The sequence below is a fragment of the Coregonus lavaretus genome (assembly GCF_964263955.1).
Source record: "Coregonus lavaretus genome assembly, chromosome: 21".
Lineage (NCBI taxonomy): Eukaryota > Metazoa > Chordata > Actinopteri > Salmoniformes > Salmonidae > Coregonus > Coregonus lavaretus.
This window is the reverse complement of record NC_140008.1, coordinates 25,064,143-25,208,321: the sequence shown is the minus strand read 5'-3', so window position 1 is coordinate 25,208,321 and position 144,179 is coordinate 25,064,143. Positions and strand designations below refer to the sequence as shown.

The 144,179-nt window shown below is 41.9% G+C and overlaps 1 protein-coding gene across 4 annotated transcripts; it reads left to right on the top strand.

Annotated features, from left to right (window-relative positions):
• Positions 1–35,993: 35,993 nt before the first annotated feature.
• On the top strand, positions 35,994–110,441 carry LOC311149249 (F-box-like/WD repeat-containing protein TBL1XR1). 4 transcript variants are annotated; one of them, XM_084186340.1, is made up of 17 exons: positions 35,994–36,260; positions 43,747–43,794; positions 47,024–47,089; positions 105,002–105,104; positions 105,369–105,514; positions 105,906–106,125; positions 106,248–106,422; positions 106,977–107,118; positions 107,428–107,491; positions 107,585–107,682; positions 107,846–107,906; positions 108,116–108,237; positions 108,378–108,452; positions 108,837–108,964; positions 109,258–109,423; positions 109,683–109,784; positions 109,927–110,441. In XM_084186340.1, exons 4-17 carry the CDS (start codon positions 105,047–105,049, stop codon positions 109,951–109,953), a joined length of 1,584 nt encoding a protein of 527 aa, XP_084042466.1. In that variant the 5' UTR covers positions 35,994–36,260; positions 43,747–43,794; positions 47,024–47,089; positions 105,002–105,046; the 3' UTR covers positions 109,954–110,441. The 4 variants fall into 4 exon arrangements, with proteins under 4 accessions (XP_084042466.1, XP_084042469.1, XP_084042468.1 ...); XM_084186342.1 differs by having other exon boundaries at positions 36,009–36,260; positions 106,290–106,422; XM_084186343.1 differs by lacking the exon at positions 43,747–43,794 and having other exon boundaries at positions 35,999–36,260; positions 106,290–106,422.
• The last annotated feature ends 33,738 nt before the right edge of the window (positions 110,442–144,179 follow it).

Here is a 144,179-nt window from a genome sequence, read left to right as displayed (position 1 = left end):
TCCTAGCCCGAACCATGAAAAACAGCCCCAGACCATTATTCCTCCCCCACCAAACTTTACAGTTGGCACTATGCATTGGGGCAGGTAGCGATCTCCTAGCATCCGCCAAACCCAGATTCGTCCATCGGACTGCCAAATGGTGAAGCATGATTCATCACTCCAGAGAACGCGTTTCTACTGCTCCAGAGCCCAATGGCGGCGAGCTTTACACCACTCCAGCTGACGCTTGGTGTTGCGCATGGTGATCTTAGGCTTGTGTGTGGCTGCTCGGCCATGGAGACCCATTTCATTAAGCTCCCGACGAGCAGTTCTTGTGCTGTCATTGCTTCCAGAGTAAGTTTGGAACTCGGTAGTGAGTGTTGCAACCGAGGACTAGACGATTTTCACACGCTACGCGCTTCAGCACTCGGTGGTCCTGTTCTGTGAGCTTGTGTGGCCTACCACTTCACGGCTGAGCCGTTGTTGCTACTAGAATTTTCCACTTCACAATAGCAACACTTACAGTTGACCGGGGCAGCTCTAGCAGGGCAGAAATTTGATGAACTGACTTGTCGGAAAGGTGGTATCCTATGACGGTGCCACGTTGAAAGTCACTGAGCTCTTCAGTAACGCCATTCTACTGCCAATGTTTGTCTATGGAGATTGCATGGCTGTGTGCTCGATTTAATACACCTGTCAGCAATGGGTGTGGCTGAAATAGCCAAATCCACTAATTTGAAAGGGTGTCCACAGACTTCTGTATATACTGTATAGTGTATATCTACTGTAGACTCCCTAGACATTGTTCCATGAAATAATATTGTGTGATTAATGCTTTACGATTCAATTCTATCTCCAAACACTCTTCTTTCTCCTTAAACTTCTTTGGCCCACAGGAAGAGTAGCTGCTGCCTTGGCAGCAGCTAAAGGGGGTCCGTAATAAAAATACAAAATACAAAATGTCAATATGAACCAGTCTGGTTTTCTTTGGTACTGTATGTCTGAAAGCATAAGAATGACTTATTTTCCCATCTGGTTTGCTATTGGAATGCAGTGGCTGTACAGTAACATGCTTTCATGACGTCAGAGCCCACAAAACGATGCCACAGAGGAGTCTTACTTCAACAAGGAAGAAGATGAGCTCTTTATTTAACAGACCTTCATTGATGAGCTACAAGCAGCCATCACACCTGAAGATCCAGTACTAAGTGAAGTGCTACGCTACATGAAAGCAGGATGGAAAGGTCCACCAAGAGACGTACTACTCAGTCCATACTACATGGTAAGAGACACACTTTTCAGTTGGAAAACATAATGTGTTGTGATTGGTACATGTGTTGTACCAATCAGTCTCAGACACTGAGTCCTCACCCAAGCACATGAAGGACACCCAGGAACAAGAAAGATGAAGCAGTTCCTTCTCAGCAAAGTATGGTGGTCAAAGATGGACAATGATGTCAGCAACTTTGTGAGAAACCACTGCTACAGCTTACACCATGGCCTAAAGGACCTTGGGAGAAGATGGAAGTCTTCTGAGAACTACAAGCGACTCCAGCTCACCAGAAGTACCTGATCATTGTGACTGACCTGTACAACAAATGGCCTGAAGTCATAGCCACAAGCAACGTGACCACAACAACAGTGATCAATGGACTTTCAGATCTGTTTACAATATGGGGCCAGCCTCAAGTTCTAGCGACTGATAATGGCCAGCAATTCCAACTGACTTCACGTCCTACCTGGAGAAGAAAGAAATCGTGCACCAGAAGAGCCCGTTGTACCATCCACTAGCCAACGCAGGTGTGGAAAGGTTTAACCCTCCCGTTGTCCTAGGGTCAAAATGACCCGCCACTGTGTTGAACCAACTTTATTTAATTTTTATATTTTTTGGATCATTTGTGAGAAGGAGGCAGTGATAATTTCTTTAAAGTCTCACTGCCTCCTTCTCACAAATGATCCCCAAAATATAAAAATTAAATAAAGTTGGTTCAACACAGTGGCGGGTCATTTTGACCCTAGGACAACGGGAGGGTTAACGAAGTCCTGAAGTATGGTCTTTGTGCCCTGTTCCAACAAGGAAAACAGTTATCTGATGCATTGAAAACACTACTGTTGAGCAACAGATCAATGCCTCACAAGGTGACAGGAAAAACATCCGCCAAGCTCATGTTTGGAAGAACCTTGAGAGTCCCACTGGATATAGTCAGTCCACCCTTCGCAGCTGACAAACCACCTGATGACTCCAAGCTATGGGAAGAAGTACAGAAACATCAGGATTCTCAAAAGGAGTACTACGACAAAGTAACAATGTCAAGGAGGATCCCTCGCTGCAGGTTTGGATCTCAAGGATCCCAAGCTGAAAACCAGTTTGTCTGGCCCTTACAGGATCATCGTTTGACCTGGCAGATACACCTTCCAGCTTCAAGATGGAACCTTCTGGAACTCGTCAAGACTGTTTCGTACAAACCAGCCCACAGAAGAAGAAATGGATACTGAGGTGTTCATTCCACAACGTGAACATATTCAAAAAGAGCAGAACAATAAAGGACAAAGACAAGAAGCAAGAGCACAAGAAGAACCTCAAGCAGTTCCACAACCAGCTCGTGAAAGAAGACGACTACTAAACTCCATTACTTTATCTTGACTTAGGGACTTAGCCAAAGAAGGGGGGAATGTAGGACCTGACTGACTACATAGTGTAGTAATAGGACTACAATTACCAATGTTCATTAGCGAAATTAACGTTAACATCAGGACTGAGATGGATAGGCTAGCTAAGGGATAGCTTAGCCTTAGCTGACAGCTATGAGAGCTAACCATGTAACTTTCTAATATTTACTTAAGTTTGTGATCATTAGCCTGAGACACACTCCTACACCAGGGTGTGAAATAGGGTTGATAGCAGCTTGAAAAAATTACAACATTTAGGAGAACAGGCTCATTGTGAGATTGTGGGCGAAAAGCAAAGCAAATGTTTATCCTCTTTTGACAAGATAGAAGTGTCAATTTGTAGGTTTATGATTTGTTTGTTTGTGTGAGTGGTTGCACAGGGACTGTTTTGACTCGTCCTCTACGTAAAATATTCAGATTTCCAATCCTGCACTGCCATTTCATATATTTGACTATGTGTGGATGGAAGATTTATTAAACTGATATTTCTGTATCTATATAATAAAAGAGCAAACAAATGCAAAGATTGTCACATCTGAAGCTCTGCATGATTGCTGACAAAGAGAGAAAGATAGAAAGAGGGAGAGAGAGAGAGAGAGAGAGAGAGAGAGAGAGAGAGAGAGAGAGAGAGAGAGAGAGAGAGAGAGAGAGAGAGAGAGAGAGAGAGAGAGAGAGAAGCTCACAATCCTTTGTTAGACTTTCTCTTCTCCCTTTCCCTTCATGCCTGTTAAGCAGTGTGTTTACTTTGGCAGTGCAGTCATTTCACCAGAGGCTCCGTGGGGACCGGGCTCTGCCGAAGGAAGACTCCTATCAAACACACAGTCTTTGATGATATGGAGATAGCTAGAGCTGTATTTTAATCAGCTATGCCGTATGAAATTAAACACTGCAAATGGCTTTTATTAAAGCAGATCTGCACTCATTATCACCAAAACAAAAAAACACACAAATGCTAATGTATTGGCATGATTGGAAAGATTACAAAAACTTTTCAGTTGAGTAAGATGCTGTTTGTATGGAACATGCCTACAGGAGTTTGGGGCTCCATGATGTATAAGTCATTACCAAAGGCAAAATATATATATATTTTTTTAATTGTCTTGGGGAGCGAAAACTGTGCTTTTTCTCGGAATACGATTTTTCCTCTGTAACCTCCCTTAATAAGGTAAATATTATTTTGGAAAACAACACCGTCATGTTCAAAGGGATTGAGCCGCTTTGTGAGGTGCATACGATGGAGGCTGTCCATTAGCGTCTACCCCTATAGTACCACGTTCACCCGCAGCGAGTTAAAGGGAAAAAGGGCGTCCTGCTCATCTGAAATCTAAATGGCAAGTCAAATGTATTTGTTCATTAGGCTTGAGCGAGAACCCCAGATGAAGGCACAGATAATTGAGAGGGAAGATCAAAGGGTTCATGGCAGCTTGAGAAGCTCAAAGCCTCTCACTGGATTTATCTCAGAGATGGCATGGTGTGAAAGCACACTCAAGCGTGTGGATCTGGGCTATAAATGGCAGTGCCAAGGATAGTTACCAGGGGGTAAATCTCTCGTTTCAAGCTTTGTGGAGTAAAAATACTTTATATAATTTGAACAAGTTCCTGGGTTATTTCAATGTTGATTTCATTTTAGACCTGGCTATATTTGATATTCTAATAGCAAGATAAAACATAACTATTTTGTACATTTGTACATCCAAGTCCAAGTGTTTATATGAAGTGTACAGGTTGTTTGCATTGGAATTTGTTCTGGACCTGGGTACTGTGAAAATGCCCCTTGTCTGGCATGTCTGGTGGGGAAAGTGTGTGTGTCAGTGCTGTGTGTGCTGTGCGTTTTCACGGAATAATACTGCACCTAGTTAGCTAGCTGAATAAACTAGGTTAGGTATTGTAGGTAGGTATCGTGGGTTGTTGTAGGTAGTTATTGTATGTAATTATTGTAGGTTAAGTATTATATTCGGCGGTGCCGGGTGTAGCACGAAGCTAGCTAGCTAGCTAACTCACCACCTGGACTAGCTGGCGAGTAGCTATTAGCAACGGTATAGTTGTTTCACGCCTGAGAGTGCCTATAATTACGCCAGCTGGCTGCCTACAATAATTACATACAATAATTGCCTACCATTCAGCTGTTTTCTAACCTCATTGTCTGAACCGTTAACGTTAGGTAGCAAGTGGCTACTGCGCTTGAAAATTAGCAAGCTTGTTGCAACCTGGATAGCTACTTGTAAACAATAGCTGGAACGACCGAGCGAACAGACGCGAACTGGCTGAGTCAATTCAGTGGCTAGCTTTGCACTTGGCTAGCTAACACTAGCTGCTAGGGGTAAGTCATAACCTACACTTGTGTTTTTTTTTTTTTTTACATATTGATAGCCCGAGTCGCTCAAGGAATTCGGGACATGGGTGACTAGTTAACGTTAGTTTGGCTCTCTCTGTGTATTCATGCCGTGAAAGGAGAGGTTCTTCTTTGTCTGAAAGCAATGGCTAGCTAGTTTGCTAACTATTCTAGCTAGCTAAACAACTAGCTATCAGCAACGGTATAGTTGTTTCACGCCTGAGAGTGCCTGTAATTACGCCAGCTGGCTGCCTACAATAATCACATACAATAATTGCCTACCATTCAGCTGTTTTCTAACCTCATTGTCTGAACCGTTAACGTTAGGTAGCAAGTGGCTACTGTGCTTGAAAATTAGCAAGCTTGTTGCAACCTGGATAGCTACTTGTAAACAATAGCTGGAACGACCGAGTGAACAGACGCGAACTGGCTGAGTCAATTCAGTGGCTAGCTTTGCACTTGGCTAGCTAATAGTAGCTGCTAGGGGTAAGTCATAACCTACACTTGTGTTTTGTTTTTTTCATATTGATAGCCCGAGTCGCTCAAGGAATTCGGGACATGGGTGACTAGCTAACGTTAGTTTGGCTCTCTCTGTGTGTTCGTGCCGTGTGTTATGACGAGGTGCCCGGACGTTTTCACGGAATAATACTGCACCTAGTTAGCTAGCTGAATAAACTAGGTTAGTCTATTCCTAGAAAACATTGAACCGCTGTAGTTTACAACAATTATAGTTTCTGAGGTGGAAGTTGGGAGAGTTATATTTGGGAGTTGTGGCTCTCTCCTTTCCCAGATGTTTAGTTCATTTTATTCCGATCTCCTCTGCATTATTGTAGCCATCTGCTGCAGCCTGTCAACTATGCCTCTGCCTATCCCTGTTCTCTCCTCTCCGCACAGGCTACACAAACGCCTCACACCGCGTGGCTGCTGCCTCTCTAACCTGGTGGTCCCTGCACGCACCACACACCTGGAGTTCCAGGTCTCAGGCAGCCTCTGGAACTGCCGTTCTGCTGCCAACAAGGCTGACTTCATCCCAGCCTATGCTACCCTCCAGTCCCTCGACTTCCTGGCGCTGACGGAAACATGGATTACCACTGAAAACACTGCTACTCCTACTGCTCTCTCCTCGTCTGACCATGTGTTGTCGCATACCCTGAGAGCATCTGGTCAGAGGGGTGGTGGCACAGGAATCCTCATCTCTCCCAAGTGGACATTCTACATTTTTCCCCTAACCCATCTGTCTATCTCCTCATTTGAATTCCATGCTGTCACAGTCACTAGCCCATTTAAGCTTAATATCCTTGTCATCTATCGCCCTCCAGGTTCCCTTGGAGAGTTCATCAATGAGCTTGACGCCTTGATAAGTTCCTTTCCTGAGGATGGCTCACCCCTCACAGTTTTGGGGGATTTCAACCTCCCTACGTCTACATTTGACTCATTTCTCTCTGCCTCCTTCTTTCCACTCCTCTCCTCTTTTGACCTCACCCTCTCACCGTCACAAGGCAGGCAATACGCTTGACCTCATCTTTACTAGATGCTGCTCTTCTACTAATCTCACTGCAACTCCCCTCCATGTCTCCGACCACTACTTTGTATCCTTTTCTCTCTCGCTCTCCTCCAACACTACTCACTCTGCCCCTACACAGATGGTAATGCGCCGCCGCAACCTTCGCTCTCTCTCTCCCACTACTCTCTCCTCTTCCATCCTATCATCTCTTCCCTCTGCTCAACCCTTCTCCCTCCAATCTCCTGATTCTGCCTCCTCAACCCTCCTCTCCTCCCTTTCTGCATCCTTTGACTCTCTGTGTCCCCTATCCTCCCGGCCGGCTCGGCCCTCCCCTCCAGCTCCGTGGCTTGATGACTCATTGCGAGCTCACAGAACAGAGCTCCGGGCAGCGGAGCGGAAATGGAAGAAAACTAAACTCCCTGCCGACCTGGCATCTTTTCACTCCCTCCTCTCTACATTTTCTTCATCTGTTTCTGCTGCTAAGGCCACTTTCTACCACTCTAAATTCCAAGCATCTGCCTCTAACCCTAGGAAGCTCTTTGCCACATTCTCCTCCCTGCTGAATCCTCCTCCCCCCCCCCCCTCCTCTCTCTCTGTGGATGACTTCGTCAACCACTTTGAAAAGAAGGTTGACGACATCCGATCTTCGTTTGTTAAGTCTAATGACACTGCTGGTCCTGCTCACACTGCCCTACCATATGCTTTGACTTCTTTCTCCCCTCTCTCTCCAGATAAAATCTTGCGACTTGTGACTGCAGGCCGCCCAACAACCTGCCCGCTTGACCCCATCCCCTCCTCTCTTCTCCAGACCATCTCCGGTGACCTTCTCCTCTACCTCACCTCGCTGATCAACTCATCCTTGACCGCTGGCTATGTCCCTTCCGTCTTCAAGAGAGCGAGAGTTGCACCCCTTCTCAAAAAACCAACACTCGATCCCACTGATGTCAACAACTACAGACCAGTATCCCTTCTTTTTTTCTTTCCAAAACTATTGAGCGTGCCGTCTTTAGCCAACTCTCTTGCTATCTCTCTCAGAATGACCTTCTTGATCCAAACCAGTCAGGTTTCAGGACTGGTCATTCAACTGAGACTGCTCTTCTCTGTGTCACGGAGGCTCTCCGCACTGCTAAAGCTAACTCTCTCTCCTCTGCTCTTGTCCTTCTAGACCTGTCTGCTGCCTTTGATACTGTGAACCATCAGATCCTCCTCTCCACCCTCTCCGAGCTGGGCATCTCCGGCGCGGCTCACTCCTGGATTGCATCCTACCTGACCGGTCGCTCCTACCAAGTGGCGTGGCGAGAAGCTGTCTCCGCACCACGTGCTCTCACCACTGGTGTCCCCCAGGGCTCAGTTCTAGGCCCTCTCCTATTCTCCCTATACACCAAGTCACTTGACTCTGTCATATCCTCACATGGCCTCTCCTATCATTGCTACGCTGACGATACACAACTAATTTTCTCCTTTTCCCCTTCTGATAACCAGGTGGCGAATCGCATCTCTGCATGTCTGGCAGACATATCAGTATGGATGACGGATCACCACCTCAAGCTGAACCTTGGCAAGACGGAGCTGCTCTTCCTCCCGGGGAAGGACTGCCCATTCCATGATCTCGCCATCACGGTTGACAACTCCGTTGTGTCCTCCTCCCAGAGTGCGAAGAGCCTTGGCGTGACCCTGGACAACACCCTGTCGTTCTCCGCTAACATCAAGGCGGTGACCCGATCCTGCAGGTTCATGCTCTACAACATTCGGAGAGTACGACCCTGCCTTACACAGGAAGCGGCACAGGTCCTAATCCAGGCATGTTGTCATCTCCCGTCTGGATTACTGCAACTCGCTGTTGGCTGGGCTCCCTGCCTGTGCCATTAAACCCCTACAACTCATCCAGAATGCCGCAGCCCGTCTGGTGTTCAACCTTCCCAAGTTCTCTCACGTCACCCCGCTCCTCCGCACACTCCACTGGCTTCCAGTTGAAGCTCGCATCTGTTACAAGACCATGGTGCTTGCCTATGGAGCTGTGAGGGGAACGGCACCTCTGTACCTTCAGGCTCTGATCAGTCCCTACACCCAAACGAGGGCATTGCGTTCATCCACCTCTGGCCTGCTGGCTCCCCTTCCTCTGCGGAAGCATAGTTCCCGCTCAGCCCAGTCCAAACTGTTCGCTGCTCTGGCACCCCAATGGTGGAACAAGCTCCCTCACGACGCCAGGACAGCGGAGTCACTCACCACCTTCCGGAGACATTTGAAACCCCACCTCTTTAAGGAATACCTGGGATAGGATAAAATAATCCTTCTACCCCCCCCCCCCTAAAAAATAAAAAAATAAAAATAAATGTGTAAAGTGGTTATCCCACTGGCTATATGGTGAATGAACCAATTTGTAAGTCGCTCTGGATAAGAGCGTCTGCTAAATGACGTAAATGTAAATGTAATGTAATGTAAATGTACAGTGTCCAAGTAGAGTGCTGTAGATGTGAGCACACATACATATATTTTTTTCAAAACCCTGACTACAGTCAAACAAAACCACTACACTAACTATGACTATGGTATGTACAGTGCATTCGGAAAGTATTCAGACCCCTTGACTTGTATTACAGCCTTATTCTAAAATTGATTAAGTTGTTTTTTTCCCTCTCATCAATCTACACACAATACCCCATAATGACAAAACAAAAACAGGTTTTTAGAAATTTTTGCAAATGTATAAAAAAACAAAAACATAAATACCTTATTTACATAAGTATTCAGACCATTTGCTATTAGACTTGAAATTGAGCTCAGGTGCATCCTGTTTCCATTGATAATCCTTGCGATGTTTCTAAAACTTCATTGGAGTCCATCTGTGGTAAATTCAATTGATTGGACATGATTTGGAAAGGCACACACCTGTCTATATAAGGTCCCAAAGTTGACGGTGCACGTCAGAGCAAAAACCAAGCCATGAGGTCAAAGGAATTGTCCATCGAGCTCCGAGAAAGGATTGTGTTGAGGCACAGATCTGGGGAAGGGTACCAAAAAATGTCTGCAGCATTGAAGGTCCCCAAGAACACAGTGGCATCCATCATTCTTAAATGGAAGAAGTTAGGAACCACCAAGACTCCTAGAGCTTGCCGCCCAGCCAAACGGAGCAATCGGGGGAGAAGAAACTTGGTCAGGGAGATAACCAAGAACCCGATGGTCACTCTGATAGAGCTCTAGAGTTCCTCTGTGGAGATGGGAGAACCTTCCAGAAGGACAACCATCTCTGCAGCACACCACCAATCAGGCCTTTATGGTAGAGTGGCCAGACGGAAGCCACTCCTCAGTAAAAGGCACATGACAGCCCGCTTGGAGTTTGCCAAAAGGCACCTAAAGACTCTCAGACCATGAGAAACAAGATTCTCTGGTCTGATGAAACCAAGATTGAACTCTTTGGCCTGAATGCCAAGCGTCACGTCTGGAGAAAACCTGGCACCATCCCTACGGTGAAGCATGGTGGTGGTAGCATCATGCTGTGGGGATGTTTTTCAGCGGCAGGGACTGGGAGACTAGCAGGATCGAGGCAAAGATGAATGGAGCAAACACCTGAATGGTCAAAACACACCAAGACAGTCGTGAAGAGGGCACAACAAAGCCTCAGGAGATTGAAAAGATTTGGCATGGGTCCTCAGATCCTCAAAAAGTTCTACAGCTGCACCATCGAGAGCATCCTGACTGGTTGCATCACCGCCTGGTATGGCAACTGCTCGGCCTCCGACCGCAAGGCACTACAGAGGGTAGTGCGTATGGCCCAGTACATCACTGGGGCCAAGCTTCCTGCCATCCAGGACTTCTATACCAGGCGGTGTCAGAGGAAGGCCCTAAAAATTATCAAAGACTCCAGCCACCCTAGTCATAGACTGTTCTCTCTGCTACCGCATGGCAAGCGGTACTGGAGCGCCATGTCTAGATCCAAAAGGCTTTTTAACAGCTTCTACCCCCAAACCATAAGACTCCTGAACAGCTAATCATGGCTACCCGGACTATTTGCATTGCCCCCCCACCCCCCACCCCAACCCCCTCTTTTATGCCACTGCTACTCTGTTTATTATTTTTGCACAGTCACTTTAACTCTACCCCCATGTACATATTACCTCAATTACCTCGACTAACCGGTACCCCCTGTATATAGCCTCCCTACTGTTATTTTATTTTACTGCTGCTCTTTAAATATATATTTTTTTTATTTATCTATTTTTTACTTAACACTTTTTCTTTTCTTAAAAACTGCATTGTTGGTTAAGGGCTTGTAAGTAAGCATTTCACTGTAATATCTAAACCTGTTGTATTCGGCGCATGTGGCAAATAACATTTAATTTGATTTGATTTGAAATACAGAGAGATCCTTGATGAAATCCTGCTCAAGAGCGCTCAGGACCTCAGACTGGGGCGAAGGTTCACCTTCCAACAGGACAACGACCCTAATCACAAAGCCAAGACAACGCAGGAGTGGCTTCGGGACAAGTCTCTGAATGTCCTTGAGTGGCCCAGCCAGAGCCCAGACTTGAACCTGATCGAATATCTCTGGAGAGACCTGAAAATAGCTGTACAGCAACGCTCCCCATCCAACCTGACAGAGCTTGAGAGGATCTGCAGAGAGGAATGGGTGAAACTCCCCAAATACAGGTGTGCCAAGCTTGTAGCGTCATTCCCAAGAAGACTCGAGGCTGTAATTGCTGCCAAAGGTGCTTCAACAAAGTACTGAGTAAAGGGTCTGAATACTTATCTAAATGTAATATTTCTGTTCTTTTTTAGTTTTTGGGGGCAAAATTTCTAACAACCTGTTTTTGCTTTGTCATTATGGGGTATTGTGTGTAGATTGATGAGGGAAAAAATGATTGCATCAAATTTAGAATAAGGCTGTAATGTAACAAAATGTGGAAAAAGTCAAGGGGTCTGAATACTTTCAGAATGCACTGTATATTAAAACAGGGTTGGTTGGATGACGTGAGACCTTTGACCCTTTACATTTAAATGTCATTTGTTTATCGACGGGTTCAGGAACGAGGCTTAAATATGCCATTTAGCAGACGCTTTTATAACAAAAAAATGTGTGTATGGGTGGTCCCGGGGATCGAACCCACTACCTTGGCGTTACAAGCGCGCTCTCTCTCTCTCTCTCTCTCTCTCTCTCTCTCTCTCTCTCTCTCTCTCTCTCTCTCTCTCTCTCTCTCTCTCTCTCTCTCTCTCTCTCTCTCTCTCTCTCTCTCTCTCTCTCTCTCTCTCTCTCTCTCTCTCTCTCTCTCTCTCTCTCTCTCTAATTGAATACAGTGTTGTAACCCAATTTCTGCCACTCTCACTGTTCTCTACTGTGTAACTGTGAGAAAGCATTGAAACTGGATGAGGGAGGGAGGCAATAGGGACCCATTGTGTGAGGTACACCACGGGAGACAAACTGCAATATGCAGTGGGATTAGGAAACCTTTGTCAAGACAGACTTGCTGACTTAGAGGACTGAACGATGACGATAAACTCACAGATGATCTATTCTCTTTGATTCTGTGTCTTTACCTAGATCTATGGGGGGAAAATTCTGAATTGTTCAACTACATGGACAGTACTATGCCGGTTTACATCCTGTGGTAAACTCAATTGAAGTTTGTTGTGATTGTCTCCTGAGACTATGTCCTTGTTTCCACACAGTCAGAATCCCATCCAAGAGTCATCTTGTCAGGAGTCATGTACAGTATATCAATATTCAAGACAGAATTGGAAGACAATTTAAGGATAAGGGTAAAAGTATACTTTACAAACATATTATTATTGAGAATAATAATAGGTAAGGGTGTTAGTAGCAGGGTGCCTTGTGTATACAGTGGGGGAAAAAAGAATTTAGTCAGCCACCAATTGTGCAAGTTCTCCCACTTAAAAAGATGAGAGAGGCCTGTAATTTTCATCATAGGTACACGTCAACTATGACAGACAAATTGAGAAGAAAAAAATTCCAGAAAATCACATTGTAGGATTTTGAATGAATTTATTTGCAAATTATGGTGGAAAATAAGTATTTGGTCACCTACAAACAAGCAAGATTTCTGGCTCTCAGAGACCTGTAACTTCTTCTTTAAGAGGCTCCTCTGTCCTCCACTCGTTACCTGTATTAATGGCACCTGTTTGAACTTGTTATCAGTATAAAAGACACCTGTCCACAACCTCAAACAGTCACACTCCAAACTCCACTATGGCCAAGACCAAAGAGCTGTCAAAGGACACCAGAAACAAAATTGTAGACCTGCACCAGGCTGGGAAGACTGAATCTGCAATAGGTAAGCAGCTTGGTTTGAAGAAATCAACTGTGGGAGCAATTATTAGGAAATGGAAGACATACAAGAACACTGATAATCTCCCTCGATCTGGGGCTCCACGCAAGATCCCACCCCGTGGGGTCAAAATGATCACAAGAACGGTGAGCAAAAATCCCAGAACCACACGGGGGGACCTAGTGAATGACCTGCAGAGAGCTGGGACCAAAGTAACAAAGCCTACCATCAGTAACACACTACGCCGCCAGGGACTCAAATCCTGCAGTGCCAGACGTGTCCCCCTGCTTAAGCCAGTACATGTCCAGGCCCGTCTGAAGTTTGCTAGAGTGCATTTGGATGATCCAGAAGAGGATTGGGAGAATGTCATTTGGTCAGATGAAACCAAAATAAAACTTTTTGGTAAAAACTCAACTCGTCGTGTTTTGAGGACAAAGAATGCAAGGTTGCATCCAAAGAACACCATACCTACTGTGAAGCATGGGGGTGGAAACATCATGCTTTGGGGCTGTTTTTCTGCAAAGGGGCCAGGACGACTGATCCGTGTAAAGGAAAGAATGAATGGGGCCATGTATCGTGAGATTTTGAGTGAAAACCTCCTTCCATCAGCAAGGGCATTGAAGATGAAACGTATGGAGGACTAAAAGTGCCACAATTAAATAAATAAATACACCATTAAATAATTACTTAAATGTGTCATTAATTAATTAAAATTAGAATTAAATACATAAATGTGTTATTAAATGTGTCATTAATTAATTCAAATACCGATTCATTTTATGTAAAATACATATATAATAATTTCACTATTTACATTTACATTTCATGGTCCTGCGTTGGAGTGCTTCCTGAATTACTTAAAACTGTCAAACTGACCCATCAAAAGTTGGTAGGCGGAACCTAACGCCTGATTGGTTACCCTCTGCATCAAGCCAAGACAAATCAATTCCGGATAATGTCAGCAGGTCCTGCTTCTACATCATCTGCTAAGTTTAAAATGTCTCTAACCAACTCCCTGGAAAGTTCACGGAGATCCTCCATTGTCTCTATCCAGGTTGGCCTACTCTACTTCAGACCAAAGCAATGGATCAGACTAGATTCGCGTTAGCCCCGCCCACTGACTTTGATGGGTCAGTTTGACAGTTTTAAGTAATTCATGAATCACTGCAATGCAGGATCATGAAATGTAAATGTAAATAGTGAAATAATTATATATGTATTTTACATAAAATGAATCGGTATTTGAATTAATTAATGATACATTTAATTACACATTTATGTATTTAATTATAATTTGAATTAATTAATGACACATTTAAGTAATTATTTAATGGTGTATTTATTTATTTAATTGTGGCACTTTTAGTCCTCCATAGAAACGTGGCTGGGTCTTTCAGCATGACAATGATCCCAAACACACCGCCCGGGCAACGAAAGACGCATTTCAAGGTCCTGGAGTGGCCTAGCCAGTCTCCAGATCTCAACCCCATAGAAAATCTTTGGAGGGAGTTGAAAGTCCGTGTTGCCCAGCGACAGCCCCAAAACATCACTGCTCTAGAGGAGATCTGCATGGAGGAATGGGCCAAAATACCAGCAACAGTGTGTGAAAACCTTGTGAAGACTTACAGAAAACGTTTGACCTGTGTCAATGCCAACAAAGGGTATATAACAAAGTATTGAGAAACTTTTGTTATTGACCAAATACTTATTTTCCATCATAATTTGCAAATAAATTCATTAATAATCCTACAATGTGATTTTCTGGATTTTTTTTTCTCATTTTGTCTGTCATAGTTGACGTGTACCTATGATGAAAATTATAGGCCTCTCTCATCTTTTTAAGTGGGAGAACTTGCACAATTGGTGGCTGACTAAATACTTTTTTTCCCCACTGTAACTGGCCATAGAATCAACCCAAACCTAAACAAATGTCAATACTATAAAAATGGTGCTGTAGTGTTCTGTCAAATGTGTATGGATTATCATTCCCTCATTAAACAAACTACAATTTATGAAGGCTTCATCTCTTAGGTTAGCTCTAGTGCTCTCTGGGAAAATGTGGCCTGAAGAAATATGTTTTTCTTGTTACATCTTGCGTCAGGCCACAGGAAGCTTGGCACATCTCAATCAGTTACACCCATTCCGCATACTGAATACAAATATTGAGCAGTTACATTTTTTTTTTTTTAAATAAAGAACATTCCAGGACTTTCTCACAGAAGAGACCTCCTGTTGTGCTGTTTCATATCAAAAATACCTGTCCACTTTATGAGGAAAACTGCAGCTTTTTCCCACTGCGCACTCCTTGGTGTTGGGAAAAGGTGGACATTGTAATGTGTACAGCTTCATGTGGCACTGCGGTATAATGATAATTTTAGTCATTTAGCAGACTCTCTTATCCAGAGTGACATACAGGAGCAATTAGGGTTAAGTGCTTTGCTCAAGGGCTCATTGACAGATTTTTCACCTAGTCGGCTCTGGGATTCGAACTAGCAACCTTTCGGTTACTGGTTACCTTTCGGTACTGTATATCAATATTCAATACTCTCTCTCTCCCTCTAGCTCCGTGAAAATGCATAGATCCAAAGAAATGGAGGGATAATGCAATTCACAGGCCCCATATTGAAACCCCTGCTAAATCCTCTCTTGTACTTACAGTTGAAGTCAGAAGTTTACATACACTTAAGTTGGAGTCATTAAAACTCGTTTTTCAACCACTCCACAAATTTCTTGTTAACAAACTATAGTTTTGGCAAGTCGGTTAGGACATTTACTTTGTGAATGACACAAGTAATTTTTCCAACAATTGTTTACAGACAGATTATTTCACTTATAATTCACTGTATCACAATTCCAGTGGGTCAGAAGTTCACATACACTAAGTTGACTGTGCCTTCAAACAGCTTGGAATATTCCAGAAAATGATGTCATGGCTTTAGAAGCTTCTGATAGGCCAATTGTCATCATTTGAGTCAATTGGAGGTGTACCTGTGGATGTATTTAAAGGCCTAACTTCAAACTCAGTGCCTCTTTGCTTGACATCATGGGAAAATCAAAAGAAATCAGCCAAGACCTCAGAAAAAAAATTGTAGACCTCCACAAGTCTGGTTCATCCTTGGGAGCAATTTTCAAACGCCTGAAGGTACCACGTTCATCTGTACAAACAATAGTACGCAAGTACAAACACCATGGGACCACGCAGCCGTCATACCGCTCAGGAAGGAGACGCGTTCTGTCTCCTAGAGATGAATGTACTTTGGTGCGAAAAGTGCAAATCAATCCCAGAACAACAGCAAAGGACCCTGTGAAGATGCTGGAGGAAACAGGTACAAAAGTATTTATATCCACAGTAAACAAGTCCTATATCGACATAACCTGAAAGGCCGCTCAGCAAGGAAGAAGCCACTGCTCCAAAACCAACATAAAAAAGCCAGACTACGGTTTGCAACTGCACATGGGGACAAAGATCGTCGTTTTTGGAGAAATGTCCTCTGATCTGATTAAACAAAAATAGAACTGTTTGGCCATAATGACCATCGTTATGTTTGGAGGAAAAGGGGGGTGGCTTCCAAGCCGAAGAACACCATCCCAACCGTGAAGCACGGAGGTGGCAGCATCATGTTGTGGGGGTGCTTTGCTGCAGGAGGGACTGGTGCACTTCACAAAATAGATGGCATCATGAGGAAGGAAAATTATGTGGATATATTGAAGCAACATCTCAAGACATCAGTCAGGAAGTTAAAGCTTGGTCGCAAATGGGTCTTCCAAATGGACAATGACCCCAAGCATACTTCCAAAGTTGTGGCAAAATGGCTTAAGGACAATAAAGTCAAGGTTATTTCATAGTTTGGATGTCTTCACTATTATTCTACAATGTAGAAAATAGTAAAAAATAAAGAAAAACCTTTGAATGAGTAGGTGTGTCCAAACTTTTGACTGGTACTGTATATATAACACAGGAAAATCATGTTGACTGAACTGGGCCTTTCATAAATAATTTGAGTAATAAGTATTTCTGTCTCTCTTCCACCCCCTCTCTCTAGCCCTTTTCCTCTCGTTGCCATGTTTCTTCATCACAGGCACATAACAGTCATCTCTTTATGCTAGGAATAAAAACCTCCATATCACAATATTACATTGTGAAGCCAAATGGGAGCTTAAAAGCTTTCAGCAATGTTCAACTAGGTCAATGCAAATATACCATCTGGATAGACTTAGTTTGATTAACTGAGCCACCGCTGATTGCACTCAAGGACTGATGTCTAGAACCATCTTCATGTAACTGAGTCTCGCAGGGTATTTGCTGTAACATGTTGATGCTAAAGTGTGTTGTCAGGATCCTTTATGTTGGTGTTGCCGAACTGTTGGCTCTACAGTGTGAATATCATTTCTACTCTCTCTGCTTCATTTTTCTCTCAAACACACAGCAGCTTCTATTTATCAAAGGGTGCTTCTCCCACCACCACACTAAAGAATGCAAACAGCAATTTGTCTGGATTGGCCAACCATGAAATGACCTTGATTTTCCTCACTCAACACGCTCAACACCATATGAATGGCTGTAAAATAAAGAACTCGGGGCTGAATTTGTACATTTCAGAATTCTGTATTTGTGTTACGTGTGTGTTTCTATGAGTTTGGCACAGTGTTTTTTTCTGTAGGGTTTATTACTCTAACGCTGTGTATTAGATAATCGTGTTTATCCCACTTGTGTATTGTTTGAGTGTTTACTTGTGTATGTTGTGATGTTTGTGTGATTGCTTATAAGCTATTTTAGTTTTGCTCCAGTCTAGTGGCTGGTTCACCTCATTACTGGCCTGTCTGGCAGCCAGTGGAACCAACCACTCTCTTCCTCTGAAATGTCATTATCTATCCCCAGCGAAGGACACACTCTTTCAGCCCTCATTATCCAATCCCAATCCAGACAGCCATGGCAGGGAAATGACCCCCTGACCTTCATGGGACTGATAAATCAAATCAATCAAATGTTATTTATAAAGCCCTTTTTACATCAGCAGATGTCACAAAGTGCTATACAGAAACTCAGCCTAAAACCCCAAACAGCAAGCAATGCAGATGTAAATAATAATAATAATAATAATAATATGTAGAAGCACGGTGGCTAGGAAAAACTCCCTAGAAAGGCAGAAACCTAGGAAGAAACCTAGAGAGGAACTAGGCTCTGAGGGGTGGCCAGTCCCCTTCTGGCTGTGCCGGGTGGAGATTAAAACAGGTTTTTCTCCAATATATTCAAACGTTCATAGATGACCAGCAAGGTCAAATAATAATCACAGTGGTTGTAGAGATTGCAACAGGTCAGTACATCAGGAGTAAATGTCACTTGGCTTTTCATAGCCAGGCATTTAGAAGTTGAAATAGCAGGTGCGGTAGAGAGAGAGAGTTGAAAAAAAGCAGGTCTGGGACAAGGTAGCACGTCCGGTGAACAGGTCAGGGTTCCATAGCCGCAAGCAGAAGAGTGAAAACTGGAGCAGCAGCACGACCAGGTGGACTGGGGACAGCAAGGAGTCATCAGGCCAGGTAGTCCTGAGTCATGGTCCTAGGGCTCAGGTCCTCTGGGATTGGAGAGAGAGAGAATGAGAGAGAGAGAATGAGAGGGACCATACTTAAATTCACACAGGACACCGGATAAGACAGGAGAATAACACCAGATATAACAGACTGACCCTGGCCCCCCGGCACATAGACTATTGCAACGTAGATACTGGAGGCTGAGACGGGGTGGGGGGGGGGTGGGGTGTCGGGAGACACTGTGGCCCCGTCCGACGATACCCTCAGACAGGGCCAACCAGGCATGATATAACCCCACCCACTTTGCCAAAGCACAGCCCCCACACCACCAGAGGGATGTCAACAGACCACCAACCTACTACCCTGAGACAAGGCTGAGTATAGCCCACGAAGATCTCCCCCACTGCACGAGCCCGAGGGAGCGACCAACCGGACAGGAAGATCACGCCAGTGACTCAACTCACTCAAGTGATGCACCCCTCCTAGGGACGCATGGAAAGCACCAGTAAGACAGTGACTCAACCCCCGTAATAGGGTCAGAGGCAGAGAATCCCAATGGAGAGACAGGAACCGGCCAGGCATAGACAACAAGGGTGGTTTGTCGCTCCAGTGCCTTTCCATTCACCTTTGCACCTCTGGGCCAGCCTACACTCAATCATAGGACCTACTGAAGAGATGAGTCTTCAGTAAAGACTTAAAGGTCAAGACAGAGTCTGCGTCTCTCACGTGGATAGGCAGACCATTCCATGAAAATTGAACTCTATAAGAGAAAGCCCTGCCTCCAGCTGTTTGCTTAGAAATTCTAGGGACAATAAGGAGGCCTGCGTCTTGTGACCGTAGCGTACATGTAGGTATATATACGGCAGGACCAAATCGGAGAGATAGGTAGGGGCAAGCCCATGTAATACTTTGTAGGTTAGCAGTAAAACCTTGAAATCAGCCCTAGCCTTAACAGGAAGCCAGTGTAGAGAGGCTAGCACTGGAGTAATATGATCAAATGTATTGGTTCTAGTCAAGATTCTAGCAGCTGTGTTTAGCACTAACTGTAGCCGGAGAGTAGAGCATTGCAGTAGTCTAATCTAGAAGTGACAAAAGCATGGACTAGCTTTTCTGCATCATTTTTGGACAAAAAGTTTCTGATTTTTGCAATGTTACGAAGATGGAAAAAAGCTGTCCTTGAAATATTCTTGATATGTTCGTCAAAAGAGAGATCAGGGTCCAGAGTAACGCCGAGGTCCTTCACAGTTTTTTTTACAACTGTACAACCATCAAGATTAATTGTCAGATCCAACAGAATATCTCTTTGTTTCTTGGGACCTAGAACTAGCATCTCTGTTTTGTCCGAGTTTAAAAGTAAGACATTTGCCGCCATCCACTTCCTTATGTCTGAAACACATGCTTCCAGGGTAGGCAATTTTGGGGCTTCACCATGTTTCATCAAAATGAGCTGTGTGTCGTCCGCATAGCTCTGAAAGTTAACATTGTGTTTCCGAATGACATCACCAAGAGGTAAAATATATAGTGAAAACAATAGTGGTCCTAAAACAGAACCTTGAGGAACACCGAAACTTACAATTGATTTGTCAGAGGACAAACCATCCACAGAGACGAACTGATGTCTTTCCGACAGATAAGATCTAAACCATGCAAGAGACCAATTAAGGTTTCCAATCTCTCCAAAAGAATGTGGTGATCGATGGTGTCAAAAGCAGCACTAAGGTCTAGGAGCACGAGGACAGATGCAGAGCCTTGGTCTGACGCCATTAAAAGGTAATGTACCACCTTCATGAGTCCGGTCTCAGCACTATGATGGGGTCTAAAACCAGACTGAAGCATTTCGCATACATTTTTTGTCTTCAGGAAGGCAGTGAGTTGCTTCACAACAGTTTTTTCTAAAAATGTTGAGGAATGGGAGATTCGATATAGGCCGATAGTTTTCCGGGTCAAGGTTTGGCTTTTTCAAGAAAGGCTTTATTACTGCCACTTTTAGTGAGTTTGGTACACATCCAGTGGATAGGGAGCCATTTATTATGTTCAACATAGGAAGGCCAAGCACAAGAAGTAGCTCTTTCAGTAGTTTAGTTGGAATAGGGTCCAGTATGCAGGTTGAAGGGTTAGAGGCCATTACTATTTTCATGAATATGTCAAGAGATATAGGATTAAAAAACGTGAGTGTCTCCATTGATCCTAGGTCCTGGCAGTTTTGTGTAGACTCAGGATAGCTGAGCTTTGGAGAAATGTGTAGATTCAAAGAGGAGTCCGTCATTTGCTTTCTAATGATCATGATCTTTTCGTCGAAGAAGTTCATGAATTCATCACTGCTGAAGTGAAAGGCATCCTCTCTTGGGGAATGCTGCTTTTTAGTTAGCTTTGCGACAGTTTCAAATATACATTTTGGATTGTTCTTATTCTCCTCAATTAGGTTGGAAAAATAGGATGATCGAGCAGTATTGAGGGCTCTTCGATATTGCTCTGTACTTTCTTTTCAAGCTAGTAGGAAGACTTCCAGTTTGGTGTAGCACCATTTCCATTCCAATTTTCTGGAGGCTTGCTTCAGGGCTCGGGTATTTTCTGTATACCAGGGAGCTAGTTTCTCATGACAAATGTTTTTTTGTTTTTAGGGGTGCGACTGCATCTAGGGTATTACGCAAGGTTAAATTTAGATCCTCAGTTAGGTCGTTAACTGCTTTTGTACTCCGACGTCCTTGAGTAAGTGGAGGGAGTCTGGAAGGGCATCTAGGAATCTTTGGGTTGTCCGAGAATTTATAGCACACCTTTTGATGGTCCTTGGTTGGGGTCTGAGCAGATTATTTGTTGCGATTGCAAACGTAATAAGATGGTGGTCCAATAGTCCAGGCTTATGAGGAAAAACAAAGGAGAGGTGAGACATCCCTGACCTGTACCATCCCAGTCAATACTCTCACACTCAGATACATTCATACATACATACGTACATACATAAATACCAGGGTTTCCGTTATTCCGACATTTGACCGGCAGCATTTTTATTTACCGGACATTTCAGAAATGTACCGGACCCATATGCATTGGGTGCATAACCTGATTAGGGCATCCACCCATTGTGCTGAGAATGACAGAAATCACATTTAGTTTATGGTAATTCATCTTAACAAAACGCGGGGGGGGGGGGGGGGGGGGTGTAGAAGGATTACTTTATCCTATCCCAGGTATTCCTTAAAGAGGTGGGGTTTCAAGTGTCTCCGGAAGGTGGTGAGTGACTCCGCTGTCCTGGCGTCATGAGGGAGCTTGTTCCACCATTGGGGTGCCAGAGCAGCAAACAGTTTTGACTGGGCTGAGCAGGAACTGTGCTTCCGCAGAGGTAGGGGGGCCAGCAGGCCAGAGGTGGATGAACGCAATGCCCTCGTTTGGGTGTAGGGACTGATCAGAGCCTGAAGGTACGGAGGTGCCGTTCCCCTCGCAGCTCCGTAGGCAAGCACCATGGTCTTGTAGCAGATGCGAGCTTCAACTGAAAGCCAGTGGAGTGTGCGGAGGAGCGGGGTGACGTGAGAGAACTTGGGAAGGTTGAACACCAGACGGGATGCGGCATTCTGGATGAGTTGTAGGGGTTTAATGGCACAGGCAGGGAGCCCAGCCAACAGCGAGTTGCAGTAATCCAGACGGGAGATGACAAGTGCCTGGATTAGGACCTGTGCCGCTTCCTGTGTAAGGCAGGGTCGTACTCTCCGAATGTTGTAGAGCATGAAACTACAGGATCGGGTCACCGCCTTGATGTTAGCGGAGAACGACAGGGTGTTGTCCAGGGTCACGCCAAGGCTTTTTGCACTCTGGGAGGAGGACACAACGGAGTTGTCAACCGTGATGGCGAGATCATGGAACGGGCAGTCCTTCCCCGGGAGGAAGAGGTTCAGCTTGAGGTGGTGATCCGTCATCCACACTGATATGTCTGCCAGACATGCAGAGATGCGATGCGCCACCTGGTTATCAGAAGGGGGAAAGGAGAAGATTAGTTGTGTGTCGTCTGCGTAGCAATGATAGGAGAGGCCATGTGAGGATATGACAGAGCCAAGTGACTTGGTGTATAGCGAAAATAGGAGAGGGCCGAGAACTGAGCCCTGGGGGACACCAGTGGTGAGAGCACGTGGTGCGGAGACAGATTCTCGCCATGCCACTTGGTAGGAGCGACCTGTCAGGTAGGACGCAATCCAGGAGTGAGCCGCGCCGGAGATGCCCAACTCGGAGAGGGTGGAGAGGAGGATCTGATGGTTCACAGTATCAAAGGCAGCAGACAGGTCTAGAAGGACAAGAGCAGAGGAGAGAGAGTTAGCTTTAGCAGTGCGGAGAGCCTCCGTGACACAGAGAAGAGCAGCCTCAGTTGAAAGACCAGTCTTGAAACCTGACTGGTTTGGATCAAGAAGGTCATTCAGAGAGAGATAGCAAGAGAGTTGGCTAAAGACAGCATGCTCAAGAGTTTTGGAGAGAAAATAAAAAAGGGATACTGGTCTGTAGTTGTTGACATCAGAGGGATCGAGTGTAGGTTTTTTGAGAAAGGGTGCAACTCTCGCTCTCTTGAAGACGGAAGGGACATAGGCAGTGGTCAAGGATGAGTTGATGAGCGAGGTGAGGTAAGGGAGAAGGTCTCCGGAAATGGTCTGGAGAAGAGAGGAGGGGATAGGGTCAAGCGGGCAGGTTGTTGGGCGGCCGGCCGTCAGAAGTCAATTCTATTGGTCAGCTTGTCAAGAAAGAAATAGCTTAATTCAAACAGACTCTGGGACAGTTGTGGGATCATAGATACAACCACTAAGCCTAGGCTACATATGTTTTGTTTTTTCGAGCAATGAGGCTGATGCAACAGATCAAAACGTATAGCTTAAAATTTTGATAAACTATTATTTCTTCACATTATAAGCACAGCAATGAGCCAAGTCAGTAGGCTACATGCAATTAGCGGGAAAACACTATTGTCAAAAGCGCACCACACATGCAATCGGTTTCATGTGACAGAGATGAAAATATCTGTTAGAAACTTTAAGAGAGGAAACATATAAAGATGCAACAACTAGCATGGGTTGCTAATATGAAAAGGATTGTGCCTTTGGCTACTTTACAATGAAAGAAAGTTGATTTGAAAACCAATAGAACATGAGAGAAATAGGCTGGTTTCAATGGCGTTGCCTATGCATTTGAATTGCGAACGGGAATGGTGCTTCAATTTCCAGTTGAGAAATTAAAATAGTAGCTCTTTTTAATTGTGGCCGTCAAAACAGTTTTTAACACGTGATTGCGTTTAACATTTTTGCGCAATGATTGGGCTTATAAAAGCACGTTTCACTCAAGCAGCAACGAAAGAGCTGTTAGAGGAGCTGATTTTCCGCTCAAAGGCTCTGTATCTGTATGCTGTGGCTTGTGATAAATAAGATACATAACGAATATACACATGCGGCAATTCAATTCCAATAAATTATGGCAAATTAACCTATAGACCGATAAGCATGACCGGTCAAATGTATTTATATCGACTCGTATTTCCATCAATGAATAGGCTAAAAAGCATTATTTCGCAATGTGATGGGTTTTTTTCTCCCGAACCATTGGCCGGTGCCAAATTTTTTAGCGCTTTTCAATTTTTTTATCGCCCAAAAGACGGCTATTACCGGCTAACGGAAACCCTGATACTTGATGCTTGTTTTGTTGTTTATCTTCCCCTTGTCTTATTACAAGACACCCCATTCAATGACTTACTTGGCACTACACTGACAGTTCCTGTTTATGCATTATAATAATGAAGCTTTTCCCAAACTCGGTCCTTGGGACCCCCAGGGGCGCACGTTTTGGTTTTTGCCCTAACACTACACAGCTGATTCAAATTATCAAAGCTTGATGAGTAGTTGATTATTTGAATCAGTTGTGTAGTGCAAGGGCAAAAAACTGAACGTACCCCCCTTGGAGTCCCAAGGACCGAGTTTGGGAAACCCCTTAGTAATGTCCGTTTTAGAGATGGTCATGATACATTTTAGTCATTTAGCAGACACTCTTATCCAGAGCGACTTACAGTTAGTGAGTGCATACATATTTTTCATACTGGCCCCCCGTGGGAATCGAACCCATAATCCTGGCGTTGCAAGCGCCATGCTCTACCAACTGAGCTACAGGAGACCTACAGGCTGTGATGCATAATCTTGGGTAACATATTTATATAAGGTTCTGTCTAATAGTGGCACTGATTAGGCTACTGTCACAAAACTAAATTCTTTGCCTTCACACCAACAAACTATACACGGAATGCATTTTATTTGATTAACCTCTATGGGATCGGTGTCCCTTATACGGGACGGTTGAGCTAACGTGCGCTAATGTGATTAGCATGACTGTTGTAAGTAACAGCAAACTTTCCAGGACATAGACATGTCTTCTATAGGCAGAAAGCTTAAATTCTTGTTAATCTAACTGCACTGTTCAATTTACAGTGGCTATTACTGAGAAAAAATACCATGCTATTGTTTGAGGAGAGTGCACAACAACAAAAAACGTATCACGGCAACTGGTTTGATACATTCACCTCTGAAGGTAAATAATGTACTTACATTCAGTAATCTTGCTCTGATTTGTCATCCTGATGGTCCCAGACATAAAATGTAGCATAGTTTTGTTTGATAAAATCCATTTTTATATTAAAATGTAGGAACTGGGTTCTACAATTGAACCCTTGCTGTCTCTGGCTCCACACCCACCCTGTCCAGCCATCTAGATGTGTGAAAGTTAGTTTATAAGCTAATGATCCATCATGTATGCCACTCCTGGGAGTGTGTAAACTTACATTTTGTATTACCATATCATTTTTGTTTGTTCTCTATAGTTATGTACTTGAAAATGTATCAATTGACCAATTCGGCACATTTGGGCAGATTTGATACAAAATAATCCAGTATTGCAATGCTTCACTGGATCAATCTGAAACTTTGCGCCTAAACTGCAATATTATATTGTAGCCTTTCTCTTGCATTTCAAAAACACATGTTTTTTTGTTTGTATTGTCTTTTACCAGATCTAATGTGTTATATTCTCCTACATTAATTTCACATTTCCACAAACTTAAAAGTGTTATCTTTCAAATGATATCAAGAATATACAGTGGGGAAAAAAGTATTTAGTCAGCCACCAATTGTGCAAGTTCTCCCACTTAAAAAGATGAGAGAGGCCTGTAATTTTCATCATAGGTACACGTCAACTATGACAGACAAAATGAGAAAAAAAATCCAGAAAATCACATTGTAGGATTTTTAATGAATTTATTTGCAAATTATGGTGGAAAAAAAGTATTTGGTCAATAACAAAAGTTTCTCAATACTTTGTTATATACCCTTTGTTGGCAATGACACAGGTCAAACGTTTTCTGTAAGTCTTCACAAGGTTTTCACACACTGTTGCTGGTATTTTGGCCCATTCCTCCATGCAGATCTCCTCTAGAGCAGTGATGTTTTGGGGCTGTCGCTGGGCAACACGGACTTTCAACTCCCTCCAAAGATTTTCTATGGGGTTGAGATCTGGAGACTGGCTAGGCCACTCCAGGACCTTGAAATGCTTCTTACGAAGCCACTCCTTCGTTGCCTGGGCGGTGTGTTTGGGATCATCGTCATGCTGAAAGACCCAGCCACGTTTCATCTTCAATGCCCTTGCTGATGGAAGGAGGTTTTCACTCAAAATCTCACGATACATGGCCCCATTCATTCTTTCCTTTACACGGATCAGTCGTCCTGGTCCCTTTGCAGAAAAACAGCCCCAAAGCATGATGTTTTCACCCCAATGCTTCACAGTAGGTATGGTGTTCTTTGGATGCAACTCAGCATTCTTTGTCCTCCAAACACGACGAGTTGAGTTTTTACCAAAAAGTTCTATTTTGGTTTCATCTGACCATATGACATTCTCCCAATCCTCTTCTGGATCATCCAAATGCACTCTAGCAAACTTCAGACAGGCCTGGACATGTACTGGCTTAAGCAGGGGGACACGTCTGGCACTGCAGGATTTGAGTCCCTGGCGGCGTAGTGTGTTACTGATGGTAGGCTTTGTTACTTTGGTCCCAGCTCTCTGCAGGTCATTCACTATGTCCCCCCTTGTGGTTCTGGGATTTTTGCTCACCGTTCTTGTGATCATTTTGACCCCACGGGATGAGATCTTGCGTGGAGCCCCAGATCGAGGGAGATTATCAGTGGTCTTGTATGTCTTCCATTTCCTAATAATTGCTCCCACAGTTGATTTCTTCAAACCAAGCTGCTTACCTATTGCAGATTCAGTCTTCCCAGCCTGGTGCAGGTCTACAATTTTGTTTCTGGTGTCCTTTGACAGCTCTTTGGTCTTGGCCATAGTGGAGTTTGGAGTGTGACTGTTTGAGGTTGTGGACAGGTGTCTTTTATACTGATAACAAGTTCAAACAGGTGCCATTAATACAGGTAACGAGTGGAGGACAGAGGAGCCTCTTAAAGAAGAAGTTACAGGTCTGTGAGAGCCAGAAATCTTGCTTGTTTGTAGGTGACCAAATACTTATTTTCCACCATAATTTGCAAATAAATTCATTAAAAATCCTACAATGTGATTTTCTGGATTTGTCTGTCATAGTTGACGTGTACCTATGATGAAAATTACAGGCCTCTCTCATCTTTTTAAGTGGGACAACTTGCACAATTGGTGGCTGACTAAATACTTTTTTTCCCCACTGTTCATGTCCTTGCTTCAGGTCCTGAGATACAGGCAGTTAGATTTGGGTATATCATTTTAGGCGAAAATTGAAAAAAAGGATCGATATTTAAGAGGTTAATGGCATATATGGCATGATTTACTGTACCTACCCGAAGACCACATCTTACATCTTTGTCAAGGCGGCTTACAATTATGATGTTACTGAAGCCAGTGGTACTAAAGTGTAAAACATAGGTACTACATTGATCCCAGGAGAAGTAGCATTTCTATACACACTCTGTTCTCTATTAGCAAAACATTTCTGTCTTCACATGTGTATTGTTTTCCTGGAATCAGCCTTCCATGAGCACAATCTTAGTGTTTTGCTCATTACTGTATGAATCAAGATGTATTCAGTAGGAGAATTTACCACCATACAGTTCCCCTCATTAAGTGGGACAATGCCCTCATGTTTGGCCAAGAAAATTGGAATTGATTGTTAAGAGCAAAAAAAGAGCTAGCTGAAATTAATCTGCTCACTGTTGCAGATTAAAACGATAATGCTCGATGTAGGGAGCCTGGGCAGTGCTGTGAAAAAGCCATGGCACACAGTTTCAGATTATATCAAGACAAGGTTACACGATAATGTTCAGGTGGAGGCAGTTTAATAATGCTGTCAGGAGCACTGTTATTTTCTAAGCAGACTACCTGATTACATTTCTCCTGGACAAAAGCCTGGAATAGACCTCCCTCTTCCCAGTCATGGCCATTATCAACCTCTTACCCTTATCACACATCTCTTTATGCACAATTCTTGCCAAACAAATGTATAAAGAGAGATCAAAGAGATGTGGAAGAACACATTATCTCTAATTTAATGGTGCCATTTCGAGAGAATAATAATCCCTCTACTGCCTCCAATAGACAGGGATCAGGCATACCCCTAAACAGGTGTTCTAGCGAATCTTTGCTGAGGCCCCTCGATATAGCTTTTCCAGCTCCACTAGAGCCGAAGGGATGAGATTCCTCCATGTGCAGTTGGATAAAAAAAAACAATGGGGAGGGATGGAATGCAGAGCCCAACTGTGGCTAATTGATTGGAATTCTGTTGACCATGTGTCTCCTCTACCTTGCACTGCATTGGGGGTTTAACATGTACCACATTCTAGAAGAGTGGACGGTTCTCAGCCCAGTTAAGTGACAGTGGATTGAAATACTTAAAATAAAGCATCTCCAAACTAAAATGTAGCGGTGGTTTCTGTGTGGCATAGTCACCTTTTTGCAGCGTTTGACTTGGACTGAAATAGGTACCGGTACTCATTTTGGGTGCCGGTACTGTTTATATTGGTGCAGGAGCTCCACAATTGTTTTGAGCTAATTATTCTAAAAGAGGAACAGGAGCTCAAGCAGTAGAACATTTTAAGTGCCGGTACTCAGCTCCGGTGAGCTCCTGCCCAAGTCAAGCACTGCTTTTTTGTATGACAAACTGTTCTGCCTCGAGGACTGGAGCTAATCACTATGTCCAATTATGTTCCAAGCATATTCTTATTTTTCTAGAATTCAGTATTGATTGCCAATGCTTGCTTTCATGTGTGAAACACTGTTGCCCCGGAAATAGCATCCATCCTAGAGACACACTCTGTAGGCTACAATGTAATATTTCCACATATAGCTCAATCTCGCAGAAGGCTGAGGCCCAATGGAACATGACCCTACCCCTAACAGTGCCTTTCTGATCTAGTTCCACCATTTTCCATAACATACACTACGTAAGGGTTTTCTAATGATCAATTAGCCTTTTAGAATGATAAACTTGGATTAACAAACACAACGTGCCATTGGAAAACAGGACTGATGGTTGCTGATAATGGGCCTCTGTACGCCTATGTAGATATTCCATAAAAAATCAGCAGTTTCCAGCTACAATAGCCATTTACAACATTAACAATGTCTACACTGTATTTCGGATCAATTTGATGTTATTTTAATGGACAAAACATTGCTTTTCTTTCGAAAACAAGGACATTTCTAAGTGACCCCAAACTTTTGAACGGTAGTGTATTTTCATTTGGCGTATATCTCCAACCTTAATGCTCCTATCTTAGGATATTGTGGGTAGAATGAAAGTAGCAGTGTAATGTACAAACCAATGATGATGTCAGCTTGTTATTGACTCTCCAAGTCTGAATGACTGAGCAAAGGATAGGGGGTGGAGTGGAATCTATCTATTGCAGTCAGTGACCAGCCAGGCAAAAGTGGGTTTACAAGCGAATGTGGGGGATGGGTGGGATCCTGCAGTCTCCTTTCCGCAGACATAATCTCCCAGTAACTGCACAGCTTTTAAATAGTTTACAATAATCTCTCCCCTGTATTCTGATGAGAACTAAATTAGAATAGCTAGGAGCAGAGGCTGCCATTATTGACAAAGTGGAATGTCACGACGAAGATAATTGAGAGTAATGCTGAAATGGATACCACATTACAACCTCTCATAGAATAGAGGGTAGAATTCACAAAAATGTTGCTGAATGCAGAAGGCGCAGATGTATTAAAACACATTACGTAACATGTTCTAAAGTAAATGCCTCTCCATTGCTGCCAAAACCACAGTCCTGACTCCTGAAACAGACTGCATGGGGGAGTAAGAGCAAGGGAGGAGTTGGACGATCACACACACACTTCTCTCTCCCACCACCCCTCAGCACACAGGAAAAAATATTCTGTGTACATTTTTGTGGTGCCTTTATATATTCCTTATCTGAAATCGGGATTGTATTCATAGTCAAAATGAAATGAACATATAAACAACATTTAAATATTGAGCTATTTCTAACTCCATTACACTGATGGTGAGTTGTATGTTAAAACTCTATTAAAATTGGAAAAATTACACATTCAAAATGCACGAACAGATTACTAAAACAACATACATATAAAACATTTAACAACATGCAAACAAAAAAAAACTGGCTTATCTATAAAAACACAACCCATTTGTTAATGTATAATGAAAAGAAATGACTATATATGAATACACTGCTCAAAAAAATTAAGGGAACACTTAAACAACACAATGTAACTCCAAGTCAATCACACTTCTGTGAAATCAAACTGTCCACTTAGGAAGCAACACTGATTGACAATACATTTCACATGCTGTTGTGCAAATGGAATAGACAACAGGTGGAAATTATAGGCATTATTAGCAAGACACCCCCAATAAAGGACTGGTTTTGCAGGTGGTGACCACAGACCACTTCTCAGTTCCTATGCTTCCTGGCTGATGTTTTGGTCACTTTTGAATGCTGGCGGTGCTTTCACTCTAGTGGTAGCATGAGACGGAGTCTATAACCCACACAAGTGGCTCAGGTAGTGCAGCTCATCCAGGATGGCACATCAATGCGAGCTGTGGCAAGAAGGTTTGCTGTGTCTGTCAGCGTAGTGTCCAGAGCATGGAGGCGCTACCAGGAGACAGGCCAGTACATCAGGAGATGTGGAGGAGGCCGTAGGAGGGCAACAACCCAGCAGCAGGACTGCTACCTCCACCTTTGTGCAAGGAGGAGCAGGAGGAGCACTGCCAGAGCCCTGCAAAATGACCTCCAGCAGGCCACAAATGTGCATGTGTCTGCTCAAACGGTCAGAAACAGACTCCATGATGGTGGTATGAGGGTCAGAGGTAGCCTGACTGCCATTAGGTACCGAGATGAGATCCTCAGACCCCTTGTGAGACCATATGCTGGTGTGGTTGGCCCTGGGTTCCTCCTAATGAATGCAAGACAATGCTAGACCTCATGTGGCTGGAGTGTGTCAGCAGTTCCTGCAAGAGGAAGGCATTGATGCTATGGACTGGCCCGCCCGTTCCCCAGACCTGAATCCAATTGAGCACATCTGGGACATCATGTCTCGCTCCATCCACCAACGCCACGTTGCACCACAGACTGTCCAGGAGTTGGCGGATGCTTTAGTCCAGGTCTGGGAGGAGATCCCTCAGGAGACCATCCGCCACCTCATCAGGAGCATGCCCAGGCATTGTAGGGAGGTTATACAGGCACATGGAGGCCACACACAGTACTGAGCCTCATTTTGACTTGTTTTAAGGACATTACATCAAAGTTGGATCAGCCTGTAGTGTGGTTTTCCACTTTAATTTTGAGGGTGACTCCAAATCCAGACCTCCATGGGTTGATAAATTTGATTTCCATTGATAATTTTTGTGTGATTTTGTTGTCAGCACATTCAACTATGTAAAGAAAAAAGTATTTAATAAGATTATTTCATTCATTCAGATCTAGGATGTGTTATTTTAGTGTTCCCTTTATTTTTTTGAGCAGTGTATATTAATATGGATCTCACAGGATGGTTTACATGCAAATTGTATAAATTATTACCAACTTGTATTATTTTGGTTTCAAATAAAGGGCAGCTTCTCCCTTCTACGCTAACATGTTGTTTATTGTGTCTTCTCTCTGGAGGACAGTTAATTGTCTGAGTTAGATTTCCCATTTGTAAATGTTAATGTGCAGAGGTTTGGATCGATTCAGAACTAGAACAGCCCAGGCTCCACACATATTGACTGGAAGCAAAGTATACCATCTCAAACAGCACTTGGTTGTGCTCCTGAATAATTTATTCACTTACCTACAGCAGCAGTTTCAATCTTAATGACTTAGCTTACACTCAAACAGAGGGTAGTGCGTATGGCCCAGTACATCACTGGGGCCAAGCTTCCTGCCATCCAGGACCTCTATACCAGGCGGTGTCAGAGGAAGGCCCTAAAAATTGTCAAAGACTCCAGCCACCCTAGTCATAGACTGTTCTCTCTGCTACCGCACGGCAAGCGGTACCGGAGCGCCAAGTCTAGGTCCAATAGGCTTCTAAACATCTTCTACTCCCAAGCCGTAAGAATCCTGAACATCAAATCCAGACTCCTGAACATCTAATCCAGTACCCAGACTATTTGCATTGCCCCCCCCCCCCCCCCCCCTTGACTAACCGGTGCCCCCACACATTGAGTCGGTACTGGTACCCCCTGTATATAGCCTCGCTATTGTTATTTTACTGCTGCTCTTTAATTATTTCTACATTTTATTTATTCTTCTTCTTCTTTTTTTATTTATTATTATAACAGTTTTTCTGTTTTTCGTTCAAAAAAATTTATAGTACGTTTTTTCTTATTTATGTTCTTATTTATTTTATTTTTTTTAGGGGGGGGTATTCTTTCTTAAAACTGCATTGTTGGTTTGTAAGTAAGCATTTCATGGTAAGGTCTACACCTGTTGTATTCGGCGCATGTGACAAATAAAATTTGATTTGATTTGAAATTATGTCATATTGCAGTATTTGCATTACTGAGCCTTTATAAATAAATATTACACAAAATAATTATTTGCTAGAACCCGGTAATGCTCAAATCCCTATTTCTGATGCAGAAAATGAAATGTTCTTGCCCTATAAAGATAATTTCCTTCTGCTATGTACAGACAGATCTAGACACCACAGACATTTCAAATTCTAATTCTGTACCATCACACAGAATTGATAGGCAGAAATAACCTTCTTTGAAAAGGAATCAATGGCTGGCTTTGTCAGGGTTTAACGGTAAAGGGCATCTCTACTAGCTATGCTGTTCAGATGGCCAGGGTCACGCAAGGGTGTGGAGACCTCCTAGGGGCTAGATCTATTGAGCGGGGCACTGAAACCTCATTAGTATAAAGAGAAAAGTGGAAGTCGTTCTCTCTCTCCCTCTCACTGACACTATACGTCGCTCTCTCTCTCTCTCTCTCTCTCTCTCTCTCTCTCTCTCTCTCTCTCTCTCTCTCTCTCTCTCTCTCTCTCTCTCTCTCTCTCTCTCTCTCTCTCTCTCTCTCTCTCTCTCTCTCTCTCTCTCTCTCTCTCTCTCTCTCTCTCTCTCTCTCTCTCTCTCTCACTGACACTATACGTCGCTCTCTCTCTCTCTCTCTCTCTCTCTCTCTCTCTCTCTCTCTCTCTCTCTCTCTCTCTCTCTCTCTCTCTCTCTCTCTCTCTCTCTCTCTCTCTCTCTCTCTCTCTCTCTCTCTCTCTCTCTCTCTCTCTCTCTCTCTCTCTCTCTCTCTCTCACTGACACTATACGTCGCTCTCTCTTTCTCTCTCTCTCTCGCGCTCTCTCACACACACGCGCACGGCGCGCGCACACACAAACACACACACACACACACAAACATAAATACGTTCATGCTACACACACATCACAACAACGGCTGCTACCAGACTATTAGTATGATTGCTAAATACTGCACAATTTAAACACTTGCCCCTCAATTCCCCCTTCCCCAAAACAGGTGTAAGAATTGGACTATAAATTGTGCCTTCTTGTACTATGCATTATGCAATATAACAGGTGCCATCATACAGTATTTCACACATCATGATATGGCCATGGATTCCTGAAGACTATTGCTACAGTCTTCTCCTGAGATCGCAGCGAGGGGTGAGATGCCTGAAAATAACAGCCTTCCTCCTGCCCCTCTTCCCCCCACCACTGTTCACTTGTCTCTCCCTGGTGTGTTCAGTAATGGCCATTACACTGGCAGTCCTCTGCCCAGAGGAGCTTCAGACTCTACTCTGCCTCTCATCACTCCCCCGCTTTGTTTTCAGAGACACTCTTATCCTGTCTCTACTCTCTACCCTCAGTTATCCTCTTCTCACTGGCCTATTCACCCAAGACTAAAATGTGGCTTTGTGATTCCAACCTACAAAGCAAAAAATACATTTGAATATCCCCCTTATTTAAACCTGTAGGGTTTGAGACTGTGTGTGTGACATGAAAGCTTAATTGGGCTAATCATTTAAAGATGTTGATTTTCCTCATGCTTAGTATTATACCTACTCTCTTACCTTGCAGTATTAAAATACAAACAAAAACATTGGTGGCAGGGACATTTTTTCAACCAATGAGAATTATGAGAGCCAATTGTGAAACAGGAAGACACTGCTGTTTGTACACATATAACAGAGTATCCTTTTATTTTTTTATAAAGTATCCTTTTTTTTTTTTTACAAGTATCTTTTCCCTATCCCGACCTGGGCTCAAACTAGGGATGGGATCCTGGGCTCAAACTAGCGATGTGATCTATTCAGTTACATAGGTGCCATGACTTGGATCACACAGTTAGGCTCTGCCTGACTGCTGGGGTTGAGTGTACCCTATGTGGAATCGCTAGCTAGTTAGCTGTGTGTGCACTAGTAGTGGGGATCGTGCAGGTGACGTCACCTGCCCTGAAACCTAAAGTTCTGGACAAATTCGTTTAGCATTGCCCGGTCACCCATTTGTTGCAGAGTTCGAATTCGATTTCAAGCCCAGTGGCCTGTCGGAGAACGCTGAATACCCTGCTCAGAACCAATGGTGAGGCCGGCTATGAGGGGCAACGAAACACCTGGGTAGAGACGAACTAACTTCTGACCAGTGATAAACAAACATAGTTAACATTTCAACAGCCATTTGCATCAGAGGCAAATTGAACAGTGTCATGGTGTTGCCTGTCAATTGTTAGAGAAACAATTTATGTTTTTATTGGTCTGACATTTTTCCTTAGCTGTCATGTTTTAGTTGATGACAAAATTCGCTGCTCTCGGCTTTACTATACAAACAACAGAAAACTCTGCCTTTGCCGCTTATGTAGTCCTGTGTCCCCCGGTGTGCAAAATGAGCGTGCTCGCTGGATGATTATAATAATGCAAATAAAACATTGTACATGTACTGTAAGTGTAGACTATATAATAAATGAAGTGGTGTTTTTGGTCTAACAGTAAGTAACCTTATAATATGCTATTATATTCGGTATGTTAGGCCTATAGAATACTAATTAATCATTAAGTGACCTTACTTTATTAAACAAGCACCATTCAGAGAAGTGGCGGAGCATCAATTTAAGTTGAAACTTTTCTAATGTTCGCAAGTATGTCACAATCTAACAGAAATCCTGCTCTCACAGCATTACTATAACCAATGGTTAGGCCTATTGATTGTTATTTATACGTTATCACAACCAGATAAATTAGATATGGACCGGCTTCATTATTCTCAACATTGGATATTTCGTTGCTATTGTGTATTTGTATCATCATAGTTTTTCTCTGTGGGGCTGGGACTGGAACATCTTGTTTGTAACTGGTCAAACTCATAAAAAAACATTTTAAATGGCTGTCTATCATATTCCCATCTATCTAGCAGCCTAGAATAGATGGTTAATGTGATAGTTAGCTAACTAAACCACTTACCAGTGTGCTACATCATCCTGGCAGTCACCCACCTCGTTTTACTGTAGTTTAGGCCTATCCATGCAGGCAATGCCTCCCGCTGGGCTGCTTCTTTGGGACCATGCCACCAGTGAACAACATGATCCAAATGTTTATTTTGACATGTGAAAACAACTAGACTTAGTAGCTAGCTTAACTAGCTAGCTGTTTTGCCTGACCAAACAGTTGGGTTGCGTTCACTACAACAGAACGGTACTGTACTGAATGACCAGTTGAAAAACATTGTGATTATGGTGGCCCAGGTGGGAGATTGCCATATGGTGTGCTGCAAGTGTTTTGCGATTTCAAATGGTCACACCCATATTGGTCAGGCCACACCCACCAAACGGGAGAAAAAGTACCTCAAAGGCTGTTGAAGAACTGTGCACACCATTTTCAGGAAACGTGTCATTCAATACAAACCGTCACGCAACGTACCAAACGTTTCAGGCCATTATTATTATGTGATAAATTATGATGTAGGAATTTGCATCTTTTTTATCTAGATTTCTGCATCTTGAGACTTCTCTAAAATAAAAATGTGTGTACTGCTCTACATGTGTATTTTCTACAAATACTATTCCAACAACGCTAGCTAAGTATATAGGTACATGAAACACTATTTTATACTGCGACACCCATTTCGATGTTTTTGTGTCCTTCATACAGTTCCTACATAACTGCAGAGAATTGCCTAGGCCTGCCTCATTTTTGCCTGGAGAGTCACCCCCTCAGTGTTTCAGTATCTGAAGCCGTTGGCTGGTTCTGAACCGTTTGGCTCTTTCTCCACAAGCAAGCAACCTTACAATGTACCCAAATTGCTTTTCAATCAAAAAAATTTAAGGATTTATCAAATGCTACACTTATGTAATTAAAACACATCGCTCATTTGGGATTTTAACTACCAAGCCGCCATCTCGGAGTAGACTTATAACGCGTTATTGTGACTATATTTTAGAAAATAGCGGTTGAGGAAGAGATTCCATATAAGGAGCACAGCAGAGAAGGCACCCCTTGTGTGATCTGGACAGTTTAAGTAAGTGTTTTCTTGGCATTTCTCGTGATTATAGATAATATAAAATATACTACGAAACGCGTTCATTGTACACTATTGTTTTTGGTTGTTATCGTCAATTATTTCACTGTCACCGATGTTTATTTTGGTGATTTCAACTAGGTGGGGGATGGGCAGCATCAGCGTCTGTGCGCGCGAATGAATGTGTGTGTATGTGCACGCGCGTGTGGTGACTAGCAGCTTGCTTCCTACTCCTACCTACAACTTCACAGGTCTTGTAAGATTGCTTGTTAGTTAGGCAGTTTTTTACATCTATGATGATCACTGCCAAACATTTTAGCTAAACCATTAGAAAACTTTGACCATCCAAGAGAGGTTGAAAACACAGATTTGTGGCCACAAATCTAGCTGTAATGTGCCAGGTTTGTTGTGACACATAGCTAGACACACATAAACATGCTAACATTAGCTACCATTAACTATTGCTAGCTACATAAAAGGGATGTGGGAGGATTTATTTATCCATATGTTAACTTCTATGTAATAAAGGAACACAATCAGAGCTTATTGACAATTCAGAAATGTAACCCATGAGTGTGGGGGAGAGGAACCCAGAGTCAAAGCCAGGCTACTCTAGCTCAACTTACTTACACAGTATGGCATATTTGAAATCCAGGAAATCATTAGTGAGCTTATGTAGTTAGCTAGCCAACTACATAGGCTACACATATGATTTTCCTGCTGTATTGCTTGACCTAAGAATTAGTATTTAATTGAAATTTTGCAGGTAAAGCCTAGCTGCTGTTTAAAAAGATATTGACCTGAAAAGTGCAGTCTGACCACTGCTGTATTATATTATGGGAATATTCAATCAGTGAAATGATCTATGATAATAACAATAGAACAAAGGTCATAACCCAATACTAGCCTAGTTAATTATCTACTTTACACATAAGATGCCTATATTCATATTTCATATAGACAAGAAGTTGATTGTATTTGCTATGGAAATGTTTAGCTTAATCAATGTCTCACCCGCCTCTTATGTAGCTAGTGGTGGAGTAGCACAGTTATGTAACTGATGCTTGACAGTAGACTGAAGGAACATGTGGGGGATGGGAGGGATGAGTGGATTTCAGTTCTCCAGCGGCAGTTCTTTGTTTCATAGCTAGATTGCCAGGACAATGACAGAACAAGACATACATATAAAATCATCTGTCATTAGTTCCCATACCAACCCATATTTAATTTAAATGGCACACATTGGCAGAGATAGTCACTTACAATCTGAAATACAGTCAGAATTATGATCTTAGTTTAGGCTAGGTCTTATTGTGTGTTAACATGCTATTGGAAACTTGGGACTACTGATGAAACTCCCTGATACGCCAAGCTCCTGGAATCATCATAACTACGCATTTACAACGTCCAAAACCATTAATGTGAGCTTCCAAGTTGGAAATACTTGTGGGAAACCTGGATAGTTGTGCCCTACGTTTTCCAGTTAAGCTAGACAGTTTTCGAATGTTCTTGTTGCAAGGAGCACTTGAACACAAGATTACACCAATAGGCTATCTGACAGTTGGTTGGCCTTATTTAGCCTAAATAATGTATTGAGCCATTGAGGGAAATCAAGTGACATGACTGAGGGAGCGAGGCTTAGCCTAGGCCTAACAGTAATAATGCTGACCTCTCTACACTAATCTGAAGGGGATTCAGCTTGGAAGGAATGATGAAGCCTTGTTGGGGGTTAGGATAAATCAAAAAGGTCTAATGTGTACACACAGAGCGATGTGAAGTTAACTCTTCTTCACTGGCTAATATAAATCAGTGCCAGGCAGTGTGTTACGGACCTTTCCATTGCTCTACAGTTTGTTTTTCCTCTGGGGAGCCCAGGGATACAAACAGCAGCCCCTCTCCTCTCCCTGTTGACACTAATCACATGGTGTGTGTTGTGACCCCAGAGTCAAGTTCAACATTCTGAATGCCCCTGAGCACCCAGCCACATTTAGAGTAGTGCCTCTAAAGGCGTCAGCATGCTTCAGTTCGGCTGGCGGCCAGCCGAAGTCGGCAAGACGAACCGAACGAGTGTGCTCGCATACTCCCTAAAAGACATTTGCTTGAAAAACGAGAAAAAAGCGGCAATAGTACTGTTTGTCCATTTTGAGATGCCGTAGCCAGTATACACTTCCTCAAAATAGTCAGAATTTATCTAACATAAGTCAAGAAATCTGTTATTAATTTGAAGTTTTTGCAGAGGAGATCTTAGTCTCGCAATTTTATATCTAACTAAGATGTTTGGTGCAGTATTTATCAATGAAAAAATGTGCATGAAAACGAGTCGTCTCTCGTTGAATGACAACAGACTTTATTGAAGAATCCCTACTGTTGACCAATCACCGACGAAGGGGCGTAGACTTTGGCTCCGGACTTCGGTTTGCCTCTAGAAATTTTTTTGTGTGCCCGAACAGCCGAAAAAACCCTCACTGAAAAAATTGTCGTCATAATATATGCACAAACTCTTCCGAACTGTTTCGGCTGAGAAGCATGCGGATGCCTTAAGTCCCAAGGCATACCTTTCCTGTGCTGTAAGTAACAGACGTTTTGTGACACAGTTTACAGCCTACACATGCAGAATACATTTGCTGAAACTAGTCTAGGCTAATTATTTACAGGTTTAATTTTTTTTTCTTTTTTTCCCCCAGATGTTAAGTATGATTTTCACACCAAGAAACAGCCAAACTTGATTTGTTATGAATTGGCCTGGTGCCATATAAGTAGTCTGTCGATATTTGTGAAAGTGAAAGTTCATTTATTGATTGGTTGTATCAGAAGATATTGGACACATAACATATGGACACAATTTATATTTCACTCCATTTGCCCAAACTGTAGCCATACATTTGAGATTCATGACTAGGCCTACATTACAGTGCGCTAAGTTTGAACAGTCACACAAAGCAGTGATTTAGCCAATATGTGAATCACTGAGACAGGTTTGAACAGTGCAAATGGATAAGCCTATTACTAGGGTGTTGGTTAAGGGAAGAGTAACATTCCAGATACATCTGTCATGCGAATACTCCACTCACATTTCCCCTTAATGGATTCTAAAGATTTTCACTGGGTGAAACATGCTGGGAAGAATGATTGTGTTGGTCAAGCAGAGCGATCAATGGAGGAGGAGGCAGCTTTTTTGGTGCACATAATGTAGGCCAATGTTCAAAACATTTGTTTGCAGCGAAATAGGATAAAGGCAGATTTACTCTTTGTAAGTAGCAGTAAGCTAAGAGTGACCTGCTTGGGGACAAAGGCTGTGTTTACGTTGGCTGGTCTTTTAGATTGTGTACACAACTTCCTGAGAAGTTTGATCTAATATGAAAAATCATGTGAAACTGATTTGTGTGTTACTGAGTTTAGAACTGGTGTAAATTAGGAGTAGGCCTATATAAACTGGGTTTTCTTTTTCACAATATTAAAATAAGGTTGTTTGGCTAATGAAGTGCTAGTTAAATGGAATAACGAAGTTCCTTATAACCTTTATTTGTTTAATTTAGGCCTAAACCTGAGCACATTGACTCTTTCCATGCTTGGCTATCTATTAAATCTGACTAAAGTTATCAGGGATTTGGCATGGACCATTTCACTGGTCTTGGATGGCCTAATTAAACTGTTCACTGCAGCTTTCGCTGGGGCTGGGGCTGTGGAAACAGCTCTGTCTCACCCTTGGTCACGAGGAAGACTATGAAAAGGAGTTGGGACTTGGGAGGGAAGTGGAGGGTGGTTTTTGAACAATCCGTTGAAGGTGACTAGATTGTTGGCCCATGTGTATCAAAGATGTGCTGCTCAAGTTCAACAGTGACCTAACTAATCGTTCATGTCCATTATTAGGATTACTAAATGTCATTTTTGACTTGCATTAAATAGCCTAATGATTGTCAAATGTACAATGTGATAGAAACAGTGTGAATGACGAGCAAAGGTCTAGATTCTAGAATGAGAGAAGTAGGCTATAGGCCTAGGTCAATACAATAATGTTCCCACATATCGTACATTGACTTCATTGCAGAATGTAGGCTACAATAAAACATTTGAAAATACAGCAAGCTAGCAAACATGTTAAACTGCCATTTAATGACATGCTGGGTCTGTGAGATCTCGTTCTTCCAGCGCTGAGTGAAGTAGTCTGGTTAAGCATTTCCAGGATCTGTATGCCCAGTGTAATGCTAGCCTATCTTTCCCCATCTTAGAAACCATACTATGGAATGTGATATGTGCTGCGATAACAGTGGGGGGAAGGAAAGGGAGAGGAGGAGTTCCTTTGCTCTTAGGTCTTTCTCATATAGGCCATCGCTTACAACAGTGGTTCTCAAAGTGGGGGTCGCGGTTTAGGGGCATCGCGAGTGAAACTGAATAGGAAAAGTATATATTTTTCATCCATATTTCAACAGGCGACATATAGCCTACCGTTTGCATTTTATATACCTTTGCCTATTTGATCTGGTTTCTAATATAGGCGTACGGCCCGTGAGTGATTATAATTTTTTTGTCCCCCCGAAGTTAATTGGTTTTGTAATGGGTCACACAATACTGTAAAATCACCAGGAATTCAGCAAAAACTTTTTTTAGGCTAATTTAGGAAATCTGGTCCCAAGTACAGCGGCTAAATCTAGTTGCCTACCCCTGGCCTAGAGTATTGCACAAAATTGTCTAAAAAACATTGAATCTGTGCTTCAGAACCAAAAAGTTGCGCATCTTGATTGTTGACCAATGACAAGTCATCAGCATAGGCGTGCAAAGGTGGGCGCGTACAGTGGAGAAAAAAAGTATTTAGTCAGCCACCAATTGTGCAAGTTCTCCCACTTAAAAAGATGAGAGAGGCCTGTCATTTTCATCATAGGTACACATCAACTATGACAGACAAATTGAGAAAAAAAATCAAGAAAATCACATTTTTAATGAATTTATTTGCAAATTATGGTGGAAAATAAGTATTTGGTCACCTACAAACAAGCAAGATATCTGGCTCTCACAGACCTGTAACTTCTTCTTTAAGAGGCTCCTCTGTCCTCCACTCGTTACCTGTATTAATGCCACCTGTTTGAACTTGTTATCAGTATAAAAGACACCTGTCCACAACCACAAACAGTCACACTCCAAACTCCACTATGGCCAAGACCAAAGAGCTGTCAAAGGACACCAGAAACAAAATTGTAGACCTGCACCAGGCTGGGAAGACTGAATCTGCAATAGGTAAGCAGCTTGGTTTGAAGAAATCAACTGTGGGAGCAATTATTAGGAAATGGAAGACATACAAGACCACTGATAATCACCCTCGATCTGGGGCTCCACGCAAGATCTCATCCCGTGGGGTCAAAATGATCACAAGAACGGTGAGCAAAAATCCCAGAACCACAAGGGGGGACATAGTGAATGACCTGCAGAGAGCTGGGACCAAAGTAACAAAGCCTACCATCAGTAACACACTACGCCGCCAGGGACTCAAATCCTGCAGTGCCAGACGTGTCCCCCTGCTTAAGCCAGTACATGTCCAGGCCCGTCTGAAGTTTGCTAGAGTGCATTTGGATGATCCAGAAGAGGATTGGGAGAATGTCAGATGAAACCAAAATAGAACTTTTTGGTAAAAACTCAACTCGTCGTGTTTGGAGGACAAAGAATGCTGAGTTGCATCCAAAGAACACCATACCTACTGTGAAGCATGGGGGTGGAAACATCATGCTTTGGGGCTGTTTTTCTGCAAAGGGACCACCAGGACGACTGATCCGTGTAAAGGAAAGAATGAATGGGGCCATGTATCGTGAGATTTTGAGTGAAAACCTCCTTCCATCAGCAAGGGCATTGAAGATGAAACGTGGCTGGGTCTTTCAGCATGACAATTATCCCAAACACACCGCCCGGGCACCGAAGGAGTGGCTTCGTAAGAAGCATTTCAAGGTCCTGGAGTGGCCTAGCCAGTCTCCAGATCTCAACCCCATAGAAAATCTTTGGAGGGAGTTGAAAGTCCGTGTTGCCCAGCGACAGCCCCAAAACATCACTGCTCTAGAGGAGATCTGCATGGAGGAATGGGCCAAAATACCAGCAACAGTGTGTGAAAACCTTGTGAAGACTTACAGAAAACGTTTGACCTGTGTCATTGCCAACAAAGGGTATATAACAAAGTATTGAGAAACTTTTGTTATTGACCAAATACTTATTTTCCACCATAATTTGCAAATAAATTCATTAAAAATCCTACAATGTGATTTTCTGGATTTTTTTTCTCATTTTGTCTGTCATAGTTGACGTGTACCTATGATGAAAATTACAGGCCTCTCTCATCTTTTTAAGTGGGAGAACTTGCACAATTGGCGGCTGACTAAATACTTTTTTTCCCCACTGTATATCAGATTAGTGACCAGAAAGCACTCGCTTAAGTTTCTACGGTTTTGCCTCACAAAAACAGAGTAGGCCTATGATTATATTATATTATCCATATAAAAACCTGCTATGGAGTCATCTTTTCCAGAACAATAATAGGCTACCTGGCGATTTAATTGATCATTTTCATATTTCAGATAGGCCTAGTTTGGGTGGCTGCTGGCTATATGTCTAAAGGTAGCTGTAACATCGCGCTGCCTTCAATATTATGGGATGAAGATGTAACATTCTGGCTAATTAATTATGGTATTTGTGAGGAAGAAAAGGACTACCCAGTTGTCAACAAGCATTATGTGGGCAGGCAGCCCTTCAAAGTGATAGCGTGCAGTGCAGTCTTTTCCCTCCGACCCTGCAACCACTGCGGCATACAGGTAGGCCATATGATCCTGCTTGCTCTGGACTCCAGAGAAGTGACATAATATCCCTAGTTGATGTTGGCTACTAACATGAATGACTTTCAGCTAAAAATGCAGGTGTAAAACGCAGTTTAGTTCTGTAACTTGCGTTTTGAAAAATGCATTGCGTTTATGGCTGTAATGACAGGCTACATTTGCGCAGCGACTGTGCGTACGTGTGTGCGTGGGGGTCGCAAGCTTCGAACCACTGTTTTTAGGGGATCGCGGGCCAAAAAGTTTGAGAACCACTGGCTTACAACGTCTCTTAAATCTTTAATGAAAAAGTGATCCCTGGTGTATAGGCTACTGTTCTGGCTCTCATCAAATGGGCAAGTGGCTCTCCTCTCTTAGCACCTTTCAATCTGAAACTAGGTTACTTCGGCTAGGCTATTTGCTGATTTGGGTATCAAGGACCATCCTGCTACGGCTAAATAGGTAAAGACAAATCTAAAGGCTGTAATTTAGCAAAACAAATGTTTTGCTATGATGTTGCCTGCTGTAGTAGTATAGAGAAGCAGACTTGAAGATTATAATTGGTTGTCCCGCCTGACTGTTTGTGGGTTAAGCTAGCCTTACACTAAAGGTTGCGTGTGATGCCAATGATCCATCGCATTTGTTTTTTTACGCGTATTCATTGATTTTAATCAGAATCTCTTTTCTTCTTTTGTCCTCAGACTGAAGAGGGGTTACTGTCAGATATCTGAATGACACTTGGGCACATGGTAAGCACACTAACCTCCCTCTATAAACTAGCTGATGTCTGGGCTAAATCTCTAAGGTTAACAAACATATTCATAAATGCCTGCTTGTACTATCAAAGTTGTTGCAGGCTGTTTTATTGTGAGTGAGGAATGAAGGTGGCTGTAGGCTATTGGTGATTAACTGCGAGCCTCATAGCAAAATGCAGACTTGTTGCACCCACACAATGATCACTGTAACTTTAGCTCATTAGTGGGCTAAATGTGCTGCTTGGTAAACCTGCCTCTAAATGCTGTAGATTAAAAGGAAACTCCACTCAAACACGATATTTTGATATTTTCTTCATTAGTCCACTGTTGATACAGTCCTAAAATGTTTTGCATGCCAGCAGTCAAGTTTTCAAGATATTGGACTTTTAAGAAGCAAAGTGTCACCGGTCACATCATCATGATGATGCAACTAATGAAAAAAATACCACAATATAGTTTTTTAGTGGATTTTCCCTTTAAAGCAGTGCTGCTTGTAAAATGTCTAATCTGCTAGATTGGAACCACGCTATCAGGAGCATAGTTTAGTAAGTGATAGGCTACTATCCTAGTATTGGCTTTTTGTCAAATCAAATCAAATCAAATCAAATTGTATTGGTCACATGCGCCGAATACAACAGGTGCAGACATTACAGTGAAATGCTTACTTACAGCCCTTAACCAACAGTGCATTTATTTTAAACAAAAAAGTAAGAATAAAACAACAACAAAAAAGTGTTGAGAAAAAAAGAGCAGAAGTAAAATAAAGTGACAGTAGGGAGGCTATATATACAGTAAAATAAAGTGACAGTAGGGAGGCTATATATACAGGGGGGTACCGTTGCATAGTCAATGTGCGGGGGCACCGGCTAGTTGAGGTAGTTGAGGTAATATGTACATGTGGGTAGAGTTAAAGTGACTATGCATAAATACTTAACAGAGTAGCAGCAGCGTAAAAAGGATGGGGTGGGGGGGCAGTGCAAATAGTCCGGGTAGCCATGATTAGCTGTTCAGGAGTCTTATGGCTTGGGGGTAGAAGCTGTTGAGAAGTCTTTTGGACCTAGACTTGGCACTCCGGTACCGCTTGCCGTGCGGTAGCAGAGAGAACAGTCTATGACTAGGGTGGCTGGAGTCTTTGACAATTTTGAGGGCCTTCCTCTGACACCGCCTGGTATAGAGGTCATGGATGGCAGGGAGCTTTGCCCCAGTGATGTACTGGGCCGTACGCACTACCCTCTGTAGTGCCTTGCGGTCAGAGGCCAAGCAGTTGCCATACCAGGCGGTGATGCAACCAGTCAGGATGCTCTCGATGGTGCAGCTGTAGAATTTTTTGAGGATCTGAGGACCCATGCCAAATCTTTTTAGTCTCCTGAGGGGGAATAGGCTTTGTCGTGCCCTCTTCACGACTGTCTTGGTGTGTTTGGACCATGATAGTGGTCCAAAAGTGTCATAGCCATCAAGTAGTAATGGGGGGAAAAATCAATAGTTACATATCGCAATATTATTTTGGAACGATATTATATCGATATTTGACTCCAAGTATAGAAAAAAAAATTGTATTTAAGGTAGCACTAGTCTGCTGTACCTGCGCCAAAACTCAGATATTTTTTTATCCTATAGTTTGTTCTCCATCTTCTTTTTAAATAGTGAGCCAGCACTTTTATTTATTTCTCATGCTCTCTAGTCTCTCTGCAGAAAGACATATAGTGAGCAATATGTTTGGAACATCAAATTGCAATAAAATCTAATTATCGAATCGTGAGAATTGCAATACATATCATATTGGCACCTAAGTGTCTTGATAATATCGTATTGTGAGGTGCCTGACAATACCCAGCCCTACCATCAAGGTATCTGTAATGCCATGGCACAATGTGCAAAAAACCTTTTGTTTAGGACTAGTTACTGTTGTTTTGCTACCGTTGAAACAAAGTGATTAGTGTAACATGGGTTTGTTAAGGTCTTCAGGAATTTTTCTGACATTGAAATCCTCAGGACGCCTAAGTCCGAACACTGTACTTTTATTATTTAAAAACAATTATTTTTCTGGATGGAAAAATGTATAAACTTAAACAACTAAAGCCAGATATAAGGTATGTAGAAAAGATAATGGACCTATATATTTTTTGCTAATATAATCTTTGAAAACTATCAATCACCAAAATAAAAGCTAGGCAGGGAGAATAATAATAATCATTTAAAAAATGAATCTAGCAGTATTGATTCTCTTATGTTTGAGAAAAATAACACTGCATCAGCCATGGCAAAATGCATAGAATTGCATGAAATTAGCTTTAAAACTGCAACATGGAGAAATTTGTAGAATTGCAGGATATGTGCTTAAAATGTAACAATTTCTCTATACCGCCAAGATGTGGGGTCTCTAATTTTCTCTCAAAAATTCAGCTGCACCGAGGTGCCGAGCCACACACATTTCCACGCCCCCTGCCACGCCCACCACCTAAGCCCCTTTTTGATCCAGAAAAAAAACTCTGGTCTTACAATATCAGAAGTGCTTTCTCTAACATTGTCTTTGACCTGCAGAAGGTTTTATTATGTAGCATTCAGCAGAAAGCTTTAGGCTACATACCTCATGCTTTCACACTACAGGGGAAAAGGAGTGCCTACTACTCTTCAGTGGTTTCTAAATGTCAGCCTGAAGTCAGATGTACTTTGATATAAGTACTGTGAAGGGGAAGTGTGTGGGTTCATACCCAAAATAAGGCATTTTTTTAAATGACAATGTTGCTGCTAAGCCTATATGTAGATTACTATCAACCCAGTTAGATGACACAATGACATTTGCTTACTGCTGCTATTGCCTCTTACTATAGAAAGCAATGTGTATTTGTTTAGGGGATCAGAGTTGGATTGAATATGGGCTAAATTAGAAAGGGATGGGCTAAATGTTACTTTGGGATGATCTTTATAAAGCTTTGATTTAAAGGGGAACTCATTACCATCTATGTTGTGGCGTTGTTGAATTTTTTCTGATGACATTGTAATTAAACAATCTTGGGCCTGTAGTGAATGCATCAGGCATGCTGCTTGCTAAACAGGCCTAACGATACTCTACTGTAAATATAGTGAAGATCGCCAAGTGTACGCCAGACAGACCATGCAGCATGTCTCATAACCCTTTCATATACAAAAGAGGCATTTTGTAGTGGTGCAGTATCAGTTTCCTAACAACTGCTTAATTTTAACCCTCCTGTTTGTCTTGCAGGTGTTGAGACTGGTGGACTGTACCCTTTCAAAACATATTTGTTGTGAAAACAGACTTACTACTGTGGTAAGTAGGGTCCTACAGATTAATTTCTTTGTGTTTTTGGCTAAATGCTGTGTAATTGATTTGCACTTTTTATTGGATGTCTCTTTAATTCTCAGCTCTGTGAGCATAATGTGTTGTAGTATAGCCTAGTTACTGAGGGAGGAAAAGCTCTCATGGCAGCAGGCAGTGCTGCTCCGCTATGGGCTATGGCTCTGATAACTGTAGTGAGTGGATAGTAGGCAGGGTGGAGAGAGAGCGGGCTGTAAGGTCACCAGGGTAGAGTGGAACCATTTTACTTGGATATGCGCCTAAGTATTTTGCTGTGCGACCTGACATTTTTATTTAGGAGCACCAGTGCGCCTAGAAAGATTTAGGATTTTAGCTTTAATATCTCAAATAATGCCTACATTTCTTTGTGTGTGCCTTCAGAAAGTATTGACACCCCTTGACTTTTCCCATATTTTGTTGTATGACAGCCTGAATTTAAAATGGATTCAATTGAGATTTTTTGTCACTGGCCTACACACAAAACCCCATAATGTGAAAGTGGAATGATGTTTTTCTAAATTTTTATTGATTAATAAAAAATGAAAAGCTGAAATGTCTTGAGTCAAAAAGTATTCAACCCCTTTGTTATGGCAAGCCAAAATAAGTTCAGGCGTAAACATTTGCCTAAGAAGTCAAATAAGTTGCATGGACTCACTTTGTGTGCAATAATGGTGTTTAACATGATTTTTGAATGACTACCTCATTTCAGTACACCACACATGCAATTATCTGTAAGGTCCCTCAGTTGAGCAGTGAATTTCAAACACAGATTCAACCACAAAGACCAGGGAGGTTTTCCAATGCCTTGCAAAGAAGGGCACCTATTGGTAGAAGGGTAGAAATACACTTTGGATGGTGTATCAATACACCCAGTCACTACAAAGATACAGGCATCCTTCCTAACTCAGTTGCCAAAGAGGAAGGAAACCGCTCAGGGATTTCACTATGAGGCCAATTGTGTTATAAAAACAGTTACTAAGTTTAATGGCTGTGATAGGAGAAAACTGAGGATGGATCAACAACATTGTAGTTACACCACAATACTAACCTAATTGACAGAGTGAAAAGAACGAAGCCTGTACAGAATACAAATATTCCAAAACATGCATCCTGTTTGCAACAAGGCACTAAAGTAATATTGCAAAAACAAATGTTGCAAAGCAATTAACTTTTTGTCCTGAATACAAAGTGTTGTATTGGATTTGCCCCAAACATAACACATTACTGAGTACCACTCTCCATATTTTCAAGCATAGTCAGGGCTCGACATTAACGCTTGTCCGCTTGCCCAGGGCAAGAAAAAAATAAAATAAATGGTGGACAAGCAGATTATAGATTCAAGCAAAAATCACAATATCAAACAATTAGGCTACTCCGATCATAATTGGATCAAAGTGTCCTCCGGATGCGCTGTTTTGCTCACTGTCCTCCCAATCTCTGCAGAGTATAATTATTGTAGGCCTGCATTGACAGGCACGAGTAGTCTTTCAATCATGCAGTCGCGAGATGCGTTTTTGAGATCAAAGCGAGTCTAGCCGAGTTTGCACATTTGTTGATAATAATTGCTAGAGAGTTATTTGCCCAGTTCTAGCAATTTTTTGGTCAGCAATGACAATCCTGGAAAGGTCATGGTCTGTGCATCACCTGCGTGTGTGCCAGTGGGCTGTTGCCAGAGGAGAGAGGGCGAGAGAGAGAGACTTGCACAGCAGGTTAAATAATTATATACAACAGACTAACTAGATAACCAGCCAAACTACACAATATATTTTGAATTGGCTATCTCGCTAGTTAACTATTTAGCTATTAGCATGCATTAATGTCATTGTCATGTCTGATGGCCTAAAATAACTTTCCACCGGCACTCGTGAATAACCAGGGTGTGCAGTTGATGAAACCAATGCTGCATACTCCGGTTGTAAAACCGTCTCTCAAGTGCTCAAAATTGGCTAGGATTGTCCTCTATTCAATACTGGCCATGTAATTCTGACAAAGTTAAAAAAATATTTTTTGAATAGCCTAATTGACAAGTAACTCCTATGCTGTCAAGATCTCCCCTGAACACTGAATATATCTTAACTTTTACATATATACTGAACAAAAGTATAAACGCAACATGTAAAGTGAGCTGAAGTAAAAGATCCCAGAAATTGTCCAAGATAATCCATCCACTTGACAGGTGTGGAATATCAAGAAGCTGATTAAACATCATGATCATTACACAGGTGCACTTTGTGCTGGGGACAATAGAAGGCCACTCTAAAATTTGCACTTTTGTCACATAACACAATACCACAGATGTCTCAAGTTTTGAGGGAGTGTGCAATTGGCATGCTGACTGCAGGAATGTCCACCAGAGCTGTTGCCAGAGAATTGTTCATAAACCACCTCGAACGTCGTTTTAGAGAATTTGGCAGTACATCCAACCGGCATCACAACCGCATACCAATTGTAACCACGCCAGCCCAAGATCTCCACATCCGGCTTCTTCACCTGCGGGATTGTCTGAGGGGGTCCAGAGGCATATTTCTCTGTAATAAACCCTTTTGTGGGGGGGAAACTCATTCTGATTGATTCGGCCTAGCTCCCCAGTGGGTGGGCCTGGCTTCCAAGAGGGTGGACCTATGCCCCTCCCAGGCCCAACCATGGCTGCACCCTTGCCCAGTCATGTGAAATCCATAGATAGGTGGTCCTCTGTAGCTCAATTGGTAGAGCATGGCGTTTGTAACGCCAGGGTAGTGTGTTCAATCCCCGGGTCCACCCATACGTAAAAATGTATGCACACATGACTGTAAATCGCTTTGGATAAAAGCGTCTGCTAAATGGCATATTATTATTATTAGATTAGGAGAGCTACTGGGTGTGCAGGCTTTTGCTCCAGCCCTGCTCGAACACACCACATTGTAGAAGAAGAAACATCAGCTGCTCAACAGGACCTTGATAAGCTGACTCTGGTGTGTTTGAGCAGGGTTGGATAAAAAGCCTGCACACCCAGTAGCTCTCCAGATGTTTTCTACAGTAGCCTATCAGTGCAGTATTGTACTTTGTGGGGGGTTAAGTGCCTTGCTCAAGGCCACAACGGCAGGAGATATAATACATGGGATCAGAGACCAGCAGCCTTCCATTGTTAATAGCATCAATAACAATTAAGGTTATTTTGAAGTGGTTCCTTGCATCATGCAACACAATTTTCAGTCACCTTTTTGGCCCAGTCACCTTTTTTGTTGTTGTTGGGACAAGTGACTGGAGCTTTCGGACAAGTAAAAAAACTGACCCACAGACAAGTGGCTAAGAAACGCTGGTTGTCTGCTTTTCACCAGACACTGGGAGATGAATTCACCTTTCAGCAGAACAATAACCTAAAACACAAGGCTAAATCTACACTGGAGTTGCTTACCAAGAAGACAGTGAATGTTCCTGAGTGGCCGACCTACAGTTTTAACTTAAATCTACTGGAAAACCTTATGGCAAGACCTGAAAATGGTTGTCTCGCAATGGTCAACAACCAATTTGACAGAGTTTGAAGATTCTTTAAAATAATAATGGGAAAATGTTGCACATTCCAGGTGTGGAAAGCTCTTTCTGAAGACACTGTAAATTTTTCAATTTAGGTGCACATGTGCTCCTTGCAAAAAAGGTCAGCGTAGAGCCTTGGTGACTCTTGCATAACTCACTCAGGCAGATCAGGTTTCATACCTCAGACCTCTCTGCTCTGAAGCGGAAGGGATCCTCCGCAGAACACTGTCTTGTGATAAGCCTAATAGCTTGGTAACATTAAATGAAGAATATTCTCTATTTGGAAAACATATAGATTGAATAAAACATCTCAAAGGTCTACACTGGCTATTTGTATGTTGATGTGGTAGCAATTACTTATTTGCCTTTACTAAATGGACCTTGAATGTGCTCCTGACATTGGGATTTATAGGCTAGTATATTGTTGGTCTACAATTGTTGGCTTTACAATTGGATGCAAGATGAATCGCTGTAGTTGATGAATAAGCTCTGGATCAAAAGGTGGAGAATTTTGTGATTGGGTTTATTGTAGTTCGTTAGGCCTGTTGATTCAGTCCAACAAATAGGCTATATCTGCTGTGAACGAAGTGCTAGAGGCTCCATTTATCAGTATGCATATATGAGGAAGTAGCCTATAGGCTACACATGTATGAACATTTGTATGGATAATGACCGCTGTTTCCTGATGTAACAGGAAGTGTGTATTCATTAAACTTTGCAGAGCGCTAAGATAAACTGATTAGTGAGGAGAAGATGAGAAGAACATTTGCATGGCACATTGGAGTGAATAAAGTAATTTCCATGTAAAATGACCCATGAGCAACATGTAAAGTTTATAGGAGCATATCAAATTTGGCTACAAATGAAAGGTAAGAGTCTCTATATTTTGGGGAAATTAAGGCATAGATACATTGTTCAACCAATTTCCATACTAAAAATAAGGAATAAGCAAAGGCTTTGATTTCTGGTCACACAGATGGAAAAATGGTATTTTAAAAAACATCTATGAAAAGTCTTAAGGTATTAGAAATACATCAAAACACAATGTTGAAGTAAAGGCCCCTGCCATCCAATATCAACATTTATATTTCATTTTGCAGGAATTTGCCTTCTGTAAGTTTAAGAAATATTGCCTTGTGTCTTGTGATTCTGTTACCAAAAACCCACATAGCTTCAAGATATTTTGCAGTTTCTCTCCCTCATGAGGAGGGAGGGTTCTGAAAGTTCAAAGAAGTAACAAATAACAGTAGACCTACCAATTAGTTAGTGTTTTTAACGATAACAATTTTGTTTATGAATTAAGTGATTAAAACGTGTCACTCTGTTAGAAAATTGGTAACGGTGACCAATAAATCAGTAACAGAATGACAGCAATTGAATTGGCCACATGGGAAATCATAGTAGTCAGTAGAACACATTACAGTACAGTAGAGTACAGAATAGTCTTGGGCGGTGTACCAGCTATAACACATACCGGGGTATTTTTAAATACAGATGGTTTGGTTTTCAGTACCGTAAAAAAATCAATTATAATAAAATACACATTTGGGGAGGGTCTGAGGATGTGCGACTGCTTGTAACTATAAGTTAACTATCTAAGATGTGCCAAAATAAATTTTCTCCATATCAAGTGTCCATCTATGCATTTGGTTTGCTCACTCGCTAGCTAAGTGGCTAGCTTGCAAGATCAAGCTTCTTGGTTACAGCAGAGACAATCAATCCCCTCCTGGATCAAGATCCCTGCTGCCTACATTTGTTTTGTGCAAAAAATAAATAGTGCCCCTTGTGTGCTCTGCTGGTAATACCATATGGTACAGTAACGGTATGAAGGTATGAAAATCTGGGTACCGCCCAACCCTAGTACAGTACAGTAGAGTAAAGTTCTGTACAGTAGTGTTGCACGGTATACCAAGACTTTGGTATGAAAAACGGTTCGGTACTAGGGCTGTGTCGGTCATAACATTTTGTCAGCCGGTGATTGTCAAGCAAATAACTGCCGGTCTCACGGTATCTCCCGAGTGGTGCAGTGGTCTAAGGCACTGCATCGCAGTGCTAGCTGTGCCACTAGAGATCCTGGTTCGAATCCAGGCTCTGTCGTAGCCGGCCGCGACCGGGAGACCCATGGGGCGGCGCACAATTGGCCCAGTGTCGTCCAGGGTAGGGGAGGGAATGGCCGGCAGGGATGTAGCTCAGTTGGTGGGTTCGATTCCCACGGGGGGCCTGTATGTAAAAAATAATGTATGCACTCACTAACTGTAAGTCGCTATGGATAAGAGCGTCTGCTAAATGACAAATGTAATTGACCGTTAATTAACATAAACACGGTTAGCATCTCCTGGCTTCCACGCATAGCCTAAAAGCCATTGTAGCAGACCTTTGAAACATCTACATTTTAAAAAGTCTAATAAATCAATTTATTATAGCCTACACCATCACAATAAATCCATTATTTATTTTAGACAGGTCTAAAGAAACATGATATGAAGAAATGTAGTCTATTTCAGAAGAACAGATTAGCATACTCTGAGTTGTCCTTATGTTAGGCCCAGATATGGCTATGCCTACGCTAGTTCATTTAGCAGACAAGATTAGCTTAGAATTCCGTGGCATTATTTTTTATTATTTTATAGTATGAAGAATACAATTAAACATAGCTTAATGAAATAGAAAGGATATTTTCTCCAAACGATTACAAAGTGTGCACATGCGGCTATTCTGTTTTGAGCTGTTAACAAAGAAACTTATCCTTCTATATGCTTAATTTAAATAATAATAATTTAGAGTTATTTATGCAACTTCAGTTGTGATACAAGTGTTGGGCTATTCTCACCAGGCCTCGAATTTCCCGGAGGCATCCCCCTTTTGTGGCTGTAATGCCCCCTAAAAACATCCATGCCTTTTGCGGCCAAAGTAAGTGGCCGTTGTGCCCTTGGGCTGAATATAATAATTATAATTACCTTCTCCCGGCTGCCGTGCTCCGAAGCACCTCTCACTCACATGGCTCTCTCATATGTAGCCAATGCCCATCACGTGATCGGGTCCTTTTCACAGGCATTTCAGCTAAGAAGTAGGCTACAAGTGAATGAAGACAGACACATCGGCGACGCAACTGCATGTGTCCCTCTTATCAAATTCCGAGGCGCGTATTGAAAATGTTAGAACTGTCCACGTTTACCCTGCTTTTCGTCAACCAACAAGATAAGTAGGCCTAACGAACAGCAAAAGCACTAGGCAACGTCAAATCTACTATCTGCCATAGTACAAAGGTTGACCTATTCTATTGGTCAACTTGTCCTTCTGTGCAATAAATAAATATTCCAAACATACTCTGGAATAGTTGTGGGATGCGATAGATCCCAAATTAATACAACCACTCGCATCAAAAAAAACGTTTAAAAGCAAAGAGGCTGATGCAACAGATCAGAACATTTAGCTTAAAATGTTGATAAACTAATAGGCTATTTCTTCACATAAGCGCAGCAATGCGCACACGGCAGTAGGCTATACAGTGAGGGAAAAAAGTATCTGATCCCCTGCTGATTTTGTACGTTTGCCCACTGACAAAGAAATGATCAGTCTATAATTTTAATGGTAGGTTTATGTGAACAGTGAGAGACAGAATAACAACAACAAAATCCAGAAAAACGCATGTCAAAAATGTTATAAATTGATTTGCATTTTAATGAGGGAAATAAGTATTTGACCCCTCGCAAATCCTGCAGCGCCCGCAAGGTCCCCCTGCTCAAGAAAGCACATATACATGCCCGTCTGAAGTTTGCCAATTAACATATGAATGATTCAGAGGAGAACTGGGTGAAAGTGTTGTGGTCAGATGAGACCAAAATGGAGCTCTTTGGCATCAACTCAACTCGCTGTGTTTGGAGGAGGAGGAATGCTGCCTATGACCCCAAGAACACCATCTCTATCGTCAAAAATGGAGGTGGAAACATTATGCTTTGGGGGTGTTTTTCTGCTAAGGGGACAGGACAAAAACACACGGCCAAGGCAACAAAGGATTGGCTCAAGAAGAAGCACATTAAGGTCCTGGAGTGGCCTAGCCAGTCTCCAGACCGTAATCCCATAGAAAATCTGTGGAGGGAGCTGAAGGTTCGAGTTGCCAAACGTCAGCCTCGAAACCTTAATGACTTGGAGAAGATCTGCAAAGAGGAATGGGACAAAATCCCTCCTGAGATGTGTGCAAACCTGGTGGCTAACTACAAGAAACGTCTGACCTCTGTGATTACCAACAAGGGTTTTGCCACCAAGTACTAAGTCATGTTTTGCAGAGGGGTCAAATTCTTATTTCCCTCATTAAAATGCAAATCAATTTCTAACATTTTTTACATGCGTTTTTCTGGATTTTGTTGTTGTTATTCTGTCATTCAATGTTCAAATAAACCTACCATTAAAATTATAGACTGATAATTTCTTTGTCAGTGGGCAAACGTACAAAATCAGCAGGGGATCAAATACTTTTTTCCCTCTCACTGTATATGTACTTTCTTGAGCAGGGGGACCTTGCGGGGGCTGCAGGATTTCAGTCCTTCACGGCGTAGTGTGTTACCAATTGTTTTCTTGGTGACTATGGTCCCAGCTGCCTTGAGGTCATTGACAAGATCCTCCCGTGTAGTTCTGGGCTGATTCCTCACCGTTCTCATGATCATTGTTCTCATCTTCCATTTGCGAATAATCGCACCAACTGTTGTCACCTTCTCACCAAGCTGCTTGGCGATGGTCTTGTAGCCCATTCCAGCCTTGTGTAGGTCTACAATCTTGTCCCTGACATCCTTGGAGAGCTCTTTGGTCTTGGCCATGGTGGAGAGTTTGGAATCTGATTGATTGATTGCTTCTGTGGACAAGTGTCTTTTATACAGGTAACAAGATGAGATTAGGAGCACTCCCTTTAAGAGTGTGCTCCTAATCTCAGCTCGTTACCTGTATAAAAGACACATGGGAGCCAGAAATCTTACTGATTGACAAATACTTATTTCCCTCATTTAAAATGCAAATCAATTTATAGTTTTCTGGATTTTTTTGCTGTTATTCTGTCTCTCACTGTTCAAATAAACCTACCATTAAAATTATAGACTGATCATTTCTTTGTCAGTGGGCAAACTTACAAAATCAGCAGGGGATCAAATACTTTTTTCCCTCACTGTAAGCGTGAATGTTCCAAAATGCAATCAATTAGCGGGAAAACACTGTTCTCAAAAGTGACGGCAAATGCGATTATGCATGTAATGCCAAGTGTGCAAAGCTATCATCAAGGCAAAGGGTGGCTATTTGAAGAATCTCAAATATATAATATATTTTGATTTGTTTAACACTTTTTTGGTTACTACATGATTCCATATGTGTTATTTCATAGTTGTGATGTGTTCACTATTATTCTATAATGTAGAAAATAGTAAAAATAATGAAAAACCCTTGAATGAGTAGGTGTTCTAAAACTTTTGACCAGTAGTGAATGCCATTTAGGCTCTACACCGGTTATAAAGCAGATTAATGTGCTTAATTTGAATAAGTTATTTGGCCACTTTAGTTGTGATACAAACCTTATCAAAACATATAGGCCTATGGCTAGGCTACATGAGGTGTGTGAATATGATTTCAAAAAGTCGCAAAAAAAAGGCATGCGCTGTTTCTTCCCTTACTGCACAAGCTGGGCATCATTCACAAGTGATGATAGGCTAATACTGTCACCTATCAGACTATTCTTAATTTAATGTTGTCTTTACATATACTAAATAAAATATGTGTGAAATGAATTTTGATTTAGCATGGACCATTATCGTGCACCTGTCTCTGAACAGGGGCATGGGAAAAAAAATCCATGTCATCTAACCACTTAAATAGTAAATGGAGGACGCTTTTCCTGTGGTTCATTTTCATGCAAGCTAGGTAGGCTATACTCCTGTTGTAAAGATAAGCAACGTGCTTAATATTAGGAAAGTTGATAAATAAATATAGTAGGCCTAGCCTATAGAAAGCTGATGGGAACCTCTTTTTAATAGAGGCCATCATGAGCTTGTGGGCTCTTATGAAGTGTTTGATTCGATTTTCGATAACATTTGCATTGATGTCAGAGTGATTAGAGGGACAATAGAGTGCTGAGTTCCAGGCAGTTAGCAAGTTTGGTAGGATACTAATGACCATCAGCAGCATCAGAGCTTGGAGAAGCCTAATTACCGTGACTAAACGGTCACATGGAATTTGACTGCCGTATTACCGGTGTGGCGGTAATACGGTCACCGTAACAGCCCTATTCGGTACAATTTTTTTTATTACTTTCAGTACTTCTACCAAATGTGTCTCACGGATCAAGTCTGTATCAACGCAGCCGATGTCCCTGCTCCACATAGCCTGCACTGGGAGTCTGGGCTGCATCATCTTAGCGCCCCACTCATGCTGCACAGAAGTAAACATACTTGAATAATGCGACACGGCATGTAGAAATGTTTAAACTGTTACTTACTGTTTGCAAAACAATGTTAATACAGGCTAAACCACTTTACAATGCAAGAAGATTTGCAAGCCATAATGCAAATTATGCTGAATTCAAAGCTGATTGCCACCAAAACGTGATTCATTTACTTAATCGGTCTCTCTCTCACGTCTCTCCCAAGAATTATCTATTGCTTCAGCGAACTGTGGCTGCCCCCCCTCTTGTCTGGTGAATTACTGGTTAAAGAGATAGCGCACACTTTTAAAAAATTAGCTACTTCTATACTAATGTTGTTAATCAGTACTATAAAATATGGCCCAAATGGAAGGGAATCAGATTGTTTGACATCTCTAGCCCCATGAAATCAGCCAAAGCAAGTTCAATAACTTAATGCATGCACACACTCCTATTGAATATGCATTCACCTGTATTGTGAATAGGCCTAGGCTACATCTTGATTTACCCAGTTTATCAATAGAGATTTACCATTCAAAGAAATGCTTACCATTATGTTGTCATGTAGTTGGATTGGTCAAATCAAAGTCAAATTGATTGTATGATTGTATAATTGATTAATTAATGTATACATTAATGCATACATAAAACATTTCAAATGTAATGTTATTGAACTCAAAAGTTGCCCAACGATTGAACATAGCAGTAGCTGAATTTATCTGTCTGGATCAAGTGCCATTCTGTGACTTTGGCTAATATGCCTTCTTTTTTTGCTGTGGTATCGTTTTGGTATTGAGTATCGTGACGGTATCGAGTATCGTGATACTAAACCTGGTATCGGTATCGAAGTCAAAATTCTGAAATCGTGACTACAGTACAGTCCAGTAGAGTACAGTATAATGTAATATACTTTACTGTACTGAACTAAACTGTACTTTTCTTTACTTTACTGTTCTGTACCTACTCTTCTGTGCTGTACTGAACTCTACTTTCCTTTACTGTACAGAACTATACTCTACTTTTCTGTACTGTAGTGTGCTTTACTGTACTGTACTGAACTCTACTGTGCTGTGCTGTACTGCACTATGCTCTACTGTGCTGTACTGTGATGTCCAAACTTGTGAAGCATAGACGTCTGTGATTGGTACAGACTTGGTCCGGTCTGGACCAACCAAATTTGGTCTTGTTTCGGGGGCGAAGCTCATTAAAATAATAGCCATTGTGTAGAATAATACCCAAACATGCAAAGGAGGACATTACATTGTTCTACCTTTGCGTACCTATTCAGGATACAGCACCGTCATTACACAGTTGACTGGCGGCTGACAGAACGTGTTTACATGTCGTATTGAGTTCGACATGGGGATTTGTATTTGGCTGTTTAGAAGTTCAAAATAGGGGCTCGTATTTTGATCATATTTCCGGAGGTTGCGTTGTGTGAAAACTAGGCTACCTATGGTCTGGTGAGTCCATCAGTATCACATGCAGAATTAATGTTGGCATGACCACTGATCCCAGAAAATAGTCTGGTGGAGAGATGGGAGCTATAAGATGGAAAAACAACATAATACTGACCAGTCTGTTACCAAGTCTATACAGGTCCAGAATCCACTTGCATAGGTTTTAAGCTCATTCAGCGAGGTTCAGTGCCTTGACAATGATAATCTTGCAGTTTTAATGGTTGATGTGGTTAAGGTGAAGCGCGGCACTCTCTCCGCTTTCTAATCATTTAACAAATCACCTTCATTTCCTAAAATGTGTCATTTCTTAGGGAGGATGTGTTTCTTTGTAAACATGGGTGCTACCATTTCCTTCCTGTGAAACTACAGCATGTGGACTGCATGCTAAGTTATGTTGTTGATAGAATCAAACCTTATGTAGGCTAGGTTATTGGTGTGGAATGCACAACATTGCATTATGAGCTTGCATAGAATGTCTGAGGTATGCTACACTATACTGAATGTGTCTGAGAAAACTAGGTCAAACTCTGATGTGCATTCGCTCCACTTGGCCCACAAGGAATGCAGAAATGTCACACCTCCACATAGGAGCACATCCCAGGATGACCCTCTTTTTGTGACCTTCAAGCAAACCTCTGTGGAGAAGTCTTGTGACTGCATTTTCTTTGATCCCAATGCTATCTGTGTGCCAGAGATTAAAATAGGCTAGCATCTGAGTCAGTGCTCGCACCACACTAGTAGGACTCACTGACAGAGAAATGCCCTTGCCAAGACGTGCGATAGCGCTTCCATTTCCCACTCGCTTTCAGTTGAGTTGTGTCAACTAAGTTTTACATTGAAGCCATTGCTATTTGCAAGTCCTAGGCTATATCACAGTCTATTATTAGGTCAGCATGGCAACACTTCTGCCTTTGTTTGATTTAGCCTAGGCCTATTTTTTTGCTGGCGTAAGCAACATGATTGTATTTGTCTGTTTAGCCGTGCATTTGTACAGACTATATGGTAAATCACTGCATCAGTGATGAATCAGTGAGTGTGTGTGTGTGTGTGTGTGTGTGTGAAAAATATGGACAAAGGAGCTCCAGCAGTGTTCATGTGAAAAATGAGTGCACACTGAGGTTATGAGTAGCTACCCAGAGAGTGGGATTGTAGCAGCTCATGTTGCTTTTGCTCATTTACCCATGTCCAAGTTAACCACAAACGCAGCAGACAGGCATGCCACTACCATCTGTCATCTCCGAGCATGCCCTCCAAATTGTTTGGGGATGGGATCTTGAACCTACCGTAATACCACAAGTTGGCATTACCTCAATACTTTTTGATGCAAACCTGCTGTAGTAGGCCCTGTTCATCTCTTAATATTGCACTTGCAAGGTCATTTTCAATACAGGTTCAAGCTGTGTTCATACATTTCCTTGATTCTTTGAAAATATTGTCTAGCCAGGACTTAATTGGTTCAGCTTTTATCAGCTTTTAGATCAGGCTGCAGTCGGTGAAGGTTGTTTATAGCATGTCTGCCACAGGAGGTTGGTGTCAGCTTAATTGTGGAGGACGAGCTCGTGGTAATGGCTGGAGCGGAGTAAGTGGAATGTTATCAGATACATCAAACACATGGTTTCTAGGTGTTTGATTCCATTCGCTCCTTTCCGGCCATTATTATGAGCCGTCCACCTATCAGCAGCCGCCTGTGATGTCTGTACATTGGAGGAGGCTTGGCTGAGTTACATGTTCATGTGACACAAAATGCAGTGCAGCAAATATTTATTGTTTTATTTAATAGGTCTAACTAATCGGATGATCACTTTTCTACGCCCTGAAAAATAAGTTGCCTGCGACTTTGGTTCTGACTTTTTGAGTCTTAAGGGGAAATGGAAATGATGCAGGTCCTACTGTGCGAGCAGATGTGTGCTCTGCCAATATACTTTATAGTCTAGCCATTGACAACACATAGCTAGAGGACTCTTATAATGTATCAATGACAGAGGAAGTTCGTTTAAACCCATTTGTACTCCCCCATACTAGCATATTCCCCTAATGCACAACATTGCCAGGGATGGGTACTAAACTGTAAAAGTAGGTCAAGCAAGGATGACCAGTCAGTTTCTGTGTTGTTGTAGCATCACAAGGCACTTTACACGCAACATCCATCTTAATCTTCTGTGACACTGTCTGCTAGCATGTGGCATGTACGCCTAATAAGCACAGCTCATTGGTAGCCCTCCTGGAATTATCAAGCAGAAGTTCCTTCAGGCGAAGTCTGTTAGAATTGTCAGATGGCCATACAGTTATATCTAGGGCAGTGATGGGCAACTTTGATGGGGGTGGGGGCCACAAAAATCTGAACTCATCATGAGGGCCCGCAGTGGCTCACGGGTCTGCGTACCAACATTTTAGCGGCCCCTGTCTTGACAGCAGAGAGAAGCTTTATAATTTCATTCAATTCTACAGATTTTGCCATTGGGCGTAGAGAAAATGTTGCAGTTTTAAAGAAAGTGTGAATTGGGCTGGGAATTGCCAGGGACCTCATGAGATGATATCACGAGATGATATTATCACAAGATGATGATATAGGTGCCGATACGATATGTATTGCGATTCTCACGATTCAATACTGTGATTTTATTGCCATTCCATGGTCCAAACATATTGCTTACCATACAGTAAAGTGCTGAAAACAAATTGCCTCCCTATTTAAATAAAATGGAGAACAAGCTATGAAGGAAACATACTGGTGTTTTGGTGCAGGTACAGCCATCTAGCGCAAAAATAATATTGCAATATTGTCAAAACGATACGATATAATGTCAAATAATATCCTGAATATGTAACTATCGATTCCACCCCCATCGCTAAATTTGACACATTTTGCCATGGGTTGGAGAGAAGATTTTTAGATTTTATAACTAATTTCACGCAATTCTGCTTATTTTTCCCTGGGCGGAGATAAAAATATGCAAATATTCAACCATGATTACTACAAGTTTAAATAGCTGGCTAGACTAATTTACCAATCTAAAAAATATTAGCTGACATGGGGTAATTGAGTGACTGTCAGTGACTAAAAATCTAAAAATATTTTCAGTGAACAGCGCCGGAAGAAGATGGCTGCCGTTTTACAGCCCTCTAACCAATTGTACTATTATGTGTGTTTTTCCGCGTTATTTGTAATTTATTTTGTACATAATGTTTCTGCCATCGTCTCTTATAACCAAAGAGAGCTTCTGGATATCAGGACAGCGATTACTCACCTCGCGTTGGACGAAGACTTTTTCTTCAACGAGGCGTTCGCGAAGGATATTCTACAGACACCCAACAAGGCCCAGATCCCCGTCATTCGCGTGAGGAAGAGACGGAGATATCGTGGACGCAGATCCGGGTGCCTTGTAAGGATCCGACGGCGAACGAGTAAACTGCCTCTCCCATCAATCCTATTAGCCAACGTTCAAGCTTTTGAGAATAAAATGGACGATTTAAGATTACGGTTATCCTACCAACGGGACATTAAAAACTGTAATATCTTATGTTTCACGGAGTCGTGGCTGAACGACAACAATGATAACATTCAGCTAGCAGGCTATACGCTACATCGACAGGACAGAACGGCAGACTCTGGTAAGACAAGGGGCGGCGGTCTGTGTATATTTGTAAACAACAGCTGGTGCACAAAATCAAATACTAAGGAAGTCTCGAGGTTTTGCTCGCCTGAGGTAGAGTATCTTATGATAAGCTGTAGACCACACTATTTACCAAGAGAGTTTTCATCTATATTTTTCATAGCTGTCTATTTACCACCACAAACCAATGCTGGCATTAAGATTGCACTGAATGAGTTGTACAAGGCCATTAATCAACAGGAAAACGCTCATCCAGATGCAGCGCTCCTAGTAGCCGGGGACTTTAATGCAGGGAAACTTAAATCCGTTCTACCTCATTTCTACCAGCATGTTAAATGTGCAACCAGAGGGGAAAAAACTCTAGACCACCTTTACTCCACACACAGAGACGCATACAAAGCTCTCCCTCGCCCTCCATTTGGCAAATCTGACCATAACTCTATCCTCCTGATTCCTGCTTATAAGCAAAAACTGAAGCAGGAAGCACCAGTGATTCGGCTAATAAAAAAGTGGTCAGATGACGCAGATGCTAAGCTACAGGACTGTTTTGCTAGCACAGACTGGAACATGTTCCGGGATTCTTCAGACAGCATTGAGGAGTACACCACATCAGTCACTGGCTTCATCAATAAGTGCATCGATGATGTCGTCCCCACAGTGACCGTACGTACATACCCCAACCAGAAGCCATGGATTACAGGAAACATCCGCACTGAGCTAAAGGGTAGAGCTGCCGCTTTCAAGGAACGGGTCTCTAACCCGGACGCTTATAAGAAATCCCGCTATGACCTCCGACGAACCATCAAACAGGCAAAGAGTCAATACAGGTCTAAGATTGAATCATACTACACTGGCTCTGACGCTCGTCGGATGTGGCAGGGCTTGAAAACTATTACAGACTACAAAGGGAAGCACAGCCGCGAGCTGCCCAGTGACACAAGCCTACCAGACGAGCTAAACCACTTCTATGCTCGCTTCGAGGCAAGCAACACTGAAGCATGCATGAGAGCACCAGCTGTTCCGGACGACTATGTGATCACGCTCTCCGTAGCCGATGTGAGTAAGACTTTTAAGCAGGTCAACATTCACAAGGCCGCAGGGCCAGACGGATTACCAGGACGTGTACTCCGAGCATGTGCTGACCAACTGGCAAGTGTCTTCACTGACATTTTCAACATGTCCCTGACTGAGTCTGTAATACCAACATGTTTCAAGCAGACCACCATAGTCCCCGTGCCCAAGAACTCTAAGATAACCTGCCTAAATGACTACCGACCCGTAGCACTGACGTCTGTAGCCATGAAGTGCTTTGAAAGACTGGTCATGGCTCACATCAACAGCATAATCCCAGAAACCCTAGACCCACTCCAATTTGCATACCGCCCCAACAGATCCACAGATGATGCAATCTCTATCGCACTCCACACTGCCCTTTCCCACCTGGACAAGAGGAACACCTACGTGAGAATGCTATTCATTGACTACAGCTCAGCATTCAACACCATAGTGCCCTCTAAGCTCATCACTAAGCTAAGGATCCTGGGACTAAACACCTCCCTCTGCAACTGGATCCTGGACTTCCTGACGGGCCGCCCCCAGGTGGTAAGGGTAGGTAACAACACATCTGCCACACTGATCCTCAACACGGGGGCCCCTCAGGGGTGCGTGCTCAGTCCCCTCCTGTACTCTCTGTTCACCCATGACTGCATGGCCAGGCACGACTCCAACACCATCATTAAGTTTGCCGACGACACAACAGTGGTAGGCCTGATCACCGACAACGATGAGACAGCCTATAGGGAGGAGGTCAGAGATCTGGCCGTGTGGTGCCAGGACAACAACCTCTCCCTCAACGTGACCAAGACAAAGGAGATGATTGTGGACTACAGGAAAAAAAAGAGGACTGAGCACGCCCCCATTCTCATCGACGGGGCTGTAGTGGAACAGGTTGAGAGCTTCAAGTTCCTTGGTGTCCACATCACCAACGAACTATCATGGTCCAAACACACCAAGACAGTCGTGAAGAGGGCACGACAAAGCCTATTCCCCCTCAGGAGACTAAAAAGATTTGGCATGGGTCCTCAGATCCTCAAAAAATTCTACAGCTGCACCATCGAGAGCATCCTGACTGGTTGCATCACCGCCTGGTATGGCAACTGCTTGGCCTCTGACCGCAAGGCACTACAGAGGGTAGTGCGTACGGCCCAGTACATCACTGGGGCAAAGCTCCCTGCCATCCAGGACCTCTATACCAGGCGGTGTCAGAGGAAGGCCCTCAAAATTGTCAAAGACTCCAGCCACCCTAGTCATAGACTGTTCTCTCTGCTACCGCACGGCAAGCGGTACCGGAGTGCCAAGTCTAGGTCCAAAAGACTTCTCAACAGCTTCTACCCCCAAGCCATAAGACTCCTGAACAGCTAATCATGGCTACCCGGACTATTTGCACTGCCCCCCCACCCCATCCTTTTTACGCTGCTGCTACTCTGTTAAGTATTTATGCATAGTCACTTTAACTCTACCCACATGTACATATTACCTCAACTACCTCAACTAGCCGGTGCCCCCGCACATTGACTATGCAACGGTACCCCCCTGTATATATAGCCTCCCTACTGTCACTTTATTTTACTGTATATATAGCCTCCCTACTGTCACTTTATTTTACTTCTGCTCTTTTTTTCTCAACACTTTTTTGTTGTTGTTTTATTCTTACTTTTTTGTTTAAAATAAATGCACTGTTGGTTAAGGGCTGTAAGTAAGCATTTCACTGTAATGTCTGCACCTGTTGTATTCGGCGCATGTGACCAATAAAATTTGATTTGATTTGACTGACATAACAAGAAAAACTGCTGATGCACAACCACATTTCGAAATTGCACCTTTTGTATTCTATTATTCTAACTCTCAACATTTTGGAAATTGGGGGCTGCGGGCCGACAGTTTCCCATCCCTGATCTAGGGGATGTTAACCGTAAAGTGCTCTTAGGGCTGGACAATATGGCCAGATTATTGTATCACAATATTTTTCACGATGGTATTTTTTGTTTTTTAATAATAAAAGTTCTAAATTTAGTAGTGCATTACCCTAGGGTGGCAACACATACATTCTGAGGGATTTGAATCGGGCTTTCTCCATTTTGATTGTTTTATACAGTTCAATCAAACAGGAATAATTTTCAGTGTTTTAATCCATTTCTGCATTTCCTGCACTGATTTGAGATCACTTCGACACTGCCACATAGGGCTGCACGAAATGGGCAAAATATTCTTGGTCTTATTTTTAACCAAATACTTGCAATTTTTGAAAATGTATGCACTCACTAACTTAACTGTAAGTCGCTCTGGATAAGAGCGTCTGCTAAATGACTAAAATGTAAATGTAAAATGAGTGACAAGGGGCAGGGCTTGGTGAGAGAGGGAGTGCAAAGACTCAAGTAGCAGACGGGCGTATCACATTTAACAAACCAAACATTGAAATACCGTTATAGAAGGTAAAGTAAAAACCCAAATTGGTCCGTGCATCAATACCGGTATAAAGTAAAATACGGTATACTGATTAGCCCTAAATGCTCTTACTGTCTTTGTTGCAAAACTTGGATTGCCTTGAGAGAAAGGAAAGAGGCAGATCTTTTCAGGCACACGTATGCAAGAGCTGGGTGTTGTAAGAGTAGCTAGAGTTGATATAGGCCCAATAAAGGCTGTATCTCAAATGAATTGAAAATTATTTTCTGGTGCTCCTACATTTTATGTGGTGCTCCTAACTTTTTGAAGTTGGGAGCACCAGTGAAAAATGTTAATTTAGAGCCCTGGTGGTGTGAATAGGAATGAGTGGCTCACTTCAGAGTGAAGTTCATGGTTAATTAGGGAGGTTCCTGAAAAGCCCTTGCCTTTGTAATGTCGCCAAACAAGTCTTTGACATGATTTATCAGCCATCTCAAGAGGACAAGAGTTCATCTGTTTTCCCAGCCAAGTGCGTGTGTGCATGTTTGTGTGAGTCTAAATTAATTGTTTACGAGGTTACCATGAATTGTTTACGAGGTTTAATGTTTGATTTGTTACATTAAATAATTCAGTAATGACTTAAAAAAATTATGGCAATCATCCGATTTTATAGCCAGTAAGAAATTGCTAGCCATTGGCTGCTAACAGCTGAGAAGTGCTAGCTAACTGGCAAGCAAAAAAACTGTGAACAACTTAGGGAGTACAGACCTCCAGAAATCGTCCGATCGACCTCGAGTGGCGAAAGTAAGAACTGCCGAAAATGCACAGTCAGAGGAGAATAATTATTCAGTCAAGGAAAGTAAAATCTTTCTGAAATAGAGGCATACTAAGACAAAATAAACATGACAGTGTGTTAATGATAACACAGTGGAGGAAATGAAGAAATGTATTAAAATGCTGGAAGTGAATGCATAAATTAAACAATTAACTATGCAAATGAGCAAAAGCTGTGTGCATTAAGGAAATAGACGCCTGGCTCAAATAGAATCCTTTCTCTAATAAGCACCTGTTATGTTCAGTGATTTAACAAATAAACGGCCAGGATATTAAAGTTTTACGGTAAATTGATATTGTGACAGAATATGCCTGGCTGGCAGGGGGATGGGCCACATATGCTCATGTAACCCAGTATTGCAAGCTCTGATATTGCAAAAATGTGGAATACAAGTAGTCAGATGTCTGCAGTACATACACAAAATAACAGCATAAGGATATCTTAATGCATCTTGGAAATATAGACCTGTAAACACAGAGATACAGTAGGCGGGAATATAAACTATGAATATTTATGATAAATGTACATTTTTCTGGTAGCTGATTTAATAGACAACATTCCAAGATACATTTGCTCTCATTCAGTGTTGTATGGTCCTGCCTGACCAAAATACATTGTTACATTTTTTTTTATCTGTTGTGGCTATTGTAATTTAATCTGCTCTTAGTGAAAAGAGTGGGCACAGACACTGAAAAAAGCCCCCCGTTCTTATGACCTGTACTCAATACTATTTTTGTGCTATTCAACTATGTTGGGAATCCAATATGCCTGCCATAATTGTACTCAAACGCCTTTGTCTGGATATAGAAAAGGCAACACCAAGTATTCCAAGTCACAAGCCTCTGAGGATCAATAAGGCAACCGGAGGCTCCAACAAAAGGAAAGAGAATCCAATCCTGGACTTTTACGCCCTCTCCCTAGCTCTACAACTTGCCCCCACTGTGGTATATGTATATGTGCCTCTAGGATTGGGCTCTTAAGTCACCTCCTTATCATTTAGAAGTGAGCTTTGATTCATGGCTAGTCCAATATGGCTGCCTGAGTCCAACATCACCTTCCGCTGGCTCACTGCATTCGTGATGCACATTAGCATGTTCTGGTTCACTCTTATGCTGTTCAGGTTGAGCTGGCACATTGCTTTATCCAGAAAATCATGTCCACCATCCTGGTGGCTGCCCTGGAGTTGCTGTACATGTTGACGTGGTGACATTATGGTGTATGGGAGGATGCAACCACATATGATGTCAAGATCATGAGGCAGGTGTTCACCACATTGAACCAACACAACCTGACACTCATTGACAAGAAATGCCATCAGCTTACTGGGCCTTCACATATGATAAGAATTGCACCTCTCCAATGTCAATGCCATCCTGAATCTCCCAGAACTGTCTGCGAAAGGCCCACTCCCCCATCAGTCCTCCCCTCTGGCAGTTATTACAGACAGAGACACCATGGGACTTGACTGCCACATGTCAATAGGCCATTCAACAGCCAAAATGCCATCTGGAACGTGCTGGTGTGCATTGCCATCATATGTACAGTACCAGTCAAAAGTTTGGACACACCTACTCATTCAAGGTTTTTTCTTTATTTTTACTATTTTCTACATTGTAGAATAGTGAAGACATCAAAACTATGAAATAACACATATGAAATCATGTATTAACCAAAAAAGTGTTAAAACAAATCAAAATATATTTTAGCCATCCTTTGCATTGATGACAGCTTTGCACACTCTTGGCATTCTCTCAACCAGCTTCACCTGGAATGCTTTTCCAACAGTCTTGAAGGAGTTCTCACATATGCTGAGCACTTGTTGGCTGCTTTTCCTTCACTTTGTGGTCCGACTCATCCCAAACCATCTCAATTGGGTTAAGGTCGGGGGATTGTGGAGGCCAGGTCGTCTGATGCAGCACTCCATCACTCTCCTTCTTGGTAACATAGCCCTTACACAGCCTGGAGGTGTGTTGGGTCATTGTCCTGTTGAAAAACAAATGATAGTCCCACTAAGCCCAAACCAGATGGGATGGCGTAACGCTGCAGAATGCTGTGGTAGCTTTGCTGGTTAAGTGTGCCTTGAATTCTAAATAAATCACAGACAGTGTCTCCAGCAAAGCACCCCCACACCATAACACCTTCTCCTCCATGCTTTATGGTGGGAAATACACATGCAGAGATCATCCGTTCACCCACACCGCGTGTCACAAAGACACGGCGGTTGGAACAAAAAATCTCCAATTTGGACTCCAGACCAAAGGACAAATTTCCACCGGTCTAATGTCCATTACTCCTGTTTCTTGGCCCAAGCAAGTCTCTTCTTCTTGTTTGTGTCCTTTAGTGGTGGTTTCTTTGCAGCAATTTGACAATGAAGGCCTGATTCACACAGTCTCCTCTGAACAGTTGATGTTGAGATGTGTCTGTTACATTTATTTTGGCTGCAATTTCTGAGGCTTGTAACTCTAATGAATTTATCCCCCCCCCCCCCACCCCCCCACCTTGTCACAACACAACTGATTGGCTCAAACGCATTAAGAAGGAAAGAAATTCCACAAATTCACTTTTAAGAAGGCACACCTGTTAATTGAAATGCATTCCAGGTGACTACCTCATGAAGCTAGTTTAGAGAATGCCAAGAGTGTGCAAAGCTGTCATCAAGGCAAAGTGTGGCTATTCGAAGAATCTCAAATATAAAACATATTTAGATTTGTTTAACACTTTTTTGGTTACTACATGTTTCCATACAGTGGCTTGCCAAAGTATTCACCCCCCTTGGCATTTTTCCTATTTTGTTGCCTTACAACCTGGAATTAAAATGATTTTTTGGGGGGTTTGTATCATTTGATTTACACAACATGCCTACCACTTTGGAGATGCAAAATATTTTTTATTGTGAAACAAACAAGAAATAAGACAAAAAAACAGAACTTGAGCGTGCATAACTATTCACCCCCCCCAAAGTCAATACTTTGTAGAGCCAACTTTTGCAACAATTACAGCTGCAAGTCTCTTGGGGTATGTCTCTATAAGCTTGGCACATCTAGCCACTGGGATTTTGGCCCATTCTTCAAGGCAAAACTGCTCCAGCTCCTTCAAGTTACCACAGATTCTCTATTGGATTGAGGTCTGGGCTTTGACTAGGCCATTCCAAGACATTTATATGTTTCCCCTTAAACCACTTGAGTGTTGCTTTAGCAGTATGCTTAGGGTCATTGTCCTGCTGGAAGGTGAACCTCCGTCCCAGTCTCAAATCTCTGGAAGACTGAAACAGGTTTCCCTCAAGAATTTCCCAGTATTTAGCGCCATCCATCATTCCTTCAATTCTGACCAGTTTCCCAGTCCCTGCTGATGAAAAACATCCCCACAGCATGATGCTGCCACCACCGTGCTTCACTGTGGGGATGGTGTTCTCGGGGTGATTAGAGGTGTTGGGTTTGCGCCAGACATAGTGTTTTCCTTGTTGGCCAAAAAGCTCAATTTTAGTCTCATCTGACCAGAATACCTTCTTCCATATGTTTGGGGAGTCTCCCATATGCCTTTTGGCGAACACCAAACATGCTTTTTTCTGGCCACTCTTCCGTAAAGCTGATTGAAAGTATGAGGGGATATCAGTAAACAAATGCTGTGGTCAAGGCTACGGTGGCACCAGTCAATGAGTGGAGCTTACTCAGGTGTTCAAAAGCTCATATCAGTCCGAGAGCCTAATGCTTCTTAGTTAGTTCTTTGAGTTTTAGTTTAGAAAACAATCTCTTGGCAGAAGCGACAGTTACAGGGATGGTAAAACAGCTTGATTGCCGTAGCAACATCAGGGAAACGGGGCAGAAGGGAGTTGTTTCAATAACATCAGTTCTGCAACATCTTGAATTAAGCCTCTCATTGTCCTTAATAGCGTTTTCCTGGCATCCACCAAACCCAGATTCGTCCATTGGACTGCCAGATGGTTAAGCGTGATTCATCACTCCAGAGAACGCGTTTCCGCTGCTCCAGAGTCCAATGGCAGGAACTTTACACCACTCCAGCCGCTTGTGTGCGGCTGTTCGGCCATGGAAACCCATTTCATGAAGCTCCCGATGAACAGTTCATGTGCTGACGTTGCTTCCAGAGGCAGTTTGAAACTCGGTAGTGAGTGTTGCAACCGAGGACAGACTTTTTTTCACGCGCTTCAGCACTTGGCAGTCCCGTTCTTTTGAGGTTTTGTGGCCTACCATTTCGCGGCTGAACCGTTGTTGCTCCTAGACGTTTCCACTTCACAATAACAACACTTACAGTTGACCAGGGCAGCTCTAGCAGGGCAGAAATGTTACGAACTGACTTGTTGGAAAGGTGGCATCCTATGACGGTGCCACGTTGAAAGTCACTGAGCTCTTCAGTAAGGCCATTCTACTGCCAATGTTTGTCTATGGAAATTGCATCGCTGTGTGCATGATTCTATACACCTGTCAGCAACGGGTGTGGCTGAAATAGCCAAATCCACTCATTTGAAGGGGTCCAAATACTTTTATATAGGTAGTGTAGGTCTTAGGAAAGACTGTCTGGGTTGGCAATACTCAGTATAGCAAACAGTTGGGCCCGCAACCTGGACCAGATAAACTACTTTATGCCAGTGTACTGTGTGCTTGTGTCGAGAAAGGCTTGTTGTTATATTTTGCGGAATTGCCCATTGTTGATATGCTGTAAGTGTGTGAATGAAATTTAAACATAAAAAGCTTAAACTCATTGTAAAGCTATTTGGCTTCAGGTATTCCAACACGAGGCATGGCAGTGCCACTCATAGTCCTAGATATACCTAGAGCCTTATGAAGCACTTTTAAAGACAGAATAGCACATTCAATACATAGTAAACAAGGGCAACTTATATGCAGGCGAAAGTGTTTGAGTGAAATCATGTTGAGCATATTGGATTCAGAATAAAATGTATTTACACAAACAGTCTTTATGGGTATGAGTGTCGTACACAATTCAAAAAAAATGCCTCATCTACAAAATTCATATTTATATGTGATTTAACCATCAGATGGCAGCCATATTGGATTTTGGATGCCATATTGGATTTGAGGCAAAATCCATGGTGGCCCCAAGGATAATATGTGGTGGCCTCTGACTTAATTACAAGAGTAGGGGCTAAAGATACAAAATCCTTCAAAGAAACTTTGGTCCCCAAAAAATGTAATTCCAATGTCTGAGCCCATTTGTTTTCCATAGAGCAGATTACACTAGCCACATCATCAAAAAACATGTGTAACTGTATGTATTTTTGTCAGGCAGGACGATACAGCACTGAATGAGAGCAAAATTGACTTGGAATGTTCTCTATTAATCATCTACCAAAAAGTAAACTTAAATTAATCATAAATATTAATAGTTGACATTTCTGCCGATTGTATCTCTGTGTTTACAGGTCTATATTTCCAAGATGCATTAAGATATCCTAATGCTGTTTGTTTGTGTATGTAGGGCAGAAAACTGACTACTTGTATTCCAAATTGTAGCAATATCAGAGCTTGCAATATTGTGTTACCTAGGACTTGACATAGATTAAATAGATTAATTAAATCTCACATTGTTGTAAATTTTTGCTAAATCTTGCATGCTTTCTCAAACAGCTGTAACTGTATATGCATTCGTAAATCAGGTCCTTTCTTGAGTTGGGCTCTGGGATGTAACATGCGTTGAGCATCTTATCTTATGGTTGATTGTGGAGGAAAGGGGTTGAGTGTGTTAGAGTATGTGCGTGTGTGTTTATCCCACATCTGTTGCAAGGGGGTAAGGATGTTAGGGAGAATATAGGATGAACCACAATAACTGTTTGCTAAAATAATAATTGCTTATCAAAAAATGTTATGTAATACAATGGCAATCCAAGTTATAGGTTAGAATCCTACGCATGAACTGCCGACATTATTACGCATATTAATTGATAATGATGGAAAATAAGATATTTGAATATATATATATTTTTAAATAGCTATATACAGTGCTGTGAAAAAGTATTTGCCCCCTTTCTAATTTTCTCTACTTTTGCATATTTGTGATACTGAATGTTATCAGATCTTCAACCAAAACCTAATATTAGATAAAGGGAAGATAAGTGAACAAATAACACAACAATTACATATTTATTTCATTTATTTCATAAACAAAGTTATGCAACACCCAATTCCCCTGTGTGAAAAAGTAATTGCCCCCTTACACTCAATAACTGGTTGTGCCACCTTTAGCTGCAATGACTCCAACCAAATGCTTCCTGTAGTTGTTGATCAGTCTCTCACGTCGCTGTGGAGGAATTTTGGCCCACTCTTCCATGCAAAACTGCTTTAACTCAGTGACGTGTGGGTTTTCAAGGATGAACTGCTCGTTTCAAGTCCTGCCACAACATCTCAATTGGGATTAGGTCTGGACTTTGACTAGACCATTCCAAAACGTCAAATTTGTTGCTTTTTAGCAATTTTCATGTAGACTTGATTTTGTGTTTTGGATCATTGTCTTGCTGCGTGACCCAGCTGCGCTTCAGCTTCAGCTCACAGACGGATGGTCTGACATTCTCCTGTAGAATTCTCTGATACAGAGCAGAATTCATGGTTCCTTCTACTAAGGCAAGTCGTTCAGGTCCTGAGGCAGCAAAGCATCCCCAAACCATCACACCACCACCACGCTTCACCTTTGGTATGATATTTTTACTGTGGAATGCAGAGTTTGGTTTTTCGCCAGACATAATGGGACCCATCTCGTCCAAAAAGTTGACTAAAGTTTGCCAAAAAGCACCTGGATGATCATCAAGACTCTTGGATGAACGTTCTATGGACAGATGATTCAAAAGTATAACTTTTTGGACGACATGGTTCCAGTAATGTCTGGCGAAAACCAAACTCTGGTGGTGTGATGGTTTGGGGATTCTTTGCTGCCTCAGGACCTGGAAGACTTGCCTTAATAGAAGGAACCTTGAATTCTGCTCTGTATCAGAGAATTCTACAGGAGAATGTCAGACCATCCGTCTGTGAGCTGAAGCTGAAGCGCAGCTGGGTCATGCAGCAAGACAATGATCCAAAACACACAATCAAGTCTACATGAAAATTGCTAAAAAGCAACAAATTGGACGTTTTGGAATGGCCTAGTCAAAGTCCAGACCTAATCCCAATTGAGATGTTGTGGCAGGACTTGAAACGAGCAGTTCATGCTTGAAAACCCACACGTCACTGAGTTAAAGCAGTTCTGCATGGAAGAGTGGGCCAAAATTCCTCCACAGCGACGTGAGAAACTGATCAACAACTACAGGAAGCATTTGGTTGGAGTCATTGCAGCTAAAGGTGGCACAACCAGTTATTGAGTGTAAGGGGGCAATTACTTTTTCACACAGGGGAATTGGGTGTTGCATAACTTTGTTTATGAAGTAAATGAAATAAATATGTAATTGTTGTGTTATTTGTTCACTTATGTTCCCTTTATCTAATATTAGGTTTTGGTTGAAGATCTGATAACATTCAGTATCACAAATATGCAATAGTAGAGAAAATTAGAAAGGGGGCAAATACTTTTTCACAGCACTGTATATATATATATATATATTGAGGTGAGAGCATTGGAAATGCTTTTGGCGGTTGAGCTGCTTCTGTTTTGTGGGTGGCACTGTGTGCTGTTTTCGATGGATGGGTCCTGGCCTCTCGGGGCCCTAGGGATCCGGAGGGACAGGGGTGGTATGCCGATCACTGGGATGCCGGCCCAACTTGGGATGGTGAGGGGCTTTAGCGGGGGAATTAGTGGAGAACAATTGGAGGGTTACTTAGTAGCAATGCAAATATCATGGAACAGCTATATGGACACTCAATCACTATGGTATTTTTTTATTGGTAAATTTACAAACATATATAATGATAAATAGATTTGAAACTTGTATCGCATTATGGTGAAATAAGTATAGCCAGTTATAATTGTAATGGCTTAGCAGATAATAACAAAAGAAGAACAATATTTACATGGCTCAAAGAGAAGGAATATAATATCTCAGGAAACTCATTCAACAATTCTAGATGAAGTTGCGTGGAAAAAGGAATGGGGGGGGGGGGGCAAAGAAACTCAAAAGGGGTGATGATATTAATTAACAGTAATTTTGATCCGAATGTGCAAATTGTCCAAACAGATACACAAGGTAGATGGATTATTTTAAATATGTTATTGGACCATAAACCGATATGGCTCATTAACCTTTACGGACCAAATAATGATGATCCACACTTCTTTGACAATATATATAATACATTATCAACTCTGCAAGCAATTCAAGACTCTATTATTATGGTGGGAGATTATAATACCGTTTTAAATAGCTCAATGGACCGTAAAGGAAATCACACTACAAACAATCACCCTCATGCTCTTAAGGAAATCGTGAATGTCATGGATACATTAGAACTAGTAGATATATGGAGGCTTAAATATCCTGATCTAGTGAGATATACATGGCGGAGACTCAATCAAGCTAGTCCTCTTGACTTCTTTCTTATGTCATTCTCGTTGCCACCAAAAGTTTAAAAAGTGTTGATAGGGGATAGAATGCTGTCGGACCACCATATAATTGGCATATACATTAATCTTACTGAATTTCCACGTGGGTGAGGATATTGGAAATTTAATCAAAGCCTATTGGATGATAACTTGTTTTTAACTAGGACAGAGGAATTTATAACAGATTTTTTTCCGACATAACATACAGTGGGGAGAACAAGTATTTGATACACTGCCGATTTTGCAGGTTTTCCTACTTACAAAGCATGTAGAGGTCTGTACTTTTTATCATAGGTACACTTCAACTGTGAGAGACGGAATCTAAAACAAAAATCTAAAACAAAAATCCAGAAAATCACATTGTATGATTTTTAAGTAATTAATTTGCATTTTATTGAATGACATAAGTATTTGATACATCAGAAAAGCAGAACTTAATATTTGGTACAGAAACCTTTGTTTGCAATTACAGAGATCATACGTTTCCTGTAGGTCTTGACCAGGTTTGCACACACTGCAGCAGGAATTTTGGCCCACTCCTCCATACAGACCTTCTCCAGATCCTTCAGGTTTCGGGGCTGTCGCTGGGCAATACGGACTTTCAGCTCCCTCCAAAGATTTTCTATTGGGTTCAGGTCTGGAGACTGGCTATGCCACTCCAGGACCTTGAGATGCTTCTTACGGAGCCACTCCTTAGTTGCCCTGGCTGTGTGTTTCGGGTCGTTGTCATGCTGGAAAACCCTGCCACGACCCATCTTCAATGCTCTTACTGAGGGAAGGAGTTTGTTGGCCAAGATCTCGCGATACATCCTCCCCTCAATACGGTGCAGTCGTCCTGTCCCATTTGCAGAAAAGCATCCCCAAAGAATGATGTTTCCACCTCCATGCTTCACGGTTGGGATGGTGTTCTTGGGGTTGTACTCATCCTTCTTCTTCCTCCAAACACAGCGAGTGGAGTTTAGACCAAAAAGCTATATTTTTGTCTCATCAGACCACATGACCTTCTCCCATTCCTCCTCTGGATCATCCAGATGGTCATTGGCAAACTTCAGACGGGCCTGGACATGCGCTGGCTTGAGCAGGGGGACCTTGTGTGTGCTGCAGGATTTTAATCCATGACGGCGTAGTGTGTTACTTATGGTTTTCTTTGAGACTGGTCCCAGCTCTCTTCAGGTCATTGACCAGGTCCTGCCGTGTAGTTCTGAGCTGATCCCTCACCTTCCTCATGATCATTGATGCCCCACGAGGTGAGATCTTGCATGGAGCCCCAGACCGAGGGTGATTGACCGTCATCTCGAACTTCTTCCATTTTCTAATAATTGCGCCAACAGCTGTTGCCTTCTCACCAAGCTGCTTGCCTATTGTCCTGTAGCCCATCCCAGCCTTGTGCAGGTCTACAATTTTATCCCTGATGTCCTTACACAGCTCTCTGGTCTTGGCCATTGTGGAGAGGTTGGAGTCTGTTTGATTGAGTGTGTGGACAGGGGTCTTTTATACAGGTAACGAGTTCAAACAGGTGCAGTTAATACAGGTAATGAGTAGAGAACAGGAGAGCTTCTTAAAGAAAAACTAACAGGTCTGTGAGAGCCGGAATTCTTACTGGTTGGTAGGTGATCAAATACTTATGTCATGCAATAAAATACAATAAAATGCAAATTAATTACTTAAAAATCATACAATGTGATTTTCTGGATTTTTGTTTTAGATTCCGTCTCTCACAGTTGAAGTGTACCTATGATAAAAATTACAGACCTCTACATGCTTTGTAAGTAGGAAAACCTGCAAAATCGGCAGTGTATCAAATACTTGTTCTCCCCACTGTAGGTACAGCAAATCCCCTTATTGTATGGGACACCTTTAAATGTGCCTTTAGAGGCCATGCAATTCAGGACTCATCCCGAAAACAAAAGCAATTTAGGTCAAAAGAGTCCATACTAACAAAGGAAATAGAAGGTCTAACAGAACAGATAGATGGCTCAGAATGAATTAGAGGAAAAACAAAAAGAAATTGAGAAACGTATTTAGTGTGTAATATATTATAAAAAATAAAGCAAACTGGATGGAATATGGGGAAAAATGCACCAAATTATTTTTTAATCTTCAACATAGGAATGCTACCAAAAATAATTTACTGAAACTGGTTACAAATGACGGAGTTACCCATAATTCACCTAATTTTATTTTGAAGGAGGAAACAAAGTCGCCTCCATCTCCTCTAACTGAAGCTAATTGTAGATTTGTTTTCTATTGATAATGTAAAATTAACAGCCATACAGAAAGACTCATGTGAAGGTGAAATTACAGAGGAGGAACGTCTGGATGCAATTAAAGACTTTAAGTCCGGGAAAACTCCAATGTTGGATGGCATACCAGTCGAGGTATACCAAACCTTTTTTGATACAGTGGGGGAAAAAAGTATTTAGTCAGCCACCAATTGTGCAAGTTCTCCCACTTAAAAAGATGAGAGAGGCCTGTAATTTTCATCATAGGTACACGTCAACTATGACAGGCAAAATGATTTTTAAAAAATCCAGAAAATCACATTTGTAGGATTTTTAATGAATTTATTTGCAAATTATGGTGGAAAATAAGTATTTGGTCAATAACAAAAGTTTCTCAATACTTTGTTATATACCCTTTGTTGGCAATGACACAGGTCAAACGTTTTCTGTAAGTCTTCACAAGGTTTTCACACACTGTTGCTGGTATTTTGGCCCATTCCTCCATGCAGATCTCCTCTAGAGCAGTGATGTTTTGGGGCTGTCGCTGGGCAACACGGACTTTCAACTCCCTCCAAAGATTTTCTATGGTGTTGAGATCTGGAGACTGGCTAGGCCACTCCAGGACCTTGAAATGCTTCTTACGAAGCCACTCCTTCGTTGCCCGGGCGGTGTGTTTGGGATCATTGTCATGCTGAAAGACCCAGCCACGTTTCATCTTCAATGCCCTTGCTGATGGAAGGAGGTTTTCACTCAAAATCTCACGATACATGGCCCCATTCATTCTTTCCTTTACACGGATCAGTCGTCCTGGTACCTTTGCAGAAAAACAGCCCCAAAGCATGATGTTTCCACCCCCATGCTTCACAGTAGGTATGGTGTTCTTTGGATGCAACTCAGCATTCTTTGTCCTCCATACACGACGAGTTGAGTTTTTACCAAAAAGTTCTATTTTGGTTTCATCTGACCATATGACATTCTCCTAATCCTCTTCTGGATCAACCAAATGCACTCTAGCAAACTTCAGACGGGCCTGGACATGTACTGGCTTAAGCAGGGGGACACGTCTGTACTGCAGGATTTGAGTCCCTGGCGGCGTAGTGTGTTACTGATGGTAGGCTTTGTTACTTTGGTCCCAGCTCTCTGCAGGTCATTCACTAGGTTCCCCCGTGTGGTTCTGGGATTTTTGCTCACCGTTCTTGTGATCATTTTGACCCCACGGGGTGAGATCTTGCGTGGAGCCCCAGATCGAGGGAGATTATCAGTGGTCTTGTATGTCTTCCATTTCCTAATAATTGCTCCCACAGTTGATTTCTTCAAACCAAGCTGCTTACCTATTGCAGATTCAGTCTTCCCAGCCTGGTGCAGGTCTACAATTTTTGTTTCTGGTGTCCTTTGACAGCTCTTTGGTCTTGACCATAGTGGAGTTTGGAGTGTGACTGTTTGAGGTTGTGGACAGGTGTCTTTTATACTGATAACAAGTTCAAACAGGTGCCATTAATACAGGTAACGAGTGGAGGACAGAGGAGCCTCTTAAAGAAGAAGTTACAGGTCTGTGAGAGCCAGAAATCTTACTTGTTTGTAGTTGACCAAATACTTACTTTCCACCATAATTTGCAAATAAATTCATAAAAAATCCTACAATGATTTTCTGGAATTTTTTTCCTCAATTTGTCTGTCATAGTTGATGTGTACCTATGATGAAAATTACAGGCCTCTCTCATTTTTTTAAGTGGGAGAACTTGCACAATTGGTGGCTGACTAAATCCTTTTTTCCCCACTGTATATGTGTTTTCGTGAGCAGGGGGACCTTGCGGGCACTGCAGGATTTCAGTCCTTCACGGTGTAGTGTGTTACCAATTGTTTTCTTGGTGACTATGGTCCCAGCTGCCTTGAGATCATTGACAAGATCCTCCCGTGTAGTTCTGGGCTGATTCCTCACCGTTCTCATGATCATTGCAACTCCACGAGGTGAAATCTTGCATGGAGCCCCAGGCCGAGTGAGATTGACAGTTCTTTTGTGTTTCTTCCATTTGCGAATAATCACACCAACTGTTGTCACCTTCTCACCAAGCTGCTTGGCGATGGTCTTGTAGCCCATTCCAGCCTTGTGTAGGTCTACAATCTTGTCCCTGACATCCTTGGAGAGCTCTTTGGTCTTGGCCATGGTGTAGAGTTTGGAATCTGATTGATTGATTGCTTCTGTGGACAGGTGTCTTTTATACAGGTAACAAGGTGAGATTAGGAGCACTCCCTTTAAGAGTGTGCTCCTAATCTCAGGTCGTTACCTGTATAAAAGACACCTGGGAGCCAGAAATCTTTCTGATTGAGAGGGGGTCAAATACTTATTTCCCTCATTAAAATGCAAATCAATTTATAACATTTTTGACATGCGTTTTTCTGGATTTTTTTGTTGTTATTCTGTCTCTCACTGTTAAAATAAACCTACCATTAAAATTATAGACTAATCATTTCTTTGTCAGTGGGCAAACGTACAAAATCAGCAGGGGATCAAATACTTTTTTCCCTCACTGTATAATCTTCATAAATTATATCATCGGTAGGACTGGTGGAGTTATGCAGCTAAAAAAAACATATGGAAATGTCTGCTCTACCAAAAATTATAACCAAATAATTGCAGCATTACCGCAAAAATGGAAGAGGAAAGTGGAAGGGGGAAAAAGTAAGGAACTTGTCTGTCGGCCTTGCATTAAAGAACATAATTGGTTAAAGAAAACTGTGATAAATAAAACAAGTATACCAGTTTCATTTAAGGACCAATGGATAGACAGCCGTCCCATATAGATTGCAAAATAGTTGGGAAGATATTTTTCACGTACCGATCCCATGGCATAGTGTTTATGAACTGATACGCAAAATGACGCCGGATTCAAAACTTATAATTGTTTTTCTCCATTTAAATTATTATATAAAAGTATTGCTACCAATAGAATGTTATTTATATGGGGGATACAATCTTCCCAGCTCTGCAGATTTTGCTGCGAAGAGACAGAACCATTAGATCATTTGTTTTGGTACTGTCCATTTGTAGCTTGTTTTTGGACACAGGTCCAGGAATGGCTAAAGGATTGCAATATTTACATTACATTACATTTACATTTACGTCATTTAGCAGACGCTCTTATCCAGAGCGACTTACAGTTAGTGAATACATATTTTTTTATACTGGTCCCCCGTGGGAATCGAACCCACAACCCTGGCGTTGCAAACGCCATGCTCTATCAACTGAGCTACATCCCTGCCGGCCATTCCCTCCCCTACCCTGGACGACGCTGGGCCAATTGTGCGCCGCCCATGAGTCTCCCGGTCACGGCCGGCTGCGACAGAGCCTGGATTCGAACCAGGATCTAGTGGCACAGTTAGCACTGCGATGCAGTGCCTTAGACCACTGCGCCACTCAGGAGTTTTACCTGGAGCTAACCCTGCAGATAGCATTACTGTGTGATCTGAAAAGTCATAGTCAATCGATTAATAATATAATAATACTTTTAGCAAAAATATTTATTTTCAATTTACAATCTGTAGAAACAATGAGAATAGAAAGGTTCAGAACTTTTGGAAAACATCTCAGTACAGTTGAAAAATATATGGCAAATAGAAATCCAATATGGATGGTGTTAAGAGATAGATGGGAGGTGTTGAATGGAGTTGAAGGATGGGACAACAACTAATAACAACAAGATAACTAATAATGTAAGCATACTGTGTCTATAATAAGTTAATAGGTTATAGGTTGAGAGCTTTTGTGAAAGAGTACAGTTAGAAAGATATGGCATATAGAAGCAAACCGGATGAACATCATGAAAATGATCGGAGAGGTTGAGGGTAGAGGAAGTTCAGGAGTAAAAACAAACAAAATAGAATTATTGTAAAATTGACTGTGTCCATAAAATTAGATTCGGTCTCTCACAGTTGAAGTGTACCTATGATAACAATTACAGACCTCTACATGCTTTGTAAGTAGGAAAACCTGCAAAATCGGCAGTGTATCAAATACTTGTTCTCCCCACTGTATATATATATAAAATAAAAATCCAGAAAATCACATTGTATGATTTTTAAGTAAATAATTTGCATTTTATTGCATGACATAAGTATTTGATACATCAGAAAAGCAGAACTTAATATTTGGTACAGAAACCTTTGTTTGCAATTACAGAGATCATACGTTTCCTGTAGGTCTTGACCAGGTTTGCACACACTGCAGCAGGGATTTTGGCCCACTCCTCCATACAGACCTTCTCCAGATCCTTCAGGTTTCGGGGCTGTCGCTGGGCAATACGGACTTTCAGCTCCCTCCAAAGATTTTCTATTGGGTTCAGGTCTGGAGACTGGCTAGGCCACTCCAGGACCTTGAGATGCTTCTTACGGAGCCACTCCTTAGTTGCCCTGGCTGTGTGTTTCGGGTCGTTGTCATGCTGGAAGACCCAGCCACGACCCATCTTCAATGCTCTTACTGAGGGAAGGAGGTTGTTGGCCAAGATCTCGCGATACATGGCCCCATCCATCCTCCCCTCAATACGGTGCAGTCGTCCTGTCCCCTTTGCAGAAAAGCATCCCCAAAGAATGATGTTTCCACCTCCATGCTTCACGGTTGGGATGGTGTTCTTGGGGTTGTACTCATCCTTCTTCCTCCAAACACGGCGAGTGGAGTTTAGACCAAAAAGCTCTATTTTTGTCTCATCAGACCACATGACCTTCTCCGATTCCTCCTCTGGATCATCCAGATGGTCATTGGCAAACTTCAGACGGGCCTGGACATGCGCTGGCTTGAGCAGGGGGACCTTGCGTGCGCTGCAGGATTTTAATCCATGACGGCATAGTGTGTTACTAATGGTTTTCTTTGAGACTGTGGTCCCAGCTCTCTTCAGGTCATTGACCAGGTCCTGCTGTGTAGTTCTGGGCTGATCCCTCACCTTCCTCATGATCATTGATGCCCCACGAGGTGAGATCTTGCATGGACCCCCAGACTGAGGGTAATTGACCGTCATCTTGAACTTCTTCCATTTTCTAAAAATTGCGCCAACAGCTGTTGCCTTCTCACCAAGCTGCTTGCCTATTGTCCTGTCGCCCATCCCAGCCTTGTGCAGGTCTACAATTTTATCCCTGATGTCCTTACACAGCTCTCTGGTCTTGGCCATTGTGGAGAGGTTGGGGAGTCTGTTTGATTGAGTGTGTGGACAGGTGTCTTTTATACAGGTAACGAGTTCAAACAGGTGCAGTTAATACAGGTAATGAGTGGAGAACAGGAGGGCTTCTTAAAGAAAAACTAACAGGTCTGTGAGAGCCGGAATTCTTACTGGTTGGTAGGTGATCAAATACTTATGTCATGCAATAAAATGCAAATTAATTACTTAAAAATCATACAATGTGATTTTCTGGATTTTTGTTTTAGAGTCCGTCTCTCACAGTTGAAGTGTACCTATGATAAAAATTACAGACCTCTACATGCTTTGTAAGTAGGAAAACCTGCAAAATCGGCAGTGTATCAAATACTTGTTCTCCCCACTGTATATACAGTTGAAGTCGGAAGTTTACATACACTTAGGTTGGAGTCATTAAAACTTGTTTTTCAACCACTCCACACATTTCAAGTTAACAAACTATTGTTTTGGCAAGTTGGTTAGGACATCTACTTTGTGCATGACACAAGTAAGGTGAGGGTGGGGAAGTCTTTATCAGGCAGCTACTTGGTGGATAATGGTACACCGCAGGGGAGCGTGATTAGTCCTCTGTTGTTCTCAATCGTGATCAATGATGTTTACTCTCTGGTACAGCCGGATATAGGGAGGTCGTTATTTGCAGATGATGGTGTCTTATGGAAGAGGGGAAGAAATGTGCCATACATAGTCAGGAAGGTACAAGAAGCAATTGATGAGGTAGAGCGGTGGGCACTAATGTGGGGATTCAGGTTCTCTGTAGAGAAAACTCAAACAGTGTTCTTTACCAGGAGGAAGGTGGGAGATGAGGTATGCTTGAGGTTAAATGGGAGAAACCTGGAGAGGGTGGGGGCCTTCAGATTCCTTGGGGTATACTTTGATACTAGACTGACCTGGGCAGAACACATTGAGAGAGTGGTGGGAAAATAGATTCAAAGGGAAGCGTGTTGCTCTCGTTGTCGATAAACTGTATATTGACAACCAAATGTACCACGACACAAAGACTACTCCATGGCTATTCTGAAAGTTCTAATAGAGGAGTCGAATAATGGAGCACCCAATACTAGCCATGGTAGGGATTGTAATAATAAAGAATATTTATAGTATGTATTGTATTTTATAAAAGGATAAAACGGTATTACAAGAAAAGATAACAAGCAAAATAATACATCTTCAAATACAACTAATTAGAACACGTACTCAATCAACATAGTGGAGATAAAAACATAGCGAACAGAAGACATAGAAGGCACAGTATGTGGGTAAGTGTGGATGAATTGTGATGGAAGGTGTGGTGTGCGTTTTTGTATTTGAATAAGTGTGGCGTTGAGTGAGTGAGAAAGGAAATGGTTGCATATCCCAGAACCAATGTGTGTCTGTGAGCAGGGGTTGTGAGAGAGAGCTTTCAATTTTGTGCAGATGAGGGATATACATTTTAAAATATACTATACATCTAATCTATTTTTTTATTGTCCTATCATGATGGAACGATCCCCAAACCTATATCCTAGACATTTACATTACATTTAAGTCATTTAGCAGACGCTCTTATCCAGAGCGACTTACAAATTGGTGCATTCACCCTATAGCCAGTGGGTTAACCACTTTACATATTTTTTTTTATTTTTTTTTTGGGGGGGGGTAGAAGGATTACTTCATCCTATCCCAGGTATTCCTTAAAGAGGTGGGGTTTCAAATGTCTCCGGAAGGTGGTGAGTGACTCCGCTGTCCTGGCGTCGTGAGGGAGCTTGTTCCACCATTGGGGTGCCAGAGCAGCGAACAGTTTTGACTTGGCTGAGCGGGAACTATGCTTCCGCAGAGGAAGGGGAGCCAGCAGGCCAGAGGTGGATGAACGCAATGCCCTCGTTTGGGTGTAGGGACTGATCAGAGCCTGAAGGTACGGAGGTGCCGTTCCCCTCACTGCTCCATAGGCAAGCACCATGGTCTTGTAACGGATGCGAGCTTCAACTGGAAGCCAGTGGAGTGTGCGGAGGAGGGGGGTGACGTGAGAGAACTTGGGAAGGTTGAACACCAGACGGGCTGCGGCATTCTGGATGAGTTGTAGGGGTTTAATGGCACAGGCAGGGAGCCCAGCCAACAGCGAGTTGCAGTAATCCAGACAATCCTAGACACCCACCTGAGTGACCCATACACAAAAGAGAAGTCCCCATCTGTTTTATGGACCTGCTGTGAGTTGCCTATATGCAGCCTAAACAGAAAAATAAATAAGGTCAGAGACCTACTTGAGCAGCACCGCCCCCTCAAGATTCTGAGCCTGACTGGCAGGGTTGGTCCTACAAAGCCAGAGCCCCCTGATGGGAGAGCATAATATACAAGGAAATTCTCAAAGCTGCTAATGAGAACCTTGACGACCTTGTACCTAGCCGGTGGGGATTCCGATGGGGTACCCCCACCCAGGTAGTGGCAGTGCTGGCAACACTGGCTGCAGTAACCCATGGGGAGGGGGTCACACTCGGACAATCAGAGAGGGGGCTTATTATTGTGGCCCAAGTGGCACAAAATAATCAAAGGTCTGACTGCACAGAGATGCTTGGGAAAAATGGTTACAACGGGGTACCAGAGTGTTTGTGTCTCAGGTGAAGAGGGTGGATCTGATCTCCATCACCTAGGACTTGACATCGATTAAATAGATTAATAAAATCTCACATTGTTGTCCATTTTTGCTCAATCTTGCATGCTTTCTCAAACAGCTGTAACTGTATATGCATTCGTAAATCAGGTCCTTTCTTGAGTTGGGCTCTGGGATGTAACAACCGTTGAGCATCTGATCTTATGGTTGATTGTGGAGGAAAGGGGTTGAGTGTGTTAGAGTATGTGCGTGTGTGTTTATCCCACATCTGTTGCATGGGGGTAAGGATGTTAGGTAGAATATAGGATGAACCACAATAATTGTTTGCTAAAATAATAATTGCTTGTCAAAATGTAATGTAATACAATGGCAATCCGGGTTATAGGTTAAAATCCTACGCATGAACTGCCGACATTATTACGCATATTAATCGATAATTTATGGAAAATAAGATATGCAAGATATTTGAATGGATATATATATATTGAGGTGAGAGCATTGGAAATGCTTTTGGCGGTTGACCCGCTTCTGTTTTGTGGGTGGCACTGTGTGCTGTTTTCGATGGATGGGTCCTGGCCTCGGGGGCCTAGGGATTCGGGGAAGCGGGGGTGGTATGCTGATCACTGGGATGACGGCCCAACTTGGGATGGGGAGGGGCTTTAGCGGGGGAATTAGTGGAGAACAATTGGAGGGTTACTTAGTAGCAATGCAAATATCATGGTACAGCTACAGTGGGGGAAAAAAGTATTTAGTCAGCCACCAATTGTGCAAGTTCTCCCACTTAAAAAGATGAGAGAGGCCTGTAATTTTCATCATAGGTACACGTCAACTATGACAGACAAAATGAGAGAGAAAAAAATCTAGAAAATCACATTGTAGGATTTTTTATGAATTTATTTGCAAATTATGGTGGAAAATAAGTATTTGGTCAATAACAAAAGTTTCTCAATACTTTGCTATATACCCTTTGTTGGCAATGACACAGGTCAAATGACAAAGGTCTTCACAAGGTTTTCACACACTGTTGCTGGTATTTTGGCCCATTCCTCCATGCAGATCTCCTCTAGAGCAGTGATGTTTTGGGGCTGTCGCTGGGCAACACGGACTTTCAACTCCCTCCAAAGATTTTCTATGGTGTTGAGATCTGGAGACTGGCTAGGCCACTCCAGGACCTTGAAATGCTTCTTACGAAGCCACTCCTTCGTTGCCCGGGCGGTGTGTTTGGGATCATTGTCATGCTGAAAGACCCAGCCACGTTTCATCTTCAATGCCCTTGCTGATGGAAGGAGGTTTTCACTCAAAATCTCACGATACATGGCCCCATTCATTCTTTCCTTTACACGGATCAGTCGTCCTGGTACCTTTGCAGAAAAACAGCCCCAAAGCATGATGTTTCCACCCCCATGCTTCACAGTAGGTATGGTGTTCTTTGGATGCAACTCAGCATTCTTTGTCCTCCATACACGACGAGTTGAGTTTTTACCAAAAAGTTCTATTTTGGTTTCATCTGACCATATGACATTCTCCTAATCCTCTTCTGGATCAACCAAATGCACTCTAGCAAACTTCAGACGGGCCTGGACATGTACTGGCTTAAGCAGGGGGACACGTCTGTACTGCAGGATTTGAGTCCCTGGCGGCGTAGTGTGTTACTGATGGTAGGCTTTGTTACTTTGGTCCCAGCTCTCTGCAGGTCATTCACTAGGTTCCCCCGTGTGGTTCTGGGATTTTTGCTCACCGTTCTTGTGATCATTTTGACCCCACGGGGTGAGATCTTGCGTGGAGCCCCAGATCGAGGGAGATTATCAGTGGTCTTGTATGTCTTCCATTTCCTAATAATTGCTCCCACAGTTGATTTCTTCAAACCAAGCTGCTTACCTATTGCAGATTCAGTCTTCCCAGCCTGGTGCAGGTCTACAATTTTTGTTTCTGGTGTCCTTTGACAGCTCTTTGGTCTTGACCATAGTGGAGTTTGGAGTGTGACTGTTTGAGGTTGTGGACAGGTGTCTTTTATACTGATAACAAGTTCAAACAGGTGCCATTAATACAGGTAACGAGTGGAGGACAGAGGAGCCTCTTAAAGAAGAAGTTACAGGTCTGTGAGAGCCAGAAATCTTACTTGTTTGTAGTTGACCAAATACTTACTTTCCACCATAATTTGCAAATAAATTCATAAAAAATCCTACAATGATTTTCTGGAATTTTTTTCCTCAATTTGTCTGTCATAGTTGATGTGTACCTATGATGAAAATTACAGGCCTCTCTCATTTTTTTAAGTGGGAGAACTTGCACAATTGGTGGCTGACTAAATCCTTTTTTCCCCACTGTATATGTGTTTTCGTGAGCAGGGGGACCTTGCGGGCACTGCAGGATTTCAGTCCTTCACGGTGTAGTGTGTTACCAATTGTTTTCTTGGTGACTATGGTCCCAGCTGCCTTGAGATCATTGACAAGATCCTCCCGTGTAGTTCTGGGCTGATTCCTCACCGTTCTCATGATCATTGCAACTCCACGAGGTGAAATCTTGCATGGAGCCCCAGGCCGAGTGAGATTGACAGTTCTTTTGTGTTTCTTCCATTTGCGAATAATCACACCAACTGTTGTCACCTTCTCACCAAGCTGCTTGGCGATGGTCTTGTAGCCCATTCCAGCCTTGTGTAGGTCTACAATCTTGTCCCTGACATCCTTGGAGAGCTCTTTGGTCTTGGCCATGGTGTAGAGTTTGGAATCTGATTGATTGATTGCTTCTGTGGACAGGTGTCTTTTATACAGGTAACAAGGTGAGATTAGGAGCACTCCCTTTAAGAGTGTGCTCCTAATCTCAGGTCGTTACCTGTATAAAAGACACCTGGGAGCCAGAAATCTTTCTGATTGAGAGGGGGTCAAATACTTATTTCCCTCATTAAAATGCAAATCAATTTATAACATTTTTGACATGCGTTTTTCTGGATTTTTTTGTTGTTATTCTGTCTCTCACTGTTAAAATAAACCTACCATTAAAATTATAGACTAATCATTTCTTTGTCAGTGGGCAAACGTACAAAATCAGCAGGGGATCAAATACTTTTTTCCCTCACTGTATAATCTTCATAAATTATATCATCGGTAGGACTGGTGGAGTTATGCAGCTAAAAAAAACATATGGAAATGTCTGCTCTACCAAAAATTATAACCAAATAATTGCAGCATTACCGCAAAAATGGAAGAGGAAAGTGGAAGGGGGAAAAAGTAAGGAACTTGTCTGTCGGCCTTGCATTAAAGAACATAATTGGTTAAAGAAAACTGTGATAAATAAAACAAGTATACCAGTTTCATTTAAGGACCAATGGATAGACAGCCGTCCCATATAGATTGCAAAATAGTTGGGAAGATATTTTTCACGTACCGATCCCATGGCATAGTGTTTATGAACTGATACGCAAAATGACGCCGGATTCAAAACTTATAATTGTTTTTCTCCATTTAAATTATTATATAAAAGTATTGCTACCAATAGAATGTTATTTATATGGGGGATACAATCTTCCCAGCTCTGCAGATTTTGCTGCGAAGAGACAGAACCATTAGATCATTTGTTTTGGTACTGTCCATTTGTAGCTTGTTTTTGGACACAGGTCCAGGAATGGCTAAAGGATTGCAATATTTACATTACATTACATTTACATTTACGTCATTTAGCAGACGCTCTTATCCAGAGCGACTTACAGTTAGTGAATACATATTTTTTTATACTGGTCCCCCGTGGGAATCGAACCCACAACCCTGGCGTTGCAAACGCCATGCTCTATCAACTGAGCTACATCCCTGCCGGCCATTCCCTCCCCTACCCTGGACGACGCTGGGCCAATTGTGCGCCGCCCATGAGTCTCCCGGTCACGGCCGGCTGCGACAGAGCCTGGATTCGAACCAGGATCTAGTGGCACAGTTAGCACTGCGATGCAGTGCCTTAGACCACTGCGCCACTCAGGAGTTTTACCTGGAGCTAACCCTGCAGATAGCATTACTGTGTGATCTGAAAAGTCATAGTCAATCGATTAATAATATAATAATACTTTTAGCAAAAATATTTATTTTCAATTTACAATCTGTAGAAACAATGAGAATAGAAAGGTTCAGAACTTTTGGAAAACATCTCAGTACAGTTGAAAAATATATGGCAAATAGAAATCCAATATGGATGGTGTTAAGAGATAGATGGGAGGTGTTGAATGGAGTTGAAGGATGGGACAACAACTAATAACAACAAGATAACTAATAATGTAAGCATACTGTGTCTATAATAAGTTAATAGGTTATAGGTTGAGAGCTTTTGTGAAAGAGTACAGTTAGAAAGATATGGCATATAGAAGCAAACCGGATGAACATCATGAAAATGATCGGAGAGGTTGAGGGTAGAGGAAGTTCAGGAGTAAAAACAAACAAAATAGAATTATTGTAAAATTGACTGTGTCCATAAAATTAGATTCGGTCTCTCACAGTTGAAGTGTACCTATGATAACAATTACAGACCTCTACATGCTTTGTAAGTAGGAAAACCTGCAAAATCGGCAGTGTATCAAATACTTGTTCTCCCCACTGTATATATATATAAAATAAAAATCCAGAAAATCACATTGTATGATTTTTAAGTAAATAATTTGCATTTTATTGCATGACATAAGTATTTGATACATCAGAAAAGCAGAACTTAATATTTGGTACAGAAACCTTTGTTTGCAATTACAGAGATCATACGTTTCCTGTAGGTCTTGACCAGGTTTGCACACACTGCAGCAGGGATTTTGGCCCACTCCTCCATACAGACCTTCTCCAGATCCTTCAGGTTTCGGGGCTGTCGCTGGGCAATACGGACTTTCAGCTCCCTCCAAAGATTTTCTATTGGGTTCAGGTCTGGAGACTGGCTAGGCCACTCCAGGACCTTGAGATGCTTCTTACGGAGCCACTCCTTAGTTGCCCTGGCTGTGTGTTTCGGGTCGTTGTCATGCTGGAAGACCCAGCCACGACCCATCTTCAATGCTCTTACTGAGGGAAGGAGGTTGTTGGCCAAGATCTCGCGATACATGGCCCCATCCATCCTCCCCTCAATACGGTGCAGTCGTCCTGTCCCCTTTGCAGAAAAGCATCCCCAAAGAATGATGTTTCCACCTCCATGCTTCACGGTTGGGATGGTGTTCTTGGGGTTGTACTCATCCTTCTTCCTCCAAACACGGCGAGTGGAGTTTAGACCAAAAAGCTCTATTTTTGTCTCATCAGACCACATGACCTTCTCCGATTCCTCCTCTGGATCATCCAGATGGTCATTGGCAAACTTCAGACGGGCCTGGACATGCGCTGGCTTGAGCAGGGGGACCTTGCGTGCGCTGCAGGATTTTAATCCATGACGGCATAGTGTGTTACTAATGGTTTTCTTTGAGACTGTGGTCCCAGCTCTCTTCAGGTCATTGACCAGGTCCTGCTGTGTAGTTCTGGGCTGATCCCTCACCTTCCTCATGATCATTGATGCCCCACGAGGTGAGATCTTGCATGGACCCCCAGACTGAGGGTAATTGACCGTCATCTTGAACTTCTTCCATTTTCTAAAAATTGCGCCAACAGCTGTTGCCTTCTCACCAAGCTGCTTGCCTATTGTCCTGTCGCCCATCCCAGCCTTGTGCAGGTCTACAATTTTATCCCTGATGTCCTTACACAGCTCTCTGGTCTTGGCCATTGTGGAGAGGTTGGGGAGTCTGTTTGATTGAGTGTGTGGACAGGTGTCTTTTATACAGGTAACGAGTTCAAACAGGTGCAGTTAATACAGGTAATGAGTGGAGAACAGGAGGGCTTCTTAAAGAAAAACTAACAGGTCTGTGAGAGCCGGAATTCTTACTGGTTGGTAGGTGATCAAATACTTATGTCATGCAATAAAATGCAAATTAATTACTTAAAAATCATACAATGTGATTTTCTGGATTTTTGTTTTAGAGTCCGTCTCTCACAGTTGAAGTGTACCTATGATAAAAATTACAGACCTCTACATGCTTTGTAAGTAGGAAAACCTGCAAAATCGGCAGTGTATCAAATACTTGTTCTCCCCACTGTATATACAGTTGAAGTCGGAAGTTTACATACACTTAGGTTGGAGTCATTAAAACTTGTTTTTCAACCACTCCACACATTTCAAGTTAACAAACTATTGTTTTGGCAAGTTGGTTAGGACATCTACTTTGTGCATGACACAAGTAAGGTGAGGGTGGGGAAGTCTTTATCAGGCAGCTACTTGGTGGATAATGGTACACCGCAGGGGAGCGTGATTAGTCCTCTGTTGTTCTCAATCGTGATCAATGATGTTTACTCTCTGGTACAGCCGGATATAGGGAGGTCGTTATTTGCAGATGATGGTGTCTTATGGAAGAGGGGAAGAAATGTGCCATACATAGTCAGGAAGGTACAAGAAGCAATTGATGAGGTAGAGCGGTGGGCACTAATGTGGGGATTCAGGTTCTCTGTAGAGAAAACTCAAACAGTGTTCTTTACCAGGAGGAAGGTGGGAGATGAGGTATGCTTGAGGTTAAATGGGAGAAACCTGGAGAGGGTGGGGGCCTTCAGATTCCTTGGGGTATACTTTGATACTAGACTGACCTGGGCAGAACACATTGAGAGAGTGGTGGGAAAATAGATTCAAAGGGAAGCGTGTTGCTCTCGTTGTCGATAAACTGTATATTGACAACCAAATGTACCACGACACAAAGACTACTCCATGGCTATTCTGAAAGTTCTAATAGAGGAGTCGAATAATGGAGCACCCAATACTAGCCATGGTAGGGATTGTAATAATAAAGAATATTTATAGTATGTATTGTATTTTATAAAAGGATAAAACGGTATTACAAGAAAAGATAACAAGCAAAATAATACATCTTCAAATACAACTAATTAGAACACGTACTCAATCAACATAGTGGAGATAAAAACATAGCGAACAGAAGACATAGAAGGCACAGTATGTGGGTAAGTGTGGATGAATTGTGATGGAAGGTGTGGTGTGCGTTTTTGTATTTGAATAAGTGTGGCGTTGAGTGAGTGAGAAAGGAAATGGTTGCATATCCCAGAACCAATGTGTGTCTGTGAGCAGGGGTTGTGAGAGAGAGCTTTCAATTTTGTGCAGATGAGGGATATACATTTTAAAATATACTATACATCTAATCTATTTTTTTATTGTCCTATCATGATGGAACGATCCCCAAACCTATATCCTAGACATTTACATTACATTTAAGTCATTTAGCAGACGCTCTTATCCAGAGCGACTTACAAATTGGTGCATTCACCCTATAGCCAGTGGGTTAACCACTTTACATATTTTTTTTTATTTTTTTTTTGGGGGGGGGTAGAAGGATTACTTCATCCTATCCCAGGTATTCCTTAAAGAGGTGGGGTTTCAAATGTCTCCGGAAGGTGGTGAGTGACTCCGCTGTCCTGGCGTCGTGAGGGAGCTTGTTCCACCATTGGGGTGCCAGAGCAGCGAACAGTTTTGACTTGGCTGAGCGGGAACTATGCTTCCGCAGAGGAAGGGGAGCCAGCAGGCCAGAGGTGGATGAACGCAATGCCCTCGTTTGGGTGTAGGGACTGATCAGAGCCTGAAGGTACGGAGGTGCCGTTCCCCTCACTGCTCCATAGGCAAGCACCATGGTCTTGTAACGGATGCGAGCTTCAACTGGAAGCCAGTGGAGTGTGCGGAGGAGGGGGGTGACGTGAGAGAACTTGGGAAGGTTGAACACCAGACGGGCTGCGGCATTCTGGATGAGTTGTAGGGGTTTAATGGCACAGGCAGGGAGCCCAGCCAACAGCGAGTTGCAGTAATCCAGACAATCCTAGACACCCACCTGAGTGACCCATACACAAAAGAGAAGTCCCCATCTGTTTTATGGACCTGCTGTGAGTTGCCTATATGCAGCCTAAACAGAAAAATAAATAAGGTCAGAGACCTACTTGAGCAGCACCGCCCCCTCAAGATTCTGAGCCTGACTGGCAGGGTTGGTCCTACAAAGCCAGAGCCCCCTGATGGGAGAGCATAATATACAAGGAAATTCTCAAAGCTGCTAATGAGAACCTTGACGACCTTGTACCTAGCCGGTGGGGATTCCGATGGGGTACCCCCACCCAGGTAGTGGCAGTGCTGGCAACACTGGCTGCAGTAACCCATGGGGAGGGGGTCACACTCGGACAATCAGAGAGGGGGCTTATTATTGTGGCCCAAGTGGCACAAAATAATCAAAGGTCTGACTGCACAGAGATGCTTGGGAAAAATGGTTACAACGGGGTACCAGAGTGTTTGTGTCTCAGGTGAAGAGGGTGGATCTGATCTCCATCACCTAGGACTTGACATCGATTAAATAGATTAATAAAATCTCACATTGTTGTCCATTTTTGCTCAATCTTGCATGCTTTCTCAAACAGCTGTAACTGTATATGCATTCGTAAATCAGGTCCTTTCTTGAGTTGGGCTCTGGGATGTAACAACCGTTGAGCATCTGATCTTATGGTTGATTGTGGAGGAAAGGGGTTGAGTGTGTTAGAGTATGTGCGTGTGTGTTTATCCCACATCTGTTGCATGGGGGTAAGGATGTTAGGTAGAATATAGGATGAACCACAATAATTGTTTGCTAAAATAATAATTGCTTGTCAAAATGTAATGTAATACAATGGCAATCCGGGTTATAGGTTAAAATCCTACGCATGAACTGCCGACATTATTACGCATATTAATCGATAATTTATGGAAAATAAGATATGCAAGATATTTGAATGGATATATATATATTGAGGTGAGAGCATTGGAAATGCTTTTGGCGGTTGACCCGCTTCTGTTTTGTGGGTGGCACTGTGTGCTGTTTTCGATGGATGGGTCCTGGCCTCGGGGGCCTAGGGATTCGGGGAAGCGGGGGTGGTATGCTGATCACTGGGATGACGGCCCAACTTGGGATGGGGAGGGGCTTTAGCGGGGGAATTAGTGGAGAACAATTGGAGGGTTACTTAGTAGCAATGCAAATATCATGGTACAGCTACAGTGGGGGAAAAAAGTATTTAGTCAGCCACCAATTGTGCAAGTTCTCCCACTTAAAAAGATGAGAGAGGCCTGTAATTTTCATCATAGGTACACGTCAACTATGACAGACAAAATGAGAGAGAAAAAAATCTAGAAAATCACATTGTAGGATTTTTTATGAATTTATTTGCAAATTATGGTGGAAAATAAGTATTTGGTCAATAACAAAAGTTTCTCAATACTTTGCTATATACCCTTTGTTGGCAATGACACAGGTCAAATGACAAAGGTCTTCACAAGGTTTTCACACACTGTTGCTGGTATTTTGGCCCATTCCTCCATGCAGATCTCCTCTAGAGCAGTGATGTTTTGGGGCTGTCGCTGGGCAACACGGACTTTCAACTCCCTCCAAAGATTTTCTATGGGGTTGAGATCTGGAGACTGGCTAGGCCACTCCAGGACCTTGAAATACTTCTTACGAAGCCACTCCTTCGTTGCCCGGGCGGTGTGTTTGGGATCATTGTCATGCTGAAAGACCCAGCCACGTTTCATCTTCAATGCCCTTGCTGATGGAAGGAGGTTTTCACTCAAAATCTCACGATACATGGCCACATTCATTCTTTCCTTTAAACGGATCAGTCGTCCTGGTCCCTTTGAAGAAAAACAGCCCCAAAGCATGATGGGGGTGCAACTCAGCATTCTTTGTCCTCCAAACACGACGAGTTGAGTTTTTACCAAAAAGTTATATTTTGGTTTCATCTGACCATATGACATTCTCCCAATCCTCTTCTGGATCAACCAAATGCACTCTAGCAAACTTCAGACGGGCCTGGACATGTACTGGCTTAAGCAGGGGGACACGTCTGCACTGCAGGATTTGAGTCCCTGGCGGCGTAGTGTGTTACTGATGGTAGGCTTTGTTACTTTGGTCCCAGCTCTCTGCAGGTCATTCACTAGGTCCCCCCGTGTGGTTCTGGGATTTTTGCTCACCGTTCTTGTGATCATTTTGACCCCACGGGGTGAGATCTTGCGTGGAGCCCCAGATCGAGGGAGATTATCAGTGGTCTTGTATGTCTTCCATTTCCTAATAATTGCTCCCACAGTTGATTTCTTCAAACCAAGCTGCTTACCTATTGCAGATTCAGTCTTCCCAGCCTGGTGCAGGTCTACAATTTTGTTTCTGGTGTCCTTTGACAGCTATTTGGTCTTGGCCATAGTGGAGTTTGGAGTGTGACTGTTTGAGGTTGTGGACAGGTGTCTTTTATACTGATAACAAGTTCAAACAGGTGCCATTAATACAGGTAACGAGTGGAGGACAGAGGAGCCTCTTAAAGAAGAAGTTACAGGTCTGTGAGAGCCAGAAATCTTGCTTGTTTGTAGGTGACCAAATACTTATTTTCCACCATAATTTGCAAATAAATTCATAAAAAATCCTACAATGTGATTTTCTGGATTTTTTTCTCTCAATTTGTCTGTCATAGTTGACGTGTACCTATGATGAAAATTACAGGCCTCTCATCTTTTTAAGTGGGAGAACTTGCACAATTGGTGGCTGACTAAATAATTTTTTCCCCCACTGTATATGGACAGTCAATCGCTATGGTATTTTTTATTGGTAAATTTACAAACAGATATAATGATAAATAGATTTGAAACTTGTATCCCATTATGGTATGTGGTGAAATAAGTATAGCCAGTTATAATTGTAATGGCTTAGCAGATAATAACAAAAGAAGAACAATATTTACATGGCTCCAAGAGAAGGAATATAATATCTATTGTTTACAGGAAACTCATTCAACAATTGAAGTTGTGTGGAAAAATGAATGGGGGGGGGGGGGGCAAAATATACTTCTCCCATGGGCAAAGAAACTCAAAAGGGGTGATGATATTAATTAACAGAAATTTCAATCCGAATGTGCAAATTGTCCAAACAGATCCGCAAGGTAGATGGATTATTTTAAGTATGTTATTGGACCATAAACCGATATGGCTCATTAACCTTTACGGACCAAATACTGATGATCCACACTTTTTTGACAATATATATAATACATTATCAACTCTGCAAGCAATTCAAGACTCTATTATTATGGTGGGAGATTATAATACGGTTTTAAATAGCTCAATGGACCGTAAAGGAAATCACACTACAAACAATCACCCTCATGCTCTTAAGGAAATCGCGAATGTCATGGATACATTAGAATGGCACCAAAAGTTTAAAAAGTGTTGATAGGAGACAGAATGCGGTCGGACCATCATATAATTGGCATATACATTACTCTTACTGAATTTCCACGTGGGCGAGGATATTGGATATTTAATCAAAGCCTATTGGATGATAACTAGTTTTTAACTAGGACAGAGGAATTTATAACAGATTTTTTCCCGACATAACATAGGTACAGCAAATCCCCTTATTGTATGGGACACCTTTAATTGTGCCTTTAGAGGCCATGCAATTCAGTACTCATCTCGAAACAAAAGCAATTTAGGTCAAGAGTCCACACTAACAAAGGAAATAGAAGGTCTAACAGAACAGATAGTTTTTTATTGCTAACATAGAGGCTCAGAATAAATTAGAGGAAAAACAAAAAGAAATGGAGAGACTTATTCAAGAAAGATCAAGTGTAATATATTATAAAAAATAATGCAAAATGGATGGAATATGGGGAAAAATGCACAAAATTATTTTTTAATCTTCAACATAGGAATGCTACCAAAAATAATTTATTGATACTGGTTACAAATGACGGAGTCACCCATAATTCACCAAATTTTATTTTGAAGGAGGAAACAAAGCACTTTAAGCATATGTTTTCGTTTCAGTCGCCTCCATGTCCTCTATCTGAAGCAAATTATGGAGATGGTTTTTCTATTGATAATGTAAAATTAACAGCCATACAGAAAGACTCATGTGAAGGTGAAATTATAGAGGAGGAACTTCTGGATGCAATTAAAGACTTTAAGTCCGGGAAAACTTCATGGTTGGATGGCATACCAGTCGAGGTATACCAAACCTTGTTTGATATACTCAGAGGACCGTTATTAGCATGTTTTAACCACTCCTATGTAAATGGTAGATTATAAGACACTCAAGAAGAAGTTCTGATTTCATTATTACTGAAACAGGATAGAAGTGGAAAATATAAAGATCCAGTCCATTAAAAAAAATAGAGGCCCCTTACACTTCAGTGTTGTGATGCAAAAATTCTAGCAAAAATGTATTTTTTTTTACATGGGCGATACATTGGAGATAATATAAGGAAACAATAGAACACTATGGAAAATCTGGGAAACCAGGCCTACTATTCATAGCAGACTTCGAAAAGGCATTTGATAAAGTACGACTGAGGTTTATATATAAATGCCTGGAGCATTTCAATTATGGACAATCTCTTATAAATTAGGTTAAAATCATGTATAGTAACCCTAGGTGTACAATAGTAAATAATGGCTTTTTCTCAGAAAGTTTTAAAACTGTCAAGAGGAGTGAAACAAGGTTGTCCACTAACGGCATATCTATTTATTATTGCCATCAAGATGTTAGCTATTAAAATCAGATCCAACAATAATATCAAGGGATTACAAATCCAGGGCTTAAAAACAAAGGTGTCATTGTACGCTGATGATTCATGTTTTCTTTTAAATCCACAACTTGAATCCCTCCTCATAGAGGATCTAGATACATTTTCTAACCTCTCTGGATTACAACCAAATTCTGATAAATGTACTATATTACGTATTGGATCACTTAAAAATACAATTTTTACATTACTATGTAGTTTACCATTCAAATGGTCTGATGGTGATGTGGATATACTCGGAATACATATCCCAAATGAAATAAATGATCTCACTCCAATACATTTTTATAGAAAGTTAGCAAAAATAGATAAGATCTTGTTACCATGGAAAGGTAAATACCTGTCAATTTGTGGAAAAATCACCCTGATTAACTCTTTAGTATTATCCCCGTTTACCTATTTGCTTATGGTCTTGCCTACACCTAGCAAACAGTTTTTTAAATTATATGAGAAAAAAAGATTCCATTTTATTTGGAACGGCAAGCCAGACAAAATTAAACGGGCCTATTTATATAATTAATATGAATTCGGAGGACAGAAATTATTAGATATTAAAGCATTAGACCTATCACTAAAAGCTTCAGTCATACAAAAGTTGTACTTAAATCCGAACTGGTTCTCTAGCAAATTAGTAACATTGTCTCACCCAATGTTCAAGAATGGCCTTTTCCCCTTTATTCAGATTACAACCTCTCACTTTCAGTTATTTGAAAAGGAAATAATCTCCCAAATATCACTATTTCTAAAAGAAGCCATAGAAAGTTGGTTACAATTTCAATTTAATCCTCCAGAAACGACAGAACAAATAATGCAACAAATATTGTGGTTAAACTCAAATATACTAATTGATAAAAACACTTTTTTTTTTGACAAAATGTTTAAAAAAGGTATAATCTTCGTAAATGATATTATCGGTAGGACTGGTGTAGTTATGTCGCACATGCAGCTAACAAAAACATATGGAAATGTCTGCTCTACCCAAAATTACAACCAAATAATTGCAGCATTACCGCAAAGATGGAAAAGGAAAGTGGAAGGGGGAAAAAGTAAGGTACTTGTCTATCGGCCTTGCATTAAAGAATATAATTGGTTAAAGAAAATTGTGATAAATAAAAAATGTATACCAGTTTCATTTAAGGACCAAAGGATTGACAGCTGTCCCATATAGATTGCAAAATAGTTGGGAAAATATTTTTGACGTACCGATTCCATGGCACAGTGTTTATGAATTGATACGCAAAACGACGCCGGAATTTTTCAATTTAAATTATTGCTTCCAATAGAATGTTATTCATATGGGGGATACAATCTTCCCAGCTCTGCAGATTTTGCTGCGAAGAGACAGAATCATTAGATCATTTGTTTTGGTACTGTCCATTTGTTTTTGGACACAGGTCAAGGAATGGCTAAAGGATTGCAATATTTACCTGGAGCTAACCCTGCAGATAGCACTACTGGGTGATCTGAAAATTCATAGTCAAACGATCAATAATATAATAATACTTTTAGCAAAAATGTTTATTTTCAATTCACGATCTGTAGAAACAATGTGTAAAACATCACAGTACAGTTGAAAGATATATGGCAAATAGAAATCCAATATGCATGGTGTTGAGAGATAGATGGGAGGTGTTGAATGGAGCTGAAGGATGGGACTAATAACAACAACATAACTAATGTAAAGCATACTGTGTCCATAATAAGTATATAGGTTATAGGTTGAGAGCTTTTGTGAGAGAGCACAGTTAGAAAAATATGGCATATACAGTGGGGGAAAAAAAGTATTTAGTCAGCCACCAATTGTGCAAGTTCTCCCACTTAAAAAGATGAGAGAGGCCTGTAATTTTCATCATAGGTACACGTCAACTATGACAGACAAATTGAGATTTTTTTTCTCCAGAAAATCACATTGTAGGATTTTTAATGAATTTATTTGCAAATTATGGTGGAAAATAAGTATTTGGTCACCTACAAACAAGCAAGATTTCTGGCTCTCACAGACCTGTAACTTCTTCTTTAAGAGGCTCCTCTGTCCTCCACTCGTTACCTGTATTAATGGCACCTGTTTGAACTTGTTATCAGTATAAAAGACACCTGTCCACAACCTCAAACAGTCACACTCCAAACTCCACTATGGCCAAGACCAAAGAGCTGTCAAAGGACACCAGAAACTAAATTGTAGACCTGCACCAGGCTGGGAAGACTGAATCTGCAATAGGTAAGCAGCTTGGTTTGAAGAAATCAACTGTGGGAGCAATTATTAGGAAATGGAAGACATACAAGACCACTGATAATCTCCCTTGATCTGGGGCTCCACGCAAGATCTCACCCCGTGGGGTCAAAATGATCACAAGAACGGTGAGCAAAAATCCCAGAACCACACGGGGGGACCTAGTGAATGACCTGCAGAGAGCTGGGACCAAAGTAACAAAGCCTACCATCAGTAACACACTACGCCGCCAGGGACTCAAATCCTGCAGTGCAAGACGTGTCCCCCTGCTTAAGCCAGTACATGTCCAGGCCCGTCTGAAGTTTGCTAGAGTGCATTTGGATGATCCAGAAGAGGATTGGGAGAATGTCATATGGTCAGATGAAACCAAAATATAACTTTTTGGTAAAAACTCAACTCGTCGTGTTTGGAGGACAAAGAATGCTGAGTTGCATCCAAAGAACACCATACCTACTGTGAAGCATGGGGGTGGAAACATCATGCTTTGGGGCTGTTTTTCTGCAAAGGGACCAGGACGACTGATCCGTGTAAAGGAAAGAATGAATGGGGCCATGTATCGTGAGATTTTGAGTGAAAACCTCCTTCCATCAGCAAGGGCATTGAAGATGAAACGTGGCTGGGTCTTTCAGCATGACAATGATCCCAAACACACCGCCCGGGCAACGAAGGAGTGGCTTCGTAAGAAGCATTTCAAGGTCCTGGAGTGGCCTAGCCAGTCTCCAGATCTCAACCCCATAGAAAATCTTTGGATGGAGTTGAAAGTCCGTGTTGCCCAGCGACAACCCCAAAACATCACTGCTATAGAGGAGATCTGCATGGAGGAATGGGCCAAAATACCAGCAACAGTGTGTGAAAACCTTGTGAAGACTTACAGAAAACGTTTGACCTGTGTCATTGCCAACAAAGGGTATATAACAAAGTATTGAGAAACTTTTGTTATTGACCAAATACTTATTTTCCACCATAATTTGCAAATAAATTCATTAAAAATCCTACAATGTGATTTTCTTGAAAATGTTTTCTCATTTTGTCTGTCATAGTTGACGTGTACCTATGATGAAAATTACAGGCCTCTCTCATCTTTTTAAGTGGGAGAACTTGCACAATTGGTGGCTGACTAAATACTTTTTTTCCCCCACTGTATGTATGTATGTATGTGTATGTATATACATTTTATATATATATATATATATATATTAGCAAGACACACCCAATAAAGGACTGGTTTTGCAGGTGGTGACCACAGACCACTTCTCAGTTCCTATGCTTCCTGGCTGATGTTTTGGTCACTTTTGAATGCTGCCGGTGCTTTCACTCTAGTGGTAGCATGAGACGGAGTCTACAACCCACACAAGTGGCTCAGGTAGTGCAGCTCATCCAGGATGGCACATCAATGCGAGCTGTGGCAAGAAGGTTTGCTGTGTCTGTCAGCGTAGTGTCCAGAGCATGGAGGCGCTACCAGGAGACAGGCCAGTACATCAGGAGACGTGGAGGAGGCCGTAGGAGGGCAACAACCCAGCAGCAGGACTGCTACCTCTGCCTTTGTGCAAGGAGGAGCAGGAGGAGCACTGCCAGAGCCCTGCAAAATGACCTCCAGCAGGCCACAAATGTGCATGTGTCTGCTCAAACGGTCAGAAACAGACTCCATGAGGGTGGTATGAGGGCCCGACGTCCACAGGTGGGGGTTGTGCTTACAGCCCAACACCGTGCAGGACGTTTGGCATTTGCCAGAGAACACCAAGATTGGCAAATTCGCCACTGGCGCCCTGTGGTCTTCACAGATGAAAGCAGGTTCACACTGAGCACGTGACAGACGTGACAGAGTCTGGAGACGCCGTGGAAAACGTTCTGCTGCCTTCAACATCCTCCAGCATGACCGGTTTGGCGGTGGGTCAGTCATGGTGTGGGGTGGCATTTCTTTGGGGGGGCCGCACAGCCCTCCATGTGCTCGCCAGAGGTAGCCTGACTGCCATTAGGTACCGAGATTAGATCCTCAGACCCCTTGTGAGACCATATGCTGGTGCGGTTGGCCCTGGGTTCCTCCTAATGCAAGACAATGCTAGACCTCATGTGGCTGGAGTGTGTCAGCAGTTCCTGCAAGAGGAAGGCATTGATGCTATGGACTGGCCCGCCCGTTCCCCAGACCTGAATCCAATTGAGCACATCTGGGACATCATGTCTCGCTCCATCCACCAACGCCACGTTGCACCACAGATTGTCCAGGAGTTGGCGGATGCTTTAGTCCAGGTCTGGGAGGAGATCCCTCAGGAGACCATCCGCCACCTCATCAGGAGCATGCCCAGGCGTTGTAGGGAGGTCATACAGGCACGTGGAGGCCACACACACTACTGAGCCTCATTTTGACTTGTTTTAAGGACATTACATCAAAGTTGGATCAGCCTGTAGTGTGGTTTTCCACTTTAATTTTGAGGGTGACTCCAAATCCAGACCTCCATGGGTTGATAAATTAGATTTCCATTGATAATTTTTGTGTGATTTTGTTGTCAGCACATTCAACTATGTAAAGAAAAAAGTATTTAATAAGATTATTTAATTCATTCAGATCTAGGATGTGTTATTTTAGTGTTCCCTTTATTTTTGTTGAGCAGTGTGTGTGTGTATGTGTGTATATATATATATATATATATATTTGCGAAAAAAAACAAAGAAAAAAAAACAACGTGACTCCTGAGAGCGAAGATGTGAAGTGCTCCATCTCTACAGCTGTGCGCTCTCACTCTCTCAAAATAGACCAAAACCAAATCACTTAGATATTGCGATGAAAAGGGAATAAACTACATCTCTAGTGGTGTGTTCAAGCATAAAAGCAGCTGACAAAATTGCAAACAAACCACATCCTATGACAGTTTTTGTCAAGAATTGTTTATCTATCCTATAGGCCTACACTTCTCTAAAGAGAATTAATGATGGTCGACAAAGCAGTAAAACTTCATCAATAATACTATCTTCAGTAGCTAGGACTACTAAGATTGCACCTCCCCTGTAGAGTTCTGTTATGGTTATGCAATGTTTTGACATGGAAATGAGAATGTGCTCCAGTATTCTAATGGCAATATGCCTCTCTTCAGATCTTGATGTATCTTTGGGTGAATGTGCATGTCTGGCTGGCAGAGACTGCTCCTTAATTGGGATTGCTCTGCACATAACATAGCCTAGTTACAGAAAGTGGCCCATATTATAATCATAAGGATCCTTTAGGTTTGTGTTTTGTACTCGATCTAGAAATGCATTTTGGCTATGCATTGATTCATTATTTCAGATGTGTATATAAAATACTCTTGTGAAACACCAGCAGCACAGGTCCTGCAGTGGTTTCTCCAGAGAGAGGGATGTTTGTGCTCCTGTTCTAGATCCCTCTGTTGAATGAATGAACCCAGTTGAGAGTAGCAGACAGACTGTCCATGCTGTGGTCATGCTTGCTTGGTTGTCACTTTTTTGATTCTACAAGGTCCCTGTTCTGCTCTGAGTCAGACCTGGCTGAGATAAACACCACTGCTGCAGTGTTTTCCATAAGCGCCGGCTGTCGGCTAGATAGCCGATAAGACTCATTGTCAGCTGGCTACTTTTTCCACTTCATTAAATCAAACTAGGCTTATTTTCATTTACAAGTTTCAATTTGCTAGTCAGAAAAGTTAATACAGCCTTCTCCTGCTAGAATGACCTATATGCATCTTCTAGTGATCTATTGATACAACAGGCGCCTGTCAGTCACAAAGTGAGTGATGACGGGGACACAGTGCTAGTTTGTCAGTCTGCTGTCTGTCCCGCCTCTAGGCTCCTGTGTTATTTTTGTGCCCTCTGGTTGGCTGCAGTCAAATGTCTTTTTACGGAGGAGGGAGAGCATGATGCTTCTTCATCATCTCCTGTGAGTTAATTTCCATCTCCCATGTAATGTAAGTGGTAACGTTGAGTTTAAATCCACTTAATTATTGTTTTGTGGCACATTAATGTATTTTCTTTTGTGTGTTTCATAGGCCTATTATAGCCAGCCACGGAGTCGGGGCGCATAGGCTATTTATTGTGCTTTGATTGACAACCAAACAGCTTTGACTAATTTTTAAAAGGCATCGAACTGACTGAATAAAGTCAATCTCCTATATCCCTTTGCTATTCATAAATCATACAACATAGTTGTATGTCCATGGTATCGCATTGGGACAAGTAAACCAACGATCTTGTTTGTGTTTTCCTAGGATTCGAAGCCCATGTTGAGACTTGCCAGTGACCGCTAGTGACTCGTCAGTGTAGCCTAGTAATAGGTTGTTCGTGAACAAACTGTTATTTTTTAAAATAACTTTTAGGTGAACGGATCTGAATCGCATCAGTGAGGGAGCTGTTCATTTGGCTCCCTGGTAGGCCACTACTGCATTTTGGCGATTATCTGCAAAACTTCAATTAATAGCCCAGGCATTTATTTGCTTAAATCACTGAACACAACAGGTGCTTATTAGAGACAGGCTTCTATTTGAGCCAGGTGTCTATTTCCTTAATGCACACAGCTGAAACTGCGTCTATTTCCTTAATGCACACAGCTTTTGCTCATTTCCATAGTTAATTGTTTAATTCCAGCATTCACTTCCAGCATTTTAATCATTTTCTTCATTTCCTACACTGTGTTATCATTTACACACCATGTCACGTTTCTTTTGTCTTAGTATGCCTCTATAGAAAAAAAAATCTAAATACTTTTCCTTGACAAAATACTTATTCTATTTTTTCTATCTGGCTGGCTACTCCATGCACTTACGGAAAACACTGCTGCTGTAATTGATGGAGCACAGCACAGCCCAGAGCAGCAGCTCAGCTCTGGAAAGAGAATCCCCTTCCCTTCCCTTCCCTTCCCCACTTACACACATTCAGTCAAAAGTAGAGCGGCTGAGATTCTGTTTAAAGCAACAGCGCCACTGCAGTGGGATGGTGAGAATGGGCACTGCACCTTGTTATTGGCAATGGTGGAGAGACACACTAGCAGTGCTGCTGCTCCTGTCCACAGTTTGCCCCCAGCAGCAGGTTGCTGTGCACACCATGATCCTGACCCCTGACTGAGAACCCTGCCTGCTGCCCTAGTGGGAACTTGTGTGTGCAGCAGTGTGGAATGATTTTTGCACACAGACAAAATGTGTTAGTGCATCTCCTGGGAGGAAGTTTCCACTCTCCAGCCCTGGCTTCAGTTTTTACTTAGCAGCACTGTGTTGTGTGAGTGGTGTAAATGTTCTGCACTGGGTTCTGATAAAACAACTGTCTCACCTCCTCCTCCCTTTCCTTGCAGGCCTGTGTCCTGATTGCTGACCTCATGGTGTAACCAGGTGTAAAGATGAGCATAAGCAGTGATGAGGTCAACTTTCTTGTGTACAGATATCTACAGGAGTCAGGTATGCTCCAACGCTCAAACCACATGTCCATTCACATTCTGTAAACACTGGCAACAGACAGCTGTTGAAACAATGTTCCGTATATTCTCCTACTCATGTAATGTTCTAGTGCTATTAAAGGGTGCCTAGAAAATGTGCACTACGATAACAACCACAGAGCTATTTGAAATGTGCCAATTCCAGAGGCACCAAAGGGAGGGATCTGCTCAGTGTAATGTGCTGCGTAGTGCCTACTGACATGCTGCTCATGCTTGCCCCCTACAGGATTTTCCCACTCAGCCTTCACATTTGGCATAGAGAGCCACATCAGCCAGTCCAACATCAATGGAGCCCTGGTGCCCCCTGCTGCCCTCATCTCCATCATACAGAAGGGCCTGCAGTACGTGGAGGCCGAAGTCAGCATTAATGAGGTGAGCTCATCTCCTCATTCACACAACTCATTATCACAGCATCTCATCATCTCAGCCGACTATCAGGGAATCTGTGGACTTAATTACCGCAAGCCTGGTATACTGTCATCAAATGCAGAAATCAGCATTGGTTTGATCACAAATCAGAAAGGATATGTATGCAGTGCTAGGTTTCTGCTCTTCAGTTATTATGCAGTTATTAACCAATTTAGCTTTATAATGCATTGCATTATTGTATTTTAATAGATGGTTCTAAGATGATATATTTTTTATTTTTTTATTATTATTATTATTTAATTTGATTGGTGATTTTAGCCTACCATTGCTTATAGCTACAGTAGTTATTTAGCAGTTTGAATTTGAGTCTAACCAGCTGGTCTGGTGTCCCCAGGACGGCACGCTGTTTGACGGACGGCCGATCGAGTCCCTGTCGCTCATTGACGCGGTAATGCCGGACGTGGTGCAGACGCGGCAGCAGGCCTACCGAGACAAGCTAGCCCAGCAGCATGCGGCCCAGGCCCCCCCGGCCAACACCACCAACATGACGGCCAACGCCAAGAACGGAGAGAACACGGCCAACGGCGAGGAGAACGGAGCGCATGCCTTAGCTAGTGAGTCTCAGTCCACGGCCCTGGCTTTAGCGTTTATTAACTATAACACAGAGGGAGAGGAGGGAAAAATGTATTTGTCACATTGTTGAGTCAATGCCAATGCTGGATGTTTTGTTATTCAGATCATGCACATGCTGATGAGGTGCTCTCTGTGTGCCATACAGACAACCATGTAGACATGATGGAAGTCGACGGGGATGTGGAGATTCCCCAGAACAAAGCCATGGTGCTCCGAGGTCACGAGTCAGAGGTGTTTATCTGCGCCTGGAACCCTGTCTCCGACCTGCTTGCGTCCGGGTCAGTCTCTCGCTCTCGCTCTCTCTCGCTCTCGCTCTCGCTCTCTCTCGCTCTCGCTCTCGCTCGCTCTCTCTCTCTCTCTCTCTCTCTCTCTCTCTCTCTCTCTCTCTCTCTCTCTCTCTCTCTCTCTCTCTCTCTCTCTCTTACTGCTGACAAGGTTAATTTACTGGTAACACTGAGGATGCTAAGATAATATCAGTAAGCTATTATCGGTCACTTTCAGATGTTATTGCATTTAGCCCCAATAATTAAATACCTATTTGGAGCTGTATCCTGGTTAGAGTTGCAAAATTCTGTTAACTTCCCAAAACGTCCCAGGTTTTCCAGAAATCCCGGTTGTAGGATTCTGGATTTCCTGCTTATTCCTTCCTAATTCCGAGAATCTTCCAACCTGGATTTCTGAAAAACCTGGGAATTTTGGGAAAGTTAACAGAATTTTGCCACCCTAAATCAATAAATTGATTGACTGATTTACCGAGGACCTGGGGCTTTCTGTGTTGCTGTATTGTTGCTAAATTGCATTGTACTATGCTGACTCTCCCTCCCCGGTGCAGGTCTGGGGACTCGACAGCGCGGATCTGGAACCTGAGTGAGAACAGCACCAGCAGCTCCACACAGCTTGTACTGAGGCACTGCATACGGGAGGGAGGCCAGGACGTCCCCAGCAACAAAGACGTCACATCATTAGACTGGAATGTGAGTGAAGGGTCCACTCACTCACTCATAACTTAACACCACCACTCTCAAATTCCATAACTTTATTTCCACTTCTCCTGTTCTGAATGTTAGGAGTCACTTGAAACTGCTTTAATGTTTCAAAGCTTTGATCTTTGTAATTACCCAAATTATATTGAGGTGTGCTACTGTTTTGTTCTGTATGCTATTTATCCTTGCAAGGGAAAGTTTCATTGAGCAGAATTATGTTTCTATGCTGATGTGCTGAACAATATGTATTTGCTTTAAATACTTTTATTTATACAATTGATATCTCTTTCCACCTGACAGAGTGAGGGTACGTTACTAGCAACCGGCTCATATGATGGATTTGCCAGGATATGGACAAAGGATGGTGAGTTGCCACTTTTACTGCTTTTTCAACTTACCATGTTGTCAGTTTCAACAATAACGCTTGCCTCTCTAATATAAATGATTTGAACCCTAGGTAATCTTGCCAGTACACTGGGTCAACACAAAGGTCCCATTTTTGCATTAAAATGGAACAAGAAAGGAAACTTCATTCTTAGTGCCGGAGTAGATAAGGTAAGAACCCAAACAGTCTTTTATTTTTGTTATGAGCTCAAGACTTGAAATGCTATGATGACTCATTAACCTCTTCTGGTATTAAGGACTAAAAGAACCTTGTTATTCTTAGGCGTGTTCTAATTTTATGTTTTTCTTTGTGTGTGTGTGTTTCTCCCACCAGACTACAATCATATGGGATGCTCACACAGGAGAAGCAAAGCAGCAGTTCCCGTTCCATTCAGGTGCACTGAATTATCCAATGGCTTCTTTCCTGACTCTTAATTAACCCTAATTAGACATCTATCGGTACATACATGACTATAATCAATAAGGGTATTTTTGTGCCGAATCATTCCTAGTTTCTGTCAAGCACCAAAAAAGAAGTAGCATTCTACGTTGTTGTTTATTCATTTAGTTTTCTTCCGCTCTTCCTCTTGTTGTGACTCAACAGCGCCTGCTCTGGATGTGGACTGGCAGAGCAACAACACTTTTGCCTCCTGCAGTACAGACATGTGCATCCACGTGTGTAAGCTTGGCCAGGACAGGCCCATCAAGACATTTCAAGGACACACAGTAAGTCAGCCCCCATCACCCCACAATGTAACACTGCTCCTGCAGCCATTATAGAAGTACCATTTTGTCCAGTTTTCCATGGGTCAGAGACTTTTCCTTTTCTCTGTCTGTGCTGATAACTCTGCTCCCCTCCTTTCCAGAATGAAGTAAATGCAATCAAATGGGATCCAACTGGTAACCTGCTAGCCTCTTGCTCAGACGACATGACGCTGAAGGTAAGATAGGAATGAAAACTAGCTGTCTAGCTACATCCAGAACCTCTGTCTAGCTACATCCAGAACCTCTGTCTAGCTACATCCAGTATTGTCTGAGTTTTTTATTACTGTCCCTGTTAAATAAATTATATAAATAAATACATGTGCACTGTGTAATGTTGTGCTCTGGATTATGTATCAGAAATTCAAATAATTTATGTGTTGTTTATATCACTCTATCATTTTTCTTAGTTTCAATTGTGATGAATACCACTCGACAAATTGTCGACCTGAAAAATAAACCAAGTATAAAACCAACCAAACATTCTTATCTTTCTGAACATTCAGCTTTTTTGCATGATCATCACATGTAAAACATTTTTTTTTGTCATTTTACCATCCTAGATCTGGAGTATGAAACAGGACACGTGCGTTCATGATCTGCAAGCTCACAGCAAAGAGATCTACACTATCAAATGGAGCCCCACCGGTCCTGGAACCAACAACCCCAATGCCAATCTCATGCTTGCCAGGTACTGAAACAGAAGCACTGCTGCCCGCTCTGTGTGGGCATTCATTCATTTGGATGTGAGAGCAGCATTACTGACATAACCGCAGTGTTGCCCTGTTCGAGGGTAATGGACTGATGACTACACTGGCCAGCCACAGTCTTTGTGCCCTGACCAGAAACTCTTCATCTGAATTGCCCGAGTTTTCATCTTGCTGTATTGGGGCTTTGTGTTTGAAGTGAGCTATGACCATGAGCCAAGTACTTGCTTCTGGGGAGGAGGCAGATATATGACAGTTTTTCCTGTGTTCCTTGCAGTGCGTCCTTTGATTCGACGGTGCGGCTGTGGGATGTGGACCGAGGGATCTGCATCCACACGTTAACCAAACACCAGGAGCCTGTCTACAGTGTGGCCTTCAGCCCCGACGGCAGGCATCTGGCCAGCGGCTCCTTCGACAAGTGTGTTCACATCTGGAACACGCAGGTACAGTCTGACACCATCAATCCCCTGGCTATCCCCTGACACTGTCCCGTTGTCCAGCTTGCATGGAGCGGAGAACTGTTAGTGATATTACCTATTAGCTAGTTTGTTACTTAGGTCAGATGTAGTGCTTATTTTGGAGACTTTAATTTGGCTTTCGAATGGATTTAAATCTAAGCAAGCTATGGTTTAACCTTTGGCTTGTGTCTGTCATTGTGGTTGTTGATCTGAAATGGTAATGTCTTCTCTTCCTTTTCCACAGACTGGTGCTTTAGTCCATAGTTACAGGGGGACAGGGGGGATCTTTGAAGTTTGCTGGAATGCAGCAGGTGACAAAGTGGGAGCAAGTGCATCAGATGGATCTGTGCGTACTAATGTTTTGAGCATTTTCACATACTTAATATATTTGATGTTTTCTATTGTGTTATGCCACCATAAAAGTTTATCACTCTGAGATATACATCTCAAATAATAATATAACAAAATATATATTTCTTGTTTTTCAGGTTTGTGTATTAGATCTGCGGAAATAACGCTGCTTGTTGGAAGCCATGGACCGACAATGAATGTGTACATAGCCAAAATGACTGTCCCTGCCCCATGTACTGCTAGTCTCGCTAAACCATGGCTGGCCACTACAGACCAGAAACAAGCACCCGACACAGCAGATTCAGGAGCAAGGACACGCTCTGTGCAGCAAGTTGGTAGGACCAGAGACATTAAAGGGACACAGACAAAAAAATGAAAATGAAGAAAAAAAAGCAGATCTGTATATGTACCAACATTTGGAAGCTATTTTGCTTTTTGATCTTTAAACCATGCTCATCAAGAGAAAAAAATATGTTTTAACTTTGTTGGTAGTTCAGTCTCTGTGTGCAGACATATCGGCTTTCCAATCCTGCGGCCGGCAGTTAGGTTTTTAATAAAATCATTTATATTATTTCAATGTTTAAGTTTATATTTTTGGGGGTCACAAGTGGAGGTGTCCTCTTTTTTTATACACACTCACAAAACAGTTATTAAAAAAAAAAAAAAAAACATATTTGGTAGTGTACGCTTTGTGGTTCAAAACAATATCGGGACTTGAAGAAAAATCTGTTTAATTTGTCTTTTTTTTCTATTGTAGTTTTTACTGTTGACATCTAAATGCAGTAGTTTTTATTTATTTTCTCTAAAGGAGACATTGTTTCTCCTGACCTTAATATCATTACAAATTAACATGGGCACACATGAAAGAAGAGGCATTGTAAATCTGGATGCTTTAAAACTAATTTTATGGTTGGTTTGTGCACCATCGATGGCGCTAGAGAAACGTTCCATGATTCCCCCCTGGACAAAGCTGTACTGCTGTAGCTATCATGTGGAAACATCCAGTATTGGATCGGTTAAAGAAGAGAAGCAGACGAATCAGTACCCAATGACTGTCCCCCCCCTCCAGTGTGAAGGATTGGAACTGTGATGTCCACTGGACCTTTCACAACAGTGTTACCACTGGGCAAACTTAGGCTCCTTTTACAACATATAGCAAAAAGGGAAGACTTGCTTTAAGTTTTGTATTCTAATGATTACTTAGCTGATAATGTTTCTCTCACTGATTATTTTCAAGTACATTTCATATTGCTGATGTATCATATTTGTGTCACAACATAACTTCCATTAGGCTTTTACTCAAAATGGTTTACATGTTGATTAGGCTAAGTTTGTTTTACTCCTGTAGATGATTTCCCAAGCTAGATATTGACAGAGGTTATTTGGATCACAAACAAGCAATGCTGTTTTCAGTGGAAAAATTGAATCTTAAAGCAAGTCTGAGTGTTGGGCTAGGAATCAGAAATCACATGGAGTAACATACATTATTTTTGTGCTACAAAAAATGTTAAGTAGTTAAAAAGTTAACTGAATTTGAAGCATAACCTTTTAAAGACATGCAACACTGTGTGGTATAATTGTACATTCATGTAAATGTATCTTTTCAAATCATTGTGAGCAGAGAAGTCCCCTACTGGTCAGTAATCAATCGACAGTTAAGTCATTTTTGATTGACTTTTTAACAATTTAATTTGAAATGGGACAAATCTGAATATTCACCAATTACTTTCTAGATATCCGGTTAAATGTAGTGTTTTTAAAACAAAGCAAGCCATTCTGATTTTACAGATGGCAGAATTAGGTTTTGGCTTAATGGAACTGTGAGGATCCAGCAGCAACTGCGATGGCCAGGATTCCTTGTCCACCTTGTTTAAGCCTTATATCTTATCCGTTAAGGATGTTGCTTGACATAGGGCTGGATGCATGGGCCCATATGAAGCCGACTCCTGGTCTCAAAAAGCACTTTTAATGGAAACATTGAGGATGTTTTAGTCTTAGAGTAGGTTTAATCAGGGTCTTTGCAACTGGCCCATAAATTTGCATTTTATACAGAGTAGTCCTTTTAAGTCTGTATAAACGCTCTACTCTAAGTAGATTGCACCATCTGGACATTATTTATTATACAGTCTATGACAGTGGAAAGGTATTTGAGGTTTTGTTTTATGATAAATCTGCTGTCTTAGTGTCTGCTTTGCCCTTCATTTTCACTACCTGAATTCTAATCATATTTTTATGATGTGTATGTCCCCTGGATATTTTGTACTCTTTGAAAACTTTTGTAATTCATATTTCTTTGTAGCCTAAAGGAGTAAAATGTATGATTATTGGAGATACTCAAGTACAGTATGTTCCAGTTTAATGATTTTTTGGTTCCACATTGCATCATGAGTGCCCATACCCCACCCTTGGTTTCTCAAGTCAAGTTTTTGTTTTTGCAGATTCTCCTTGCATTGCATTGATCTGTTGTAATTTTAAGCAGATCTGAAAAGTCAAGAATAAAATATATTTTGATATTAATATAACTTTTTATTTGTATTGCATTTTCCCCTGGATGTTTATCTGTTTATTCTAAACATGTTCTTAAGAAACCCAAAGTCAAATGTGTAAGCTAGTGAGATACATAAATATGAAATCATTCTTAGTTGGGAAAGAAGCTTTAGGCAACTTTTCGATAGTGAGGTCCCAGACATCATGCTGTGGCATTATACCAGTTATTTGCTGTTTTGGTGATGCACCAGTCTGTACATTTGATGTTTAAACTAAAATAATTGTATATTCTCTGGTTATGCTGTTAAACAATGCATATATTGAGCTGTAAATATTCAGTTGTAAATACTCCCTAACAGCAGGACTACTGGTAATTCAATAAAGCCCTTTGAAAACAATTAAATTAAAACCAAATTTACAGTACATTAAATGGTTGGCCGTAGGAAATATCCCAGATGCAAATGTTATTTGTCACATGCTTCGTAAATGACAGGTATAGACTAACAGTGAAACGCTTACTTACGGGCCCTTCCCAACAATGCAAAGAGAAGGGAAATTATACAAAAGTAACAAGACTTAATAATAAATACACAATGAGTAACGATAACTTTGCTATATATACTGAACAAAAATATAAACGCAACATGTAAAGTGTTGGTCCAATGTTTCATGAGCTGAAGTAAAAGATCCCAGAAATGTTCCATACGCACAAAAAGCTTATTTCTCTCAAATTTGGTGCACACATTTGTTTACGTCCCTGTTAGTGAGCATTTCTTCTTTGCCACGATAATCCATCCACCTGACAGGTGTGGCATATCAAGAAGCTGATTAAACAGCATGATCATTACACAGGTGAACCTTGTGCTGGGGACAATAAAAGGCCATTCTAAAATGTGCACTTTTGTCACACAACACAATGTCACAGTTGTCTAAAGTTTTGAGGAAGCGTGCAATTGGCATGCTGACTGCAGGAATGTCCACCAGAGCTGTTGCCAGATAATATAATGTTAATTTCTCTACCATAAGCCCCCTCCAACATTGTTTTAGAGAATTTGGCAGTATGTCCAACCGGCCTCACAACCGCAGACCATGTGTAACCACGCCAGCCCTCCATATCCGGCTTCTTCACCTGTGGGATCGTCTGAGACCAGCCACACGGACAGCTGATGAAACTGAGGAGTATTTCTGCCTGGCTCCCAAGCAGGTGGCCCTCCCAGGCCCACCCATGGCTGCGCCCCTGCCCAGTCATGTGAAATCCATAGATTAGGGCCTAATGAATTTATTTAAATTGACTGATTTCCATATATGAACTGTAACTCAGTAAAATCTTTGAAATTGTTGCATGTTGCGTTTATATTTTTGTTCAGTATACACAGGTTACCAGTACAGAGGCGATGTGCAGGGTTAGGGGGTAATTGAGGTAGATGCATACATTTAACTAGGAATAAAGTTACTAGGCAATAGGATAGAAAATAAACAGTAGCAGCAGCGTATGTGATGAGTCAAAAAAAGTTTGTCAATGCATACAGTCTGGCTAGCTGTTTGGTTAAATCTTTAACTAACTATTTAGCAGTCTTATGGCTTGGGGGTAGAATCTGTTCAGGGTCATGTTGGTTCCAGTCTTGGTGCATCGGTGCCGCTTGCCATGCAGGAATAGAGAGAACAGACTATGACTTGAGTGGATGGTGTCTTTGTCAATTTTTAGGTCGTTCCTCTGACACTGCCTGGTATAGAGGTCCTGGATGGAAGGGAGCTTGGCCCCAGTGTTGCCCCTGGGTCGTACGCACTAACCTCTGTAGCGCCTTGCAGTCAGATGCCATACCAAGTGGTGATGCAACCAGTCAAGGTGCTCTCAATGGTGCAGCTGTAGAACATTTTGAGGATCTGAGGGCCCATGCCAAATTTACATTTGACAACCGCTCTTATTCAGAGCGACTTACAGGAGCAATTAGGGTTAAGTGCCTTGCTCGGGGATTCAAAGTGGGCTCCCGAGTGGCGCAGCGGTCTAAGGCACTGCATCTCAGTGCTTGAGGCGTCACTACAGACCCCCTGGTTCGATTCCAGGCTGTATCACAACTGGCCGTGATTGGGAGTCCCATAGGGCGCACCTCCCGAGTGGCGCAGTGGTCTAAGGCACTGCATCATAGTGCTAGCTGTGCCACTAGAGATCCTGGTTCGAATCCAGGCTCTGTCGTAGCCGGCCGCGACCGGGAGACCCATGGGGCGGGGCACAATTGGTCCAGGGTAGGGGAGGGAATGGCCGGCAGGGATGTAGCTCAGTTGGTAGAGCATGGCGTTTGCAACACCAGGGTTGTGGGTTCGTTTCCCACGGGGGGCCAGTATGAAAAAAAAAATGAAAAAAATAATAATAATAATAATGTAAGTCGCCCTGGATAAGAGTGTCTGCTAAATGACTAAAAATGGCCCATCGTTGTCCGGGTTTGGCCGGTGTAGGCTGTCATTGTAAATAAGAATTTGTACTTAACTAGTTAAATAAAGGTTTAAAAAAAAATAATTAAACCACCTTTTGAGGTTGCTGGCCTAACGCTCTTAACCGCTAAGCTACCTGCCGCCTTCATTTTCACTACCTGAATTCTAATCATATTTTTATGATGTGTATGTCCCCTGGATATTTTGTACTCTTTGAAAACTTTTGTAATTCATATTTCTTTGTAGCCTAAAGGAGTAAAATGTATGATTATTGGAGAGACTCAAGTACAGTATGTTCCAGTTTAATGATTTTTTGTTCCACATTGCATCATGAGTGCCCATACCCCACCCTTGGTTTCTCAAGTCAAGTTTTTGTTTTTGCAGATTCTCCTTGCATTGCATTGATCTGTTGTAATTTTAAGCAGATCTGAAAAGTCAAGAATAAAATATATTTTGATATTAATATAACTTTTTATTTGTATTGCATTTTCCCCTGGATGTTTATCTGTTTATTCTAAACATGTTCTTAAGAAACCCAAAGTCAAATGTGTAAGCTAGTGAGATACATAAATATGAAATCATTCTTAGTTGGGAAAGAAGCTTTAGGCAACTTTTCGATAGTGAGGTCCCAGACATCATGCTGTGGCATTATACCAGTTATTTGCTGTTTTGGTGATGCACCAGTCTGTACATTTGATGTATAAACAAAAATAATTGTATATTCTCTGGTTATGCTGTTAAACAATGCATATATTGAGCTGTAAATATACAGTTGTAAAGACTCCCTAACAGCAGGACTACTGGTAATTCAATAAAGCCCTTGGTAGAGCATGGCGTTTGCAACGCCAGGGTTGTGGGTTCGTTTCCCACGGGGGGCCAGTATGAAAAAATAAAATAAAAAAATAATGTAAGTTACTCTGGATAAGAGTGTCTGCTAAATGACTAAAAATGTAAATGTAAGAAAAATTGGCCCAGCGTCGTCTGGGTTTGGCCGGTGTAGGCTGTCATTGTAAATAAGAATTTGTTCTTAACTGACTTGCCTAGTTAAATAAAGGTTAAAAAAATAATTTCAACAGCACCCTTTCGGTTGCTGGCCTAACGCTCTTAACCGCTAAGCTACCTGCCGCCCGCTCTCAAATATTTTCAGCCTCCTGAGCGGGAAGAGGCATTGTCGTGCCCTCTTTACGACTGTGTTGGTGTGTGTGGACCAACACAGTCGTGTTGGTCCATGGACATCGAGGAACTTGAAGCTCTCGACCCGCTCCACTACAGCCCCGTCGATGTGAATGGGGGCGTGCTCAGCCCTCCGTTTCCTGTAGTCCTCGATCAGCTCCTTTGTCTTGCTGATATTTAGGGAGAGGTTGTTGTCCTGGGACCACACTGCGGATAAATCCCGGAACATATTCCAGTCTGTGCTAGCGAAACAGTCCTGTAGCTTAGTATCCGCTTCATTGGACCACTTCCGTATTGCACTTCCGTATTGGGCGCATCACTGGTACTTCCTTTTTGAGTTTTTGGTTGTAAGCAGGAATCAGGAGGATAGAGAGAGTTATGGTCAGATTTGCCAAATGGAGGGTGAGGGAGAGCTTTGTATGTGTTTCTGTGTGTGGAGTAAAGGTGATCTAGAGTTGTTTCGCGTCTAGTTGCACAGGTGACATGCAGGCAGAAATGAGGTAAAATGGATTTCAGTTTCCCTGCATTAAAATCGCTGGCCATTAGGAGCTCTGCCTCTGGATGAGCATTTTCTTGTTTGTTATGGACCTATACAGCTCGTTGAGTGCGGTCTTAATGCCAGCAACATATAGATGTAAACTCCTGGTAAATAGTATGATCTACAGCTTATCATGAGGTATTCTAACTCAGGCGAGCAGAACCTCAAGACTTTAATATTTGAGATTGCGCACCAGCTGTTTTTAACAAAGACACACACCTCCCCCCTTGAGCTTCCCCTTGTGCTCGTAATGACGAAAGTACATGACGTCCATGAATGTGCAAATGAAGGCGGTCCTCTGTAGCTCAGCTGGTAGAGCACGGCGCTTGTAACGCCAAGGTAGTGGGTTCGATCCCCGGGACCACCCATACACAAAAAAAAAAAAACATGTATGCACGCATGACTGTAAGTCGCTTTGGATAAAAGCGTCTGCTAAATGGCATATTATTATTATTATTATTATTATTATAAGGCATTGTAATCACCACCACACCAGCACCCAGGCCTGCGGCTAGCGTCCATCCTTCACAGTAGTGCTTAGTTCAAAGAAGAGAGGGGTTGGGAGGAGTGCTGTAAATTGTTTTCTGCTATCTCCACGATGCTCTGGATGACATCGTAGGCCACAGCGAACAGGAAGTAAATAGGCAGGGTCCAGTGGAGTTGGAAGACCTGCTGGCCCACGGGCAGATGCACAGTCAGCTGTCTGGGAGGAGAGGAAGAGATGAGAACCTGTAGGAACTAGTTATCTGTATCACTGATAAAACAGTAGGCTACTCACTGAAATCACTCTGATCTGGATGCTTGCAGCATCACAAAGATGAACAACAACCCAACTTCAGTGTTCAAGGAGAAGCACCACTTTGTGCAACATCACCACAAATCCCTAGGTAAAGGGTACACATAAATATAACTTTCGGTATTATCCTTATATTCCTACATACCATAATAACTGTTTTGGATACGTAGGGCTCTATTCAATCTGTATCGCTGAAGCGTTACAGATTGTGCGATAGTAATGTAAAGCTAATTTCTGATTGAGCCGACATATGCAGTGTTTACCTTGAATGCAGTCTCCTCTAACGCGAGAACATTGCCTTTAAATTTCAATCACACTTTAATGCTGAACGTCCGCGATACAGATTGAATAGAGCCCTTGATTATCATAGCTCATGCGAATAGTTTGAAACTGCAATCAAGCACAAATTCATAGCCTATATCCAGTTATGAAGTGATAGGAACGGGTGACTCATTTTATTTTTGCTGTAGCAGGATGAATAATGAGGCACTTACCCTTGGATCACAGGACGAGACAATAAAAATGATTCCAAATGCAAGCAGAGACATGAGCCCATTGGCAAAGCTGTCAAAGAGGAAAGACAAAATGAATTGTTTGGTTAATACCATGAAATCAACTTAATTAGTCAAAGTAAGCATCCTGAATGCATCAGAACCTTTTCTATTACAGGGGCAGAGAAATATTATATTTTTATGGGAGTGGTAATGGTCAGAGAGTGAGAAAGCAAATGGCCTGTGAAATCATCTCGTGATGGGAGGAATTCAAAACCAGACGTAGAAGTAGGACTTTATACCCTCTTGAATTGCATCTGTGGAAGCTTTGTGATAATGTCCTCTCCCAGACCTTAGACATCCATTCCAACTTGGTGTTCCAGTGTGAGTTCACAAGGCTATCAACTGAAACAAAACAACCAAACACAGTCAATATACAGTATCTACAAGGCACCAAATCTACCGTTTCTGAAAGCCCTGGGTTTATTGTAAAAGTAAATGCATGCCATTGGTATCTTTCGTGATTCCTATCATTCTGGTATTTTGATCACTCTTGACTGTAGAAAGGAGAGATAATGATGCCACATCAATGAAAGGCATAATTGTGCTACTGTGAAACATGATTTATTGCAGATATATGTATAAAAAAGATGTTAGGCTGAAGCATTTCAATGAGTTTCTCAGCCTGAGGTAGCTTAACATTTAGGAAAATTATATTTGTATTTCTTCTCTCTACTCACCCCCCCCCCCCCCCCCCCCCCTCTCTCTGCAGATTACATTTTCACCTTCTTTTCCTAATTATCAGGCCTCCAAACATCAAAACAGATAAATATATATTACCATGAATATGCATAAATATATTTTTATAACCAGGATGCATGACCCTCTTGAAACAGATAAAACCGACTAACAGAGTTTGGTCACATTAGTACATCTTGTGAGGTTAGCCATTGACTTAGGCCAGAGGTTTGCATGTAGATTATCAATGTCTCTAACCCATGCTTTCAAAAACGCATTCCCCCCTCTTCAGAGAATGTTGCCGTGCATAGAGAACAGCAGTTATTGAGAGGGAACATACTCTACTTGTGTGCGTCATAGCAGGTCCTATCACCAGAAAGGACACTGTTATACTGACAGCAATACAAATTTGCATCAGCTCTGCCACCCACGTGTAGTGATGGTTCTTCAGACTGATTATCTGTAGCGTGACAACATGACATGTGGTTAGTGTTCTGTAACCTATGGGCATCTATCTACAGTAAATCACCCATTCAAAAATACAGATTTACCGGATGATGGATATTGACACAAAGAGAATAAAAAGGAAATTAAACTATGATCTGTCATTATTACACAATGTATCAACATCATAAGAGTTTGTCGTCTGGAATGGAGTCTAGTTCAGACTTTGAATAATGTACTTTGAAGACTAGAAACATAACAAACATCAATTTTTAGACCTGACAAGTGATGTACACATTTGTTGTTCAGCAAGCACTATTCAATGAGCCACACAATTTGGTTAACACCAAGAGGTCTATGGAGTATAATTCAACCTCTTGAAATCCAACCCCTGCAAATCCATTTGATTTCCATATTGCATAAGTCAAGCTACACATTATGCACAGTTAATAGGGGGAGATGGATGAGGCGAGGATTCTGTTTACTCAACCTTGTTTATGAAACTTTATATATTACCAGTATAATTTGTTCTCATGCATAAAGTCTTGTGACATGGAAGATACTTGAAAGAAACAACATGCAATTTAAACCAAGCACCACTAGATGACACTAAAGATCTTGATGAAGAAATCTATAATACTGTACATACTGTATGAGTAGAAATGTGAATGACATCTGAAAATAATAAACTGTATGTTCACTATTGCCAAAATCAGAGGTTGATTCCACAGACAATACTCCCCTAATCCAAAACCCTGAAAAGTGGAGCTATGATAAGAACCTTACAGTGCAGGCCTCAACCACTAACTGTCCTATACTCTGATCTGGCTTGATGGTCTCCACATCTCCCACATTACTGCTATCTTTAACATGGCAATAGGTACCTGGACTGGAGTAAGAATCAGGTTAATATTCAAAGCCAGTCTGCTTTTCCTTCACCTTGCCCTGGGTAATAAAGAGCCAATAATACAAATAATGAATTGGATTTATATAGCGCCTTTCTACCAACTGAGGTACTCAAATGGTGTATTTCCACTAAGGACTTACCCCAGTGTTTTACTCAAAAGCCTCAGACTTTTGTGTTTTCACCTCCACGGCCTGGCCCCAGTGTCTCTCTTGGCCATGGCCTCAATTGACCTGCTCTGACTTGGACCCAAGGCCCTTGCCACTTGTACTTTCAGCTCACATTTACATAACAATGTCTAACTGTGAACATAAGTTAACACCTTCCATGGTTAACACCTCACAAAAACCTGTCTTGATGATGCAGAGGTTGTTGATTGTGCTCTTCACAAGTCCTCAGTGTCAGGCCTAGCTATTATGGAAACACAGTTCTAAAAAAATAACACTAGAGCTCACATTAATATAATCACTGGCAACACACTAGTCCTGTAATATAAAAACCCCAAAAGCACTTTACATCACACATCAGCTAGCATGGTGGAGAGATTTATGCCGATTAGTAATGAGGGGGGTGATTAGGTGGCCATGATGGAATAGGTTGGGAATTTAGCCAGGACACTAGGGGCATCACCCCTAGTCTTGTGATAAGTGCCATGGGATTTTTTATGACCACAGAGAGTCAGGACACCTGTTTAACGTCCCATTCGAAAGACGGCACCCTACACAGGGCAATGTCCCCTTCACTGCCCTGGGGCATTGGGATTAAATCTTAAGACCAGAAGGAAGTGTGCCCCCTACTGGCCCTCCAACACCACTTCCAGCAGCATCTGGTCTCCTACGGACCCTGCATAGCTTCAGAGGCAAGCCAGCAGTGGGATGAATGGTAGTATGCTTCCTGGCCAGAGCAGAGGGCTGCAGGCCACGATGAGCTACTCTTCCTCATGGGTCACATCTACTTGAAGGTGGCATTTGAAAGGCCACTCTTTGCTCCAGGGACACATTGTGTTATGCCATTACATGCTTAAACACAAAGCATATTTGGGCGATGAGGAACAGCACTGATCTTTAGATGCAGCCCTCCAGGCACTAAGCAGACTGAGTTCAAAGACAGCCCACTGGGAATACCACGTCATTTCAATGTGGAAATGTGGGTAATTTTTGGTTGAGACGTTGATCAATGAGATTTCAACATTTATTCACCCAATCAAAAAGACAGCCAGAAGTTTGTTGAATTCCCAATGTGTTCTCACTATGCTTTCAAACATTTTTAAAAACACAACCAAATTACAACAGGGAAAAAATGTCTGATTTTTGGGTTAGTTGTCATTTAAATGTGTTATTACTGCACTATCAACCATTTAAAAGCACCATTTAAAAGCACAACAAAGTTCAAATGGGAATACAATGTCAGATATGTTGTATTTAATGTGTTATCACTGTGATCATCTATGTTAGAGTGCTGTTCATTGACTCCAGCTCAGCGTTCAACACCATAGTGCCCACAAAGCTCATCACTAGGCTAAGGACCCTGGGACTAAACACCTCCCTCTGCAACTGGATCCTGGACTTCCTGACAGGCCGCCCCAAGGTGGTAAGGGTAGAAAACAACACATCTGTCATGCTGACCCTCAATACGGGGGCCCCTCAGGGGTGTGTGCTTAGTCCCCTCCTGTACTCTCTGTTCACCCACGACTGCGTGGCCAAGCACGACTCCAACACCATCATTAAGTTTGCTGACGACACAACGGTGGCAGGCCTGATCACTGACCACGATGAGACAGCCTATAGGGAGGTCAGAGACCTGGCAGTGTGGTACCAGGATAACAACCTCTCCCTCAACGTGATCAAGACAAAGGAGATGATCGTGGACTACAGGAAAAGGAGGGCAGAGCACGCCCCCATTCTCAACGACGGGGCTGTAGTGGAGCAGGTTGAGAGCTTCAAGTTCCTTGGTTTCCACATCACCAACAAAAGATCATGGTCCAAACACACCAAGACAGTCATGAAGAGGGCACAACAACGCCTATTCCCCCTCAGGAGACTGAAAAGATTTGGCATGGGTCCTCAGATCCTCAAAAAGTTCTACAGCTGCACCATCGAGAGCATCCTGACTTGTTGCATTACCGCCTGGTATGGCAAATGCTCTGCCTCCTACAACAAGGCGCTACAGAGGGTAGTGCGTATGGCCCAGTACATCACTGGGGCCAAGCTTCCTGCCATCCAGGACCTATACACTAGGCGGTGTCAGAGGAAGGCCCAAAAAATTGTCAAAGACTCCAGTCACCCAAGTCATAGACTGTTCTCTCTGCTACCGCACGGCAAGCGGTACCGGAGCGCCAAGTCTAGGACCAAAAGGCTCCTTAACCGCTTCTACCCCCAAGCCATGACTGCTGAACAATTAATCAAATGGCCAACTGGACTATTTGCATTGACACCCCCCTCCCCTTGCTACCTACATGTACAAATGACCTTGACTAACCTGTAACCCCGCATATTGACTCGGTACCGGTACCCAATGTATATAGCCTCATTATTGTTATTTTATTGTGTTATTATTATTATTTTTTATTAACGTTAGTTTATTTAGTACATATTTTCTTAACTATATTCTCTTAAAACTACATTGTTGGTTAAGGGCTTGTAAGTAAGCATTTCACGGTAAGGTCTACACCTGTTGTAATTGGCTCATGTGACAAATAACATTTGATTTGATTTGAATACACAAACAAATTACCTGGATCGCAGTTGAGATTACATTAAAAGTACATAGTGCAAGTGATCAATGCTGTTTGAGATTCTGCACAGATATTTGTATTGTGAAGATTTCCACAGACCTGCAACCTATGCATGCTATCTTGAACATGCACTCTTTCTATGATTACATAATAAGACTTGTATAGTTACAGTAACCTCAAAATGTGTCCATGGATGAGTTTTAAGGTTGAATAAAAACTGTTACATTAGTTTGTAAGATAGTCTTAACTTTAGGCTATTTACTGTATATATCATATCGAAATGTGTTAGGTTGACAACACAATCAAATATCTACATTTAAAGGAGATGTATCTAATGCTTGGATAGTTTCATCTGAGTCTCTTGCTTAATCCTATTCTTTAACTTTTATTTGTTGACAAGTTAATAGGCTATTTACAGTATAGCAAAAGTGATTTAGAATTGTGTTTGGCTGTCAACGCAACCAAATATTAACATTTCAAGGAGAACATTTGAAGTGTATTTTGTGCCACTGGCTCTATCCAATCAGATCCGCTTTAGCCGACATCCGCATAGCGGTTGTTTTGACAGTGTCAGAGGTGGAAATGCATTAGCGGTCAAATCCACAAGAGGCTCCCGGCATTATACCTAAAGCGGACATTGCCATTGACTGCAGGGAGTCACATAACAGAAATCCCATGCAGCCTTGTTTACAAGTTCGAACACTGGAATGTGAGATATAATCTACACCTCGATTAGGATGATAGAAATCCTCATTATTTTATTTAATGATTTTTCAACTTGAGTGTAATTATTTCTATATAGCCTACACATTCTCGCTTTGAAATTCTAAGGTGAGTGGGGTGGGTGTGGCTTTGTGACAATGATTGCAAGAGCAGCTGCTCCCCGATTTGAGGCCTCCAACACAGTTCCACCTCAGCCAAAACATGCGCTATGCGGGTGTCTGCTATCACTGGTTAACACCTTAGTCTGACTTTAATTCCAGTTTGTCTACAAATGTATAATTAATATGTTAGATTCACCTCTCCATTCAAATGCACTTTAAATAAAGTTGGACTTGATTTAGTCATATTCTTTAACTTAGATTTTTGGTTGAAATGGAGAGGTGAATCCAACATATTCATTATTAAGATTCAATTTGAAATCAACCGAAGCTTGAAACCCTAGGCCTACTGTATATGTATTGTGTATTTTTTGTTGAACCCTGGGTTGAATTGAAACAATAGCTGTTGATGACTTCGCAAATTCTATATAGGCCTAAATAGTATCAATGATGATATATGACTTATAGAGTACGGTTACATTTCATTTGCTCTGTTAAACCTAGCAACAGTGAATCTATTTAGTTATTTAGAGATATCTCAATAATCATTCTCAAGCAGGGACGGCCTGTTCAATAGGGCGATATGGGCGACGCACTGCCAAACGGGAAAAGGAAGGGATTTTTTTTCTAATCAATTATATCACGGCAACAGTAGTTATCAGTGTTGTAATCTGATCTGACTGCCACTAAATGTCAAATCAGGCTAAAGTCGTGCTTCAAATGGCCCCGCCCGTTTTTGGGCGATTTCAGTCAGGTTGAAAATCGCCCAGAAGTCTCTCATAGCCTGTCATGTAAAATCTATTTTTTTCAAATTTCAAAGCTTTCAATACATTCTCTATGGGTGTCTGTGGGCTTGCACTTACGCGCTTTCGTCATACGTGACGTAACCATGAACGTAACTAAGCAAATAGCGGCTAGCAGCGTCTCTTTGCGACCTGCAGTGTGGCGTTATTTTATGTTTTTAATTTGTACACTTAGTGGCGTTATTTTATGTTTTTAATTTGTACACTTAGTTTACAAACATTCTGCCAACCATGGATTTCGAGTGGTGGGTTTTGGACTGATCTTGTTGATCGTGTACATACCCGCTACGAACGGACTAAATAATGAAAACGTTGCTGGCAGCGGAATCCAATACAGCTGGGAGACTTGGCTGGATGACAGAGTCCCGGACAGAGAAGTGGAGCCGGCCGGCTTCACCCTGGTCGGAGCGGACCTCGATCTGACAGTCACAGGGAAAATCGATCCTGGTAAGAGAGCGACTCTGTACCCCCGAGCCCCGACATTGAACTGCTTTCTGTGTCACTGTGACCTTACTATCTGCCCCGTGAGTTCCCCCAATTGTTTGTTACCGTTGTGTACTGTTGATAATCACAAGTTTACTGGAGAACTGAGACCAAGTAGAGACTTTGGACAGGGTGGATATGCACAAGATTTTAGTCAGACCAAGCTATAACATTATATATTTACTACGACAGTACATTCAACCAAAAGCTAATATAACAAAGGCATCAGAGATTATTTATAATCTGTCACAGAAACTGGAATCCATCTCCCCAGATCAGTCAATAAATGCTTCTGGTATTGACTTATATGCTGCCCCTGTCTTCATGTTGTTGCTGGACATATCTTTTTAAAAATGTGTGTAGGTCACCTAAATCATCAGAAAAATTGCCCCTCCTGAGAATTTTTTCAGGAGCCGCCACTGTTCTCAAGATAGCACATTGGTAGTAGTCAGTGACGTTGTTTCAAAGGAACAAATTCAACATATTTCATATACAGTGGGGGAAAAAATTATTTAGTCAGCCACCAATTGTGCAAGTTCTCCCACTTAAAAAGATGAGAGAGGCCTGTAATTTTCATCATAGGTACACGTCAACTATGACAGACAAATTGAGAGAAAAAAAATCCATAAAATCACATTGTAGGATTTTGAATGAATTTATTTGCAAATTATGGTGGAAATAAGTATTTGGTCACCTACAAACAAGCAAGATTTCTGGCTCTCACAGACCTGTAACTTCTTCTTTAAGAGGCTCCTCTGTCCTCCACTCGTTACCTGTATTAATGGCACCTGTTTGAACTTGTTATCAGTATAAAAGACACCGGTCCACAACCTCAAACAGTCACACTCCAAACTCCACTATGGCCAAGACCAAAGAGCTGTCAAAGGACACCAGAAACAAAATTGTAGACCTGCACCAGGCTGGGAAGACTGAATCTGCAATAGGTAAGCAGCTTGGTTTGAAGAAATCAACTGTGGGAGCAATTATTAGGAAATGGAAGACATACAAGACCACTGATAATCTCCCTCGATTTGGGGCTCCACGCAAGATCTCACCCCGTGGGGTCAAAATGATCACAAGAACCCCAGAACCACACGGGGGGACCTAGTGAATGACCTGCAGAGAGCTGGGACCAAAGTAACAAAGCCTACCATCAGTAACACACTACGCCGCCAGGGACTCAAATCCTGCAGTGCCAGACGTGTCCCCCTGCTTAAGCCAGTACATGTCCAGGCCCGTCTGAAGTTTGCTAGAGTGCATTTGGATTATCCAGAAGAGGATTGGGAGAATGTCATATGGTCAGATGAAACCAAAATATAACTTTTTTGGTAAAAACTCAACTCGTCGTGTTTGGAGGACAAAGAATGCTGAGTTGCATCCAAAGAACACCATACCTACTGTGAAGAATGGGGGTGGAAACATCATGCTTTGGGGCTGTTTTTCTGCAAAGGGACCAGGACGACTGATCTGTGTAAAGGAAAGAATGAATGGGGCCATGTATCGTGAGATTTTGAGTGAAAACCTCCTTCCATCAGCAAGGGCATTGAAGATGAAACGTGGCTGGGTCTTTCAGCATGACAATGATCCCTAACACACCGCCCGGGCAACGAAGGAGTGGCTTCGTAAGAAGCATTTCAAGGTCCTGGAGTGGCCTAGCCAGTTTCCAGATCTCAACCCCATAGAAAATCTTTGGAGGGAGTTGAAAGTCCGTGTTGCCGAGCGACAGCCCCAAAACATCACTGCTCTAGAAGAGATCTGCATGGAGGAATGGGCCAAAATACCAGCAACAGTGTGCGAAAACCTTGTGAAGACTTACAGAAAACGTTTGACCTGTGTCATTGCCAACAAAGGGTATATAACAAAGTATTGAGAAACTTTTGTTATTGACCAAATACTTATTTTCCACCATAATTTGCAAATAAATTCATTAAAAATCCTACAATGTGATTTTCTGGATTTTTTTTTCTCATTTTGTCTGTCATAGTTGACGTGTACCTATGATGAAAATTACAGGCCTCTCTCATCTTTTTAAGTGGGAGAACTTGCACAATTGGTGGCTGACTAAATACTTTTTTTCCCCACTGTAAGGTTTGTCTATGTTGAAAATTGGTTACACCATGATGACATAATTCTGTGGTGGAAATTTCACCCTCAAAACAACAGTTTATGTTGATGACTTTTTGCAAATCTAATGTATTTTCTCTACAGATTCCACATCACAGTATTTTGACAAATGATGTTGAAACAAATTCAACTAGTTTGTGCCCAGTGTGAGGGTTCTGGGTTTTTCTAAAACATCTAAACCACTAATAGTAATGCAGGTTTTCTTCCTCCCGCTCTCCCACCATGGTGCATACTGTACATTTGTATACAGGATGTATGCTTTGAGCCGTACAGTACAAGTTTCAGTATGTTTGATCAGTTGATCTGCAAGGCAATATGACTTTAATCGTTTAGAGCATCAGTGTCCATACATTCACTTCTTATTCCTGCCATTCAATCAAAAAGTATCCTCCCAGATAGAGTGATAAAGACATGGTATAAAGCCTTGTCCATATTTTAGGTAATTTCCTGACGTTGTGGATGGTTGAATACAAAATGTCTCAAGGTAGTACATTTACATTTTAGTCTTTTAGCAGACGCTCTTATCCAGAGCGACTTACAGTTAGTGAGTTACTATTATAATTTTTTTTTCATACTGGCCCCCCGTGGGAATCGAACCCACAACCCTGGCGTTGCAAACGCCATGCTCTACCAACTGAGCTACATCCCTGCCGGCCATAGTAGGTTTATGTCTCATCATAAAACCATACAAGGACATCTGAACAAAAAGTACAATAAAGTACACCTCATCATCTCAAGGAGTTCAAAGAAGACCATGAACAATATGGCCTACTCTTAACCTTTTCTTCAATGTAGTGATGCATGAGTTCACGAAATCTCAGCCTTACCAACATGGATTAAAACCATCAGGTACAGGGACTTTGAGAGAAGCAGAATAAACTGTTGCATGGCATCTCCTGCTGGGTTTGACCCTGATGGCATGGACAGAATGCATTTTAAACAGCAGTTAAAGCAGCTTTCTCCAAAACAAAGGCGAACTGAATGGAGTGGAGTGCCAACAGTGCGCAGAGAGAAGACTGAATGCCTCGCTGGCCCTAAATTAGAACACACATTTTCTTGCTCATGGCAGTGTCTCACTGCATGCCCTTGAGGCACACTGCTGGCCAGATTATTGTTCAATGGCCAGGCTTTCTTTTGCCCAGACCGCAAACCCTTACACCCAGGAATTCTAAAAACATACAGTATTACATAGAAAACATAGCTGATTCTCAGAAACAATGACATCCCAAATCCAGTGTCTGTGGAACAAAGGCTGTTTGTAAAATAAGCAAAGAAGCAAAATTAATCAGGGCGAAACACTTTACTTCAAAAAATGACCTCCAGGTATGTAAGATTATTTTAGTGCTCAATTCAATTGAGGTAGCATTGCAGTAGCATTCATATGGTCGAATAATTAACAATGATGTAGGGTATTGTTAAAATAAGGGCATAAGCAGACTTTCCAGAAGTTTGAGGACAACAAAGGACTGTAAATGTCAGGGTGGCGACTTTAAACTGGGAAGTGTGAACTTTAACTTTTAGTGTAGAGGCCACACTGGCAATGAAAAGACCAACAGGATTTACGGTGGATACATCATTTATGTCAGCTTTATGGAGAGTTCTGAACTACATAAAATGACTTTATAACTTTAGAAAAGTGAGCGCTTGGGATGTTTCCAAAAATGATTATGCAGGCACTTTATAACTGCTGATCTCTTGAGAGGAGTAAATTGTATTTATTTCTGAGAAGCATCACATTTGTAAATGTCATTTTAATATGCATTGTCTCAGACTAAGCGTGTAAAGTGTCCACATATACTGTACATAGACACCAGAGCATTAAAACACCCTTTAATGAGTGGGGAAATAGAACAAATCTAAAGATTCCTTGTGATGAAGTGACATTTACAAAATGCAACTGTAGCCAAAGACTGAACATAAAATGATGTCTTCACTTGATTAGAAGTGAGTAAACCATGCCCTTTAGTTTCTCGTGTGACCATGAATTTGGGGTAGGCTACTCTGAGAAAGGACTTTTTCATTGCTCCTGGTGACTCTGTGTCTCAGTGTCTGGATGGCTTCCAGCTCAAATCATAAATATGTTCATGGACTACACATCTAAAAGCCTCCGACAGCCTTTGTGGTCTACATTACTATCACTCCTCTGTGATATAAGTCAAACTGTTGAGCACCCTGGCTCAGAGGGAGATAAGGAATAGCTCTGCTATGTGTAGACTATAGTTCTAGAGTAAAATGGCCCAAAATAACATAGATCTGGGGGAGGCGAAAAGTTGACGGGTCCTCCCAAGGATTGATCAGTGGGAGTTTTGCTTGAGGACAAATTCTAAAGATTGAAAGCCCATGAGGTGTTGCCAGAATATGGCAGAGGCGGCAACTAGGGTTGCACGATATTGGAAATAACTGACATTGCGATATTTTGTTTTTCTGCGATATATATTGCGATATGAAAAAATACAGGATGTATGTATGATCCTCTGGGAAAAATGCAGTTTGCAAACAGCGACTTTTCAGGTGGAAGTCCTCATTAATAAAGTGTACGGTCAGACTTATGTAGGGCTCCGTTGTCCGGCTGGACCACAAGTCCATTGTTGCTGTATAATATTACACTTGTGACAGCTCTGTTTCAACTTGTGCCTTGCATTTCTCGTACAACTCTGGGATGGCAACTTGAGAAAAATAGTTACGTGATGGCATTACATACTGCCTGTCAAGCGACCAGATCATGTTTTAAAAACCCTCTTTGGTAACCGTGTTAATTGGTACCATGTCTTTGGCGACGTGAAATGTTATTGAATCTGTGATTTCTCTCTGCCGTTTGGAACCTTTCTCGTATGGTGTAATACTGGCAAAGGCATCCAAAATAGATTTTTGCTTTGGAGGGCATTGAGATGCTTTGCACTCGTCATACGAAGATTTGTGGTGCCGCCTTAAATGATCGAACAAATTGGTTGTGTTGCCTCGTGTTGTGGCAACAATTGCAAGGCACTCTCAACAAAGTACCTGTTTTTGGTCAACATCATCCTGTCTGTAGCCGAAATATTTCCATATAATTGATGATGCATTTCTTTTTGCAACCAAATTCTAAATTTCGGTCTTTTTTGCCTGTTCCTCGCTCATCATTTCATCACGCGCAAGCAGAGCCTGCATGTCAACCACGTGCAGCAACCAACTCCGTGTTTAAAATAATAATAATAATACTGTGTATCCAATAACCCATAAATCGTAGTAAATTACGTTATATCAGACAGATATAATGCTAGTTTAACATTAAAAATATATATATATTGTAGACTGATATATGTTTACCTTACTAAATCGCACGTTCTGCGATGTGACTATTGTGGATGCATACATCGCAATGTTGATTCTGAAACTATATATCGTGCAGCCCTAGCGGCAACGTAGACAAAATTAAGGGTCTTGAAACCATAAATACTACATAATTCACTTCTGCAGTGCCTCCAGTATCAGAGATGCAGACAAAGTTGTACCTCCACTCAGGCCTCTTCATAACTCTGCGTAAATGCCAGCCAGTTGGCTTGGAAAGACAGTGGGTCTGCTTCTCCCTGCCTGAGACAAGCCCTAAAGGCTGTGTAGATCAGAGATATTTCCCTAACCAAGACTCAAATGACCTTTTGAGAAATAACACACTGTGCGCCTTGCTGATGAGAATCTTCTTTCAATTTAGCTGTCGACATCAAAAGCTAGTTTCATATATCACCTACTTTGAACAGGGACAATGTAAAACAAAACATAAGTCTCAGTACACTTGAGAAAAGATGTGTTGTACCAGATTTAGCCAACAGCTCAATTCTGTCTGCAATATTTTGTGATGACTTTGCTCCATTACTCAGGTAATCTACAGGTAACTGCCAAAATAAAGGAAACAGTTGAGTAAATTAGTGTTTTGGCGGCTCTGTTATGGTGTGAGGTGCATTTTCCTGGCATGGTTTAGGTCCACTCAACCCCTTAGAGGGCAGGGCAAACACCAATAAATATACAGCCATTCCAAGTGATCACCTTCAACCTATGGTGAATAATTTCTATAGTAATGGGAGTGGTCTCTTCCAGGATGACAATGCCCCCCTCCACAGGGCACGAGTGGTCACTGAATGATTTGATGAGCATGAAAACGATGCAAACCATATGCCATGGCTGTCTCAGTCACCAGCTCTTATCCCAATTGAACACTTATGGGAGATTTTGGAGCAGTGCCTGAAACAGTGTTTTCCACCACCATCAACAAAACACCAAATTATGGAATTTCTCATGGAAGAATGGTGTCACATCCCTCCAATAGAGTTCCAGACACTTGTAGAATCTATGCCAAGGCGCACTGAAGCGGTTCGTGGTGGCCCAATGCCCTATTAAGACACTTTATGTTGGTGTTTCCTTTATTTTGGCAGTTACCTGTATATTCAAATAAGGGCTGAACAGTCCTAACCTAACCTAAATCCAAATACACAATACACACTCATGACAAGTAATTTCATAAGACAGCAATCAAAAGCATTTACATTTTCTGACTCAGGGCTTCAAGAAATCAAACCAAAAAAAGATCAGCATGAGATAGAAATAAGGCCTCAAAGTTACACCAACTTGCTGGGCTCTCTCTAGCTGTTTTAAATCAGCAGCACACCGTATCACTTTTAAGGTGAGATAAATAAGAAAGGTAGAAGCTACGGGGAAACTATAATGCATCAACACATAGATAGACGAGAGCCAGGGACCATGGTGCTGTAAATAAGAGATGCTCAGGGCATGTCAAGACCACAACAAAATCGTTATACACAGTGAACATTAATTGGGATTTACTCTAGCTGTAAAATTTGTTTTTTTGCTCATTCTTTCACACATATTTATCTTCTAAATAGGCTACAGTTTAGGCCTTAAATATATCATGAACGGAAGCATTTTGGGGAAAGAGCCTAGTGACAGCTGTCAATTTGTATAGCTACAATATTGCAGTTGAATAGTTAAAATCCTACAGTTGTATATCATATCCTAACCCAGGGGCGCAACTTTCAATGGGGACAGGGAGGCCATGTCCCTCCCACATTCTGAAATTGCATTTTTGTCCCCTCAAGTTTTATAACTGGAATGTGATCAAAAACAAGCTGACGGTGTGCTTTAGGACCATGCGGACACCTCCGGGTGGTCGGGTAGGCTGTTTGGAATGTTTATCCGACTGGATAAAAAAAATAATAAAGAAAAATATGCCCCCCCCACTTCTAAAACCAAAGTTGCGCCCCTGTCCTAACCACATGTCACTGGTGTTTCGAGCCCAAACACGGTCTTTCTATTCTCTTGAGTTATTGATTTACACTCTCAGATGATGGTGGTAACATCCTGCTTGAACCTGAGCAGGAACATTTTCTATGGCTACGTCATAACAGATGATGACAGATCTGCATCCCAGACTTTCCGATGTCCCAGCGCTCTAAAACTGTCATCCCATCATGCCTCCTGCTGTTGCCTTCAACTTTGGCAAATCTCACTCGGCTTCTCTTACACACGTTCAATGCACTCATTTGCATAATCCCTTCCCATATTTTTCATCTTCAGACACTCAATCATCTGTAATTACATAAACATCAAGGTTGACACTACAGTGACTTGAATCAACGGCTTGTTTTCAGGGATTTAAAGTAACTAATTACAACTACTCTCGTTACTGTAATTGAGTAGCTTTTCTGAGTACTTCTACTTTTTTAGTATTTTTCAAAGTCAGTAATTTTACTTCTACTTGAGTAAAATGTCATTAAAGTAACAGTACTTCTACTTGAGTAGGATATTTCAGTACTCTTTCCTCTCCTGGTGAGTGATTGGAAAAATATAATATGCAACAACACTCAGGTAACCTTAGCGGAATTTGCTCGTTATTAAGGTAAATGTTATTATTTTAAAAGTAACTCACTTTTTACGTTTACTTGAGTATTTTTCTTACAGCAGTAATTGTACTTCTACTTGAGTACATTTTCATTAAAGTTATTCTACTTGAGTGGGATATTTCAGTGCTCTTTCACCCCTGTTTGTATTGTTGCTGAATACCACTGTATTGTGTGGTTTAAGTAAGTTGAGCCATTTTATTAAACATTCAGCACCACTCCATCAAGGGAAATATAGTATTCCTTCTAACAAAGATATTCACATATATTTCTGGAGGTTGTATATCCCTGGAAATACACTTACATTTGCTCAACCTTTGGTTCAACTTACCCCATGGCCATTGGCTCAACTTACCCCAAGGCAAACATTTTGACCATATTAGCCCACACAGCTACAAGGATTCACTTTCATGCTAGGTTTATGACTTGATATTGAAGCTTATAGAGACCCCAACTGATTTACATTTACATTACATTTTAGTCATTTAGCAGACGCTCTTATCCAGAGCGACTTACAGTTAGTGAGTGCATACATTTTTTAAATAATTTCTTTCCATACTGGCCCCCTGTGGGAATCGAACCCACAACCCAGGCGTTGCAAACACCATGCTCTACCAACTGAGCTACATCCCTGCCGGCCATTCCCTCCCCTACCCTGGGCCAATTGTGCGCCGCCCCATGGGTCTCCCGGTCGTGGCCGGCTACGACAGAGCCTGGATTTGAACCAGGATCTCTAGTGGCACAGCTAGTACTGCGTTGCAGTGCCTTAGACCACTGCGCCACTCGGGAGGCCAATTTATAGAACAATCTTAAAATGATCTACTTTGGTTTAGATACAAGCACCATGAAACCTATAATACAATACATTCATTTAAATTGGTGAAAATAATTTTGTTGGACCTAATTTGCTTAACACTTTTTCCATGTGGTTTCTTCCTTCACAGACTTCACAGATGACCTCATCCTAAATATTTGGTCAAATGATTAATGTTGTTTATGGTTTCCTAGAAACAAAGGTGGCTCAATTTACCCCTTTGGTTCAACTTACCCCACTCTCCCCTAAATCAAAAGCTTTGTTGAACTAGGCTTTGATTTATTTGGCAGGTGGGGTGGCGTGTTGTCCCCCAAACAGAGAGGGTCCAGGTGCTGGATCTGGGAGCAGATGACCTCTGAGCTGGCGTCACCCTGGCCTGATCAGTGGATAACAGCAGAGGCACTGCGGGGGGCTGGTGGGGGGTTGATGTACGGCTGATCTATGTGAGTGGGGGAGAACCAAAGTTCAGGCAACTTGTCTCAGGCTCATGAGAGCCCTTCAAAGTCCTCCCCCACCCCTTTCAAGTTTGAAAGGGAAGAGAACATGATTTGATTACAGATGCAGATGTTCTGCTTTAGAATCAGTCCTGATGAGGGATAGAAAACACTGAAACGGTCATGGAGTCCATAATGTGAGGACTTCATTGGAAATGTTTTCTGATAAACTGCTTGGGAAAAATGCTTTGATGAAGACAGACAGGGCCCTCATTTCACTACTAAACTGCTCATGTTCTTAGGAAAAGCTATGTACAGCACAGTTGACTGACATGATTGAACTCTCAAGTTGATACAAATATGGTTCAGTTTTAATCCAAAGTATGAAACAAATTACTATGACAAAACTGGAACATGCTCTACAAGGATCAAGGAAGTGGACAGAAAACTTTGGGGAATGAACATCTATCTGGTAGTCTGCTACAATCCTCCACAAAGCATATAATCTAAGCAGGAAGCCAGATACTTGTTCATTGACAGAATCCCACTGTGAAAGCTTTTACAAGTAACCTCCAAAGAGGCCTTATATAGGGTTAGCCTTCTGACAGACATTAGCTCGAGCCGCTGGTGTTTCACATTTTCTTTGACACCATATACATTTTTTCACACCATTCAATATTCATAACATGTCGGAAAGGAATCAAACTATCACCGAACATGTGCTACATCATCAACTAGCTACTATCCTCAATAATTAGACAAGAGGGACTGGTGCATATGGATTGGCAATCACCAGCTGTTGACAAATCGTCTACAAAACAGTCACAGTGGAGGGTGTTAACTGTCTCCGTTTATGTAAGCCAGGTCAGTGGTATTGTGCTATACACTTAGTATCCATCAATTGTACCAATTAGCACATTAGCCAAACCCTAGGTGAAGTAATTGCAGCATGTTTTCATGTGAGCCCCAGGAAGTCATTACTGGTTTATCTGAACAGTTCCACTGTAATTGATTCAAAACTTATCCTGATCACATCAAACCAGCACATCGCCATCATAACCTATTATCTCACCCTGTTCCGATTCACTGCACTTAGAGAGACATTGAAGGGGAGAGGAAAGAGAATCAGTGGAAACAACATGCACAGGGACCGCACTGGGCCAGAGACAATATCTTAATGAGGTCCCATTTTCATACACATTGCTGAAGTTAAATTGCCCTAACTGTTTTGCAGATGGAGCAAGCCCAGCCTATTTGTTAAAGTGGATAATAGCATGTCATATTCTACAAATTTGCCCTACCCCACTCTGAGATCACAGGGTCAACAAGAGGTGGCTGTATGAAAACACACAGTACAGTGGATCTACTCTCACTCACACAGCTATACGCACAGTAGCAACACATTAAAACAAACTATCAATCATTTCAATAAAGCCTGATATCCACTTAAGGAGGAGTGCATGAGGATTACTGTAGCAGTGAATAATGTGAGGCAACACTAAGCCCTGTGTGCTGCTGAGGGAACGAGACTGTGTGATGGGAGGACCAGTGCTCGGGGGAGCTGGATCCCGGTACTGTTGCCTCCCCAGAGAGGCTGAGATACAGTTGTCACTCATGCAGCTCTCTGCTATTGTGAGTTGGCACTTAATAATCCCCATGGTTACAGTGGCGGGTTGAATATGCTGGCAATGTAACCCATGCAAGCACTCACATAGAAACACACACAGACACTGTTCACTCCAGAGTTGGGGTCAATTCTGAATTGAGTTGCTAGTTGGTCTTTAATTCTAATTCAATTCTTGAATTGGAATTGAATTTGAATTGGCCACAGCCCACATGAAGCAGAATTTGAATTTTATTGGAATGAAAGGAAGTATAATTTAATTCAATGAAATTCAAATTGATAATTTATACCATACATCATTATGCACATGTTCATTTTGACATAATGTATGGTTATGCTATGTTTAAAATGTTGTTGAAACATTTCATTTTTAAAACTTAGCCTGCTAAAAAGAGTGTTAAATATTTATAGTGGTCTGGAAATACTCTAAGATAATTTTGTACGTTGTTTGTAACAATTCGCTTACTACATTTGCACACACTGTATATAGATTTGCTATTGTGTTATTGACTGTACATTTTGTTTATCCCATATGTAACTCTGTGTTGTTGTTGTTTTTATCGCACTGCTTTGCTTTATCTTGGCCAGGTCGCAGTTGTAAATGAGAACTTGTTCTCAACTGGCTTACCTGGTTAAATAAAGGTGGAATAAAAAAAATAAAAAATAATAACAATTCACAATGTTATTAAATATTAGGGAAAAATAAGTTTCCTAGAATGCATTATATCAAACATTTCAGAATGGAAGGGAACAACCTAACTCTCATCTCATAGCACAAATACAAATAAAATATTGTTTAACATCAAACTAATAATCAAAGTAATTTGAAATGGTATCTGAATTCTTCAGTAAGGGGTGACAGATGCTTTTGGAAAAATACAGAAAGGGGATTCCTAGTCAGTTGCACAACTGAATGCATTCAACTGAAATGTGTCTTCCGCATTTAACCCTCTGAATCAGAGAGGTGGGGGGACTACCTTAATCGACGTCCATCGGCGCCGGGGAGCAGGTGTTGTTAACTGCCTTCCTCAAAGGCATACCGGGCAGATTTTTCCTCCTTGCCGGCTCGGGGACTCTTAACCGCTAGGCTACATGCCGCCTAGATTTGTCAAAAAAATGACACATATAGAATTTCAAGTCTCAGTTGAATTTCTTTGAATTGGTTTGAATTAAATTATACTTCCTTTCATTCAAATTCAATTCAAAGTCTGCTTCCTGTGGGCTGTGGCCAAATTTCAATTAATGGGTTGAAATTCTGAATTGACTACAACCCTGGTTCACACACACACACATTGACATATATTGCACAACCCCCCCCCCCCCCCCCCCCCCCCTGTACGCACGCATGTGCAACAGAGTTACGAATGTACTATAAGTGCATTCCACTGTTAGCTTGAAATGTTGGGGATGGAGCCATCCAATTGGTACCTTTTGTGTGGCTCAAACCAATGGAACGTTGTCAAAGAGGGCTGACACGTGTGTTAGCAAGCAAAGCAGAGGTCCCGAGTTCGAGTCAGGTATAAGCTGAATCGGGGGGTAGTGGTACTCACTAAGCAAGCAACGTGACGTCCGTAACACACACTCTCACGCATATCAGGGTCATTCTTCAGATTCGGTGACATTTCAGTATTGTCAGTGTCCCAAGATGTACTAGTGTTATAACTTGTCAGAACATTTATCAAACTACACTTAAATTACAACATTTCAAAGTTTTACATGTTTTTAATATGGAGTAGAGAATATGATTTTAAACAGAGATGAATTTCAATACTTATATGTTTGCTTTTCTTAGGAGTATTAAGAATTTCGCCTGTCCCTATTGACCATCATGCAAATGGCGTGACTCATTTTGAGTACACAGTGTTAAATAATAATGCTTTTTTTTTGTTAAATTAATTGTATATGCCCCCTTATTATGCATAATCCATTTTCTCAGCATAAGACATTTTATTTTCTGAGAAATTCAGGCTTTTACCCCTGTCCTTGTATTTCTTTCAACCCCGTAACGCAACAATACCCCCACTCACAATTAAATAATGGTTTGATCCTGTGGACATCATTTATGAGGAAGTGACATCATACAAGTCTTCAGAGAAGCCTGGTGTGACAAGTGGTAAGCTGCTCTCTCACTTTTTATAAATATTTCATGTTTTTTAAGCACATATGGGCTTTGTCAATCTCAGGTATTCAACTCTGTTGGGGGGGGGGGAATTCATAGTTAAGATTTTACCAATAATTGTTTTTATAGCTATGAAGTATAACAATGTCTTTTGTTGAATAAGGCCATGTGGCACACTGCTAGCTGCTAGCATCCCGAATTAGCAACAGATTAGCACAAAATCTTCAACCCTGTCACATTCAACCCCATCACATTTTTCAATGTTACGGGGTTGAATGGCTGTTACAGGGTTGAATAGCTGTTAAATCTTAGCAATATTTAATGTATATTGCTTAATACCAATCATATTTTCTTGTTGAATGTTTGTTGTTTACGGTTTTACAGTATCAACTAAAAGTACGAGGAATTTTTGAAAATAATAACTTTAAAAAAGTGACAATTAATTTGTTCTCTCTCCTATATACATTGACATATTTAGGAGTATTATCTGCAAGTTCATGTTCATTTTACTACATAGTGATTAAAAGGATACAATATTTAGTCTTGAAGAGTAAGCAGGTCATTGACTTGACATTGACCTACAATTTCAGATTCAACAATGGAAAAAACAGCAGCAGAAAGGAAACACACATAGAGAGGAAGGTGAGGGACATCCGCGCGCCGGTGGTCAGGTAATTCTCCTGGAAATGTAAGATCTTTAAGACACGAGGTGGTGGTGGTCATGGACACACAATCAACAGAAAATAAAGTTTTGTTGCTTTAAAGCATAATTTGGTAATGCATAAAAAGACTAGAGAATGTAAATGAAGACTAGTCTAAAAAGACATACAGTATACTGCCTTGGCAACTGGTGCGTGAGGGGTTCATGTTCACTAGCCGACTGGTTTGTACTGACATATTTAGGAGTATTATCTGCAAGTTCACGTTCATTTTACTACATAGTGATTAAAAGGATACAGTAATTAGTTTTGGAGAGTAAACTGGTCATTGACTTGAACTTGACCTACAATTTCAGATTCAACAATGGCAAAAACAGCAGCAGAAAGGCAAAGATTTGCCAGTAGTTCCATCCACAATGCGGATCCACCAAGTTGTTTGTGTGGCTGCAAGGCAAATTGCCTACCGTGATGTAAGCTGTATGTGCACAGTCCACAACAAGAAACTGGAATGCCAGTGTTTCAATACACAACATTTCACATTTACCCCTAAAGTTACATCAGTCGTGTCACAGAGGGAGGTTGATTGGGCAAATCCAGACATATGCGGGAAATGGTGCGTGGCCAAATATGATGACGATTTCTATCCCGGAATAATTCTAGCCACAGATGAATCCCATGTGCAGGTCAAATGCATGTGCTGTGCTGGACCAAATAGGTACTTCTGGCCACTTCTTGATGATATCCTGTGGTATCCAATTGAGGACATCTTGGAACACATTGATCCCCCTAAACCGGTGACTTCTAGGCACATGGAAATACAGAAGGAAGTGTGGGCTAGGCTCTCTCAGTAAAAATGGTGAACGAACTGTAGGCTTACCTATAGGTTATTAATGTTAAGATGTTTGCTTAATGTTCAAACATTCAAACAACACAGACATTCCTGCCATTACTCTGGATATTTCTATGAAATCAATGAAATGTTGTAACTGTTGTTAGTTTATTAATGTGTTTTAATCTGTCTAGATTTCATCTTGATTGTTTAAACTTTAAAAGCTATGTTGACAGTAGTTTAAAATGTTAAAAAATGGCAACATGTGACCTATATAGGTTATCAATGTTAAGATGTTTGCTCAATGTTCAAACAGACTCCTGCCATTATCAGATGGATATTTTTATGAAATCAATGAAATGTTGTTACTGTTATTAGTTCATTAATGTGTTTTACTCTGTCTAGCTTTCATCTAGATTCTTTAGATTTTAAAAGCTATGTTGACAGTAGGTTTAAAAATGTTTAAAATGTTAAAAAAATGGCAACATGTTAGTGATCTCAAAAGATAAAACATATGACACGTGATGCTTTTCACTCAACCCTGTTACATGATTTTCAACCCTGTTGCATTCATCCCTGTTACGAGATTATTTTTTTACATTTTTGTATTAAATACACAAAATATAACATCAATAGTGTTTTTATTGTGTGTATTAAATCAGGGTAAATAAGGCTATTTCAATTTTGTCAGGAATTACGCAGCATTCTTGCACATTTCTTGCGAAAATGTGGAGTTAGATTAGACATTTCTTCATCGTAAACTGGAAAGGATGGTGCTGGTCAGTTTTTCTTGATTTTCTCTTTAATTACAATATGCCATTATTTACAAGGGACATCTAAACTGTGAGATTATGCCAGAAGCTGATCTCAAGCTTATTGGAAAAATGAATAGTTGAATAACAAAATGACTGTGACAGGGTTGAATTAAATTGGGACTTGTTTGAGAAAATAATACAGAATAATAACTTAATACTCTACATTGAGATGGGAAAAGGTATTTTCTATCAAGTACACACATTACTTTGTCACATCAAATAAAAAAAAGCTTAAGATTTTAATGTTCATTGTTTCATCCTCCTCAATCACAAAAGGCACCGAATCTGTAGAATGACCCATCAATTGATCTGCTGTAATATCCAGGGAGTACAGGGAGAATCTAAAGGAGAAAACTCACCAGACCAATTGTCGGTCTGTACAGTAGGAGGCAGTTCGTTCGTTTTATAAAAAAAAAAATTGTATTTCACCTTTATTTAACCAGGTAAGCCAGTTGAGAACAAGTTCTCATTTACAACTGCGACCTGGCCAAGATAAAGCAAAGCAGTGCGATAAAAACAACAACACAGAGTTGCATTTGGAATAAACAAAACGTACATCAATAACACAATAGAAAATCTATATACAGTGTGTGCAAATGTAGTAAGTTATGGAGGTAAGGCAATAAATAGGCCATAGTGCAAAATAATAACAATTTAGTATTAACACTGGAGTGATAGATGTGCAGAAGATGATGTGCAAATAGAGATACTGGGGTGCAAATGAGCAAAATAAATAACAATGTAAATAACAATATGGGGATGAGGTAGTTGGGTAGGCTAATTACAGATGGGCTGTGTACAGGTGCAGTGATCGGTAAGCTGCTCTGACAACTGATGCTTAAAGATAGTGTGGGAGATAAGTGTCTCGAGCTTCAGAGATTTTTGCAGTTCGTTCCAGTCATTTGCAGCAGAGAACTGGAAGGAATGGCGGCCAAAGGAGGTGTTGGCTTTGGGGATGACCAGTGAGATATACCTGCTGGAACACATACTATGGGTGGGTGTTGCTATGGTGACCAATGAGCTAAGATAAGGCGGGGATTTGCCTAGAAGAGATTTATAGATGACCGGGAGCCAGTGGGTTTGGTGACGAATATGTAGTGAGGGCCAGCCAACGAGAGCGTACAGGTCACAATGGTGGGTAGTATATGGGGCTTTGAGGACAAAACGGATGGCACTGTGATAGACTACATCCAATTTGCTGAGTAGAGTGTTGGAAGCTATTTTGTAAATGACATCGCCGAAGTCAAGGATCGGTAGGATAGTCAGTTTTACGAGGGCATGTTTAGCAGCATGAGTGAAGGAGGCTTTGTTGCGAAATAGGAACCCGATTCTAGATTTAACTTTGGATTGGAGATGCTTAATGTGAGTCTGGAAGGAGAGTTTACGGTCTAACCAGACACCTAGGTATTTGTAGTTGTCCACATTTTCTAAGTCAGGGTCAAGTCAGCGGCCCTTCCCCAGAGTCAGATGAATTCGTGGATACCATTTATATGTCTCTGTGTCTAGTATGAAAGAAGTTAGAGGAAGTTTTGCGATCCAATGCTAACTAGCATTAGCGCAATGACTGGAAGTCTATGGTATCTGCTAGCATACTGGAAGTCTATGGTATCTGCTAGCATGCTAGATACCATAGACTTCCAGTCATAATGCTAATGCTAGTTAGCAATTGCGCTAGCGCTAGTTAGCAACTTCCTTCAAACTGCACACAGAGACATAAAAATGGTATCCACGAGTTCATCTGACTCTGGGTAAGTAGATAAAGGGCCTCATTACCAAAATCCCGAAGTATCCCTTTAAGAGAGGTTGGGCTGATAAAGGACCACTGGGGAGGGATTAGGAGAAGGCTAATGATGAAGTCATCATACTGTACTGCCCCACCACCACTACCATGTTCAGAGTTCAGACAAGTCTCCTGACATTACAGTGTCAATTGGTAACCTGAGTAGAATCTATTCTATTAGTCTCCAGTCAGATGGTTTTTAAACTTCTGTACAGTTGAAGGTTATGTAATTAGGCTGTAGAGTGCTTGACTGGTTCATCTATGAGAGTGAAAGGAGACCTACCATCTCTGGGGCACAGTGTAATACATCATCATTTGGCTGCAGGCTGCAGTCTGGCCATGAGAGGTGGAGTCAGATGACAGAGCAACACAACTAGTGGAAAGAGTCCTCACACTGATGAACCCAACGTGACTGTATCAAAACCTCTGTTTACCAGCACAGGGAAGTTTCTCTCAACAGACAGGAAAGGAATCTTAAGTATTATGACTGTACAACTATGATGAATAATTTATATTTTATCCCAAAGCCCAGATCTGAGAGACAAGTTGTCTCTCTGACTTTCCTTCTTGTGTTGTTGTTGTTTGCAGAGGCGGGGAGATAATACTGTGCATGATGGCCGGGTTTACATTTGATATGATCATAAAACACTAAATGACACACAAAGAGACAATTGATCATGGCGATGTTTGTATGCGAGATGTGAGCTTTTCAATGATAACCTTCAAAGTCTAAGTAACTGGCTTTACTAACTATATCTCCTGAGTCACAAGCTGAATAAATGATATAAATGCTACATCACATAGGGCCTATAGGGAATACATGCTACAGCCCATAGAGCTTTTCACTGGCTGTATAGGAGATAGTAGGGTCAATTTCAGTGGTGCTTAAAGCTCAAACAAATTAAAGGGTTCCAGTGTGCTTGACAATATCTGGAAAGAAGAATACATTATTCATGTGTGATTCACATCTCTCCTCCCTCTATGATGATGTTTAGAAAACAGGCCACGGGGATGATACAGAAAAAGAAATGTTTTTCACGCTTGAACTGCCACAGCAAAGACGAAAACACTGTTTATACCTCTCTCCCATGTGTATGTGTTCTCTGTGGAAGACTACCATGCTATTTGTGTACTCATCTCATTCCAAGCGCTAACAGACAATCATTCTGTTTCTGTCCCACCCTACCCCTTCCTCCCTTTTAACAATATATTGCCCTTGAAATGTTGCAGGTGCACTGTGATATTACACCTATAAAGCCATTTATATATTACAATTGGGGCTGCAATACTATTGTGTATTTCTCCAAGAGCCATTTTGCATGGTTGACATTCTATCTGCGCACTGACACATATTTGTAACGGGAGCACTATGTACTAACAGTTTACTACAGTTTCTACTGCCTGTTCATATACATATCCAGTCAAACAGATTGTATTTCTTCCAGGTACAAAACAGGGGGAAAAGTTGTAGTTTTTTGTCAAGAGACCAAGTGTAAGGTGGGATAAATGCAGGTGCTCTGCTCCGCTTGCCTCATGTCATAATTATACTTTTCTTATTCACTTTCTATAGACCCCTAAAGAGATTGATGAGTGTACCTTCAATTCAACTTCTTTACCCCCACGCTGTTTACAATGTGATTTTGCACATTTATACCACATTTATACCACCGGTGCTATGAAAAAATATATATTTTCTTTGCCTTGAGGTAAAGGCAGCCATAAAAAAACAACTTGAGGGGGGTCCACTTCAAGCTATAGAGCACAGTGTCCTTCATGATTGCACATTCACATACAGTATCAAAACAACTGCATATACAGAGCATTTGGAAAGTATTCAGACCCCTTCCCTTTTTCCACATTTTGTTACGTTACAGCCTTATTCTAAAATGAATTAAATATATATTTTTTCCTCATCAGTCTACACACAATACCCCATAATGACAAAGGCGAAAACAGGTTTTTAGACATTTTTGCAAATGCCTGGCCAAACTGAGCAATCGCGGGAGAAGAGCCTTGGTCAGGGAGGTGACCAAGAACCCGATGGTCATTCTGACAGAGCTCCAGAGTTCCTCTGTGGAGATGGGAGAACCTTCCAGAAGGACAACAATTTCTGCAGCAGTCCACCAATCAGGCCTTTATGGTAGAGTGGCCAGACGGACGCCACTCCTTAGTAAAAGGCACATGACAGCCCGCTTGGAGTTTGCCAAAACGCACCTAAAGAACTCTCAGACCATGAGAAACAAGATTCTCTGGTCTGATGAAACCAAGATTGAACTCTTTGGCCTGAATACCAAGCGTTACGTCTGGAGGAAACCTGGCACCATCCCTACGGTGCAGCATGGTGGTGGCAGCATCATGCTGTGGGGATGTTTTTCAGCGGCAGGAACTGGGAGACTAGTCAGGATCGAGGGAAAGATGAACGGAGCAAAGTACAGAGTGATCCTTGATGAAAATCTGCTCCA

Bases quoted from the DNA above. Each gene is read 5' to 3' on its own strand.
- LOC311149249 (XM_084186340.1), top strand. From the start codon at position 105,047: ATGAGCATAAGCAGTGATGAGGTCAACTTTCTTGTGTACAGATATCTA. The intron at 105,105-105,368 runs GTATGCTCCAAC...TGCCCCCTACAG, and splicing joins CAGATATCTACAGGAGTCAG to GATTTTCCCACTCAGCCTTC. The intron at 108,453-108,836 runs GTAAGATAGGAA...TTACCATCCTAG, and splicing joins CAGACGACATGACGCTGAAG to ATCTGGAGTATGAAACAGGA.